General features: G+C 47.0%; 1 protein-coding gene across 1 annotated transcript; it reads left to right on the top strand.

Moving 5' to 3' along the window:
- Positions 1-50,714: 50,714 nt before the first annotated feature.
- Positions 50,715-115,812, top strand: LOC133354817 (solute carrier family 12 member 4-like). Its single transcript, XM_061571961.1, is given in 27 exon segments — positions 50,715-50,920; positions 52,848-52,985; positions 52,987-53,077; positions 72,571-72,662; positions 74,525-74,656; positions 76,111-76,257; positions 77,574-77,628; positions 78,448-78,578; positions 80,540-80,781; positions 81,781-81,995; positions 83,630-83,794; positions 85,427-85,525; positions 89,517-89,574; positions 91,211-91,385; positions 92,557-92,675; positions 97,074-97,172; positions 97,705-97,824; positions 99,194-99,298; positions 100,397-100,565; positions 101,310-101,505; positions 103,505-103,674; positions 104,440-104,571; positions 106,164-106,271; positions 107,533-107,679; positions 109,566-109,837; positions 110,467-110,600; positions 113,174-115,812. Coding segments are annotated over 26 exon segments (3,579 nt in total). The 5' UTR covers positions 50,715-50,920; positions 52,848-52,871; the 3' UTR covers positions 113,266-115,812.
- The last annotated feature ends 3,352 nt before the right edge of the window (positions 115,813-119,164 follow it).

Below are 119,164 nucleotides of genomic sequence, written 5' to 3'. Positions count from 1 at the left end.
CCTTGCAGTCACGAAAGCTTCAAATCTAGAATTAGTTACTACTTCAGCACAACGGCGTGTTGGAGAGTAAACCCACAACGTTTATAATTCGCGTTCTGTGGCGTCCCGCCGGTAATTACAACCAGCATCATCAGCCGACAGCCAGAATTGAGTAGATATCCTCCTTCTGTTTTTGTCTTAAACAGACGGGGGGGGGGGGGGGGTACAGGTGCGATGCCCTGTGGGATGGTTAAGGTATTGATATAAATTTCAATGGATATTTTTTTATTGCTTTGGTTATTCACAGTTAATTAACATACAAAATGTATGTATCTTCTTGGTTCTTTCGGTAAAGTCACGTAGAAGGGAAATAATAAAATAATAAACATAAAACAGAATAAAATAATTCTCACGACGGTTCGGCCACAACACAAGCAGCCGTCCTCAGGTGAAGAACAGGTCTGTCGGAAAGACAGCGTCTGATGCTTCTACATGACTTTACTGAAAGAACAAAAAAGATTAATCCATGTAGTCACGAAAGCTTTAAATCGAAAAATGTATGTACATCACGCATGCACATTATGTACGTACATTGTGTATTTACATTATGTATGCACATTCTGCCGTTTCTTTAGTTTAGTTTGCTTTGACATCGAGCACTCTGAGCCATTAACGCTGAAGACCTGGGTTCGAATCCGGGTTCCAGCCGCCCATGATTAAACCGGCTTCTCAAGCGCAGTGAGTTGATTGTCTTTGCCCAGTCGCCACTGACTTGACATGGAGACCCATAGACTCATATAGTGACCCATACTCTCACTTAGTGAACTACAGACTCCGATAGAACCACATACACTCACTTTGTGAACTACAGACTCACATAGTGACCCATAGACTCACAAAGAGACCAATACACTCACTCTGTGAACTACAGACTCAGATAAAGCCACATACACTCACTTTGTGAACTACAGACTCACATAGTGACCCATAGACTCACATAGATACCTATAGACTTACATAGAGACCCATAGAATCATATAGTGACCCATACTCTCGCTTAGTGAACTACAGACTTAGATAGAGCCACATACACTCACTCTGTGAACTACAGACTCACATAGAGACCCATAGAGTCACCCATACACTCACTCTGTGAATGACAGTCTCGCATAGAGACCTACACTCACACAGACCAAGTTGCGATTAAGCTGAGTCCCCAAGCTCAGTGAGTTGATGGTCTTAGCCCAAGTCGCCTATGTTCATCTTGTGAATAACTTTATTCATTTGGCCGTGTCGGGTGGAGGAGGGTTTGACGACGACGTATGACATCTGGCCCAAAAAGAATCTTGATGCCGGTCACGAAAACCGACGTGCTCCAGAAAAGGCTTGGCCATTATCGTTCGATTTGGGGAAGCCTTTGGTTGATGCTATCACACAACAAAAATGAGTGAAACGCACTCGGCCTTGGTGCGTTCGGCAAAATACGATGAGCAGTTCTTGACGAGAACTGCATTGTGGTGCTCTTGTGTCAGGTGGCCATCCAACTGAATTGGAACAAATGTGAACCGACTTGGTAATTGTTTTTTAACCCTTCTATCTGCCAACAAAACTGAGACCTTTTTTACAAGGAGTCATGTTTGTATTGACCACAATACCTGCAGTCATAATGCAAACAAAAATATAACTCTGATAATGTATGCACTGTCCTTGAAGTTGATTGGTCCACACCCGAGACAGCTTTTCTTAGAGCCTAGTCTCACATGGTGTTGGACCACATGACGCCAAAAGGCGCACATTATCAGAGTTATGTTTTTTGTTTGCATTATGACTGCAGGTATTGTGGTCTATGCAAACATGACTCCTCGTAAAAAAAGGTGTCAGTTTTGTTGCCAGATTAAAGGGTAAAAAAACAATTATCATATTTTTTACTAGCAAATGAGGTTCCAATGGTGTTCACAGGCAAAGATGTCCAACTGTGGACTGGTATCGTCCTCACTAGGACTCATCAGTACAGTACGGTCACCAACGCTCACTGCTGCAGAGTCTGCCTCTGGCATCCATCCACTTTGGAGTCCATGCAGCCCGTTAGCCTCGCTAATATCAACAACCATCTTGTGTGTTCATGACAATGTCCCTGTTGTCGTGGATTTTTGACGCCATTTACAGAATTTGCAAGTCGCCTACGTCCAGAATAGCAAACCAGATTTTTTTTTGTTATCAAAATGTAAGTTCATATATATATATATATCTCGGATGATATCTTACGGGTGTTATCGTATCCCCTCGTCGTACAAACGGACCGACAGCTTTCAACCAGAGTTCGAAGGCATGAAAGGGCCACTTGAAGGATGACGTGTTTGAGTTCTGCTGCGAAAATAAATCTTCGGTAGCGATTTTCTGTTGCATGGGGAGCAAGGGGGGGGGGGTGATTCCCCGCCCCTGTGAGATTCCCACGTAGTTTCATCGTCTTGTGATATGACACAATCACGATGTTTATTTAGACTTGCAGGGGGAATCCGATGAGCTATGAAGCTCTTTTTCACAGATGTCCAGTATGGGCACTGGGGTCAGCGAGTTACCACGGCAACATCACGCGAAACAAAAATCAGATCGGAGTGCAACATCGAGAGAAAGATGAGCAAGTCGCTAAATATAAATAAATACATAATGCATGCACGACACCCGGGGGAACAGAGTGGGCTGGGAAGACAGACAAGACAATTGTTGTGACACTTTGTACCACCAGGTGCTTGTCCCTCCAGCACTCACCCCATGGTGGACTGCTTTGACAGATAACGTGCCATACGATTTCATATTTGCCCGCGCTGGGAGAATGTACTTTTGCTTTTGATTTCACACACACATAACAGATCACACACATACACATACCAGATCACACACACACATACCAGATCACACACACACACACACCAGATCACACACACACACATACCAGATCACACACACACACACCAGATCACACACACACACACACACCAGATCACACACACACACACATACCAGATCACACACACACACACCATATCACACACACACACACACCAGATCACACACACAGCGTGTGTTTAACGATGGACATACGGTACCGTAGAACATCCAGACGTAACGCACAGATACGCAGCAGCATACCATGCTTTCCCACCTGATGACGGACGCTTGTGCTGCGCCCGAAACGTCGTGATTTATTTTATTTTATACCTACGTGACTTAACCAAAAGAACCAAAGAGTATAGTTTCGTTCATTTTGAGCTCTTCTTTTATCCTCACAATTGTGACATTTATAAATGAAGCTGTAATCAGTCATCGTCGTCATCATTCATTCATCGCCATCGTCTGCCGCAGCACCAGAGGTCGCAAACCGGTTTTGATTCCTTACCCGTACCCTACCCGAAATGAGTGACAAACGGTTACTCACCAGTGACTCACGGCCTACCCTTACCCGTACCCGGCCGCACCAGGTTCGCAAACGGCTACCTGTACCCGTACCCGGCCGGGTACGGGTAGCCAGGTATCGGGTAGGGTACGGGTATCGGGTACGACCTCTGCGCAGCACCGTAATCAGTGTTGTTTATAATTACGATGGTGGAGAAGCGAAGGGGCTGCCTGGCGTTGCCCATTGGGTGGTGGTGAAGCGCCCGCTGGGGAGGGAATTAAACGGACAAAGAGTCGCCACCCTCCAAAACGATAGCGGCCCCTGGGCTACTCTCAAACTCAATCTGGCCCTGCGTGTCTAAATATGTAATTGGGTATTTGTACATTATGCACGCACGGACTGTGTGAATTGAAGTGGGTATGCGATGCATTGTGTTGCTGCATCGTGGGTGGAACGGGGGCTTCATAGTTTCATATCGATTCCTGGGCTCACGATGCACATATTGAATCACGCGTCGGTGTGTCTGTAACGATCAATTTGGCGCGCGCGGTAGTGTAGTGGTTAGCGCACTGCGCTACGAACCTGCCGAACCTAGTTCGATTTCCGCCCACGGCCAATAAGACGTGACGAGTATCTGAACGCTCCGGGGAGTCCCCTAGGTCGGCCCAGCCTTAAATTAGCTCCTGATGCAGTGAGTCAACATCAATCAGCCTTGGGGAGACAAAGGCGACCGAGTGTGCTGGCCTTCATAGGTGTGCTCGCTATAGGGCACTTGCCACAATAGCATGTTAAAGGCTACACGGGGATCTTTGTCTTTGTAATCACCAATGTTTTCTACACGTGTGTGTGTGTGTGCTTTATGTGCTGGGTTCACGTAGACCCCCTGCAGCCACGAGAGACCGCCACGTTCACCACAATGTTAAACAACATTGAATTGATTCTTGAATCGAGTTACGTCCCATGAATGGCGATAATTAATTAAATCACAATGGGGAAGAATTGGTACACTTATTGTACGGCACACAATTGTTACACTTATTGTGTAACAATTGTGTACCGTACCCTCTGTGCGCGAATGCATTGTGACAGTTTGTACAATGTACATCTTACAATGTGAGATGGTGATTACGCATGATGGTGGTGTCACGGTTGGCATGCTGGGGTTGTCATCTCGGAAACCCACGTGAGTTCAATTCCTGACCACGGCACACATCAACACCAATTTGTGTCGAGACGATGCCTTAGACCCCCCCCCCTCGGTCCACTCGGCCTCAACGCCAACACTGGGAAGACAAAGACGGCCAGGTGTGGTGCTCGCCATACCACCACCCTGCTGTGTGTGGTGTTGTCAGCCTCGGTTTGGTACTATGGTACGTACCTCGGTATGTACTTTGGCTCGATGTCGGCACTGTATTGGGCAAGTCTGGTTCGATGCACAGCACTTGGAGCCAATGTAAATACGTGCAACGCAGCTGTCTCGCATTTGTAAAAGCAAATGTGTGAATTTGAATCAAATGTGGCACTTGAATAATTGCTCATCAAGCTTGGGGGCCCGACAAATTGGACTCGGGTGGTCGCATTTGAAGGGCATTGGGTTTATTGTATTCGTTGTTCTTCCACTGCAGCACAACTGCGTTAATGTGGCAGCGAAACAAAGTGCTGCCCTGCGATCGCGTGCGAAATATAATTATTGCCAATGGCCTACGAAGTATCACCGCAGTTCATGAGGTCAGAACTGGCAAATGTAAATTGATCAAATTACGCGTCTGATGCATCGGCCCAAAAGTCGCATCACGTTCATGATGGTTGCGAGAAGTTTAAACCGCAGCCAAAGGTTATGCTAATGGACGTGGCACGATATTTAATTCTTCAACGAAAGCACCATCATAATTATTACGTCGATTCTGGGGGAAGCCAAATTGAAATCTGATATACGCGGAGCAGTGTTTGACTTGAATACTCTCCGAGTTTTCATTACCACTGTTCCTCAGCGAACGTTAGTTTCGAATCTCAGCTTATTGGTTTACATCGCTCAAGTCTCTTTATTAATTTAGCAGGTACCTCGCTAAAGATAAAATTACATTTATTTTAACCCTCGCCACGATAGCAACACTTTGGTTTTTTCGGTAAAGTCACGTAGGTAAAAAATAATAAAATAAAATAAATGAAAACAACTAAATTAAATCACGACGTTTCGGGCGCAACACAAGCGTCCTTCTTCAGGTGGGGACAACGTAGCGAAAGCGCAAACGCTTAAGTGTGTCTAAGAGATGGCTGTGACGAGGAATCATATAGTCGCGGGGGATGGAGGGAGGGGGACCATGGTGAGTGTGTGGGCGAGCTGTGGACTGAGGGGCAACGATGTGAGGAACGCGGTGGGCGCAACATACGGAGTTCAAACTGAAGCTTTGTGATGCCGGGGGCGGAAGTAGATAAGGAAGCTAAGATTAAGCAGCCTTTTGTTATGCTGCCGGGGGGAGGGGGGGGGGTAAATTGCGCCAGCTGAAAACAACGTGTGTTTTTTTTTTCACCTACCTGACTTTACCGAAAATACCCAAGAGTATGAATCCTTGCAGTCACGAAAGCTTCAAATCTAGAACACTCAGATGAGCAATATTTTATGGGTGGAGTGATGGCACAGCGTTTTGCGTGATATACAATTAAACTATTTTAATTTCTATATATATTTTTTGATAAGGCCCACTGAGTTGCCGTGTAGCAATTTTTTTCACAAGCGACCTGACTATCACAAGTGACAGTCCAACGACGTGGCTCGCCATGTGGGAATGCACAGCAGACAAATACTGTGGAACGCATGTTTCTAAATGTGGAGGGAAAAACCGGGGGAGACAGAGAAAAATCCACGCGACCACGGGGAGAGAGAGAGAGACACGCAAACTCCAAATATACAGCAGGCATCAGGGTCGGGATCGAACCCACGATCCCCTGTATACCAGGCGAGGTAGTTAACATCTCCTAGCCACCGTGATGATGATGAGAGAGAGAGACACGCAAACTCCAAATATACAGCAGGTTTCGGGGTCGGGATCGAACCCACGATCTCCTGTAAATCAGGCGAGGTAGTTAACATCTCCTAGCCACCGTGATGATGATGAGAGAGAGAGACACGCAAACTCCAAATATACAGCAGGCGTCACGGTCGGGATCGAACCCACGATCCCCTGTATACCAGGCGAGGTAGTTAACATCTCATCACCACGGCGCCTCTTGGGACTTGAGTTAACCCTGGGACCTGAGTTTGCCCTTTCACAAATCTGCGCTGGCTATCTTATATTATTGTATCTTATTCCATAAGACAAGGCAACAAAACAGGTGTTAAGATGTTAAAACACCAAACTGAAACCTTTTACAAGGAATCATGTCTGCATTAACCACAATGCTTGCGGTCAGAATGCAAACAAAAAAACATACTCTGATAATATATGCATTGTCCTTGAAACTGACTGGTCCACACCAGAGACAGCTTTCTTTTTTAGCCTCGTCTCAAACGGTGTTAGACCAGAGGACGCCAAAATACGTACTATATAGAGTGACTTAGATGACAGGGGCAGGCTACAGGGAAGGAACGGGAAGGAGTTGATGGAGAAAAGGTGGTGGGGGCTTTGATCGTGGAACGAAAGGAGGTTCAGGAAGGGCGACTGCTTAACGTACTTGGGAAATGTGTTGCTATCATGGCGAAGCATGGTCAAACCATCTCTGTGGTCAAAGCGGCATGGGAAGGCATTCATACAACAGTGGATTCACGAATGTCTGTGCAGTGTACATGATTTATGGCACGTAGTCACTGCTCTAATTGTGAATTGTGACATTGCCGGCTGACATACAGTCCGTCGATTGGCAGTGTGCGTGTGTGGTGGGGTAAAGTGTGGGGGCTTCCACTGCTTCCGAGGCGTCTGGCCAGTGTGAGAAAGTCGACCCAAGATTCACAAGAAGGGGATCTCTACGATTCCCACTTGCTGGAGGTCCTCCTGGCAGCAGTGGTGTGAGCAAAGCAATTTCAGGGCTGCACCTGTTACCCAATACCGTATCTTAACTTGCAAGTTCAGTCTGACACATTTCGGAAACCGGCGATTACTTTCCTGGGAAGTTGTTTTTCGAATAAAATTTGCGAAAATGAATTTGAGGTGGCGCCGTGAAACAGATAGTGACGGAAAGAAACCATTACTTTTACAGGCATGGGCAATTTTAATAAATACGTTATTGCACAACACGACTTTAAAGGAAACAGTGTCACATCTCTGGAGTGTTCAAATAAACACTCGCTTGTGTTTTTAAGCACAATCTGGCGAGTGACATCAGAAGCGGTCCCAGGTGTTCCACTCACCACCCCACTCCTCACCAACCCACGCCTCACCACCCACTCCTCACCACCCACTCCTCACCACCCCACTCCTCACCACCCACTCCTCACCACCCACTCCTCACCACCCACTCCTCACCACCCACTCCTCACCACCCCCTCCTCACCACCCCACTCCTCACCACCCCACTCCTCACCACCCCACTCCTCACCACCCCCACTCCTCACCACCCCACTCCTCACCACCCCACTCCTCACCACCCACTCCTCACCACCCCACTCCTCACCACCCACTCCTCACCACCCCACTCCTCACCAACCCACTCCTCACCACCCCACTCCTCACCACCCACTCCTCACCACCCCATTCCTCACCAACCCACTCCTCACCACCCCATTCCTCACCACCCCACTCCTCACCAACCCACTCCTCACCACCCCACTCCTCACCAGCCCACTCCTCACCACCCCATTCCTCACCACCCCACTCCTCACCACCCACTCCTCACCACCCCATTCCTCACCACCCCACTCCTCACCACCCCACTCCTCACCACCCCACTCCTCACCACCCCATTCCTCACCACCCCACTCCTCACCACCCCACTCCTCACCACCCCATTCCTCACCACCCCACTCCTCACCACCCACTCCTCACCACCCCACTCCTCACCACCCCACTCCTCACCACCCACTCCTCACCACCCCATTCCTCACCACCCCACTCCTCACCACCCCACTCCTCGCCACCCCATTCCTCACCACCCCACTCCTCACCACCCCACTCCTCACCACCCCACTCCTCACCACCCCACTCCTCACCACCCCACTCCTCACCACCCCATTCCTCACCACCCCACTCCTCACCACCCCACTCCTCACCACCCCACTCCTCACCACCCCACTCCTCACCACCCCACTCCTCACCACCCCACTCCTCACCACCCCACTCCTCACCACCCCACTCCTCACCACCCCACTCCTCACCACCCCACTCCTCACCACCCCATTCCTCACCACCCCACTCCTCACCACCCCACTCCTCACCACCCCATTCCTCACCACCCCACTCCTCACCACCCCACTCCTCACCACCCCACTCCTCACCACCCCACTCCTCACCACCCCATTCCTCACCACCCCACTCCTCACCACCCACTCCTCACCACCCCATTCCTCACCACCCCACTCCTCACCACCCCACTCCTCACCACCCCACTCCTCACCACCCCATTCCTCACCACCCCACTCCTCACCACCCCACTCCTCACCACCCCATTCCTCACCACCCCACTCCTCACCACCCACTCCTCACCACCCCATTCCTCACCACCCCACTCCTCACCACCCCACTTCCTCACCACCCACTCCTCACCACCCCATTCCTCACCACCCCACTCCTCACCACCCCACTCCTCACCACCCCATTCCTCACCACCCCACTCCTCACCACCCCACTCCTCACCACCCCACTCCTCACCACCCCACTCCTCACCACCCCACTCCTCACCACCCCACTCCTCACCACCCCACTCCTCACCACCCCACTCCTCACCACCCCACTCCTCACCACCCCACTCCTCACCACCCCACTCCTCACCACCCCACTCCTCACCCACCCACTCCTCACCACCCCACTCCTCACCACCCCACTCCTCACCACCCCATTCCTCACCACCCCACTCCTCACCACCCCACTCCTCACCACCCCATTCCTCACCACCCCACTCCTCACCACCCCACTCCTCACCACCCCACTCCTCACCACCCCACTCCTCACCACCCCACTCCTCACCACCCCACTCCTCACCACCCACTCCTCACCACCCCATTCCTCACCACCCCACTCCTCACCACCCCACTCCTCACCACCCCACTCCTCATCACCCCACTCCTCATCACCCCACTCTTCACCACCCCACTCCTCACCACCCACTCCTCACCAACCCACTCCTCACCACCCCACTCCTCACCACCCCACTCCTCACCAACCCACGCTTCACCCTAACAAGAAACAGCAGTTATATTCTTACGGGACACTTATTTTTGCCAGTATCAAAATGATGAAAAAATAGGAATTTGGCTTTACCCCCTCTCTTAGAATAAAACATGCGTTAAGATGTTCAAACACCAAAAGTTCCCACAGATATAACTGCTCAACCCCAGCTATGATCACTCTGATGTCCGCGTTGCCTTTGTACTGTTCGTCTCGCACCCCCATGCGGTTCGTGCACCCCAGGTGAAGAATAAGCACCGTCATAGAGGCTACAGAGGCCGCTCTTTCCCGGTGGGCATACGTCTTGGAAGAGGTAGGAGTACCCACACTTTACCCCGCCACGCGAGACTTTGCTGACCAAATAATTGTGGGTTGTTACCCATTTACACAACTGCTCGATGGGTAGATGCGCTGGGGCTCGTTTGATAAACGTTCCCATTGTTTACACGACTGTGCTTGGGAGATCGAATCAAACAAGGCGACCTCTTGAGCCATTACAATCCCGTGCGCTAAGGGGCCGTCCATAAATGACGTCACGCGATTTTGGACGATTTTTGACCCCCCCCCCTGGTCGTCACACGGCGTCACAAAAAGTCAGACCCCCCCTCAAATATGACGTCACAAAGCTCTGCCCCCCCAAAAAAAATAAAACATGCTTCAAACCGCTTTAAACTATTGTCATTGTAGTGCGTATTTAATGTGCCGCTGCACTCTGATGTTGTAGGAGAAAACATTTATAAAAACAAGGTTATTTAATTAAATAGAACGTGTTGTCTATATTTATTTAAAGTTGCTCATTTTGATGTGACGTCAAATTTCTCAACCCTCCCCCCCCCCCCCCCCAGGTGCGTGACGTCATTTATGGGACGGCCCCGAACTTGAGCTCGCCCTATTTATCGAGTGCCTCAGCTCAAGGCACTCTTTAACAGAGTTTAAAAAAGCGGTACAAAAACAGAGTGATGTTGATGGCAGGGGCAGTGTAAGGGCCGATGAATGAGTGACCGTAGCAGAGAGGACACGGGGGTCACGACCGTGGAGGGGAGGGACGGGAAGGAGTGGAGGGGCGAGGGGAGGGAGGAGGAAGGGAATGGGCGATGGAGAAGAGGCGAGGCTTTGAGAGAGGAACGAAAGGCATTGAAGGTGGGGGAACTGCTCAATGTACAGGGGAAATGTTGATTCTGTGGGCAGTGTTGAGTCTATGGGCAGTGTTGAGTCTGTGGGCAGTGTTGAGTCTATGGGCAGTGTTGAGTCTATGGGCAGTGTTGAGTCTATGGGCAGTGTTGAGTCTATGGACAGTGTTGAGTCTATATGCAGTGCTGAGTCTACCGAGCAGTGCTGAATCTGTGGGGAGTGTTGAGTCTTTGGGCAGTGTTGAGTCTGTGGGGAGTGTTGAGTATATGGGTAGTGCTGAGTCTATGTGCAGTGTTGAGTCTATGGGCAGTGTTGAGTCTATGGGCAGTGTTGAGTCTGTGGACAGTGTTGAGTCTATGGGCAGTGTTGAGTCTATGGGCAGTGTTGAGTCTATGGGCAGTGTTGAATATATGGGCAGTGTTGGGTCTATGGGCAGTTTCGATTTAAAGCTTTCGTGACTGCAGGGATTCATCTTCTTGGTTCTTTCGGTAAAGTCACGTAGAAGAGAAGTAATAAAATTATAAAAATAAAACATAATAAAATAAAATAATATATTTTATTTTATTATGTTTTATAATAAAATAAAATAATATATTTTATTATTATGTTTTATTTTTATTATTTTATTACTTCCCTTCTATGGGCAGTGTTGAGTCTATGGGCAGTGTTGAGTCTATGGGCAGTGTTGAGTATATGGGTAGTGTTGAGTCTATGGGTAGTGCTGAGTCTATGTGCAGTGCTGAGTCTACCGGGCAGTGTTGAGTCTTTGGGCAGTGTTGAATCTATGGGCAGTGTTGAATCTATGGGCAGTGTTCAGTCTATGGGCAGTGTTGAGTCTATGGGCAGTGTTGAGTCTATGGGCAGTGTTGAGTCTATGGGCAGTGTCTCGTCTATGGTGCAGTGCTGCTCAATGTACAGGTGAAGTTCTTTCCAGTGAAGAGGTGCAAGTAGGGATGGAGAAAGATCGAACACGGGATTGGGCACAGGGAGGGACAGGGAATAGATCGGGAACGTTCATACAACGCCAGCATCTCTGACGATCTAGGCTGCATATCAAAGCGTAAAAGTCACGCTGAGAAATGTGGCTTGTTTCTCGCGTACGGAATCATGATCGTCTCCTATCAACCGGATTATCCCTTTAGCACAGTGGCGAGATTAATATGCACGAGGTCACGTGCCGGCTGGTTACTAAAGGAGCAGCCACACGGAATGGGTAATGCGTTGAGTAACATTATACAGCAGAGCCTCATTATATAGCGGGGAAAAAGATACATTCACTCTAAATAATTTACAATGCATTTAAATGTAGCCGATTATGTAAATGACCATATTTCGCCACGCTTTGGTCCAAATTAGACCATTATGAAAGCCATTCCCATCCGGCGTTTACCCACATTGTAAGGGTTGGATGGGACCCACGGTTTGAGGATTGGGCACAATGAGGGCGTGTGTTAACTGTTACGCCCGTCTCGTTGAGAGAATACACCTTGTATTTACGTCGCGTGGTGAAAAATCTTCCAATAACCCCATGACCGGCATGTCATGGGGAGGCCTTCATCCAGCAGTGGATTGACAAGCAGCTGACCATGAACTGTAATTCCATTGAACGCTGCAGGGCGGTGGTGGAGTGTTTCTCGCACCGCACTCAGAACCCGGTAACCTGAGTTCGATTCACGGCCAGGGCCTACATCAACGGAGTGTGGCATCTCAACGGGCCCCCCTCTTTTCTTACTCGCACTGACCAGGGTGGTGAAGCATGGTCGAACAATTCCCAAGACCGACGGCGTGGTATCGGCCTTCAGCAGTGAATTGACGAGGGTTGGGACGTGCGCATCACGGCACGGAGAGAGATCTTTACATTTAAGTGTTGACTATCGACAACTTCATTTCCATTTGCGATGATGATGATGATGATGATCGCTATGATAACCCACGTAGGGAGGTAGCCATGTGGCTCAAACATGTCAGAGCAAAGAGTCGGCACTGTCAACAGCCTGGGTTGAAATATTTGGATTTCAGCCGTCTGTGATTAAAGCAAACTTCCATGTGTAGCCAGGCGATGGATCTCAGCCTCGTCACCAATGACTGCACCAACAACAACAACTAACAGGTTTTTTGTTTCACTCACAACATTTTTGATAAAGTCTGAGATGTGAGAATTAAAATATTTCACTTTGACGAAATTCTCTAAAAGAAGCAGGGCGGGTGGGAAGGTGTGGGATGAGAGGTCACTTGGAGTGATCTCAGTGGTAGTTCTGTCGATATCTTTTCCGCAGGTGCTCCTCGAACGCGTGGTGACGCGCGGCTCTGCCAGATTCACAGGCGGTGTATCCGTCTCGCCACGTGACGTCCTCGAGCATCATTTGAAGCCATCGAGAGATACTGGCGACGTTTCGACGCTGGCCACGGCATAGGCAGGGTTTGACTTCTATTTTTGGGGGCGGGGAGAGGTGCAGAGGTTCGCTTTGTCCCTCACATGAGGAATTTGCGGGTGCATATAATTGCATGGTTTAGTTTTAATTGTAAACTACTGAAAATGAATGAATGCATCTGCATATGGGCAGTGTTGAGTCTGTGGGTGTTGAGTCTGTGGGCAGTGCTGCGTCTATGTGCAGTATTTAGTCTATGGGCAGTGTTGAGTCTATGGGCAGTATTGAGTCTATGTGCAGTATTGAGTCTGTGGGCAGTGTTGAGTCTGTGGGCAGTGTTGAGTCTATGGGCAGTGTTGAGTCTATGGGCAGTGTTGAGTCTATGGGCAGTGTTGAGTCTATGGGCAGTGCTGAGTCTATGGGCAGTGTTGAGTCTATGGGCAGTGTTGAGTCTATGGGTAGTGTCGAGTCTATGGTGCAGTGTTGAGTCTATGGGCAGTGTTGAGTATATGGTGCAGTGTTGAGTCTATGGGCAGTGTTGAGTCTATGGGCAGTGTTGAGTCTATGGGCATTGCTGCGTCTATGTACAGTGTTGAGTCTATGGGCAGTGTTGAGTCTATGGGTAGTGTTGAGTCTATGTGCAGTATTGAGTCTATGGGCAGTGTTGAGTCTATGTGCAGTGTTGAGTCTATGTGCAGTGTTGAGTCTATGGGCAGTGTTGAGTCTATGGGTAGTGTTGAGTCTATGGGCAGTGTTGAGTCTATGTGCAGTGTTGAGTCTATGTGCAGTGTTGAGTCTATGGGCAGTGTTGAGTCTATGGGCAGTGGTGAGTCTATGATCAGTGTTGAGTCTATGGGCAGTGTTGAGTCTATGGGCAGTGTTGAGTCTATGGGCAGTGTTGAGTCTATGGGCAGTGTTGAGTCTATGGGCAGTGTTGAGTCTATGGGCAGTGTTGAGTCTATGGGCAGTGTTGAGTCTATGTGCAGTGTTGAGTCTATGGGCAGTGTTGAGTCTATGGGCAGTGGTGAGTCTATGATCAGTGTTGAGTCTATGGGCATTGCTGAGTCTATGGGCATTGCTAAGTCTATGGGTAGTGTTGAGTCTATGAACAGTGTTGAGTCTATGGACAGTGTTGAGTATATAGGGAATGTAGAGTTTATGGCGCAGTGCTGCTCAATGCGCAAATGTACAAATTCCGGTGACGTTTTTGCATTAGCACCGTCCGTTTTCTATTTGTGTTTGTTTACCGGAGTCACTGTAAGTGCCATAGAGATGTGGTGCAATATCAAACAGACTCGAGAATAAAGTTGAGTTGCTTTGAGATAAAAAAAAAAATGTCAAACTTGCCCATATTCATCAAAGGATTGCCCAGAACCCCGGAGACATACTGTAAGCAAGCGAAGCATACGACTATTTGCAAATATGCATTTTCGCCCTGACCGCTATCCGTCGGGCATCCATCCTGCTAATTCAATATCAGGTAAGTCTCACTGAGCTACATAGTTCGTTTTTAAAGTCACCTGGCCACAGGTGTTAGCCCAACAAAGTGGCCCATCATGGGACTGTATCGCAGCCAAATACTCTAAGTGTATTTTTCTAAATGTCGAGCGAAAAACCAGGACCTGGAGAAAAATCCACTCTACCACGGGGAAAGAGACATGCAAGCGCCAAATATACAGCAGGCATTTCCAGGGTCGGGATCTAACCCAGGACTTCCTGTATACCAGGCGAGGTAGTTAACATCTTGCCACCGTGACTTGCCATTTTTTTTTTCAAAAACAAACCGCACGTGAAAAACGTCACATAATCTATGCGTGTGATCATATTTTCTTAAAAAATATTTTCGTGAAAAGATAACACAACTAACATATCAACTGTGAGTATTTTTTTTAAATATATAAAATGAATTGGCTTATTTTCAGTTTTCATTCAAAAGTCAAATCGAGGTGGCATGGTGTGGTTCCGATTTTCCATTTAATGGCCGAAGCCAATGGTGGAAATTCCACATGAGTATGGCAGGGGTATTTCTACTCTCATTTGAACCACACTCGACTTCCTATGAAGTGGCACTCGTATTGATCCCAGAGAGATTAAAGCTTCAGGGTCCCCTTTGGCCAGAGTTTGAACTCGCACTCAGCATTGCAGTTGTTTGGTCACGTGCTCCCACCACTGTGCTGGCCAGCTAAAGTTTGGGTCGTCCTAAATTAAAGAGGTTTAAAAAAAATGGTAAGATTTCCTAAATCATCACAAATCTTCTTCTTGGTTCAGTCTGACTCTGTCTACTCTGTCTACTCGACAGATCTGCTCTCCACCTGAGGACGGCTGCTTGCGTTGTGGCCGAAACGTCGTGGAAATCATTTTATAATGTTTTATTTGTATTATTTGATTATTTCCATTCTATGTGACTTTACCGAAAGAACCAAGAAGATGAATCCCTACAGTCACGAAAGCTTTAAATTCAAACATCACAAATTGTTTACCATGTCACCCAGAAAAGAAATGCATGTAACAGGCATCTTTACTCGGCATGTATGCAATACAAAGATTCGTAATGTTTGATACTAAGTTAACATTCACACGTTATTGAAATGACAATAATCATGACTACATGCATTTACCCAGGTTAGCTTGACTGAGCGTTAATAATTTTTGGAGTGTTTAAGGGGGGTTCTACGTTGAGATATTTGACCACCTCCATATGAATGAGTCTTTAGACACGTGGGCTGAAACCGGAGAACACCAACGCCTATGAGGGGGTAACACTCAAAGATCCTCACAGATGGATTCACGAATGTGACTTCTGTATTGCCTGCCTCGCAGTAGCGCGGCGAGTTCGGGACTTTCACAAATCTCCACGTGAAAGTCCCGTCAACACTCGCCTCCAAAGCACCGGATCAGAATCAGAATATTTACTGGTAGGAACATCCTGGTTACACCAGCCCACAGGGGATTATTGTGTCCGTCCATCCGTCCGTCCGTCGTGCATCCAAAAATGGGAGGGGTGGGGAGGGTGGGGAGGGGCTGGATGGGGAGGTGGGGCTGGGTGGTGGGTGGGAGGGGTGGGTCTGGGTGGGGAGGGGCTGGTCACCCCGTGGTGCCCTTATAAAACTCAACGTTTAACCTACTCACGCCGGCTTGTGCCCGCCCTCACAGTCGGCCATATTTGCGGAATACACCACGCCGCCGTTGACCCTGGCCATTGACCGAGCAACCCAACGTTCCTACCAGCTCCCTCCGCAGGAATGTGTTATACTGGAGGAATCCATTGAGCTAAAAAAATATTTTTCACAGATGTCCAGTAGGGGCAGATCACAGGCACCTCGTGGGGTTTCCACCCCTCAGGTAGGAAAAAACCACAGGCCTCGTCATGGGAAGAGGAAGAATATCTCACAACACGAGAAGCGGGGAGAACGCCGTGAATCCGTGTTGTCTAGAGTGGTGTGTTATTGCGCCACCGACAAAAAAAATCCTGACTTTTAATGTCCTGGGAAAACCTACATATTTCCCAGGACAGCCAACTCTAAATGAATAACGCCTCCTTCCCACGTGTGTATCTCGCCATATGAAATTAAAGTATTTTTTTTCTTACACAACCCACCATCTGCATTACACCTCAGTGGGGAGCGCATCTCATCAGCAGCATCATCGGTTCAATGGAGCGCAGGCTAAACTCTGGATCGGTTTCGACATTCAGTTGTCTCATCAGCAACGTCCGGCTTTGCTAGACCCATCAAGACGATGCTGGCCGACCAATCTTCGGCATGGCTCTCCATGCCCGGGCTGGGGTCGATGTCATTTGCGTTGAATCGAGGTGACCGGGCTATCTGCGAGTTGCAGGGTTCTGTGATCGTGTTCTCAAAGCGCGCGTTCCAATTTACCAACTAAAACGCCAAGGGAGCGCATCAAATTGTCAAACCGTAATTTCCTGCAGCATATTTTTTGTGTGCTTGTTGTAAAGAAATATTAATAAATAATCTCGATAATGAATGCAGCCTCACAGCTGAACACGTGTGGTATGTTTAGATGGACGGCAATAAATAAATACATTTTTTTCGTTAAAGGCATCACAAATTGGCTTGGATGCCTGCCGTGAAATTTAAATTTTGGACCGTGGATGTTCGTGACTAGCAAAGCTGCCATTTCCCTCGGATGATAGAAGCCAGGCTTTAGCCTTCAGCAATGAACATTGGACACTGGGTGTGGTGCAACCCATGAGCCTCATTTCATTGAATAAGATTGCGTCCAAAACAGGGAACATTTTTTTTCATCGTGCAAAGGTAATGGCGCAGCCCTACAATTGATCGCTCAAGCCACTGCTTGTGATGAGGGGCCTCCACTTGAAGGAACTCTAAGGGATCCCTTCATAGGATAGCTGGCCTACTCTTCCATATTGACCAGACATCTTGGAAAAGGTGTTGTTGAAATGTCATGATTATAATAATTGACAGTCCTTTATGAATTCAATTCTGAACGAAGGGCTCACCATGCATTGTGAGTAATGGGGAGTTGTTTGGTCATACTTCACCATGCCTGTCAGAGCCGTGTGGTGAACGGGGGGGGGGGGCGCGGGGGCAGGACCGGTTCAGATATCGCTTACCACTGATGTCAACCATGGCCAGGATTCAGACTCAGTATTTGCCGGGTTCGTAGCAGCAGTGCGGCTCACCGGTGCACGACCGCTCCACATCCGTTTTTGCTTCTTCTCTCATATTATCGTACGCATATTTTTGATTGACGATTTAAAGTTATGAAGACACGACAAAAAAAATACTTATGAATAAATTATTACAGCTCAGCAAGCATCTTGACAAGACATTAAAATATTACGATGCTAATCTCGGAATTATGCATTGCTCCACACTACTTGAATTCTAACGGATTTCTTCCCGAAGGGCAAAATAAAAAAAAAGAACCCTCCACTCGTGCGTTGCGCGCTCATTGGTACTCCGCTCAAATCCTTGCCTCTTGCAGGACACTGCCTTGTTCACGCTTCATCCCAGGAGCTCATCAGAATTCCAGTGGGAGGGCTTCAGGCGCACGCATCTCTCTCTCTCTCTCCCTGTGGTCGTGTGGATCTTTTTTTCTCCGGGTCATCCGGTTTTTTCCCCTCCACATTTCGAATCAACATCGCGTGTTTCGAATATTTGGCTGCTATAAATGTCCACGCGGCAAGCCACTTCGTTGAGCTATCATTTGCGGCCAGGTCGCATATGAAAAAGATGCGGCTTAGCTCTATTTTACTATTTTCTATTTTTATTTTACCAGGTAAGGGCCCGCTGGGACATATAGCTATTTGTCAGAAGCGTCCTGGCCACAAATTAAATCTCAGTGAAGTGGCCTTATCGTGTGGAAATTTATAGCAGCCCAATACTCTAAAAGCATGTTTTTAAAGGTGGAGGGAAAAACCGGAGGACTTGGAAAAAAATACACACCACCACGCAGAGAGAATGCATACTTCAAATATACACCAGGCGTCAGGATTGGAATCGAACCCACGACCTCCTGTATACCGGGCGTAGCTCAGTGAGCCTGACCTGGTAACATCAAAAACTGTTTAAGTTTAGCATCTGGTGCGTGGGGAAAAAAAAGAGGTAAAAGCGCAGCACTGAAATCGCTTGGCTCCCGCTACTGCGAGCGGAAGAGGCCTCCGCTCGCGGGGGAGTTCTACACAGCCCCTTTAGAAGGTAGCATCGGCCTACTCTTCCACACGCTGGCCAGACGTTTTGCAAGAGGTGGGAGTGCCCCCCAAATTTACCCCACAGCACGCGACCCTTTGCCGATCGACTGCGGCGAACACCAAAGATTTAAGACGCCGGAGAGATTCTGGAATGGCTAGTCCGGTGCGCTAACCATTGCACCTTCGGCAGCATCGCCCGTTGGGTGTGTGTTGGTGTCAAGTTGAAGGCTGTGTGAGAAATTGTGTCGGCACTGGTAGATGCATATATACCTAAAGTACGGCGTGGAGCGGTGGTGGTTTAGTGATTAGTGTGCGGTGCACTATGAACCCGTCAGCCTGAGTTTGATTCCCCACCAGGGCTAACGTCAATCGCGAATTATAATAACGTTCGAAGGGGGTCGACGTTGCGAATGTGTAATGGTCGGCACAGCGAAGCGGGTGAAGATTCACCTGCTGGGGGTACCGCCATCTCCTGGAGAGCCAAGGCGCGGCTCCACCTCTACGCCCACGGGAAGGGAGTTGAACCACATCTGTGTGTGAACCACCAACCCTCGCTGCTGCCTTCACGGTAGGGGATCACAGGCAGACACCAGCAACGGTGGTCAACGGGTTTGTAGCGCAGTGCACGAATCACTCCGCCACCGCCCCACCATCATTTACGATGGATGCAAATGCAAAGATACCTCGTATAGTCCTCTTCTTGGTTCTTTCGGTAAAGTCACGTAGAAGGGAAATAATAAAATAAGAAAAATAAAACATAATAAAATAATTATTCACCTGAGGACGGCTGCTTGCGTTGTGGCCGAAACGTCGTGAGAATTATTTTATTATGTTTCATTTTTATTATTTTATTATTTCCCTTCTACGTGACTTTACCGAAAGAACCAAGAAGATGAATCCCTGCAGTCACGAAAGCTTTAAATCGAAATTTACCCCGTATAGCCTTAAGAAACTGTTTGGGCAAGTGCTGTTAGTGAGCACCTATTTAAGGCCGGTATGACACACGAGTGGTTGCGTTGCCGGCACCACGATCCACCGTCGTTGTCTCCCTTGTGGTGATGTTTGCTACACACCGCAGCTGGTGTTGCTTTGAGGCTGAGTCGACCTAGAGGAGGCCCCGGGACTGGCTCTGATAATTGTCACTGGTGTTGGCCTCGAGCAGGAATCGAACTCGGGCCGACAGATTCGTAGCGCGATTGCTCTGGACGAGCGCACACACACACGCGCGCGAAATGATCTGCTTTAATATACCATTTAAATATGTATTTCTATATTTCATTCGCATGATGTGTATGACAAATGGGTTTCTCCTGCCGTGCGTGCGCAACTGCCAGAGAGAACATTCATAAACATTTCATGCGCAGTGTTGTATACATAATGGAGTGTGCAGAGGTCACAATGCTGAGCTGGCACCGCTGAGATCATCTGGGCAGCTGCCTGCGATTAAAACCGACTGGACGTTTGTGAAGAAAAGAGCTTCATAGCTCATCGGATTCCTCCAGTCTACTAAATACACATTCTGACTGATTAATGAACTTAAATGACCTCAACGCATTCGGAAATGACAGTGCCGCTGACGAACGCATTGCGTTTGTTTTTGATTTATTTGTGCTTGTGCTCCACTTGTGATTAAACGCGATTTTGTTCGTGCAGTGAGTTGAAAGGTATTAGCCCCGGAAACCAGTGGCCGCACAAAAATTCCATCACGTTTAAATCTTATTCTGTACTTGCTCATGCCAGATTCCAGCTCGGAGAATAAAAGCAAATATCGGCGACCATCACTCGGAGATTTCTGAGTTGGTGGGAAAGTGATGCCCCCCTTCTGTGTACACCAGTGATCACTAGGAGGGATTTCAGAGGTAGCTCTGCGGTGAACACTTCCGTGGGCAGTTTTCTCTTTTGTAACACGATTGGCACGGTTGGCTACATACGGTGCGACAGAAGTTCAACATACATGCGTACATACGAAGAGGTTGCACTGTTTTGCGAGGTTTCTGAACGGATTCTTCATATCGTGACAGAACACTTCCAACACAACTGGGGAAATGGAAAAAAACTATTTCTGAAAACGTTCAATTAATACGTCAGCAATTTATCCATGACAACCTTACCCACAAAATGACATAGCCAGCCCAGGCTACATTTCCTCCTGGACTGCCAGGTTTCTTTGGCTCATGAAAACACTCCGCTGATCAGGAATACATTAGGGGAATATATATATATATTTGGGTGAAAGTGTTGTGCCCCCAAAAATAAATGCATTCAAATTACATTCTGCTATTATTATTTTTTTGCTACGTTATATCACTAGCTTCTCCCACGACATCTGGCCAGCATGGAAGAATAGGCCAAACACCCTCTAAGAGGGTCTCTGTCCAGAGCTCCCTCTCGTGGAACCCTACCGCCGTGAGCGAGCAATTGCAGGGCCGCGCCTTTGCCATATTGACCCACACGGCCGGGAGGTCGGCATCCTTTCAAAGAAGAAGAAGATGCATTTCTTGTTTTTGTCTTTGATCAAAATAGTTTGAGAGCTGCGTCACCTGCTGAGCTTTCCTGTGCACAAACACAGCAGGTATACAGCAGATGACAACGCACATTCTGACTGAAATAAACAACATGGGTGATGGCGTAAGCTGTGTCTGTCTGTTTTTGTCTCCCTTCGTTATTCTTTAACAATGCTGTTTGATATTCTTGGTTCTTTCGGTAAAGTCACGTAGAAGGGAAATAATAAAATAATATTTATATAAAACTAAAAATTCTCACGAAAAGAAAATGTTCTTCCTGTGGATTTCACACCTGATGATGATTGCTTGTGTTGCAGTCGAAACGTCGTGAGAATTTTTTGTAATATTTATCTTATTTTATTATTTCCCTTCTACGTGTCTTTACCGAAAGAACCAAGAATATGAATCCCTGCAACCAGGAAAGCTTTAAATCAAAATGTAATACTGTTTGACTGTTTTTGTTGTCACCAAGACATTCCAGAGTGGCCCATTCCCTGTCACATTTAATACATTGCTGTTTACCTTTGCGTTAAATTACGGTTAAGATTTAAGATTATTATCGTTTTTTTAAACGGCTACCCACAAGGGGGCAGCCAAAGAGTCACAAGGGGGCAGCCAAAGAGTCGCAAGGGGGCAGCCAAAGAGTCACAAGGGGGCAGCCAAAGAGTCACAAGGGGACAGTCAAAGAGTCACAAGGGGACAGCCAAAGAGTCACAAGGGGGCAGTCAAAGAGTCACAAGGGGGCAGCCAAAGAGTCACAAGGGGGCAGCCAAAGAGTCACAAGGGGGCAGCCAAAGAGTCACAAGGGGGCAGCCAAAGAGTCACAAGGGGGCAGTCAAAGAGTCACAAGGGGCAGCCAAAGAGTCACAAGGGGGCAGCCAAAGAGTCACAAGGGGGCAGCCAAAAAGTCACAAGGGGGCAGCCAAAGAGTCACAAGGGGGCAGCCAAAGAGTCACAAGGGGGCAGCCAAAGAGTCACAAGGGGGCAGCCAAAGAACCGCAAGGGGGCAGCCAAAGAGTCACAAGGGGGCAGCCAAAGAGTCGCAAGGGGGCAGCCAAAGAGTCACAAGGGGGCAGCCAAAGAGTCACAAGGGGACAGTCAAAGAGTCACAAGGGGACAGCCAAAGAGTCACAAGGGGGCAGTCAAAGAGTCACAAGGGGGCAGCCAAAGAGTCACAAGGGGGCAGCCAAAGAGTCACAAGGGGGCAGCCAAAGAGTCACAAGGGGGCAGCCAAAGAGTCACAAGGGGGCAGTCAAAGAGTCACAAGGGGCAGCCAAAGAGTCACAAGGGGGCAGCCAAAGAGTCACAAGGGGGCAGCCAAAAAGTCACAAGGGGGCAGCCAAAGAGTCACAAGGGGGCAGCCAAAGAGTCACAAGGGGGCAGCCAAAGAGCCACAAGGGGGCAGCCAAAGAGTCACAAGGGGGCAGCCAAAGAGTCACAAGGGGGCAGCCAAAGAACCGCAAGGGGGCAGCCAAAGAGCCACAAGGGGGCAGCCAAAGAGCCACAAGGGGGCAGCCAAAGAGTCACAAGGGGGCAGCCAAAGAGCCGCAAGGGGGCAGCCAAAGAGCCGCAAGGGGGCAGCCAAAGAGTCACAAGGGGGCAGCCAAAGAGCCGCAAGGGGGCAGCCAAAGAGTCACAAGGGGGCAGCCAAAGAGTCACAAGGGGGCAGCCAAAGAGTCACAAGGGGGCAGCCAAAGAGCCGCAACGGGGCAGCCAAAGAGTCACAAGAGGGCAGCCAAAGAGTCACAAAGGGGCAGCCAAAGAGTCTCAAGGGGGCAGCCAAAGAGCCGCAACGGGGCAGCCAAAGAGTCACAAGAGGGCAGCCAAAGAGTCACAAGGGGGCAGCCAAAGAGCCGCAACGGGGCAGCCAAAGAGCCACAAGGGGGCAGCCAAAGAGTCACAAGAGGGCAGCCAAAGAGCCACAAGGGGGCAGCCAAAGAGTCACAAGGGGGCAGCCAAAGAGCCACAAGGGGGCAGCCAAAGAGCCGCAACGGGGCAGCCAAAGAGCCACCGCATGCGGCTGCGGAGCCGCAGGTTGCCGACTCCCCGCACCAGGCCACGTGAGGGGACGTCCCTTGGAGGCGCGCGAGATTTTGCTGCAATCGCCGCCAATCGCTGGCGATGGACGCAAACCCGGAGGGACGTACCGGGGGTCAGCGGGGGGCACGGCCTCAATCCCAGGTGGCCTTCTCTCAGGCAACGTTCCTTCACCCCGAGGGCTCGAGATGACATTTCATGACGGAGGGGGGTGGGGTGGGGGGGCGGGGAGTGGGGGGAGGGAGATATGAGCGGGAGGTGTCGCTAGCAATGTAAACAAACATCAACCAAACAACGACCAAACACCAACCACACACCAACCATGCACAACGGCATTCGCCCTCCGACGTACGGACGTGTCTACGTTGAACTTCTTTCGCACCGTACGTATCCAACCGGAGAAAAGCCACCCGCAAAAGTTTTGGATTACAAAAGAGGATAATGCACGGCATTTTTTTCTTATTTTCAGGGTTTTTCTCTCCCTTCAGCAAGGCGACACAAACACTGATGATGCTGATGGACGGAACCGATAAATAGGCAGTAGCGTACAGACGGTAGAAAGTACCGAGTCAGTAAGGCAGTGCTTGTGTAGATGTAATACAATTAATACTGCAGTCATATTTTTGGTTCTTTCGGTAAAGTCACGTAGAAGGGAAATAAAATAATAATAAAAATATATAAAACAAAACAAATATTTTTACAATACAATTTGTTTAATATATTTATTATTTTATTATTTCCCTTCTACGTGACTTTACCGAAAGAACCAAGAATATGAATCCCTGCAGTCACGAAAGCTTTACATCGAAATTGATACTGCAGTCGTTCATTGCGGCTAACCCTATATTAAACATACGTATCGAAGGTCGCACACATTACACACAAAGTGCTTGTTTCGAAAATCAAGCATAGTACCTCGATGATCTCGTCAAGGAGTATAAACCATCGTCACACGAACTCCGCTCATCCTCACTGCAGCGGCGGCGGCTTTTGGCTGCTGGCTGTCGAACAAAGGCGGCGGTCACCGCATCGCGTGGCGCTTTCAGATGCGCTTCTGCGGCCGTCTGGAAAGCTCTTCCTTCCGATGTTAGGGAGGCATATTATATGGTTATTTCGGTAAAGTCACGTAGATAGAAAAAATAATAACAATGAAATCATAAAAATGAAAATAAATCGAATAAAAATTTATAAAGATAGCACGACGTTTCGATCACAGCACAAGCGGTCGTCATCAGGAACTTGTTTATTTATTTATTTTATTGTTATTCTTTTTTCTATCTACGTGACTTTACCGAAATAACCATAGAATATTAATTCCTGCAGTCACGACAGTTTTAAGTTAGGAAGACACTCAAGCTATGCACTTTGAAATCATCTAGATTGAAAACTCGTTTTTTTAGAACTGCTTTTAGCGTTTAGTTTGTTGTTCTTCACCGTACGGTGAAAACGAATGTCAACATACTACATAAAGTATGTGTGTCAGTCCTATTTATGGCATGGCAATGCTAATTAACAATATAATTACCAAATAACAGGTGGATGATGGCCCAAAGCCCAGATCTGGATCGAACTCTGCATCTTAATGTGGTCCGCGTTTCAGATCTGGGCTCAAAGAACCCATCACAATCATTATCCCATCATTCATAATTGCGGTCAATTCACTGCCGAGCGCCATCTCTCCGATTAGCGCGGTTGGCTACGTACGGTGCGAACGACAAACATGGTTGTTTTGTCCCCTGTGACGTCTACGATTGTAGCGTACCGTACGCGATCCCACGCCACCACTGCGCACGTGCACGCAAGCGCCACGCGATGTGCCCTAGGCGAGCACTTTGCCGGGGCTCCGTGCAACGTGACGCTCAAGTTCAACGGCGTTTGCGTCACGCGCCGCCTTCGTATCAGACGCCGCGGGCTCCCTGTTGGTGAGGCACGCTCATTATAACGCGGTGGCAGGCACGCTCGTTATAACGCGGTGGTGAGGCACACTCGTTATAACGCGGTGGCAGGCACGCTCGTTATAACGCGGTAGCTGGCGCTTGCGTGCCCACGTCGGCATTCACTTCCATGGCAACAAGCATGGCTCGGCTCGCTTGGCTCTCTCCGGCGTGACGTAACAAACGGGAGACCACGTGGTCGGGCTCGTCACAACAACACCAACAATAACAACACCAACAACAACGACACCAACAACAACAACGCGACATTTCAGTCCGTGACTCTACGGGCATTTGGACCGGTGTCTTTGTCGTGTTTTTATTTTTATTCCATTTCTCCGCTCACATTTCCTTTTTAGTTTTGCTTATTGAGGCAACGCGCGTGCGATCTCCTCGCATTGCGTTGTGACGCAAGTGCACACACAGCGTCAACATCAACTACCACTGGGTACAAGGATCCATACTATTTGGTTCTTTCGGTAAAGTCACGTAGGTGAAAAAATATAAGAAAAAAGTAATAAATAACTAAATAAAAATAGAAATATCTAAATTTTGTTATTTCTATTTTTATTATAAGAATACAATTTACAAAAAATAAATAGAAATGACTCAATTTAGTTATTTATTTTTGATTTAAAGCTTTCGTGACTACAGGGATTTATATTCTTGGTTCTTTCGGTAAAGTCACGTAGAAGGGAAATAACGAAATAATATTTACATATTTTTTTCATATATTTATATTATTTTATTATTTCCCTTCTACGTTACTTTACCGAAAGAACCAAGAATATTAGTTATTTCTTCTAGATTTGAAGCTTTCGTGACTGCAAGGATTCATATTCTTAGGTTTTTTCGGTTAAGTCACGTAGGTAAAACATTTTAATGATATACGGGAACTGTTTTCTTGGAATTTCTTTCACTTGATACAGCTATCGTGCTGTGGCGGTTCCACCTGAAGACGGAAGCTTGTGTTGCCTCCGAAACGTCGTGATTTTTAAAAAACTTTTATTAATTTTATTTTTTTACCTACGTGACTTTACCGAAAGAACCAAGAATATTAGTTACGTCTATTTCAAAATAATTATTTTATTCATGTTTTTTTCACCTACGTGACTTTACCGAAAGAACCAAGAATATTAGTTATGTCTATTAAAAATTTTCAATTTTATTCTTGTTTTTTTCACCTACGTGACTTTACCGAAAGAACCAAAGAGTCGTGGGCAGACAGATGGGGAGCGGAGCAGGCGCGGCCCCAAACCAGGCAGAGTCACACCGCATGGGTGCGACGTCGTTTCGTTTGTAGTCCCCGACCCCCCCCCCCCCCACACACACACCCTGCACCTCCGATTAGCACGGTTGGCTACGTACGGTGCGAAAGAAGCTCAACGTACACATCTTATACAGAGGATATTTTGCCTTTAACATGTGGCAGTTCTGCAGCATTGATGCAAGCAAGCCTGGCTGCTGATGTGACACTGTTTGTCGAATCGGTCGAAAGTTTTACTTGTGCTGAATTGGTGCAGCTGAAATTACGCACTCCCAAAATGTCATGATACATATATATACCGTGTAAACAGAGTATATATATTATTCATAATGAAGGATTTTGGTTATATTGCGTAGGTATAAATGTGTCGTAACCCTCCACCACCCGACACAGCCAGTCAAGTTTGTCACGTAAGCAAAACGTGATAATTAGTTACTAGTATATTGTAGTGTATAGTGTAGTGTATAGTATACTACTTCAGCCCCACCGGTGTGTTGGAGAGTAAATCCACAACATTCACATTTAGAGTACGACGTTTCGCTGGTAATTTCATCTCAGCATCATCGGGCGATTTGCGAGAAACCCACAATCCGTTATTACGAATAATATTGGTCGCGAAACCTACGTGCTAAACAGAGTATATATATGTGTTAAACAGAGTATATATACGTGTTAAAAAAATACGAATCTTTGAAGTGCTATTGTTCAGATAAGAAACAGTGGCGATGGACTATGAATACATATGCGAAGCCCAGATGAATATCAAACCATTCTACCCCATCCTGGTCTGGTGCCACTGCCGGAAATTAAGCTCTGTCGGTGAAATGTCACGAGGAGAGAGCCCCAACGGCACGGCAGGACACGCAGCCCGGTCAGTCCGCGTGATTTTTGTCGACTTCCCTGCAATGGCTAAGTGGCTGCTGACGTTAATTGAAGGTTTCAGGAGTTCGCTCGCCTTTCCTCCCCCCCCCCCCCCAATTGTAATCATCAAATCGTTCCTTCAGCCGCAGGCCGCCAGATGACGACAATGGTCGTTCGCAAGCGTTGCAGGGCTGGCCACCGTTCGGTGTTACAGCCCCGTGGGATCGCGGGGTAGTGGATTGGGGGGGCCTGGAGGGGGGCTGAGCCCCCCCCTCCCTGCCGCAACCCCCCGGACCCCCACCCCCTCCACGGACCCCCTCCCCTCCGGCTGAAGGCTCATCCCCCATTCTCAATCATCATAGTCAAGGCATAAATATTGGCACCGTATCAAACAGCGGTCGCGGCTTCTTTTCAAAGGTTGACAATTTGGCGAACGCCCACGGCCTTTGATGCGCAAGCCGCCCGCAGTGGTCGACGGCGAGCTCTAAAAAGACGCACACAATCAAAGCGATGGGGGCATTTGCATCGCTTTGTCCCGATCGTGACATCGACGTTGTGAAGCGTCCGTTCGGAACTCTCGCAGACAGCAGCAGCGAGACCCTTCTTGTGAGACAACGGCCCGCGCAAGTGGATATCACAGAGCTACCTCTTAGATAATTTCTTTAAGTGACCTCTGGTGCACGGAGAAGGGGGCAGCACTTCCTGCACCCGCTCTGCCGCTGAGAGTAATGCTCGTCGCACGGCGGTCAAAACTGGAAATTTTGCCGAATGAAGTGCACGACTACATTTGATATGATGGGCTTTAACACGTAGGCTTTCGCGACCAATATTATTCAATTGTAAATGTTGTGGTTTCACGCTTCAACACACCGGTGGGCTAAAGCAGTGAACTATTTGTCTTTTGTCAACGTGACACTTTTTTACTGATTGGCCGTGTCGGGTGGTGGAGGGTTACGACACATTTTTAAATAACGCGATCTAAACCAAAAAACGTTGATTATGGATGATGGGCTTTGTTTGTGTAGCCTTGGTGACCGGGTTGAGACGATCAACTCACAGGCAGCGGCTAGGGACCCAGATTCAAACCCAGCTGTGTCTGCTCAGTGCTCCCGTGGCACGGAGGTGTCACTCAGATACCTCCGGTTTGACGTTAAGCTTGACTCACGCTTGGGTGACCTAATCAATACAGTGCTTACTTCGTCAGCATTTTTGTTGTTGCATTTTCAGGCATATAGACGATAATCCTTGGAATACTAATAGGGGTTTTCCCCTTTTCTCTGGCAACGAAACTGACACCTTTTGCAAGGAATCATGTTAACATTAACCACAATACTTGCAGTCAATTGCAAACAAAAAACAACACTCTGATCATTTATGCATTGTCCTTGAAACTGATTGGTCCACACCAGAGACAGCTTTTCTTAGAGCATAGTCTCATACTGTATGGTGTTCAACCAGATGACGCCAAAAGGCGATTGTTGCCAGAGAAAAGGGGGAAAACCCTATTAGTATATTTTGGTACTGGCAAATGAGACCTCATGATGTAGATGCTTAATCCGTGGAATATCGGTCGGGGGTCAGTCTGTGGATTTCACGAAGTAATTTTCTTAGTCTAGCCGACAAACAAACATTTAGTCACTGTTAGCTATTATAAGGACTGTTAGCTCAGCTAGTCACGATAACTCTTTCGCGGACAGCTGCAGTAATTAGCATTACACTTGGTATAGGAAAACTTCAGTGGGTCTCAAGGTCATTTTTCAGGAGGGTCCTGCCAAGTTTAAACACCAAACAGAAGGTAAAAAAACTGTTGAGGCTGGACTGAAAATTGGATGTGAACCACAGGGAGGCGATGTTGCCACGTGTAATCCCAACGGAGTAATTTACAGGTAAGTATTCACCATTTCGATGTTTTGGCCGATATCGGTGACATTGTCTGGGGGGTTCGTTTGAGCTATGGAAGTAAGCAGGAGAAACCGGTGGAAAGTCCATTGAGAACAGGGGGGGGGGGGGGGCGGAGAGAACATACACACTTCACACAGCAAGCCATCCCGGTTGGGAGTACAACCCAGGTGTTATTTTTTGCCCACTACCCTTCTACCCTTCCTGCTTGATGACAATGCTTCCATTCCAGTAAAAAAAGAAAATTATTGAACAAAGAGCTCGGTGCAGTGCGTGAGCGGTAAAGGGCGCTGGGAGTGGGAGTCGGGGGCGCAGATATCCCTCGGACGAAACCCCGAGGCCAGGTGCTCACGGGGCAGGCGACGGGGGTAAAACAATTGAAGTGAAAACAAATATAACAACGCACTTTGTCGACGGATGTGTCTGTCGCTCATCGGAAACCCTGCAGAGGGTCACTCGTCTCATCTGCTCCGTTGCGCGACACCAAACGAGAAGGGTGGCTTCCCCGTGTGTGTACCCAGCGCGTGTGCAACGTGCCATACAGAGCCGGCCCAGCCACTAAGCGACCCTTGCAATTGCAAAGGGCCCCGTGGCCAGCAGAGGGCCCCCTAGAGTCACTGCTAGCTAGTGGGTGAAAAAAATCATACATCAAAGGGGCCTCCAACCAAATTTTGCTTAGGGCCCCCAAAGGTCTAGGGCCGGTTCTGGTGCCATAGATCATTACGCATCGCGGATACCACGTGGCGGCACGTAGTTTGCAAACACTTGAATCGAGTCTCTGGATGGCCATTCATTGCCGTCGTTGTTGAGTTCTTCGTCACGTGCGCTCGAAAATGGGATCGTCACGCCAAACATATCGCGGGGGAAGAAATCACCCCACGATGCTCGCGGATCGTGTACGCCTTCATGATTTAATAAAATACGGCCTCAATTATCGCATTGCATAATTGCTTCATCGCTCCAAATATGTCATCGTATTAACACATCGATCGAGAAGAGCAAGCGGGCCTTGCCAGGACGCACGGATCGCTTTGAAGGGATTCACGGCCGACGGCGGAGATGGAGCAATGAAATCGTCTTGCTGTGCAGACACCGGATGGATTGTTGCGTCGCATGGAAAGAAGGGACCTCGCTTCATTTCCTAACTCGAGCGCCTTTCTTTAGGGAGTTTGTACGACCAACCCATGTTCTTTCTGGATGGGTTTCCTTCCATAGCTAAAATAAATAAAAAAACCTATACAACAGGTGAAGACCAGGTCTGTCTCCCCGACAGACCTGGTCTTCACCTGAGGACGGCTGCTTGCGTTGTGGCCGAAACGTCGTGAGAATTATTTTATTATGTTTTATTTTTTTATTTTTTTATTTCCATTCTACGTGACTTTACCGAAATAACCAAGAAGATGAATCCCTGCAGTCACGAAAGCTTTAAATCGAAATTTATACAACAGGTGTTAGCCTAACATCCCTATAGTGAAACCGTATTTCCGAATTGCTCAATTGCGATTACACATAGAATTTTTTTTTCTGTTTTGATTGGCATACATTGGACGATAAATTCACATTTTTGATAGGGGACAATGCTGCGAAAACTTTGCAGGTTCCTCCATAAAAAAAAATATATTTGACAATCAGCGAGGCCTGACCGGGTAAACGATCGTGACAACGCGAGGACGACCTGTGTTGAATCATGATGAGAGCACGAACGGTAACGGTGGCTGCCATCTGCTGGATCGGAACCGTGTGTTCACGTGGATCGCTCATCACACACAACGGCGCTTGCATGAACCCACGACACCTCGCTGATCTCGTCAAGGAGCACAAACCACCGTCACTTGAACTCCGGACACCCTTGCAAGCAGCGGCCTTTGGCTGCTGGCCATCGGACAAAGACGGCCACTGCATCGCGCGGCGCTTTCACATGTTATTATGCGGCCCTCTGCAACGCTCTTCCATCCGATATTAGGAAGCGACTGGAGCTAAGCACTATTACTGGTAGGAACCTCCTGGTTACACCAGCCCACAGGGGATTATTGTGTCCGTCCGTCGTGCAGGGAGGGGCTGGGTGGGGAGGGGAGGGTGGGGAGGGGCTGGGTGGGGAGGGAGGGTGGGGAGGGGCTGGGTGGGGAGGGTGGGGCTGGGTGGGGGGTGGGAGCGGTGGGGCTGGGTGGGGAGGGGCTGCTCACCCCGTGGTGCCCTTATAAAACTCAACGTTTAACCTACTCACGCCGGATTGTGCCCGCCCTCACAATCGGGCATATTTGCGGAATACACCACGCCGCCGTTGACCCTGGCCATTGACCGAGCAACCCAACGTTCCTACCAGCTCCCTCCGCAGGAATGTGTTAAATGTCGATTGGAACCTAATTTCTTTAGAACCGCTTTTTGTGTTCAGTTTGTTGTCCTTCCCCCGGACCTCCTATTAGCGCCGTTGGCTACGTAGGATGAAAAATAAGTTCAACATACATACAACATACATACAACATACATAACAGTACAAAATACATACATCGGTTAGTCAGCTTAACACGTAGTCTTTCGCGACCAATAGCATCCATAACAGAGGTTTTTTGGGTTAGATCGCGTAAATATATAAATGTGTCGTTAAACCCGCCACCACCCGACACAGCCAACTGCAAAGGTTTGTCACGTAAACAGAACGTGCCAATTCGTCACTAGTACAGCACACCGGTGTGTTGGAGAGGCAAGATTGTAAATGGTGGCTGGTTTAACGACACATTTATATATTTACGCGATCTAACCCCCACATACCTGTATTATGGACATATATAGGTATTTCACATCATGGGACCTCCTTTGCCAGTACCAAAATATGATAATAGGGTTTTTCCCTTTTTTCTGGCAAGAAAACTGAAACCTTTTTACGAGGAATCATGTCTGCATTGACCACAATACTTGTGGTCAGAATGCAATATACGCCTTTTGGCGTCCTCTGATCTAACACCGTTTCAGACAATGTTCAGAAGAAAGCTGTCTCTGGTGTGGACCAATCAGTTTCAAGGACAATGCATATATTATCAAAGTATGTTTTTTGTTTGCATTTTGACCACAAGCATTGTGGTTAATGCAGACATGATTCCTCGTAAAAGGTTTCAGTTTTGTTGCCAGAAAAAAGGGGAAAATCCTATGATCATATTTCGGTATTGAATGTTAATCAAGGTAAGTGAGCTTGGACAGGTCATGCCATTGGAAGTGATAATTTTCAGTGGTTGAGACTAACGACGGAGTTGCAGCCAACGGAGGGAGAAACATGATCTTGAACACATCCACTGAGAGAGATGTAGTGATGAAACCAGCTCGTATGTGCGTGGGCGAGATGTAATTGTTTCACATCGCAGGATCGTGAAAGCCGGCTTCGGCTGTGGAAAGGAATTTGTCCAGCAGTAGATTGACCATGCCCGATGTTACATTAAGGCACAACGTGTGAGTCAGCGAAAAATGTGTGAACGCTTGGATGCACGCGTTCTTTAATTTGCTGCACGAAGCGTGTTCCTTCGCTGCAAAGCAAAGGAATCAAATGCAGTCAGGGTGAAAGAATGCACAAGTAGAGATGCAAGCAGAGCAACAGGTCATTGGACACAATACTACATATATTATTACTCCCCAAACTGTTGCGATCCCGGAAATCGCTTAGCCATATTTCTCCACCATGGTCTGTACAGATTGGCGATGGAGAAAGGTTAGCACCAGTTCAGATATCACTTCCCAAATTTAAGAAATTAAATATGTTTACGCATTTGCTTCCCATGGCCTTTGTAGGAGTACATCGTTTCAGCAGCATTGCTTCAGTCCAAGCAAGCAATGGACTGGTTTTGACATGACGGCATCTCACCAGTAGAGTCAGGCTCGCTTGAATTAATGCAGGTGTAATAAAGGTCGTGGAAGCGACTTCTGGAATCCGGTCTTTATTTGTCTTTCGTTCACAACACTCCTGTCTTACTCCTTCACGCTGCTGACAGACAGCGTGAGATGGAGAGAGAGAGAGACACGCGCGGCCACGTGGCAGCCTGGACCACGTGGCAGCCTGGACCACGTGGCAGCCTGGACCACGTGGCAGCCTGGACCCCCGCTCCAGCGTGGCCTCACCCTCCGTTCGTTCCAGATCTGACCACGTGTCGTCCGTCTCCACCCCTTTTAATACGCAGGTCACGTGGTACCTTTCCACCAATCCTGGTTAATCTCCATGGAATCTTCTAGACTCCATCGTACGATCCCAGGACCGCGCCCCTGACTCGTCCCCCCATTGGCTGTGGCTAAGGCCAGCAGATCCAATCCTCTACTTACAGATGTCACCTTCCCATGACGTCAGGGCCACGCCCCTAGACTTCCCCCCATTGGTTATGGGCCAGGACCGGTAGAGCCAATCATTGTAACGAGGTGTGATCCGATAATTGGTTCTTTACCCTTCTATCTGGCAACAATACTGACACCTTTTTACAAGGTGTCAGTTTTGTTGCCAGATAGAAGGGTAAAGAACCAATTATCATATTTTTACTGTCAAATGAGGTCCCCATAGTGAGGTGTGATCCATCAACCACCCGGATATATCCTCACATTACACAGGTAAACTGGCAGATGTTATTGGCAAGAACCCTCTTCAAGAAATGGGTCCTAGTTTGACTCAAAATTATATAACGCATGGCACAAAACAAGCGTTCGCATCGTTGTGCAGAATTATAATCGTTGTGCTTGTTTACTTAGGACAGTCTTCCTCAATACTCTTTTCAGCAGGGACCTGCCATGTGTTTTTGCATTAGGGAACGATGTTGCTGCTGTGTATAATGGCAGTGGAACAATGTTCAAGTAATTGTATAGCATTAGGACGTTTGGCCAATCAATGCCAGTTACATGTAACGGGTTGTTGTTTATTTTCACATGCACCCAAGTCAGTAAAAAAAAAGAACTAATCAAGATATGAAAGCAGATGTCCGTAATTCTACTCTTCTGGGATTGATATTTCACAACACCCAGCAGAGAGAAAATACTCTATCTTAAAATAGAGAGTGATTTTGTTGCAACTTCACTTTACCCGTCTGCATAATAAAATAGAGCATTACATCTTGACTTAACGCCCCCAAAGAACTAGAGCATTGTTAAATCATTGCATTGCATAAATGCATGCGTGTAAACATACTGTGAGCAAAGACGCTCACTGTCTTGGCAGAGTGAGGACCCACTGGGATGGATGTCAGATAAGGTGAAACTGTGTGTTATCGCAATCCGTAGAGTGATGGGAGCTGCATTGTAAGCGGCTTGTCATTTATACGTATCTGGACTGCATAGGTAATGCTGCGAGAAAAACCACACATCAACAAAATATTCTACTTCATAATGCGCCCATAATGTAATACCTCTGAGCGCAGAAATACATATATATATAGAGACATATAAATATGTAAAGGAGGAAAATGGAATGGAAAAGACTGTGCAGGAGAAGGAGAGAAAGGAAGCAATTAAGGGGGTCTGAGAGCACGAGATTGAAGAGGAAGGATTTGAGAGGAGATTTGAAAGCAGAGAGAGAGGGGGGACCAGGTGGCGTTGCCTGGGGAGGGAGTTACAGAGCGTGGGGGGCTTAGTGGCGAACAGAGCGGCCATCAACCCACAGAGACCCATAGACCAACACAGACCAATGGACTAATACAGACACCAATAGACGAAGACAGAGACCCATGGACTAACACAGAGACCCATGGACTAACACAGAGACCAATAGACCAACACAGAGACCCATGGACTAACACAGAGACCCATGGACTAACACAGAGACCAATAGACTAACACAGAGACCCATGGACTTACATAGAGACCAATAGACTAACACAGAGACCCATGGACTAACACAGATACCAATAGACTAACACAGAGACCCATAAACTAATACACAGACCCATAGACTAACAAAGACACCCATAGACTAACACAGAGATCCATAAACTACTTAAGAGACCCATAGACTAATACAAAGACCCATATATTAATATAAAGACGCATAGCCTGACACAGAGCTAAAATAGTGGTCACCACCTCATAGATAACTATACACTCACACAGTGACCCATAGCCTAACACAGATACCCATAGAGTAACATAGGCACCCATAGACTAACACTCGTATACTTATATAGAGACCCATAGACTCGCACAACTAACGCATGGTCCATCAGTGGTGCAGCAGTGGAACCTTGGATTCGGATCCTGGGGCCAAATCCTGGGCATTGGAGGGAGGGGGCTGGGACGTTGGAGTGGATCAGGTCGCAAAGGCATGGAGGGGCAGGCAAGGCCCGTTCGATGGCTATGAATGCGAGGACGAGGAACGTTGTAGTCCACGCGGCACATTCACATGAATTGACATGCATCATAAACGCTGCCTTCTAGCAACATATATGTCAGGGTTTCCCACCTGTCCTAGTTTGTATTTCTTCCCAGGAATGTCCTTTTTGAAGTAGCTGCCCTGGGAAAATTGTAAGTCTTCGTGAAACATCACACTTTTAAAGTCCTGGCGACGTCCAGTTGCATGTCGTTCTCTCCTCTTCTGGAAATGTGAGACATTCTACCCTCAATATCCCGCTTTTGTGTTTTTCGGACGTGGAAACGTTGACCAACATATATGTAATAGGCTAACGTTTCGGGCAATCACCCTCCTTCAGAGTATAAAGGATTCATATACTCATTTATTACCTGTTCATGTATTTTTTGTTGTCTGACGTGTTTAGAATAATTTTTTAAAAATGTTGGTGAAAAAAACAAAAAAATATATAATGTTCTGATGGATAATCTCATGAGCAGTTAAATCACGTGTTCTTGGGCGATGGGTGGTGCAACGGAATTAACAGTGGGCCACCGCCACCTCGTGGCTCCTCTGCATGGATGGTGACAGCAAAGACGAAGATCACCCTCGTGTAGCCCGCATACAGCTCTTACGCTCTTATAGAGTCTTAGCGAGCACCTATCAAAGCTAACAACGGGGCATGGTGTGGTCAGCACCCTCCCGGTCACATTTGCCCCCCTTAGCACTGAATGTTTACAACACCGTACTCGTTCTCCGTGAAGGCTGTGTTGACCTAGAGTAGGTGCAAGGAGCGGTTATGAGGCCACTTGTCACTGATGTTAGCTATGGCTTGGAATCAAATTTGATCGGATGGGGGGAGGTGGGGAGAGCAGCAGAGTTGATGTGTTGGGGGCCAGTCATAGCAGTGATTCACTATGAAGGAGTTGTGGACTTGGGTGTGGGGCTAAAGGGACATTTATTGTACACGCTTTCATTTAACTCTCTCTGTCTGTTGTTGTTGTCGTTGTCGTTGTTGTTTCCTCAAATTTTGTTTCTCTATTTTAACCCACTTCCCAATGTGGTATCGACTGCAAACTTGGTATACTTATGTCATACTGATCACAATACTATATTCTATCATATAAAATATATATTTTAAACATTATTTTTATATGTTATATTTCGGCTTGGGTCTAATTGTTCACGGTCAACTGACGTTGGCTGTAATTGGCCTCGGTCGCTTACGTTATGGCAAGCTTCGGGGCCACTTCCTGGAGTCGTGAAGTTCTGCCATTACTAGTACATTTCATCCCTGGCAATCGTCTCTATTGAGACGGAGAGACTTTTAAAGTAAAAGAGAATAAAGAGGACTTCTACAACAAAGTCATTGACATATTTGTCCAGAAGGAAAGGCGAATGGAGTTCATTTACAAGTAAAGGTAAGACCATGCAATATGTATTTTCATTTGTGTTGAATGAATACGAATAGTTGAACTGTATTCGCCTATTAAACGTGAATCGAATACGTAACTCGCCTGTATGCGTGTGTTGTAAAGAATGCCGATATGAAATATGAAACATACGGCTGCCTAACCAATAGTCACTGTGCAACCTGCCAATTGAATGGTGAATTTAAGCTACCTCTATCGGTTAAATTTCGATTTAAAGCTTTCGTGACTGCAAGGATTCATCTTCTTGGTTCTTTAGATAAAGTCACGTAGAAGGAAAAAAATAAAATAATAATATAAAATAAAACAATGTTTTATTTTATTTATTATTGGTTCTTTCGGTAAAGTCACGTAGAAAGGAAATAATAAAACATAATAATGTAATAATTATAAAACATAATAATGTTTTATTATTATTTTATTATTTCCCTTCTACGTGACTTTACCGAAAGAACCGAGAAGATGAACCTCTATCGGGTTCATATGTGTGTAAATCTGGCTCTGATACCAGCCAGTGCCTCCCCAACCATTGACCTCACTGTACGTCACTGGTGTGTGGAGGGAGCCGGGGAGCAGGTGCACAGTCCAGGAGGGGGTGGCCGTCATTGGAAAGTCATCGCGTGGCCACTGGTGACCCCTTGTGACCTTTAGTGTGGCACCTGACGTGCCCCCCCCCAACCACGACAATAAAGATAAAGATCTCCCATATAGCCTTAACAGACTGTAGGGGCAAGTGGTGTTAGCGAGCACGGTACACGAGAAGGTGGGTGGCCAGCACCACGCCCGACCGCCTTTGTCTCCCTAGTGGTGATGTTTACACACCGCACCAGGTACTCATTTGAGGCTGAGTCGACCTAGGGGAGACCCAGGACCGGTTCAGATAATCGTCACTGGTGTTGGCCGTGAGCAGGAATCGAACTCGGGTCGCCGGGTTCGTAGCGCAGCGCGCTAACCGCTACACTACCGCTCCCCACGACAATACACACAGAGTGACACCCCCCTCCCCCACCCCATCATCTTTGTCATGCTGCTCACCGAGGGTTTCAAATGAGTGGCCGCCCTCGCACTGATGATGTCTTGTCAGCCAAAGTGACCTCCCCCAACCACTTAAAATGAGTTGATGAGCACTGTTCCAGTGTCTCAATTGATTCACTGCTGTTATTGTCAGCCATTGCCAGATGTGTGTAATACATTTCACTTTCAGTTTTCATCTTCTTGGTTCTTTCGGTAAAGTCACGTAGAAGGGAAATAATAAAATAATAAATAAAACATAATAAAAATATGTTTATTATGTTTTACGTGACTTTACCGAATGAACCAAGAAGATGAATCCCTGCAGTCACGAAAGCTTTAAATCGAAAAATTTCAGTTTTCAGTTTCATTTATTTGGTATAGCCCTGTGAGACATTAGGCTCTTGAATCGGGTGCAACCGCAACAAGCAAAAACATGAACAAGAAACATCTTACATATATATAAAGTGCGAGCAAGTAATAGTGGAAATTGATTTCTATTCAGTTTAGCATGTAGGTCGAACTTCTTTCGCACCATACATAGCAAACAGGGCTAATCGGAGGTTCCATTGGAACCTCATTTGCCAGTAAAAAATATGATAATTGTTTTTTTACCCTTTTATTTGGCAAAAAAACTGATACCTTTTTTTTTTACAAAATAGACCACAATACCTACAGTCATAATGCAAGCTAAAAAACACAACTCTGATAATGTATGCACTGCCCTTGAAGTTGATTGGTCCACACCCGAGACAGCTTTCCTTAGAGCCTAGTCTCACATGGTGTTGGACCAGATGACGCCAAAAGGCGCACGCCTTGCATTATGACTGCAGGTATTGTGGTCTATGCAAACATGACTCCTTGTAAAAAAGGTGTCAGTTTTGTTGGCAGATAAAAGGGTAAAAAAATAATTATCAATCGGAGGTTCGTCACACTTGAATGTGAAAAAAATAGTTCTCAACATGTTTTACACCCCTTTGTCAATTGTAACAAGATAGGTAGAATGTTCACTTATCAGGCACCTTTCACAATGTCTCAAGGTGCCAATCCACCGCTGGATGAAAATGTCTTCCCATGCCACGCTGTGGGAGGTTGCACAACCAAACTTCACCACTAGAGGGCAGGAGGTGATATCACGCAGCAGTGCGCCAACCACCTCGCCACTGCTCCCACCAATATCTAAAGTCTGATGTCGTGTTTCGGATTTAGCGCCATTAAAATCCTGAACGTCTGCACTTGCATTGGCTCGCGTGTAATAACGAAGAAATATAAGAAGAAAAAATGGCTCCCCAATTGGCAAGGCATACATTTTTTTTCTAAATGTAAATTTTGTATGCTGTATTTGGACCCTTAAAAACCTATGCATGTAACATTTCATAGGCTGAGGGTTTCGAACCTAAACATTAGAACTGTCTCCCTCTTACAGGGGTGCTCAAAAGATAACACATTGGGTGTTTTATTTAAAAATCCAAACGACACATTTGCATTCAGCACCCCTTGAAAATCTCACGATATAAACTTGCATAGGCGTACACTTGTTCAACAAAACTAAAACGTTCAAAGATTATCACCGCTCCATGTTCGCTCAATAACCCTTGAAGTACATTACGAGAAATTGTCGAGACTCAGCCACTTAAAGCAACGTAGAATGTTTGACTGATCCAGCGCCATGATTTAAACCAATCAACCTCCGAACCGTAACTCTTTGGGGACCCAAATTAAACACGTAGATTTTAACGATTTGTCCAGTTGACTATTAGTTAACTATAATTTAAGTCTGACTGAGAGCCAAACGCAACAAAGGCGATCCCTAAGACTTCTGATGGTGCCTTTAACTTAGTCTCTATCAATAACATTGCATCTTAAGAATCATAAATGACTCCCTCTGAGCATCGATTATAACACTGAACACCACATTGTAAAGGCGCCTTAGTCTGGCGTTACGTGTGCTTTTGCGTCATTTGCTGTGGATATGTGTACAATACATTGTGTGTGTATATATCTATGAAAACCCCCATGTTATCCGTGGATGGAATGTTATTTTCAAAGCTTTATGGATACGACTTTGTCACGTAGAAAGAGTTGCCATGAGATTGCAATGTCTTGCTTTTCTAGGGACGTTCCACTTTTAAGGTAGCTGTGCTGGGAAATGTGTACGTCCTTCCAAGGCATTAAGTTTCAGTTGTCCGTTGTGTAAACAAATACACACCACTCAAGGTAACGCATTTACGAAGAGATCTCCCATCTTCGGGTTTTGAGATATTGGTCTTCCTTAAAATGTCCTGGTTCTCTGTGCCTGTGATGTCAATCTCGAGTTGCCATGGCAACTAAATGAGTCCTGTTCGGAATAGATGTTTTCCACGAATAGGTGAGACCTGTCCCAATAGTCTGTTCCGCTTATCCGTATTTATTTGTGGATAAGGAGAAATGAACAAGAAATGGGCACCGCAAAATGAGGAGTCTCGTGGGAAATCCATCCCATTATTTACGTCTATTATTTATTTACATTATTTATATGGATTATCCATGTCTATTACACTGGTCAACACACTTTTTCTGGCATAAGGTATTACAACGGGTTTAATGTAATTTTGGGGTGCTGATTCCAAATCTGGCATCAGTTTTTGTCTATCACATCGGGTTTTTGAGATATCAAATATTGCATTTTCAATAAAAACTGCAGAAGAAAAATATTAAATAAATGTGGATATCTACATAAAATGATATTATAAACACACTATCCTAAAAATACAGCACCATATTTTAACACTAAACCAGTCACTGACTCGCAACAACTTGCAATCATAAGTGACAGAGTTAATTTCGCGTAAAATCAATGAAAATGGGGTATGCCGATAGCATAAAAATGAGACGTGATAGAGCAAATCTGAGATCAGATTTGGAATCAGCACCCTGAAATTAGTCTAAAACAGCTGCAAAAGTCCAGGCCAGAAATTTTTTTCAGAATTTTTTTGTTGACCAGTGTTATCTACGTCTATTTTCCATGTCTCTTATCCATGTCTATTACCCATGTCTATTAATTATCCATGTATATTATGCATGTCTATTATCTATGTCTCTTATCTCTGTCTATTATCTCTGTCTATTATCATTGTCCATTATCATTGTCTATTACACTGGTCTACAATTTTTTAGGCGTCGTCTGCTTCAGAGATGAAATGTGCTGTTTATTATGGATTTTGACGTGCTGAATTCAAATATGACAATAAAAACAACTTGTTGGCTACGGGAAGGGAGTTGAACCACATCTGTGTGTGAACTACCAACCCTCGGTGCTACCTCCACGGTAGGGGATTACAGGCAGACACCAGCAACGGTGGTCAACGGGTTTGTAGCGCAGTGCACGAATCACTCCGCCACCGCCCCTCCATCATTTACGATGGATGCAAATGCAAAGATACCCCGTATAGTCCTCTTCTTGGTTCTTTCGGTAAAGTCACGTAGAAGGGAAATAATAAAATAATAAAAATAAAACATAATAAAATAATTCTCACGACGTTTTGGCCACAACGCAAGCAGCCGTCCTCAGGTGAAAACCAGGTCTGTCGAGGCAACAGCGTCTGAATGAAACAGCACCGTGCTTGGAGCATATATTACTTCCCTTTTACGTGACTTTACCGAAAGAACCAAGAAGATGAATCCCTGCAGTCACGAAAGCTTTAAATCGAAATGATTGGCTACTGTTCCCAAGATATTTACGTTTTTACATTTTACATCTGTGTATATTGTGTAGATAGTAGAGTTTCACTCATAAATTGTAAACCGAGGTCTTTTCATGCGTGAATGCTTGCTTGACATGACAACATGTCACCTGTCCTGTTCTTGTAACACTTTAAACATCAGCAAAAGGGTTATGTAAAAAATGTTTTTATTAAACAAAGGGAAAAAAAAAACTATTCTGTATATATAAGTACATAGTTTAGTCCTTATTCGATGTCTACTCGGCGCTTCTTGGCTAGTCTCTTGTATTTATTAAATGGAGCATCTCTTGTCACTGTCAAGAAATAGCCTGCAAGCATTGATGGGCTCCATTTCCCCTGATAGAGTTTCTTCATTGTCGCAATGTTCTGGTGAAATCTCTCGCAATGCTCGTCGCTCACCAACTCAGTGTAGTTGTCTGCCTTGTTGTTTCCGATTAAATTTGTTGCCACTAACTGGAAGGCGTTCCATGCCGTATTTTCCTTGCCATGCAGAGTGCACTGTCAAATGCATAATCTCGAAGTTCACGAATCTGAGGACCAACTGAGACACCTTCCTTTATCTTACTTTCACTTAACCTTGGAAATTTTCCACGGAGGTACTTGAAATCTGCTCGTGTTTTGTCCATGGTTTTGACAAAGTTCTTAATCAGACCGAGCTTGATGTGTAAGGGTTTTAACAACATCTTCCTTGATTCAACAAGTGGCCAATCTGTCTTGATGTAGTGGGGATCTCTTGCACGACTATCCCATTCGCAGAGAAAACATCAGTACTTTGTGTATCCAGTCTGCAGACCAAGCAACAGAGCAACAACCTTCAAATCGCAACAAAACTGCCACTGATGTTGGTCATAGTTTATACACCTCTAAAGTTGTTTCATTTTGTCATATATTTCCTTCATATGGACTGCATGACCAACTGTAATTAATGGCAAAACATTGCTATCATGGAGAAAAACAGCTTTAAGACTCATCTTTGATTAATCAATAAACAATCTCCACTCATCTGGATCATGAACGATGTGAGGGCTGCCATCACACCATCGATGATGTTGCAGGCTACAAGATCACCTTCCATGAAGAAGAATGGGACAAGATCCTTTTGGCGGTCACGGAACATGGAAACCCTAACATCACCTGCAGGAGATTCCACTGCTGTAGTCTGGAGCCCAACAGCTCTGCCTTTCTCTTGAGTAGTTCCAAATCCCTGACAAGGTCTTTCAGTTCACCTTGTGTTATGAGGTGTAGTTCAGAGGAGGAGGATGGGAGAAAATTTGGATCATGTGACTTTGATAGTTCAGGACCAGAAGTTTCATCCTCTTCTGACTCAAAAGAGAACGATTCTGGTGCATCAGGAACCGGCAGTTCTTTCGTGGGGTACTGGGCGTATAGCTGATGGAATATTTGGGTAATGCAAGTCCACCCTTTCTTCTTCGACACACCTTTCACACACACATCAACTGACACACACATATGGATCTACACACACATATGGACTAACACACACAACAACAACCGCCATTCGCTGGCAGTTGTTGTTGTTATGTGGAGGTGACATCACCACGACGCTTGTGCCAGGCTATGTGCATGTTGAGGCCACGTGAAGTGTCGAACGCCTGCTGGCAGGAGGTCACGGGGCAGACCCAGGTGCCACGGGTCGACTGAGATGACTGGCTGATGCACCACCTGTGCTCTGTACTGTGCCAACTTGCTGTGCTTTAGCCACCCGGCGCGCCACTCCTTGTTGTGAGCGTCGCTCTTCCCCCCTCCGTTGTTGTTGTTGAAGGGCGAGACTGCTTCCAACTGCCCAGTAGCATCATTCACGAGCCTCCTCCACGGTGGCCGATCTTGACACCGCTGGTACCAGTCATCGGCAAGTCCACTCAGCTCCACATCCTTCTGTACTACATTACTCGATCTCTTCTCTAGCCCGTGCCACGTCCATTTGGCCCCCTCAATCCGGCCAAACAAAAGCTGTTTAGGCATGCGGTGACTGGGCATGCGGGCTACATGACCCAGCCAACGCAGCTTTGCCTGCCGGAGGAGCTCACCGATGGGACTTTGTCCAGATCTTTCAAGGATTTGTGAGCTCCTCACACAATCCAGCCTGGTTAAACCCGGAATGGATCGTAGGCAGGCCACCCTAAATATTTCTTACCAGCAAATATGTTCCATTAGGGGGTCCACGTTTCGCAAGCGTAGAGAAAGGAGGGAATTACTGTGGCCGAGAAGACCTGAAGCTTCGTGCGGAGAGACAGACCAGGTAGCTTCCACACAGTGTTACACAACCGATGAAAATATAATGCCGCTCGGCTGATTCGGAGTGAGACCTCTGCTGTTAAACCAGAGCTGGTCATAAGCACACTGGCCAGGTATGGGAAACTCTCCACTCCCTCCACAACTGTGGGAGTTGTGTGGGTGGATTGTCCGATGGTACAAAATACACAGGCAGGTGCTTGGTTTTGGTGGGGCTGATGGTAATGCCCCACCTCTTAGTGACAATCTCCAGGTTCAGCAGCAGTGCCTCCAACTCCTCCTCTGAGTGAGCAGCAATTACCAGATTATCGGCATACATAACATGGTTGAGCAATAGGCAGCCATCCCTTGACCACACCCGGGCATCTATTGAAGGCTTCACGAACTACGTGGTCGAAATAGATGTTAAATAATGTGGGAGCTTGAGGACATCCCTGTCGCACCCCAAGGTGTACAGGGAATGGCTCTGACTCCCGGCCACGTAGTTTTACCCGGGCCTGCTCACCATCATGAAGGTCCTTAATGATCGTGAGCAGAGTGGCAGGGACTCCGAAAGCACGAAGAACAACCCAGAGCCCAGGCCTACTGATGGTATCATAAGCCTTGACCAGGTCAATAAAGCAGAGATGTAGGTCTTGTTGGAATTCCCGACACCTCTGTTGTAGCAGACAGACAGAAAATATGGCATCTGTACAGGACCGCCCTTTCCTAAAACCGCATTGGGGCTTCGCAAGCCTCTCCTCAGCATGCCTAGCAAGGCGATGTTGAATAATCCTTGCCAGGACCTTTCCCGGCACACTGAGGAGGGAGATGCCCCTGTAGTTGTTACAGTCTGTGCGGTCCCCCTTCCTAAAGAGGGGGACCACCAGGGCATCGACCCACACACACACATCTACGCACACACACACTAATAGACTCACACACACATGTGGACTTACACACACACACATGGACTTACACACACACCTCGACCAACACACACACATCGACTCTCACACACACACCGACTCACAGACACATCGACCCACACACACACATCGACGCAGACACGCACATTGACTCATACGCACACATGGACTTAGACACACACATAAATATGAAAAAATGTACGAACTAAATGTTTTAATATTAGTTGTCTACACACACAGACCACGCACACACATTGACTAACACACACATCGACTGACACACACACATATCGACTCACACACACTAATGGACTCACACGGACATATGGACTTCTATGTACGTGAGTTTAACGAAAAAAGCAAGAAATATAAATATTAGTTGTCTGCACACAAACATTATTAATGTAATATTTGCAAGGTGATTATTTAAATAATAGGTTTCTATCAACGTGAGTTTAGCGAAAGAAGCAATAAAATAGTACTTAACATTGCCGTGGTGAGGCCTAGTCCCGTGCAGAGCCCCCGGCCTTGCCTAGATTGCCCAGCCCGCCAAGGTGGCACCGTGGCAGGCTCGGGCGAGGCTGCTAGCCCCCACCCCCCCAGCCACGATCCCCGCTCCGCAGTAATATCTAGAGCAGGGGTCCTCAAACTACGGCCCGCGGGCCACATGCGGCCCGCCGAGGGCATTTATCCGGCCCGCCGGGTGTTTTTGCCGCCGCTGCCTGTCTGTTACTTTTTTTCTACATGAGAAGGACGGTCATTGGTGGAAGAGGGAGAGGGGGCGGAGTTCCCCCCAATCAGACTGCATTGATGGGCAGTGCAGTCTGTATGTCTCTGTGTGGGCAAAGTTATTGCTGGTATATTGTTTTTGTAGCGCTGTATATATATTGGTATTTTACTAATAGCAATTTTGACTCCCTAGGAAATAATGATGTCAAGAAAGAGAAAAATTGACTCGGAGTGTAGGATATTCAAAGAACAGTGGACTTATGATTACTTTTTCATGTAGTACAAGGAAAGAGCTGTGTGTCTGATATGCCAGAATATAGTGTCTGTGTTCAAAGAATACAATTTACGTCGACACTATGAAACTCAACATAAAGATAAATATGATTGTTTGGTCGGAGAAGTGAGAAAAGATAAAGTATTAAAACTGAAAAATACATTAACAACTCAGCAAAATACTTTTGTGAAGCAGAAGCAGCTAAATATTTCATCACTGCGAGCAAGTTTTCAAGTTGCCAAGCTAATAGCGTGCACTGGCAGACCATTCGTGGAGGGAGAATTTGTTAAAGAATGCCTTCTTTCTGTTGTCAAAGAGATGTGTCCAGAGAAGGCCGATTTATTTAGTACAGTGAGTCTTTCAGGACCTACAATTGCACGGAGGATTGAAGAAATGGGAGACAATTTGCATCAGCATTTGCAAAACTCCACAAAAAAACTTTCCTATTTTTCCTTGGCACTCGACGAAAGCAATGATGTTCGTGATTCTGCACAACTTCTAATTTTTATTCGTGGGACGAATGACTATTTCGAAGTCACAGAAGAGCTTGCTGCACTGCAAAGCATCAAAGTAACAACTACAGGAGAGGATGTCTTTCGATTTAAAGCTTTCGTGACTGCAGGGATTCATCTTCTTGGTTCTTTCGGTAAAGTCATCACGTAGAAGGGAAGTAATAAAATAATAAAAGTAAAACATAATAAAATAATTCTCACGACGTTTCGGCCACAACGCAAGCAGCCGTCCTCAGGTGAAAACCAGGTCTGTTGGGGAGACAGCGTCTGAATGTAACAGCACACGAGCTTGGAGCATATATAAGCTGGGTTGGAAGCGGGGGACAGAGCGCCTTGACAAAATAATTTGCATATCAAGAGGAATTTAGCATATTTATGGGAAATGCAGGAATGTGATTAGTACTACATATGCCCGTGCTGCATATGTAGTACTAATCACATTCCTGCATTTCCCATAAATATGCTAAATTCCTCTTGATATGCAAATTATTTTGTCAAGGCGCTCTGTCCCCCGCTTCCAACCCAGCTTATATACATGCTCCAAGCTCGTGTGCTGTTTCATTCAGACGCTGTCTCCCCGACAGACCTGGTTTTCACCTGAGGACGGCTGCTTGCGTTGTGGCCGAAACGTCGTGAGAATTATTTTATGGTTTATTTTTATTATTTTATTACTTCCCTTCTACGTGACTTTACCGAAAGAACCAAGAAGAGAGGATATCTATGAACAGGTTTGCCAAACTGTGAATGGTTTGGAGCTGAACTGGGCTAAACTAGCCAGTGTGACAACTGATGGTGTTCCTAGCATGGTGGGGTCTAAGAAAGGAGTAATTGCTCGCATTAACCAAGAGATGGACAAACATAACCATTCTCATCCAATAGCCATACACTGCCTCATCCACCAACAAGCGCTGTGTAGTAAATCACTGAAGTGGGACTCTGTTATGAAATTTGTGGTATCTTGTGTTAACTTCATTTGAGCTCATGCACTAAACCACAGACAATTTCAGGCATTTCTGTCTGAGCTAAATGTTGACTATGAAGATGTTCTGTATCACACAGAAGTCCGTTGGCTGAGTCGAGGGGGAGTTTTGAAACGTTTCTATGACTTACTTCCACAGATTACAGCTTTTCTGCTTTAAAAAAAACAAAGAAGTACCAGAGCTCAATGATGCAGAATGGAAATGGCACCTTGCCTTTCTGACAGATGTAACAGAGCTACTCAACAGTTTCAATGTGCAACTTCAAGGAAAGGGGAAGCTCATCTGTGATATGCAATCACATGTCAAAGCATTTGAAGTAAAATTAGGCCTCCTCATCAAACAAGTGAAGGAGGAAAACTTCTGCCATCTCCCCACAACTCAAAATCTGTTAGCGGAAAAACCATTGGTTGCATTCCCAAACAAAACATGTATGGATTCACTGGGGAAATTGCAAAAGGAGTTCCAATTTAGATTTAAAGAGCTTCATCTCCATGAACAGGACATAAAGCTTTTCCGTAACCCATTTTCTATTGACGTTGAAAATGTGGATACAATTTACCAAATGGAACTGGCTGAACTGCAGAATTGTGACTCTCTGAAAGACGCATTCAAGTCAAGCAGCCTTCATAATTTCTATGCATCTCTCCCCTCTGAGACATATCCTCATCTCAGGAACCATGCACTCAAAATGGCAACCATCTTTGGCAGCACTTATGTCTGTGAACAGACTTTTTCCAGAATTAAACATTTGAAATTTCCAACCAGATCTAGACTAACGGATGCACACTTGCATCACTTGTTACGACTAGCAGTGACAAATATGGAACCGGACATTGACCATCTCATTAGCCAAAAGCAGGCCCATAGTTCGCGTTGAAATACTGGCAAGTTTGTTGATTTATCTTTACTTGTTCTTAATTTTAAATATTGTATTTGTTCCCGTTTTGTTTCTTCACTTCAAAATAAGATATATGCAGTGTGCATAGGAATTTGTTCATAGTTTTTTTTAACTATAGTACGGCCCTCCAACGGTCTGAGGGACAGTGAACTGGCCCCCTGTTTAAAAAGTTTGAGGACCCCTGATCTAGAGCCTATAGTGGTAGCATCTACCGACTGTATAGTAGTAACTGTACGCATTGGGGTGGGGGGACATCACACTGTGAATTATTTACCTCAGCGTGTTGTGTATTTTTATTGCATTTTTACACGAAAGAAAATGTCCCCCTCACCCCCACCGAACGCGTGTGACTTGGTAGGGGCCGTCTCCCCCCCACCGAAGGCGTGTGAGTTGGTATGGTCGAGCGCGGGTAGGTAAATAGAAATCGCACTAAATCGCTAATTTAACTACTTTAAAGTTGAGGGATGGGAAAAAGGAATAGCGCTTACTCACCACGGAGCTCACGGCGTGTTAGCTGGCAATTTTTTTTTTACATAAACCCCCACCGTTTGAGAGCCAAATCCTTCGCAAGTGTGCGAACACACAGACAAACAATGACATGTGTATATAAGTAAAAAAGAAAATATCAAATCAATGTATATTATCAATATCTATTATCCATATCTATAACCCATGTCCATTATCCAAATCTATAATCAATGTCTATTATCCATCTCCATTATCCGTATCTATTATCATGCTATTGGTTCTTTCGGTAAAGTCATGTAGATAGAATTTTTTTAAAATAAATAAATAAAAAGGCTAAAAACTCTCGACGTTTCGATCGCAACACAAGCGGTCTTCATCAGGTGGAGGGAAAAGATGAAGACCGCAAGTGTTGCCATCGAAACGTCGTGGGGTATTTTTTACCTTCATTTTCAATTAAATTTTTGTTTATTTATTTGTATTTTCTATCTACGTGACTTTCCCGAAAGAACCAAGAATATGAATTCCTGCAGTCACGAAAGTTTCAAGTCAAAATCTCTTATCAATGTCTATTATCCATGTCTATTAATTATCAATCTCCATTAATTACCAATGTTTATTCGCAGATACGAGGAGCTTCGAAACATCGATTTGAATTCCAGTTGATACTGATTCATGCCGGTGCGTGATGCGAGCCACAAACCATCATCAAGTCAATCATATAAGTACATCATAAATAAACAGTAGTACTTCATAGGGGCCGTCCGTAAATGACGTCACGCACCTAGGGGGGGGGGGGGTCAGACATTTGTGACGATGTGTGACGAGAGGGGGGGGGAGTTGAGAAATGTGACGTCACATCAAAATGCGCAACTTTAAATAAATATAGACAACACGTTCTACTTAATTAAATAGACTTTGTAATAAATGTTTTCTCCTACAACATCATAGTGCAGCGCCACATTAAATACGCACTACAATGACAATAGTTTAAAGTGATTTGAAGCATGTTTTATTTGGGGGGCAGAGCTTTGTGACGTCATATTTGAGTGGGGGGTCTGACTTTTTGTGACGCCGTGTAAAGAAGGGGGGGCGGTAAGAAATCGTTCAAAATCGCGTGACGTCATTTATGGACGGCCCCACAGTGCACACCACAACAAAGACAAAGATCCCCGTATAGCCTGTAACAGACTGTTGGGGCAAGACAGCCCCACGCCCGGCCGCCTTTGTCTCCCTAGTGACGATGTTTACACACTCGACCAGGTACTCATTTGAGGCTGAGTCGACCTAGGGGAGGCTCAGATAATCGCCACCGGTGTTGGTGGCGGTGAACGAGAATCGAACTCGGGTCACCGGGTTCGTTGCTACACTACCGCTCCCCCGCGCGCATACACACACACAGACACACACACAAACACACAGACACAAACACACACACAAACATGCACACACAAACACACACACTCATACACACAGACCAGTGAACACTACAACACATACACCAGTGAACAACACAACACACCAGAACACAACACACACACCAGTGAACACCACAACACACACACCAGTACACACCACAACACACACACCAGTGCACACCACAACACACACACCAGTACACAACACACACACATCAGTCAACACCACAACACACAAACACATCAGTGCACACCACAACACGCACACCAGCCAGCGCACAACACAACACAAATACGCATACACACACACTCTTCCCTGCCACACAACACAACACACATTCCCAGCTGGCACTCTCCACGCCCCTCATCATCATCACCACCACCACAGCCAATGCCCCCCCCCTCCTCCTCTTCCATTCTCAAGCTCGCAGCCCATTCCCTCCTCACTCAACGCAGCCAAGAGCCCAGCCAGCCATGCTCCGGCAACACTGAACATCGGACGAGACTTGAACACAGATATCTCTCTCTCGCAATTTGCATGTCCACACCACATTGTGCGCACACACTCACACTCGGCATGTGTGTGCACAGCTAAATGACATCGGTTTTGTGCTGCTGTAGCGGCTGCTGCTTCTCATTCTGCCAAGGTGAGAGAGAGGGAGAGACACACAGAAAGAGAGAATTCTGTGTCGTGTGATTGGAATGTGAATTTGGGACCTTGCGGATGTGTTTGTGTGTATGCGTTTATGATTTCGGGATTTGGTGTTCCGAATTTAACCCACGTTTGCGTCACGTGTGCATGCACGTGTGTGTGTATATATGCATCGTGTCTACATATACAATGTTGAGTGTACATAGTGTATGTACTATACTATATCACACACGCTTGCAGTAAAATACTCATGCGTGCGTGTATCTGGGTATAATGTCTACATGACAATGTTGCACGTAACCCGGTGAACGTAAGAGTACACACACACACGCTTCTATATATATATCTTTAAGTGGAAGCTTCATTGTGTGATGTTATCAATTCGGTGAATACAGCACACACACACACGACATGTACAGTACCACACAGTGTGGACAGCGACACGCGTTCTAGTCCTGCACGTGCGGCCCAAAGTGTGTCAAATATATTGTAAATGTGTCTGTTTAAATCCCCTTCACTGCTCTGCATGTCTTTGTTTAAACGCTGTGTTCGACGGTGCACGACAATGTGTGTATGTGTGTGTGTGTGATACACACACACACATACACACCGTGTGTGTATCACACACATATATACACACACAATTGTGTATGTGCGTGACACACACACATACACACAGTGTGTGTATCACACACACATACACACATACAATTGTGTATGTGTGTGTGATACACACACACACATACACACTGTGATATACACACACATACACACACAATTATGTATGTGTGTGACACTTACACACAGTGTGTGTATCAGACACACACACAATTGTGTATGCGCGTATCAATACACACACAATTATATATGTGTGATACACACGCGTACACAATTGTGCATGTGACATACACGCGTACAATTTGTGATACATACACAACGGTGTATGTGTACACAATTGTGTATGTGTATCCCAAAACGCGGTCCATAATTGTAAACTCCCTTGCTGGTGTACAGTGACATCTATGTTTAAACTGCAGACATGCCCACGTGTCATCGTGTGTGCTTCTGGTACACAACTGTTTTCGGCGCTGTGCACAGAATGCACGCATGCAGCAAGCCTTACGTGTCCGTGCTTGTACACAAGATTATGTCCATTGAGTGTGGACATACAACAGTACCGTAATGCGTTGCTGATCGCATAATTCAACACAGCGTAGTTACAATTCAAGGGGAATGTACGCGCGCGCTATATTCGCCCTGGTATGTGCAAGTGTCTGCAAGAGCTGCTACGCATATTTAATTGTACCACAATATTCGCGTCATTGTATGCGTCTCTTTAACCGCCGCTATGGATTAATGCGTTGCACAATAGACCTACTGTGCATGTGCATGCATAATTGCACTGTTATCGTCAGCACATATCTTAAATGCCCCTACGCATAATTGTGTTCACATACTATTGCACGCACTACACAATATTGCGCGTACACATGCGCGCGTGTGTACATACAGAACGGTGTACCTTGTGCACACACACACGCACATGCGCGTGTGTAATTCCCTGCACGGATCGTCATGTGTTGTGTGCCATTACATCGCAGCCACAAAGACAAAAATCTGCATCGTAGATGTTTGGGGGGGGTGGCAAGTGCTGTTAGCGAGCAGCACCTACGAAGACCGGCACGGCACACGAGGGCTTGTGGGGTACAGGCCAGCAAACCACGCCACCGGCCGTCTTTGTTCTCCCCCAGGTACTCATTTGAGGCCGAGCTGACCTAGGGGAGGGGGGTGAAATGCCCAGGACCGGTTCAAGGTGTTCATCTCCCGGTGTTGTCCGTGAGCTGGAATCGAACTTGGGGGTCCTCCTGGTTCGCTGCGCGCTCTCACCCCCCCTCCTCTCTCCTGCTTCCCCTGCTCCACAGCCAAAGATCGACACGCAGAGCAGCATGGCGCAGTCGGTCCGCTTCTCGGTGACTCCGGCCTGCACGGACGACGAGGAGAGAACGAGAGACGAAGAAGGCGGCGATGACGACGGTGACTGCGGTGGTGGCGGTGGTGGCGGGCGGTGATGGTGGTGGTGGACACTCGGGGTCTGCGGAGAGAGGCGAGCGAGGCGACAGGCATCGGCGTCCAAGGACATCGGCCGGCGTGGGTCAGTGGCCCGCATGGACATCGTGGCAATTTGTTCACGCGACGGCGGTGTTCGCCGTGCGTGCGTTTGATTTGATTGTCGGACGCGCGTGGGTGTGTGTGTGTGTGCATGGTCAAGTCGGCCGCTCAGCAGCGGCAGCGAAAACATCTTGAGGTTGTATTTCGATTTAAAGCTTTCGTGACTGCAGGGAATTCATCTTCTTGGTTCTTTCGGATAAAGTCACGTAGAAGGGAAATAATAAAATAATAAAAATAAAACAATAAAATAATAAAATTTCGATTTAAAGCTTTCGTGACTGCAGGGATTCATCTTCTTGGTTCTTTCGGTAAAGTCACGTAGAAGGGAAATAATAAAATAATAAAAATAAAACAATAAAATTATAAAATTTCGATTTAAAGCTTTCGTGACTGCAGGGATTCATCTTCTTGGTTCTTTCGATACAGTCACGTAGAAGCGAAATCATGAAATAATAAAAATGAAACATAATACTCACTAGTGAGAATTGTATTTTATTATGTTGTATTTTTATTATTTTATTATTTCCCATCTACGTGACTTTACCGAAAGAACCAAGAAGATCTAAGGTTGTCTTCGTGAAGCCTCTGCATGGCGCGGTGATGGTGGGGTAAAGTGTGGGTACACCCAACTCTTTAAGAAAAAAAAAAACAAATCTGGCTGTTGTGGAAGAGTAGGCCAATTGACATGCTTAGGGGGGTTGACTTTGAGTTTTCTTGAGTGTAGGTCCATACACCAGCAGTGGCGTGTGCATGCAGATCGCAGGCGTGCATAGTTATTTATCTGTAGGTTTCTAAGTCTGTGGGTCTCTATGCGAGTCTAATGTTCTATAATGTTAGTGTGAAGGTCTCTGCGAATCTAAGGATCTCTATGTCAATGTGAAGGCCTCTATGCGAGTCGTAGGATCTCTGTAAGTGTGAAAGTCTCTATGTGACTCTAAGGATCTCTGTAAGTGTGAAAGTCTCTATGTGAGTCTCGGATTCCTCTGTCAGTGTGAAGTTATCCGTATAAGCCTGTGACTTCTCTATCTCAATTTGATCCGGGCAAAGTGGTATAGTTAAACAATCCCCATGACCAACAATGGATTGGGGAGGCCTTCATGCAGCAGTGACTTGACTCAAGGGCTTTAAATTATTCGTTATTTATACTGGTAGGAACCTCCTGGTTACACCAGCCCACAGGGGATTATTGTGTCCATCCGTCCGTCGTGAAGGGAGGGGCTGGGTGGGGAGGGGAGGGTGGGGAGGAGCTGGGTGGGGAGGGTGGGGCTGGGTGGGGAGGGGAGGGACTGGGTGGGGAGGGTAGGGAGGGGCTGGGTGGGGAGGGTGGGGCTGGGTGGGGAGGGGCTGGTCACCCCGTGGTGTCCTTATAAAACTCAACGTTTAACCTACTCACGCCGGCTTGTGCCCGCCCTCACAGTCGGGCATATTTGCGGAATACACCACGCCGCCGTTGACCCTGGCCATTGACCGAGCAACCCAACGTTCCTACCAGCTCCCTCCGCAGGAATGTGTTTAACATTATTCACACATGCTGTGTCATATAGAATACATGTTTTATTTACATCTAGTAAAATAAATTCTTAATTATAAGCAGATGACAGTCAATTGAGACTTGACAGTGTAGCTCCAAAGGGAGACCTTGACCAGACCGAGAAGAAACTTAACTGCAAAAGATTGTAGCAATTATAAATCACATCGAACACGATGACTGCGTGCACCCAGAATGTAATAATGCATCGATTCATCAGTATTGATTATTAAATTCTCAATACATGCATTGATTTTGCATGTGTGACTTATTTTTGTATTCATACATGTCACATGGAATGGGTCCACCTTCAGCCACTAATGGCTCCTACATTGACCGCGATGTTGAAAAAAGTTAAGTCTTCCTTGAATCGAATCATGGTAATTAATCGAATAACTGGAATGAACCGTTAAGTCTGTATTTTGAAGTTGAAGACATGTTTTGCTCATCACTGCTGTTTTAGCATCATCGCTATTGAAATTGAATGTGAAGTGGTCAAGGTTCAATTCCACAGGGCTTTACTCAGACATTCATTGTAAATGCCATTATACGGCTACATTTAATAGTATTCAATATTCCTGCGTACTGTCCAATTGCAGAGGTTCAAGAATAAGCATGTGTGCAGTCCTTTCATTAATGTGTACAGTCCTTTTATTAATTCACTGCTGGAAAGGGTTCTCTGCTGGATAAGGCTGTGTGGGGTCATAGGGATTATTTGACTATACTTTTTAACAATATACTTTTCGATTTAAAGCTTTCGTGACTGCAGGGATTCATATTCGTGGTTCTTTCGGTAAAGTCACGTGACTTTACCGTAAGAACCAAGAATACAATATACTTTTCATATCTAACCCCAAAAACCTTTATTACGAATAACATTGTTCGCGAAAGCCTACGTGTTAATATACTTTAGTTTAATATTTAAATTGGATAATCCCTTAAAAGTTGGAACATCTCATTTGCAAGGGTTTTCGGTGCTGGTTGGTGAATGCGGGGAGCGTAGAGGTTGGAGCGTATAAATACAGGACAACGATGGATCTTGTTGTCCTGTTCTCTGCTGTCCATGACGTAGCCCCACAGCCTACAACACATGCTACGACATTGGTGTTTGCCCATCCAATTGCTCTCCAGTCTTACACCCCACTCAGCTTCTGAGATATCTTGAGAACAGGCATTGCAGGTGATTTGGTCTCAAGGCTCGTAATATGTACAAATATATCCATATATTTACATGAATTATCCCAGTGTAACCACACCAATAAGTCCTTGCATATGCAGGGTGCTTCAAAACAATGTTAACACTTCCAATCATTTTCAACAATACCACAAGACAGTTTTCAGGTTTCAGTTTCAGATCACCTGGAGAAAATTCCATGCGAGTGTTGACAACGATGGCGAACAAGTGGACACTCTTTGACTTTTTGGAGCTATTAACAAACATTTGCTATCATGTTTCAGTGTATTATCCGTTCTTTTTCCCATTAAAAACGATAGTCCCATACAAGTGTTAACATTTTTTGAAGCATGCATTTTTAAGTAATGTTTAGATTTTTTCACACATCCACGCAAGCACATGGTTTTGTCATTTATTTATCTCAGTGACTCATACGAGAGGTAATTATTTACCCAGGAAAGCCTCACTGGGTCTAAAGGTGCTTTCCCTGAAGGATTCTGTCTTGGGGAGGTTGGCCAATTCCGTTAATGAGTGAGTGGCGTGTGGGAGGAAAATCAAGCACACGGATAAAACCACACATAAGAAGGGGAGTAACACTCGAAGCTCAGCTTAGATATAAAATTAGCATTTTAAGCACATCTTTGGAAAATGAGAACCGAGCCAGGATGACATTTTGATGAGATAGCAAAAAACACATTGCGCTCCCATAAGTACGGTATGAAAGAAAAATTCTGGAAATTGCCTGCCACCATTACCACACTTTCACCCAACAATTGATGAATAGGAATATGTGAATGTGAAAAAAGCTTTACCCTTTCTGGCATGAATACAGGTGTTGAGATGATAACCAATGATAATCAATGTATTGATACTAAAGTGCCCCATAGCTATAACTGCTTAACCCAAGCTGTTAATGCTGTTGGCTGTTTGCATTTTCCTTGTACCGCTCGTCTTTAGGTGGCCTTTGGCCTAGCACTGGTGAGACAACGCCATGAAAGAGTGTCTCTGGTGCAGGCCTATCGGTTTAAAGCACCGCAAACATTATCGAAGCATATTTTTTGCATCTCTCTTTACCAAAATTATATTCGGTTAATGGAGACGATGCCTTGTCTATTTGGTGTTTGAATATAAAACATCGTCGTGATTTTTATTATTTTATTTTTTATTAATTTTAATTTCATTTTTTTACCTACGTGACTTTACCGAAAGAACTAAGAGTATGAATCCTTGCAGTCACGAAAGCTTCAAATCTAGAATATGAAACAACACATCTATATTACGCCACAAAGGGAAATGCCTTTTTATAATTGCATATCTTTATACTGCCCACAGGGTCCCAAAGTGAATAGGAAGATTCACATTTTTAAATCCTTTGTATTAAGTTCGCTTGCTTGCTTGCTTGCGTGCTTGCTTGCTTACGACCATGCAAATCTTTCGGTCGTTTTTTAACCCACTTCCCGTGATCCAATCGAGCTGACATTTTCCACACAGACTCGTTGTGCCAGACAATTAATGTTCGTGAAAAAAAATTCCCAAAATTTTACACTTTTTAGGCAATTTTTTTTATTTTACATATATCCAAATAGAACTCATTCATCGCTTTGGCTGAACGTCACAGTATACGAGCCCAGAGCGGAGTAGCGCAGTTGGTAGCGCCCTCGCTTCCCATGCCGAAGGTCGCGGGATCGATCCCCGCGTCCTCCACAGGCGAATATATTTTTAAATCCTTTATATTAAGTTCGCTGCCACGCATATAAAGGATTTATAGTGAAAAACTTTGTTTTTACGGGTTATACTTATTTTAAAGCTCCATTGTGTTCCAGTGGAACAACCAATACATTGAAATTCCTATTATCTGCTCTTCCTATTATAAGTGTGCCAGAATTGATGGATAGATGTGCTATTGGCAAATTGATTCTTCATATATGTGCTTTCTCACTAATAATATAATTAATTTGGAAGTGACAAGAAATTCCTCATATTATTTGCAATTATGTGCACTGCATGCTTCCTATTTCACGAGCATCCGCGCACATTTATATTATTATTCCCGCTTGTCCATGGATAGGAATCACCCCAACATAGTTTCCCATAATCGGTGTCTTTATTATCATAAAAGTGTGGCTCAAATTAATTAATTGCCGAAATTAATTAGAAGAATAGGATCCACCCCTAACACCCCCTACCCCCACATCAGGTCACGTGAGGCACAGTGGAATTTCCAACAATTACTTGACCGATAATAAAGGTTTTTGGGTCAGATCACGTTATATATAAATGTGTCGTAACCCTCCACCACCCGACACGGCCAAAGCGTACTATTAAATAAATACAATTACAATTCCTTATAAGGGAAACAAACACCAATGAATAACAATTGAATGATTACCAATCTATATAATTACAATACCCCCCCCCCCTCTTTGCCTCGAATCGCTGCACCAGATTGAATTGAATTGAATGATGAGGTCACCCTGATGCTGCTCTATTTAAGACCGGAAGCAACAGGAGAGCTTCACCATTCTTGCCCGATAAAGCTGATTGTAATTATCAGCGAAACGTCGTACTCAATTTTTTTTTAAATGCTGTTGATTTTCTCTACAGCACACTGGTGGGCTAAGGAAGTGAATTATTTTGTCCTTTGTAAAACGTGACACATTTTTTACTGTTTGGCCGTGTCGGGTGGTGGAGGGTTACGACACATTTACAAATAACGCGATCTGACCCAAAAACCTATATTATGAATAGTATTGGTCGCGAAAGCCTACGTGTTAATTACCTGACCCATTTCATTAAATGGAGACAAGGACAATGCCATATACAGGGTGTTTGAAAACTATGGACACAATTTCAAAGCAGTATATTTCACGATGGCAACATGTTACAATTACACGAAAAGTTACAAACGCTTTAATGAGTTATTAAGTTTTACTAACCATTTTATAAATGCCCTATGTGCCCTCCACCTGCTGTACGGACAACATCGAGACGATAGTTGAATTCGTCCCAAACGCCTCTCTTCTCACGTTTTCCTCTGAGGTGCGTGGTCACCCTGTGCTCTTCCCCGCACATAAACAGCCTGGTTCCTCAAATTGTCGGTACCAACGACGAATGCTCTTTGACATTGGCGGATCAATGCTACAACGCCGTTAAAACGCCTTGCTGAACTGCAGAACGCAAAACGCCTTGCTGAACTGCAGAACGCAAAACGCCTTGTGTTGCGGGGTCGCCATCTTGCGAATCACTGAGGCTAGGAGCTGTTTGTGCGCTGGGAGAGGTATCTTGCGGTCATCATTTGAAACTCTATGCCCCGCCCTCTCTATGCCCCGCCCTTTCAAGTGGTAAGAGTTTCATTCATGGGCGGTTCGTAGTTGCAGAGATATAGCGATTTCAAATCGGGTCCATCCTTTTGAAACACCCTGTATTTGTGCAAAATATGTAGAATACAAAGGGATTTTAATGACTTGATTGGGTGATAGATCATTGTGCTGATCGATATGAATTTAAAACAAGGTCAAACTGTCCAGAGAAAAAAATTGGGATATTTTATGCGGAATGATTTAATTAGCTAAATATTAACTTAAAACAGACTATTGTAGTTATAAGTGGTGAGGTCTCCGACTCATTGGTGTGGCATGTGCTTTCAGTTATGGGATAAAACTACAAAGTTTAACGGCCATGAGTAATAGGCACCACACCAAATTGAAGTGCTCTGTTATTATACATGTTATATAACTCGGAGGTGTTGATAACACAATTTAGCGCGTAATGTTTCCGTGTCTTAATGCTTTGAAATTACATTACAGTACCGTACTTAGCCTTGCAGACATTTACAATTGATGTGATATACAGTATTTTCTTTCAAGATTTAGGAAATGTCTTCCTAATTTTGCACTTAACTAAAGATATTTGCAAGTCATTCATAACAGGGTTAAGAGTAGATTGAGCAGTAGTACAGTGGTCAGCGCAATTCTTTGTACAGTGATCCCTCGTTTATCGCGGTTAATGGGGACCGAAACCCCTCACGTGAAAATCCGCGAAGTAGGATTGGCCCCCTAGGAATTTCCATATATGTGTGTGTGGGTACCAGAATGTTTAAAATATGTATATTTATACTTTATATATATTTTACTGAAATCTATTAAATTATAAAACCTTAATATTATACATTCACTCTCTCTCATACGATATGTATCATGGTGTTCTACACTCACCAATGACAGTAGTATCTTGAGACTTGACTCCAGTAATGACGACGACGACGATGACAATGGCGATGACAATGACGACGATGACAGACCTGTGCAGTTCGATGAATGTGATGATGAATGATGATGATGATGGTGTTACTGCACAGGTATAATGAGGCCTTTAAATCAGTTCGAAAAATCCGCGATGCACTGAGGCCGCGAAACTTGAACCGCGAAGTGGCGAGGGATTACTGTATATCAAGTTTTTTGCCTGAGCTTGATTTCCAGCGACGGATAACAGCGACGAGTTGATCTCTGAACCGATCACTTTCACCAACCCACACTGACCAGGGTGGTGAAGTAAAGGTACAGCCCCCGCATTTGCTTGCTCACCTCACCGCTGGCAGAAGGGCCTCCCCTACAGGGAGTTCTAGAGGGTATTTGGCCTACTCTTCCATGATGGCCAAACATCTTGGAAGAGGTGGGAGTATCTACACTTTTCCCAATCGCATGCCACTTGCTGATCGACTAACTGTATCTATGTATGTTGTATGTATGTTGTATGTATTTTGTATGTATGTTGAACTTCTATGTAGCCAACCGCGCTAATCGGAGGTCTGCTACTTGGTGGATAGAGCTGGAGGGAGTTATGAGACTTTCCATTTGCTCCACCTTCTACGCCGGGAGATGGAACCTGCAATATTTGGATTGCATGTCCAGTGTGCTAACCATGACACCATGGCAACATCGCAACCCACGCTGACTAGTGTGGTGAAGTATGGTTAAAAAATACCATTACTGACACACCATAGGGAGGCCTTGACAAAGTGTTGTAAAAAAATACATAGTTTTAAGAATGAAGAATAGGCCTTTTATTACTCATAAATTCCGAACCCTTCCGTTATCTATAAACAAGGCTTACTGACCACTAATTCCCATCCAGTAGCAACTGCAGTCCTTGCTCTAAAAACACATCGCTAATCTTAACACTCACTCGTCCCAACTCGACGGATAGCAAATGTTGCTTTTCTTGATATGTAAATGCTCACTGATGTGCACATTTCTACCGAAGCCTCCTTGTCAAAATGTGATTGATGATGTGTGTCCATTGGGGTGGCTGGGCACAGAAAAGGCCCGAGTTTGATGCGTTTTGCCGTTCAATTAAATTGGACATCACATAATTGAGCAACGCTTCACTTCGCCATCTGCTCAGGTCCCGTGGTCACGTGCGCGCACGCGCGTGTGTGCGTGCGTGTGCGCGTGTGCCATTAACGCTTTCCATGCCAGATGGGGGAGGATAAGCAATTCTGAGCTCTTTCAAAGTGCCATGCTTACAGGACCCATCGTCTTGGTTACAGTGTCAGGCGCATGGTGAGATGGGCTGTGCAGTCAATCGCACGAGAGAATTTGCCGCCACGTGGGAGGGCTTTGTCGACCAATCACATTTGCCTTTAAATAAAATAGTGCATGTGGTTCTATGTGCTGAGATTCCTGGAAAAGTCTATTTGATTAAATGGAGACATGGCCATTTGTGTGCAAAAGCTGTGCCAAAGAGTACAAGGGATTTGGACGTTCATCAGTCAAGAGATGCTAACGTGACATACTTTAAACACCACGTATTGAATGCATGTATTTACATTTACAGCCCTTTGTCAATCCGCTGCTGGATGAGGGCCCATCCCACAACACACACTAAAGACCCAATTTTAAAAAAAACAACGTTTCACCTACACCACCTTCACTTCGACCTTGATTTTAAAAAGACCCGAGCTGCTGTCCAATGTGGGAGGTTGTCCCTTACCATTCCACATCTTCTCACCGCACGCCTTTAAAGGTGCAACATAAAACCCATGGTACAACAGTAAGGATGCAGTGAATCGACCACGACTAACCCACCAGATTGATTAGTCGCCAATCACAGCTGTAGTTTCATTCAACCATACATTTCTTGTTTTCCTTATTTTTACAATATTTTAAATTTCGTGCTCTTTAGTTTGTAGAATCCTCGCTCCATTAGCCTGAACGTAACCATTGCCAGTTCTGCAGTAGACTCAAGATGGAAATGTTCCTAACAGCCAATGAAGCATAACCATCGTGACTTTGTGATAACCTGTGTGCCATAAGAATTGCACAAATACCACGGTATTATTTATTCATTACTTTTCAACATAATTTGTAATGTAGTTTGAATAATTCATAAACGAGGTGGAGTGGCGGTGCAGTGGTTCGCGCACTGCGTTATGAACCTGGCAAATCTGAGTTCGATGCTCAACCACAGCTAACACGAGTGGAGAGTGATTTCTGAACTGATCTATAGTGACCAGCGTGGTGAAGTATGTTCATACAACCCCAACAACCAACATGGTGAACCCATGTCCTTCATCCATCTTATCGGTTCATAAATGGCTATAATTTATAATATATAATTCTTACATTATCTGTCTAGCTAAATTTATTCAATAAGCAGTTATTTATTTCTCAACCATTAAACAACACAGCATTTGGGCGTCTCAGCCAATGGGCCTTAAACCACATTGTTTTTTTTAGTAATCCATCATCGGTTTTTTGACAAAGAGTTGTAAACTACATTTGTAAAGTTTCACGTAGAAATCGCAAATAATTGATAATTGAATTTCGATTTAAAGCTTTCGTAAATGCAGGGATTCATATTCTTGGTTCTTTCGGTAAAGTACGTTGTGGCCAAAACGTCGTGAGAATGAATTTGTATTATTATTTTATTATTTTCCTTCTATGTGACTTTACCGAAAGAACCAGGAAAATAATTGATCGTTGCACGCACGATCCGATGCGTACGTATCGTGAGAGCAAAACAAATATTTATTTATTAAGTGTATCGTTGCGTTGCTAACATGTCTAGGAACAGCTACCCAGGGTTAGCATCCACAATGCTCCAATGACGTTCTAACACACACGCTTGCATCTTAGATCCCAGTTTGACAGACGCTTCTCGAAAGCTTTCACTGCTGGGTGTTGTACTCGTTTCCGCACGGCTTGGACCGACTGACCTACATTCGTACATTAGTCACGATGAGATACGGTTTGCCTGCTGTGCAGATGTGCGGTCTAAGTCTCAGCCTTCTCAGCTGCATGACCTAAATAGGCAGATGATAAGTTTTAGCCATGTAATGATGGTCCAATTAATCGTTTGACCTTCGTGCGTCGAATCCGTGCGAGTCAGAATCAATTATTTTATTTTTGTCTCGTCACATGGAAGCGACATGTTCATGTTACGTTTAAGATCACGGCGCAAGTGACAGTCTATTAACGGGGAACGAAAAAAAAGACAATACAAACGCGGTGGTAACAACAATGTTCCCGGCATGCGGAGCGAAACGTCGGACATCATGCTAAGACAACACACGGCACAACCCGAAAACACTCCACAGAACCACGGTGTACAACGTCGAAAACCTACGTACCGTAGCAGTGCGGTGAATACGAGACAAAACGTTTCATAGTCTTAATTTCAATCGTGGATTCCATTTGTGGCGTTTCATTGCAGCAGCGGTGTTTGGGAGAGTGATACTTTATTGCGTGCAATACAAGAACAGTCTGAGCCATGGCCCTGTGGCAGGTGATCCCGAATCGAACAATTCACGGTGGTGGGTTTCTCGGTTCAGTTCTTAACGACAACGGCTGAAACCTGGATGAAGGTTCCTCTATCATGGGACTTCCTTTGCCAGTACCAAAATATACTAATAGGGTTTTTTCCCCGTTTTTCTGGCAACAAAACTGACACCTTTTGCAAGGAATCGTGCTTACATTAACCACAATACTTGCAGTCAAATGCAAACAAAAAACAATACTCTGATAATTTATGCATTGTCTTTGAAACTGATTGGTCCACACCAGAGACAGCTTTCTTTAGAGCCTAGTCTCATATGGTGTTCGAACACCATATGAGACTAGACTGCAAGTATTGTGGTTAATGTAAGCATGATTCCTTGCAAAAGGTGTCAGTTTTGTTGCCAGAAAAAAGGGGGAAAACCCTATTAGTAAGGTTCCTCCATTCACAATTCCCCTCGGCCCTCCCGGCTGGTGACTGTCACACACAGCGAGCGAGTCGATTCTTGTGGCAGAATAACGCGCGTCAACAGAAGTAAATACTTCCCCCGCGTGAAAAATAAGTCGACCAAATGGTCCCTTGACAATCGAGCCGAGATGGAGAGACCTGCAATCTACACTGGCAGACGTGCAATGTTCACGCTGCGCAGTACTGTTCATGCCATCGACTGGAGCAAGTCCGTGGGAGCGTTATGCCCTCTTTGTTAGCCCTTAATTTATCTCTAAGTAACGAACTGACCCCGAGTGGGGTACGTGACCGATGGCCATCAAGACCCGGGGGTCAATTACAATTGCATCCGTTTCATTCTGAATGAATTGCAATGGCGACATAGCTGTAATAACCTCAGAGAACAATGCTGCAGTGACTGTCATACATGATCAGAATCAGAATATGTATTTATACTGGAGGAATCCGATGAGCTATAAAGCTCTTTCTCACAGAACACTTCGTTTTGTACACCCTGGTTAAAACTCCAACGGCGTTGGCTTGCAAATGAACATGGCGGTGTGTGCGTGCGTGTGCGTGCGAACCCACCACCGCGCTTCACCGTGTTTGACGCTAAGCGGCACAGACTACACAGTAATTCTCACCATCCCCATGCGGTGCATGGGTGGCTGCCCCCCCCCCCATTCCCCTACCCCCCCCCCCCCCCCAGTGCATGGCAGAAGTCTGATACGATATATAAAAATGCGTTTTGAAAATAGGTGCAAATAACATATATACGCATTGGCGGCGACAACCTCGCCGCTGCGTCTAGGTCGAATTGGCCCTGACGTGCAATCTCGTTGCAGGCGTTCTGTGAAAAGGTTCTTTGCCGTAAACAATTTTCACAGCGGCCACAAAGCGAGGGCGTGCGGAAATGTGCATTTGTGATCGTTATTATAATGTAAAATTATTGAGCTGGCAATTACTCCTGGATTATATAATCCGTCCGTCTCTCTGTCTATTTGTTTAGATCATCCGCTCATGCACGTCCTCTTAAATTGTTCCCTTTATTAAAATGTTGCAGCTCTTTGCTCTTTAGTCGATGCACTGCTGGACGAAGATGGCTTTCCCATGCCGTGTCAGCCGAAGGAATTGCTTTCGTGACTGCAGGAATTAATATTCTTTGGGTCTTTCGGTAAAGTCACGTAGATAGGTTCAAAGAAAATAACAAAAAACTACGACGTTTCGATCGCAACACAAGCGGTCGTCATCAGGAAAAGGGGGGTCAGCAGCATGGACGGGGCAGCTGATGTTAATGTAGGGGAAAACAACGACATTGGCAGTGGGTCTCCACCAATCAAAGGGCCGCCAGGCAAACATTGCACCTCGCTCCACACACCCACAGTGCTGACAGTGGAGGTTGCTGCTAGAGGTGATGGTGGTAGTGGGTAATGATGGTGCTGGTGGTGGGCTTCCACTAATTAAAGGGCTACCAGGTCTAAAATGGAAACATTAAAGCCAGTTATGACTTAAACGGGTTGATAACGTCCTTCCAGTGATTGCTGAGTTTGTACCCATCTTCTTGGTTAAAATTGTGTCTATGTCTGTATATATGGATGGCTTGAACTGTCTCAATTAAACAAGTGAGATGACATAGTCATCCTCTCAGCTGACAAGGGCAATGCCACAGTCATCTTGGACAAAACCACGTACAATAACAAAATTCAGGACCTACTTACTTACGAACTGGAACACGTACACCAAACTCTCAAGATGAATGGATATTCAGACTACACAATCCGTAAAGCTATCACCCCAACCGTTGGGAAATAACAATATGAAGACCCAATGAAAACCATCACCTTGCCATACATAGCAGGGGTCACCAAAAATATTTCCAAAATCATGAGCAAACACAAGATCGAGGTTCGATTTAACGCAGTACATAAAATTCGTGACTTGATCCCATCTGTGAAAGATGTGATCCCTGACATACAATACCCCGGCGTCTACAAACTAAGCTGCGTCTGAGGCAGTAGTTACATTAGGGAAACTAAGCGACATGTCTCGGACCGAGTCCGTAAACACAAGGCAGATCTGAAATACGGTAGGACTAATACCTCGGCCGTGGCTGATCATTGCTTTAATGCGGTAATTTTCAAACCCACCTTCTTTATGGATTTTTGGTAAGCCATACAATCTGTGTGGTCTAGCAGCAGAGGGTTTTAAGGAAACCACTTGGTTGGTTTGATTAAAGATGTCGAATTAGTGATGATATTGTTGGTTTTCGTAATGAGGTTGTTAGTGGGATCTCTTAAATTTGTTTGTATAGCTACCATCATTAAGTAGGTCCTGAATTTTGTTATTGTATATGGTTTTGTCTAAGATGACTGTGGCATTGCCCTTGTCAGCTGAGAGGATGGCGATGTCATCTCTCTTATTTAATTGAGAAAGCTCAAGCCATCCATATATACAGAAATAGACACAATTTAAACCGAGAAGATGGGTACAAACTCAGCAATCACTGGAAGGACATTATCAACCAGTTTAAGTCATAACTGGCTGTAATACACTATGGGAACCTCATTTGCCAGTAAAAATATATGATAATTGGTTCTTTACCCTTCTATCTGGCAACAAAACTGACACCTTTTTACAAGGAGTCATGTTTGCATAGACCGCAATACCTGCAGTCATAATACAAACAAAAGAACATAACTCTGATAATGGACAGTGCACATTATCAGAGTTATGTTCTTTTGTTTGTATTATGACTGCAGGTATTGCGGTCTATGCAAACATGACTCCTTGTAAAAAGGTGTCAGTTTTGTTGCCAGATAGAAGGGTAAAGAACCAATTATCACTGGCTGTAATGTTTTTATTTTAGACCTGTTAGCCATTTAATTGGTTGAAGCCCACCACCAGCACCATCATTACTCACTACCACCATCACCTCTAGCAGCAACCTCCACCGTCAGCAGTGTGGGTGTGTGGAGCGAGGTGCAATGTTTGCCTGGCGGCCCTTTGATTGGTGGAGAACTCCTGCCGGTGTCGTTGTTTTCCCCCTACATTAACATAAGTTGCCCTACCCATGCTGCTAACACACTTGGGCCACATTAACATCAGCTGCCCGACCCATGCCGCTGACAGACTTGGGCTACATTAACATAAGTTGCCCTACCCATGCTGCTGACACACTTGGGCTACATTAACATAAGTTGCCCTACCCATGCTGCTGACAGACTTGGGCTACGCCCATCTTTAAACCTTTATAAACGGTTTGCCTTTAGAGGCTAACCACCCTTTTACTAATGACGACCGCTTCTATCGCGATCGAAACGTCGTAGTTTTTTGGTTGTTTTCTTTGAACCTATCTACGTGACTTTACCGTCACGTTGGTTGGGGATGAGGTTGGAGGGGCGGCTCCCAGGACTGCTTTAGATATCAATCGCCACCGATGTCAGTCACGCGTGGGAATGGAATAAATGTCACCGGGTTCTGAGCACAGTATGAAGACAAAGACACCCCGTGTAGCCTTTACAGACTGTGGGGGCAAGGGCTGTTGGCGAGTAGCACCTATGAAGGCCTGCACGGCACACGAGGGGGTCGGTGGCCAGCACCACGCCCGACCGCCTTTGTCTCCCGAGTGGCGATGTTTACACACACAGCACCAGGTACTCATTTGAGGCTGAGTCGACTTAGAGGAGGCCCAGGACCGGTTCAGATAATCGTCACCGGTGTTGGGCCATGAGAAGAAATTGAACTTGGGTTTCCGGGCTCGTAGCGCAGTACACTACCCACTGCACCACCGTTAATATTTGACGGTATTATATTTCAATTCCTCTTATCAGTGCTGCGAATCTAATCAACTGAATTTCTTTTTCGATTTAAAGCTTTCGTGACCGCAGGGATTCATCTTCTTCTTGGTTCTTTCCGAAAGAACCAAGACTAACTGAATTTCTATATCGTTATCCGTCAGAGACCAATGGCAGACACATTGGTGTTTGTAAATAATTCTAGTTTTTATTTTTATCCAGGGAGCATGTGCAGACAAAGGGCTCCAGCGGCGTGCATGCATCTATAATTAGTGCCATGCATTTTTGTTGTTGTTCTTGCTATTATTTTCAACACCACTATTTATTTTCTCCCGCCGGAGTGACATGCCTGGGAGGTAAGTGGGCTTTGATTCTTGCCAGTGTTCTCGTCGATACTGCCACCGTGAACCGTGAAATTGGAATCCCCCGCAGAGCACATATATCAAAGGTGATTCATCTCTTTAATACCAGCCACTGTACAACAGAGGAGTGTGCAAGTGCCGCTGCCTTAACCCCCCCGCAAATCAGACGAGTGATTACGAACAGCCGAATGGGCAGTCGGGACAGCCTGACATGGGCTTCGTTAAATTTCTGTCTGGAGCTGTATAATGCGCACTCGTAATGTACGTTGATTACCATATAAATAACACAAACGGCAATGGATTCCCATAGTCATATATATGCATTCTTTAATCTCTGCCGCCCCCCCCCCACTTCGCGAAAGAAAAACACACAAGTGACGTCATCACATCTACTCTATTTAAGGAACGAAACAGGAGGATTTCTCCACAAATCTGGCTGTCGCCTGATGAAACAAGTTGTAATTACTGGCGAAAGGTCGTACTCAGATTCTACATGGTGTGAGTTTGCTCTGTACTAGTAAGGAATTGGCACGTTCTGTTCACGTGACAAACCTTACTAATTGGCTGTGTCGGGTGGTGGAGGGTTTAACGACACATTAATATATTTTACGCGATCTAACCCAAAAAACCTCTTATGGATGATATTGGTCGCGATAGGCTCCTCCGTGTTAAACGAACTTGTACAGTGCTCTCTCAAACACAGCTTGGTCACGTCTGGTTTTAGGGGTAAAATTAAAAATCACATTTATTGGATCATTGAAGAAAACAAAATCTGCGGAATTGCAGCTTGAAATAGTTTTTATCGTCTATTTTATTTTCAATCCGTTTGCATTTTTCAGACAACTATATTTCCTCACTGGCACCTGAGGAGGCCTTCATCCAGCAGTGGATTGAAACGTTTTCTTTCATAAACAATTAAATATGATATACTATATTTCTTATTACTACAGTATATTGCTTATTTTGATTATGATGCTAAAATTAAATGCCGAATCTGCTATTAGTATATATTGCTCTCTGCTCATTTGTCTAATCGATTTTATCTCGAGAACTGACTATTACTAGCCTCTCCATCTGTCTGTATCTACTTACCTATCACTTAATTTCCATATCCATCCAGCCATCTCGTACAACATATATTTGCCTTGTAAGTATCTGGGGTGATGCAGTAGTGTCTTGGTTATCGCGCTGTTCTATTGACCCGGCCACGCGAGTTCAATTCCTGGCCACGATTAGTCATGTTGTCTGTAATGTTGTTACCCGCCCCCTACTGACATTTGTGAAAAAGAGCTTAATAGCTCATCGGATTCTTCCAGTATAAATATATGTTCTGATTCTGACACTGATCAGCGTGGTGAAGTATGGTAAAAAAAAACGAAAAACCTTCATTAGTTGCTGATATGGTGTGGGGTGCCATTCATTCACTTGTAGATTGGGAATGACGGGAATAATTAATTGATTAATTATAGGTACTTTTTATGCTTGAAAATTCTTTCCGTGTTTTTGTTTTACCTTCTCATTAATGTGAAAGCATTGGACACACAGCCGAGGGCACGCATCTCCACGATAAGAACCTCACTCACCGTGGAGGCATTGCGCAGCCAATATGATACTGAATTTATCTTTTGGTTTGGTCACCAAATGTGTGTCGTGAAGCCCCCTCCACCACCCGACGCAGCCAAATAGCTTAAATAGTCCGGTTATTATTTTGTGCTTCATCGGTGCTCACTTATCTTTATTAACTCATCCTCCAACTAGTGTCGTCTCGGCTTCGCTTCGCAAGAAAGAGACTTCGATTGGTAATAATGCAGGGGAAAAAAAGGTAAATGTACGGGATAAGATGCTCACTTTTGACAGATGGCTAGGTTAATCATAGGGCAGCCAGCTGCTCTGGGTAGGATTACTGTCGAACAAGCATCATGCCTTTTAAGGGTTGACATAAATCACATAATCTAGTTCAGGTGTCATGAAAAGCGTAATTGTAATAATCCTAATAATAATTATCATCTGTATGTCTCCAAACTGTCGTTCACTTTGGCTAGATTGCTATGTATGTGTGTAGAACTTCTTTTTCATTGTACGTGACCAACCGTGCTAATCGGAGGTGCTATTCATTATTCAGTTTCTCTGTGTTCAGCCTGTCAGCTTTCAATGTGTTTACGTATTTAATTAGACTATCTTTAATCTGGCTCTCCATCTGTATTTATGTTTGGTTAGGTTTCTATCTCTGTCTTCAACTGATCTGTTTGCAATCTTGATACATATTGAGTGAAATGTGTTTGCAATCTGTCTGTCTCCATTGCCCCATATTCAGTCTCTCTATTGAGTCTCTAATCTGTCTCTCTGTCTTTGTCAATCTCTCTTCTTTGTATCCCTCTGTCCATCTTCGTCGTCTCTCTGACTGGCTGACATTTTTCCTTCAAGCATTTTAATCCATCTAGTTATTTATGTGCTTCGTATGTCCGCCCATCTATTTCGCTTTGTCCATTGGCAGCCTTTCGCTGTAAGGGACAAATGTCGCAGTGCAACCTGTAACTCCAGTAAACTCTTGTTAATTCGACACATATGGGGCTCTGGCCTTGCCAAATGATCCAATATTCCGAATTATGTACAATGGAACTCCCCAGTGCCTCTCACCCCAATAGAAAAAAAAACATCCAAATTTGTTTTCCAAACTCTTCATGCACCGTACGCATTGTTTTTAGTTTTTTTCAGTTTAATTTAATTGGAATAACCCTGTGAGCCATTCGGCTCTTGATTCGGGTGCAACCGCAACAAACAATCAAATTACAAGATACATTTAAAATTTGCTGTACGCAAGTTGATACATCCCCTACAAAAACAATAAAATCTTCCAGGAAAAAGCACCATTTGTGTATGCTGCGTACAAAAATAAGTAAATAAATACATAAATAGATATCCAAAACCTTGGATTTGTCTCGCAGACCAAGGGATTTATCCTCCAGTCCCTTTCTATTACTTCTTGATGTAGGTGTGGACGACATTTCTGCGAGGGTTGGCTTGCTCAGAGTGCATCAACAAGGTGAGGTCCAAAGCGACAGGTCTGCACTAACGCTCACCACATGCCACTTGACCGAGTCGTTGTTTTGGTCGTGGCGCGTGGCGTCGCACCACGTGTGTGCAGAAATCGGACCATTCGGTACGGCAATTTGGCTCATAGCGAATTACTAATACTGGACTCTTTGGTTGTTTCGATAAAGTCACGTAGGTAGAAAAAAAAAATATAAAAATATCACGACGTTTCGATTGCAACGCAAGCGGTCGTCCTCAGGCGGAACAAATCATCCAGAAGTGGAACTGCTGAACGAGGAAGAACACAGCGAGCGAGCTGTTACAACAAGAGGTTATACATGTGGCGAAGGGCAAGCAGGCGGGGTCTGAGCTGGAAAGGAATTCCATCCCTGCAAGCAAGCACGTATATATGCCGAAAGCGCAGCCGTGCCGAAATATCCCCATTTACGAATGATCAAATACCGAAATAACGAGGTTTTAGTGTTATAGTTTTAGTGAACTCTGCCAGTGGGATTACGGGTGGTGGGTTTTAGAATATCCCCTTGGCACTGCAGTGATAGGAGCTTTAGGGTTCATCCTTTCAGGATGAAATGTGAACGGACCTGTCTTATTAGACTCCACCACGGAGTGGAGGGCAATCTCGGGGTAAACTCATCCTGCAGGTGGTGTCAACAACAACAATAACACTGGACGTGACAATGTGTGGAGTGCTTGAGGAACTTTACTGCAGGTGTCACTTGTGAGTGGAGAGTGGTGTGGGCGGGTGGGGAAATACAACGACCATCTGGCAAGCCAGACCATCAATGGGGCCTCGATTTTAATAGGGGATCAATAGGTGGCCCAGAGGTCAGATTGCTGAGCTGGCACTGCTGAGATCCTGGGTTCGGATCACACAATCAGCCACCTATGATTCAACTGTGAGTTAACAAGTGCAGTGAGTTAATGGTCTCACATGATGCACAATCAATAACTGCACACCAAAAAAAAAAAACATCGCGTTAAATTTGATTATTCTGCTCTTAATCTGCCTAAATTTCAGCTCTATGATTTGAACATGTCGATTTGACTATTGTTCGCTCAGTGGCAGGGCAAGTGGAAAAGTGGTGCTCACTCCTGTGCAGACCAGAGGTCACTCACTTCAAGGCATCTCAGCGGTGGCTCTGCGATATCCGCTTATGTGGGCCGTTTCTTAACGCAGAGGGTTGTGCTGTTCTCCAAGAGATCCAATTGGATTCGTTGTCCAATTACGTGTCGCTGATGGCGCAATATGATCTAAATCGGGGGGGGGGGGGGGGAGACCAAGACAAGAGTTCAGTAACCACGTCAAACATCATCACGCCGACCGTGTTCCCACGCCGGCAGGTGACGGCAACCACAAGGAGGACTACCCTTTCCTGCACGCGGGGGACGACGAGCTGGGGGAGGGATGCGACAAAAACTTGGCGCTCTTCGAGGTGAGTGCAGCAGCAGTCGCTGTGCCGTCCATTGGCCGCCTCCAGTGTTCCTCCAAACGTCCTGATCCATCGCCCCCAGCCGGCTCTGCTGGACCGGCACGGTCGTCATCATCGTCGCCGTCGAGCGCGATGATCCACGAGCGCCATGGTGGGCGTGCGAGTCCCGTTGGCCCGAGAGAGAGAGAGCCCACGTTCAGATTGAGCAGCATTGTGAATGCGGCTTTCATGAATGGCTCTGCTATGTACAAACATCTTCTTGGTTCTTTCGGTAAAGTCACGTAGAAGGGAAATAATAAAATATTAAAAATAAACATAATAAAATAATTTATTTTTATTAATATTGTATTATTATTATAATAAAAATAAAACATAATATTTTTTTATTATGTTTTATTTTTATTATTTTATTATTTCCCTTCTACAGTGACTTTACTGAAAGAACCAAGAAGATGAATCCCTGCAGTCACTTAAGCTTGAAATCGAAATATATACAAACACTCATACTCTCTAGTTCTTTCGGTAAAGTAACGTAGTTAGAAATAAATCACGACGTTTCGATCGCAACACAAGCAATCATCATCAGGTGGGAAACCACCTGATGATGATTGATTGCGTGACTTTACCGATAGAACCAAAGAGTATGGATTCCTGCAGTCACGAAAGCTTGAAATCAAGATTGATACAAACACTAATTAGGTATTCCTCTTTTGATTTATTATGAGCCACAAGAATCTTCATTGGTCAATAAATCGATGGATCATTATTACACCGTTAATGAAAGGTTCTGTATAAATTCAGCAAAGAAACGCTGAATGTCAAGAGTTTTTTTCGGGATGATAATTCGTATATTTTCCCAATTACTGCCTATTATAACTAATACAAATTTGCATCCCCACCTACCCTCACTGTTCTGGTCTCTATTCTTGGTTATTTTGGTAAAGTTATGTAAAAGGGAAACAATAAAATAATAAAAATATAAAACAACATATTTTTTTAATTTTAATGTTTCCCTTCTACGTGACTTTACCAAAAGAACCAAGAATATGAATCCCTGCAGTCACGAAAGCTTTAAATAAAAATTTGTTCTGGTCTATTTTATATTGCCGCCACATGCACACGTATTATTCCACCTGATTAATAAGTCAAAAAAATTGGTGAGACCAGGCAATGATCTCGCAAACTTTTTATCTTTAACAACCCTTCATCACCTAGCACATCCAAACAAATTAAATTGTCACGTGGTGTACAAGCATTTAACACGTCAGTTACGATAGTTTTAGTTCACCCACTGGGAAGTTGACGAACAATTCCCACAACCATATTTTGCAATGCAGTACTGTACAATGTTTCCTGTGAAACTATGTCAAGCATCACGAGGAGGAGATCCAGGAAGTCATTAAATGAATTATTAATCAGTATATGCTATGATAACCTACATATCAAATGAAGCCAGTATCCACATGGGTGCCTTTTAAACAAATAACCAGTCACTGTATGGTCAATCAGCCCCTTTCCCAATTTCTCCCTTTTCCCTCCCTCCCTCCCGCTTTTTTAACCTTTAAAAGTTTATTTACCATTCAGCATGGGAAAACAAGACACTATAGTTTTTACAACTGCAACGTGAAAACGATGCAGTGGAGAAACTAAGTGCACAATTGGACAGGCAGAATACCGTGTGCAGCATACGCACTATCATTGTTTAAGAGCAGAAAATAATCGACCCATCAAATATAAATTCAAATGGAATCGTGACATTTATGTGGAATGGGACTGAGTTCAGGGTGCATTATTCACCTTTTATTACACGACACTGCAGTTTACTGGTTTAAGTAATCCCTCCCTCCATCCCCGTGTGTCTGTAGGAGGAGATGGACACACGGCCGATGGTTTCGTCCCTGCTCAACCGCCTGGCCAACTACACCAACCTCCCCCAGGGGGCACGGGAGCACGAGGATGCGGAGAGTATGGAGGGGGCGCGGAAAGCTCCTCCCAAGGTAAACAAATAAAACTAAAAAACTATTTTTTATTTTTTACCAGGTAAGTCCACCACTGAGCTACTGTACGTCAATTTCGATTTAACGCTTTCGTGACTGCAGGGATTAATCTTCTTGGTTCTTTCGGTAAAGTCACGTAGAAGGGAAGTAATACAATAATAAAAATAAAACATAATAAAATAATTCTCACGACGTTTCGGCCACAACGCAAGCAGCCCTCCTCAGACCTGGTCTTCACCTGAGGACGGCTGCTTGCGTTGTGGCCGACACGTCGTGAGAATTATTTTATTATGTTTCATTTTTACCAGGTAAGGCCACCACTGAGCTACTGTACATAGCTGGATTTTTTTCAGAAGCGACCTGGCTACATATGATAGCTCGACGAAGTTTATTTCTCGTCGTGTAGAAATGTATGGCAGCCAAATACAAGAAGCACAATGTTGATTCTAAATGTAGGGGGAAAAACCGGGGAAAAAATCCACGCGACCACGGGGAGAGACATGCACACTCTAAATATACAGGCAAAAAGGTTGGGATCGAATCTACGACATCCTTTATACCAGGCCAGGCAGTTAACATCTTGCCAGCGTGGCCATGACTGCACGACCTCCCCCCATTGACAGGGGATACGCAGTGCCCCCCAGGAGGAGTGCTAATTCATCACGCTACTACAATCAAATGGACGTAGTTTTCATTCTCACTACTGGAATGTATCCAAACAAAAGTGTGCAGATACGAAATTTAAGATGATTGGTGTTTTGTGCAGCCTTTGGTGACCGGGCTGAAACCATCATGGTTTAGTTATGTGCTGCTGCCTGGATTCGAACTCAAGATGCAGCAGACCTCTGAGCCACCCAGCCACCTCTGGCTGTGATTTGATTTAAGAATCAATCCTCTTTCTTTTACATTGGGGTGAATGTAGCAGCCTCTAGTGGCTGACAGGGGCATTTTAACCCATTACACACAATGTATATTGATCAAAACATATTAAATCTCTCGCGTCATTCGACGCATGCATCGGGACCTTAGAGAATCAATATAAAATAACAATCGATGCATCCTTAAACCCCGAACACCCTCTCTGTCTTCGTTCTGTCTCTCTATCTCTTTGTGTCTTCCAATCTATTTCCATCTCTCAAATATTTCTCTTTTCTCTCTCTCTCTCTCCACCCTGCTGCCGCACCCATCTCTCTTCCATCTCTTCTTCCCTATCTCTCTCCACTCCTTTCCGCCACCATCGCTCCTTCCTTCCCTCTCCCATTGTGCCCCCTCCCCCCCACCTCTTTTAACAAGAAGATGCTCTGTGTATTCGGCACTTTGCTTCGTTCATCATTTCGTATTTTTTTTTTTATAATAACTTTGCTTGATGTAAACCCCCACCTCTCGCTCACTCTCTCGCTCACTCTCTCGCTCACCCACCTCTCTTGCCTTGGACATGTGGCCCCCCGGTCTAGGCCCCCAGGATGGGCACCTTCATGGGCGTCTACCTGCCCTGCCTGCAGAACATCTTCGGAGTCATCCTCTTCCTGCGTCTCACCTGGGTGGTGGGCACGGCCGGCGTGCTGGAGGCGTTCTGCATCGTCTTCGTCTGCTGCTGCTGCGTACGTAGAGCCCCTTTCTTCGCCCAAGGCATCCGGGCAACCCTAATGCAGAGCGGCACCTCAAGGCCCACTGCATGGGCGGCACAGTATTAATGTGAAGTGATGATTTTAATGAACGTAATTAATTCACGTAAACCAGGCCTATGAAGCTCTCCATACCCATCCTCTCTGCGTCTTTCCTCTCTCATCTCACAACATGTCTATTATTTTATACGTTTCTCATCAACTGCATACCGACTTTCAAAGCAACATTTTTTAAAGAAATTTTTACAAATTTCATTAAGGGTTATTAATGATTGCGTTTCTGTGCTTTTAGTTTCTGCCAATTAAAACCAATAATCGTTCTGGACCAGTGATCGAGCACAATGCCTGTCAAGTCTGGTGCCCTTTGATGTTTCATTCTAAGTGAGACCTTAAATCTGTGGCTCTTTAGTGAGGAATGTTAATTACGAGCGGTGTTTACAAGCAGAGTGAATTTGCATATCCAGCAGCTGAACAATAGTGTCAGTATTCTTGTCGAGTGTGCATATTGTAACGTGATTTGGCATAGCTGGTGTTGTTTTTAAAGACATCTCTGTTGATGCCACCAGACATCACCATCACTTCCTTCTTTTTGATAATTGGGAAACATTCAGTAACACCAGTACTTAATGTCGAAAGTTTTCAGGGCATCGCAAGTGCAATCTCCCGCTACGTGTTTGGCAATCTTTCTTTCTGCTCTCCACTGTAAAGAAAGATGGCCATACAGCCCCTTGGCCATCCACTGCTTGATGATGAACATTTGCCCATTTTATATTTTTTCTCTTGTAAGGAAGTATTAATGATGAAATGTGGGGAGTCATTTATTTGTCCTTGTGAGCTCCATTCAGTTTAAAGCCATTCCCCTGTCAGGGCAATACGATGGGCTTGGGCAATGACAATCATTGTTAATGGTTGGCCATCATTTTATATTGTGCAAAATAAATTCCCAAGTATGGGCAACGAGAATGGCAACTTCCAATCAGATCACAGGCAGAGGTCACGTGACTGCCCAAGGTTGTGAACGCTGCAGACCAATTATTTTTCAAACTCTGTTTTCATTGGCTACAGAAAATTGCAACACTGTTTGACTGCCTTCCCAAGTTTGTCATCGTCACACACAGCAATTGCGTTGCCAGTGACAATCGGCCAGCAATGATTGCCCTAAACTTGCCCGAATGTATATTTGCCTTGAGCAAAATATATTCTGTGGAAGCCTCAGTGTCCTTACGTTGTAGGGCCACCGTCTGTGTTGAAGTGTCTGACGCTGGGCTTGTTCATTCATCCTCCCTGCACAGACCATGCTGACTGCGATATCAATGAGCGCCATCGCCACCAATGGTGTCGTCCCGGGTGAGTCTGGGTATTGGGGTCAAAAGGGGCACCACGGTGGCGAGATGTTGACTACCTTGCCTGGTATCCAGGAGGTTGTGGGTTCTCCGAATCCTCGATGTTTTCCCCTCCACATTTATAATGACCATCACGCGTTTAGAGTATTTGCCTGCTGTGAATGTCCACGTGATGAGGCACTTCTTTGAGCTGTCATTTGTGGCCAGCTCGTTCCTGATAAAGAGCTTCAGAGCTCGGAGGGCCTTACCTGGTAAAATTAAAATAGTTTAGTTTTTTTGTTGAGTTTTTAAAGGTCAGAGTCATCGCAGAGGAAGATGAACACACACGACTGCTACACATGGGAGTGTGCAAGTGTCGATAATAGTATCAATGAATATAAGTTCTTTATCCGGTGATGCTGTTTGGAATGCATGGCTAATTTGTGATTGAGTAATTGTGCGCCGAGAATATTTGGCCTGAAACCCCCCTGGAAATTAGATATGAAGCTCAAGGGGTCTATCTTGCTTGAATTAACATTAATAACAATCATGCTTGGAGCAAACCCATGAAAACCAATGTAAATGTGGGACCATAACTCCATTGTGGGTGGTGATGATGCTGCCGATGATGATGCTGGACAACATTAAAGATTGGCCACTGAAGCTGTCAGGGTCTCCCATAGGTAGACCTTGCCGATCGTATATTGGTTTACGTCACCATGTCAACTCGAGCACTGGGAGACAAATGTGCTCCGTTGTGTTTTGGTACTGGCCACACCGCCCATCCGCGAACTGCCACGAGCCTCAATTGATGCTCGCTAACAGCGGGTGCCGTCGATTGCAGCGGGCGGCTCCTACTTCATGATCTCGCGCTCGCTGGGCCCTGAGTTTGGTGGCGCCGTCGGCCTCTGCTTCTACCTGGGCACCACCTTCGCTGCCTCCATGTACATCCTGGGCGCCATCGAGATCCTGCTGGTGAGACGTTCACACGCTCACGCACGCTTACGACGGTGGTATCCAGTGTGTACACGTCCCTTTGCACCTTCACGCACAGTCCTTGTGCTGTCTGATAAGTTTTGACAGTCACACACACTCGACAGTTCTATCCAAACAAAATGCGTTGTGATCTTCACGCACACATACAACAGCTCTATCCAATGTGAATGCATTGTGAAATTATCACACGCACACCGACACGTGAGACCCTGTCCATTGTGAACAGAGACAAAGGTCCCCGTATAACCTGAACAACTGTTGGAGCAAGTGCTGTTAGCGAGCACTTATGAAGGCCAGCACAGCACATGAGAGGGTGGGTTTGCCAACACCATGCCCGGCTGCCTTGGTCTCGCCAGTGGTGATGTTTACACACCGCACCAGGTACCCATTTGAGGTTGAGTTGATCTAGGGAAGGACCATGACCGTTTCAGATAATTATAACTGGTGTTGGCCGTGAGCGGGAATCGAACTTGGGTCGCTGGGTATTTGTAGCGCAGCGCACACAGACACACACTCGGCAGCCTACCCAATGTGAACATGTTCTGATATTCACACACACACTTAAAAGTCCTGTCCAGTTTGAACATGTTCCGACCTTCATATAGATGCTTTATAGATGTACGCATTGTGAACGCATTCCACACGCACAACACCCCTATCCAGTAAGAATACATTTTGATCTAACTTACACATGACGACTATGTACTGTGGACACGTTCCTTGACACATACACACACAACAACTCCAACCACCATTGGAACCTCCTATGCCAGTAGCAAAATATGATAATTGTTTTTTTTTTAATCTGGCAACAAAACTGACACCTTTTTTTTTTACAAGGAGTCATGTTTGCATTGACCACAATACCTGCGGTCGGAATGCAAAAAAAAAAGACAACTCTGATAATGTATGCACTGTCCTTGAAATTGATTGGTCCACACCCGAGACAGCTTTTCTTAGAGCCTAGTCTCAGATGGTGTTGGACCAGATGACGCCAAAAGGCTCCAACCAGTCAAAACACAAGATCTTCAACCACAAGCGACGGCCCAGCCAGTGTGAGCATTAAACACATTCCGACCCTCATGGACACACTGCAGGCCTTTCCAATGTGAACATCTTCTGTATGAAACCAGGATGTTGGGCCGAGTCAACCCCCAACCACGATTTGAATTCTCAACTTTCCGATCGCAAACCGTTCGCTCTACCGCTCAGCCACATGGCCAGATTTTAACGTGCAAGTTTATTGAGGTCACTGTGTGTGTTATTTTGGTGTGGTCTGGGGCAGTTTTTGCTGTTGTTTAGCTGCCTTTCCCATGCTTGGGAATTGTTGTACTTATGCGCTTTTAACTTATATACTTGATCTATTTTAGGTTTTTTTTTTATTTCTAGCGATTTGCTTACCTTTCCTATACTTTTCACTCTGATCGTTTATTTTATTGTTTGTTTGTTGTTGTAACTTACTGACACACCCCCTTACTGGACATCTGTTGAATAAAAAAAACTCATAGCTTATCGGATATCTCGAGTCTAAATAAAGATTCTGAGTCTAGATTGTCATTATTATGCTGCCACGCCAACCCCCGTGCTATGGTAGCGAAAGGGGCGTTGCGGTGGCGAGATGTTAATTACCTCGCCTGGTATGCAGGAGGTTGTAGGTTCGATCCCAACCCTAATTCCTGTATATTTGGAGTTTGCATGTTCTCCCTGTGGTTGCGTACATTTGTATCCGGTTCCTCTGGTTTCTCCCTCTTCATTCCGAATCAACGTGCGTTTAAGAGTATTTGGCGGTTATGAATTTCCACGTGATAAGCCACTTCGTTAGGCTATCATTTGTGGCCAGGTCGCCTCTGAAAAAAATAAAATAGCTGTAAAGCTCGGCGGTCCTTACCCGGCAAAACAAAGATAGCTTCATCCTTTTGTTTCTCTCGCCCGCCGCCCAGACGTACATCGTTCCGTCGGCGGCGATCTTCCGCGCGGAGGACGGCGGGAGCGAGGCGGCGGCGATGCTCAACAACATGCGCATGTACGGCACGGCCTTCCTCGCCTTCATGGCCGTAGTGGTGTTCGTGGGGGTCAAGTACGTCAACAAGTTCGCCATGCTCTTCCTCGCGTGCGTCATCCTCTCCATCCTGGCCATCTACGTCGGAGCCATCAAGACGGCCTGGAGTCCGCCGCACTTCCCGTGAGTGGCAACTTCCCGCTTCAGCGCACCGAGCTGACCGGCGTGGTGTCGCTTGTTCAACTCAAGCCACCCCCCCCCCCCTCCCAACGTGGTCCGTACGGCGCGTGGGAGGCCGTCACCCAGCAGTGGTTTGAGACGAGCGTTGTTGCGCGTACAAATGCTCTAGACCAGTGTTCTTCATTGCAAGGCCCGCGGGCTACTGGCGGCGGTGGCCTTTAGTGCGGCTCCTGACGTGCGGCCCCTGGCATGGGGTGAAAACACCCCATCATGCTGTCAGAGCCAATGGCTTCAAATGTGTGGCGGCCCTCACACTGATGATGTCTTATCGGCGAAAGTGGCCCCCACTCTCAAAATGAGTGCCATGAAAACTGCTGCATGAGTCAATAGTTGTTGGTGACGTGCGGTGGAATTTATAATCGCAATGGCTTTACCGTCTCTTACTGTGTGGACACTAGGGTCACGTGAAGAGATCCCGGACGTAGTTATGTGCGTCGTTCTGTAACACACAGGGTTGCATTGCTCCGCGGGAGAATGGATTAATCATCTCTTGACGTGAACACCGATGGCACAATCGGGGGTGAATTAGTGGGAAAAGACAAAGAAAATACGTTAAATAAAATCAAGTGATGATTGCCTCGCATCACTCACTCACACCACCACTATTAAATTAGCACCAGCAGCACCAACACCAGCAGCACCAACATCACTTTGAACACGAACGGCATCAACACTCCGTTTCCACTGCCGGCATCAGCAGCACCTTCAAGACCAACACTGCCGCCAACACCGCTGCCATCATCACCATAAACACCACCGCCAACAACAACCCCAACACCAACTCCACAAACATTGTCACCACCGTCAAACACCGAGATCATCAGATGCCGTTGCGTCCAAGATTAAGGAAGCCGAATAGACGTCAAATTAGTTGCAGCAACGTCTCCCGCGTCGCCCTAAACCCCGCCCGGCTGCCTTGCTTAGAGGAAATCCCTTTGACAGGATCTGCATGCTGGGGAACCGCACCCTGTCGCAGAAAGACTTTGACGTCTGCGCCAAGACGACGCTGCAGGAGAACGACACGCTTGTCACGACCAAGCTGTGGAGCTTGTTCTGCGACTCGGCCTTCCTCAACGCCTCCTGCGACGAGTACTTCGACATCAACAACGTCACCGAGGTGCCGGGCATCCCAGGCATGGCCAGCGGAGCCATCCTTGGTAATCCACCTGCCGGCAGGGTAGACACGCAACTCACGATTAGCGCGGTTGGCTACCAGAGGTGTGTAATAAGTTCAACGCACACAGAAAAAGATCCTAGATTTGAAGTTTTCGTGACTGCAAGGAATCGTTCTCTTTGGGTTCTTTCGGTAAAGTCACGTAGGTAAAAAACTTAATAAATTAAAAACAACTCAATTAAATCACGGCTTTTCGGAGGCAACACAAGCTTCCGTCGTCAGGTGTAACCGTTACAGCCAAATTCACTGTATTGCCTCCGAAACGTCGTGATTTAATATAATTGTTTTTCATTTATTAATTTTTTACCTACGTGACTTTACCGAAAAAACCAAAGAGTACGGACAAAGATCGCCCGTATAGCCTTAACAGACTGTTGGGGCAAGTGCTGTTAGTGAACACCTAAGTTAGCGAACACCCAAGTTCACCGCACACAGACACACACACACACACGTGGATGCTTTTTCAACCAGGGGTATTAATGGCTTAAGCCGGAATTTCTCATCGTTCTTTGACAGCGTTGTCTATGCAGCATATCCAAAACAAATGGAATAACGCCACCGATCCCAAAAATCGTTACGGTTTTAATCACGGCTGCATTTTGTTTGATTCTCACATGTCGCCACTCTCACACTGGGTGCCTGAAACGGTTGAAACACACCGCTCGAACGTATTCACACGGCTGGTCGCGCTGACCACGCTGTGTGATGGTACATCTCTAAATAATTAAAATGTTTTATTATTTAAGTACCACTTTGCCAGTCTTTCCCAAATACTGTACAGATGTGGGCATTGGTAAGTCACATGGTGAGTCCCGTTGCAATTGGTGCAGGGAATTCGTAGTTTTTTGACATAGTAGCGACACGGATGATTTCATTGCACGTTTATTTCTGTTGTTGCTGGTGTTAAAGAAGAAAAATATCCATTAGGTTTGATCTTCCACGAAACTCATTGTCCACTCTAAACCACATCCGCATATAACATAGCATGATGCACAAGTGGAAAATGTTTCAGAACAGACCGTACAACCTATGACGATGCAATGCCCGATCCACAATATTTATACTGGAGGAATCCGATGAGCTATAAAGCGTTTTTACACAGATGTCCAGTGTAGGAAAGGTAAATAAATCACTTGCAAAAAATATACGAACAAAACTAAACTATTTTCATCTTACCAGGTAAAGCCCGCTGAGCCATTATCTTAATTTTCAGAAGCGACCTGGCCACAAATAATAGCTCAACAAAGTGGCTTACCGTGATGCGGTTATCTGGCTTGACCACCTGAATGTTCAATTGCAGTTGTTGCTCTGCATACGCTGTATGTGTGTATGTTGAACTTCTTTAGCACCGTACGTAGCCAACCGTGGCTAATCGGAGGTGCGGAGGGGAAGAAGTATTGTCACGCGAACAGTCGTGTCACTCGTCGCGCTGTGTCTGGCAGAGCACGTGTGGAACAGTTACTCCGGCAAGGGAGACCTCGCCGAGAGAGTTGTGGTTGGTGGTGGTTCTGATGGCGGTTGTGTTAATGGTGGTTGTGATGGGGATGGGGACAAGAGGAAGAAAGGTAATAATCGTCACGCGAAGAGTGATGTCGCTCGTTGCGCTGTGTCTGGCAGAGAACGTGTGGAGCAGTTACTCCGGCAAGGGAGACCTCGCCGAGAAGGCCGGGGTGGAGGCCGTGGGCGGAGGGGAGTACCCCAGCCGCACGCTCCCTTACGTGTTCGCCGACATCGCCACCTCCTTCACTGCCCTCGTTGGGATCTTCTTCCCGTCCGTGACCGGTTTGTCTTTTTGAGCAGGGTTTGTCAACGTTGTCATCGACCGTCGTCGTTGCTGTTGTTGTTGTTGTTTTTGGCGCCCGCATTTTCACCGTGTCATTGTAACAGTGACATTGTTACGACGTCGACCATCATCATTATCATCATCACCGTCATTTTAACATTGTTAATACTGGTAGGAACCCACTGGTTCCACCAGCCCACAGGGGATTATTGTGTCCGTCCGTCGTGCAGGGAGGGGCTGGGTGGGGCGGGGTGGGGAGGGGCTGGGTGGGGAGGGTGGGGCTGGGTGGAGGATGTGAGGGGTGGGGCTGGGGAGGGGAGGGGCTGGTCACCCCGTGGTGCCCTTATAAAACTCAACGTTTCACCTACTCACGCCGGCTTGTGCCCGCCCTCACAGTCAGGCATATTTGCGGAATACACCACGCCGCCGTTGACCCTGGCCATTGACCGAGCAACCCAACGTTCCTACCAGCTCCCTCCGCAGGAATGTGTTAATCGTTGGATCCTGCCGTTGTGTAATTGTTCGAAAACTTGAATTGCCATCCAGAGGTCGCCGGTTCCATTCCAACTCCCGGTGCGTCGCTCGAAACGATGGTGCCGGATTCTTAATTCCCACCCCCACTGTGTGATAGATTAAAGTGTGAACACTTTCACCTCTACTAATAGGGGTTTTCCCCTTTTTCTGGCAACAAAACTGACACATTTTGCAAGGCATCATGCTTTCATATCCGCCTGCCCGCCGTACCTTTCTTCATTACTGACAACTTGCAGCTCAGCACACGGCAGATGCCTGCGCAGCGCGACTCACGACCTCCTCTCAATACCAAGATCCAGGATGGTCATGTCTACGCGCCGCTTCTCGGTGGCAGCCCCAACAGTCTGGAACGATATCCCTCTGCACATTCGCAGCATCACCTCAATCGCCTCCTTCAAGAGACACTTAAAAACTCACCTCTACAATCATGCTTTTGAGCGACTCTGAGCTTGGCTCCGCGCCTCTGAGTTGCGGCCACTACGTCTGCAAATTTGCGCGCGTTACAAATTGTACTATTATTATTACATTAACCACAATACTTGCAGTCAAATGCAAACAAAAAACAATACTCTGATAATGTATGCATTGTCTCTGAAACTGATTGGTCCAAACCAGAGACAGCTTTCTTTGGAGCCTAGTCTGATATGGTGCGCCTTTTGGCGTCATCTGGTCGAACACCATATGAGACTAGGCTCCAAAGAAAGCTGTCTCTGGTGTGGACCAATCAGTTTCAGAGACAATGCATACATTATCAGAGTATTGTTTTTTGTTTGCATTTGACTGCAAGTATTGTGGTTATTGTAAGCATGATGCCTTGCAAAAGGTGTCAGTTTTGTTGCCAGAAAAAAGGGGAAACCCCTATTAGTATATTTTGGTACTGGCAAAGGAGGTCCCATGATGCACCTCTTCAACGTGGTGTCTGATCGGTGTGGGAGAGGAGGCCAAATCACCTCTAGAGGGGTTCTCTCTTTAGTGGTGGAGGCTCTTTCAGCAGCAGCGGCGTGAGCGAGCAACCGCAGGGTTGCAGATAATTCTGAATCGTTAAATCGCGCGGTGGCTTGCGTTTGGTGTTGACACATCGTCTCTCCGTGTTACAGGCATCATGGCCGGCTCCAATCGCTCGGGGGATTTGAAGGACGCTCAGAAGTCCATTCCCATCGGGACCATAATGGCAATCGCCACCACCTCCACTGTGTGTATCCTCTCCGAAGCCAAAGGCGTTTCTCTATAAACACACGGTCCTGACCAGGATGTCGCTTCTGTCTGAGACCCACATGGGACCCAATTAGTTTTTCGCAGGGAAGCCCACGTGTGTCCAACACACCATTTGTTTTCTGCGCAAGTGAGGTCACCTTAGGGGTTCCCTGTCAGTGGAGTTCAGTGCAATGGAGACATGGGTGTGAACATGAGAGTTTAACAGTTAATGTGGTCCAACACATCATGGCATATACCGCTGTCACCAATTACCCACCCATAGCCAGTGCAGTACATACACATGGCGTAACTGTCATTTTTACAGTTGTTCACATAGCCAAACTTTTCACTTATCCTCCTATACATCAGTCCCCAGCAAGTCGGATATGCAATATTGTACCATGCCTATATTATATAATGTGTATGTGGAACTTCTTTCGTACCGTACGTAGCCAACCATGCTGCTCGATGTAATTCGAGTAAAGCTGAAAATGCTGATGGGTCATTAAACAAAATAGAAATGTAGATGTTTAGAACATTTTCAAATCAATGAAGGCTTGCTATGTATTATGCATGTGCGTGTGTTCTCTACTGCTATGGGGGAGCAGTAGTGTAGCGGTTCGCGCGCTGTGCTATGAACCCGGTGACCGGAGTTCGATTCCCGCTCACGGTCCTGGGCCTTCCCTAGGTCGACTCGGCCTTAAATGAGTACCTGGTGCAAGTGTGTAAACATCGCCGCTGAGGAGACAAAGGCGGCCGGGCGTAGTGCTGGCCACCCACCCCCTCGTGTGCTGTGCTGACCAGCACTTGCCTCAACACTGTTGAAGGCTATCTGGGGTGCTTTGTCTTCGTTTCTTTGTGCTGTGTATGCAAATGTTTAACTATCTTTTGCATTATATCCTGCTGAGAGCAAATATTTGACCTTAGGATAATGATAATTAGATTCCTGTGTGCAGGCTCTCATTATACTTTCAAATGGGAATATTTGTATTTTTCTGTCTAATTTCATAGGAAATTTCAATATTGATTTCGGACTGGATAAGTATTTGCCTTGCTCGATCAAGAAACATCGACTCTGATCGATGATGTCCTCAATAGTGCTGTTTGTTGCTGGTCATTTGGCATTTTGTGGGCCCTGTGCGCTGCAAGCTTTGATTAGATGTTTTTACAATTACTTGTTTATTTTTCGATTTAAAGCTTTCGTGACTGCAGGGATTCATCTTCTTGGTTCTTTCGGTAAAGTCACGTAGAAGGGATATAATAAAATAATAAAAATAAAACATATAATTTTTTTTTATAAAATATAACTTAATAAAATGTTCTATTTGTACTAGCTGTACTACCCGGCTTCGCCCGGGACTTGTATCCACCACGCCCAGCCGCCTTTGTCTCCCCAGTGGCGATGTTAATACGCCACACCAGTTACTCGTTTTGAGGCTGAGTCCCTCCCTCAGCACTCTCCCTCCCTCACCACTCTCCCTCCCTCACCACTCTCCCTCCCTCACCACTCTGTAGAGGACGTGAAACTTTGATGAATTTACCTCAGAGTCGCGTGGTGGGTGTCGAGGCCTAGCACCGTGCAGAGCCTCCGGCCTCGCCTGATTTTCCCACCCGGCTGAGGCTGGGTACGGGTGCCGTTCCCCCCCCCCCCCCCCCCCCCCGCGCGACAACAATACTGTCTAATCGCTATAATTTTATAATCGACCGACCCTATAATAGTAATTGCACACATTGTGGTGGGGGGGGGGGGGGAGTGAAGAGGACGTGAAACTTTGATGAACTTACCTCAGAGTCGCGTGTTAATGCGTGCGCCTATTTTTAACGGGAATTAAAAATGGCGTCCACCCCGCGGCGAAGGCGTCGCTACCCGTTGCCAGGGGCAACCGCCGTCCAATGAAAGCGGCGAAGGCGTCGCTACCCGTTGCCAGGGGCAACCGCCTGTCCAATGAGAGCGGCGAAGGCGTCGCTACCCGTTGCCAGGGGCAACCGCCGTCCAATGACACTGCGTATGGTCCGATACACAGACACACACACAGACAGACAGATTCGCGATTTTATATATATAGATTCTTTAATTATTTCCTTTCTACGTGACTTTACCGAAAGAACCAAGAAGATGAATCCTTGCAGTCACGAAAGCTTTAAATAGAAACATACAAACGAAACCTAAGCCATCCCCATCTTTCCAGGCAAAGCTATTTTCTGAAACGTTACCTATGCTTTTAGTTTATTTTCAGGCCACGCAATCTTGCTGACGAATGTGTTTAATGTTTTTGATTGAAGAAAAAAAAGTATCTTGAAAATGTTGCATTTGTAAAGAGGTAATTTAAATGCACGTTTATAATTATGGTGCACATCTGCGATGTCTACGCCACTCGCTGTTAAATTGTAGGCACCTGAAATTAATTAATTTATAGACTAAATCAATTATTGCATTCCTGATGTGTTCATCAAATCACGACTCCTTTTAATGTGCGCACAATTTATGTGCACAAATTAAAACGTTTCTTGTGCACTGGAATAATTTTAAATTCATGAACACACAGACTTGATGCATGTTAATGCATGCCTAGTTTATATGAATTATGCGTGAATTTATGGGAGCAGCGGAAGAGTGATTACCGCGCTACATCATGAAACCAGCCTCCAAAATTTCGACTCCTGGCCACGGCTGACACTACGGTTCCTGAACCCCTCTTCACCAAACCACACTAACCAGCGTGGTGAAATATGGTCAAGCAGCCCCAATGACTGACACAATGTATGTCGGGAGGCCTTCATCCAGCAGTGGATTGACAAATGACTGCAAAATTTCTGTAAATGTATCTATAGGCTAGTCAAAGTAACAACACAAACCATGAGCCACAGTTCAAACCGTTCAGTACAAACCAGACAAGTTTTGATTCTTGAGTAAAAACGTCACCATTTAATTACATTTACGGGGAGGTGAATTGTTACATGTGTATGAGACTAGCCGTACATTGGTTATAGTATACTGATGATTCAGTTTAACACGTAGGCTTTCGCGACCAATGTTATTCATAATCAACGTTTTTGGGTTTAGATCGCGTTTATTTATAAATGTGTCGTAACCCTCCACCACCCGACACGGCCAATCAGTAAAAATGTGTCACGTTGACAATGACAAATAGTTCACTGCTTTAGCCCACCGGTGTGTTGAAGCCACAACATTTACTCAAATTGTAAATGTTGTGGCTTCAACACACCGGTGGGCTAAAGCAGTGAACTATTTGTCTTTGTCAACGTGACACATTTTTACTGATTGGCCGTGTCGGGTGGTGGAGGGTTACGACACATTTATAAATAAACGCGATCTAAACCCAAAAACGTTGATTATGGATACTGATGATTCCTAAAAAGGGGTGAAGCCGGTGTGCATCACCTTGTTCTGCTGCTGTTGAAAAGAATGCGGCCACAATTTCGTTTTGAGTTGGTGACATAAAACAAGCGGCCTGTGTGTACGTGATACGCATATTACGGGGGATACCACGTGACATGCAAGGCATGATGGGAGGATTGATCGTATGGTCAACACCGCACCTTTTTGCTGTCCATAAATCACGTTTTGCGTTGTATATTAATTTGTTTTCTCTCCCGATGAGTATTTCTTTTAATCGCCAAAAGTCAACGTTGGTTTCTTTTCCAGTTGCCTTCTGTATGACACGTAGGCTTCCGCGACAAATGTTATCTATAATAGAGATTTTTTTTGGGTGAGATTGCGTGAATATGAATCTACTCGAATTGTAAATGTGTTGTGGGTTTGCTCTCCAACACACCGGTGTGCTGTACTAGCAACGATTTGGCACGTTTTGTTTTACGTGACAAACCTTACTAATTGGCTGTGTCGGGTGGTGGCGGGTTTAACGCCACATTTTGTTTTACGCGATCTAACCCAAAACCACCTCTAGTACGAATTGCCGTCTGTAGCTTTTTAAATGGGTTCGCAGTCCTTCACTGACACGCGTGGCTCAGATCTCACCAGCGTCATTCTGTTCGGAGCCTGCGTCGAGGGAGTCGTCTTAAGGGACAAGTAAGTAATTCAAATTTTACATTCAGCTGTAAATTTTGTTTGCATTCAAAAATAAATGAGTACGTTTCACACGTAGGCTTTCGCGACCAATATCCATAATAACGTTTTTTTGGGGTTTGATCGCGTAAATATATTTCGCGTAAATATATTTAAATATATTTCGCGTAAATATATTTAAATATATTTAGATCGCGTAAATATGTTTAAAAATATTTACGCGATCTAACACAAAAAATGGATAAATGAGTACGTAAAATGTTGCACTCTTCGTTGTGATGTTAATATTTTTTTGACCGTACAGAACCACATTATGGTCTGGATGTCTGGCATTAATCAAATAGAAATATTAAGGGACTCCATTGTCAGTAATATACATACGTTGAAAAACGAATGAATCATATCACAGCCTTTTTAAAGAATATAAATAAAAAATAGGTTTTTTTTCTTCCAAAATTATCATTGTTAAAAGTAGGAAGTGGTCATGTTAATACTTTTTTTTTCATTTCACTTGGGATAAGTATGTATGTTGAACTCGCTGTACCTAGCCAACCGGGCTAATCGAAAGTGCGATAAAACCTTGACAACTTGTTGTCGAGACGACCCTAAGATTGAGATTATTAAGTCAGAGATCACAAGCACACAGTGTGTGCTTCCATGAACACGTTGGATACAGTTGACCTATAAACCACACGTCTCTTCCTGCATTAGCAAATTAACGTCTGATAGATCCAAAGTGGACACATGGAACCACCTGAATTGCATTCATGAGATACAAATCAGTTTGAGACTTTAGAACTGTCTGAGCCTCGAGTATTTACCATTAAGCCCGAAGAGTGCTGATTTTATTATGAATTAGTTTTTTGTTCAACTCATTTTAAAAAAAACGTGGTTTGACAGGCAAATTTTTATTACTTTTACCCAGAATTTCCTCACTGAGTCTCAAGTATCTTCTTTAGAAGGACCCTGCCAGGCTTTTGCAGTAGCGGGTGATGTTGCTGCCGTGTCATTTTCAAGGAATTTTCATCATTGGGATGTTTGGCCAATACCAATTCCGTTGGATTTTTTTAAGCTATGGAAGGAAACCAGAGAGCCCGGAGTAAACCCATGCAGAACAGAGGGAGAGAACATTCCGATTGCCGAACAAATACGTGATAAGGTCGCACTTATTACACACAAAGTTCTTGCTTCAAATGAGCCACAATACCTTGCTGATGTCGTCAAGAAGCATAAACCATCACGCAAACTCGGTCATCCTCGCAGCGGCTTTTGGCAGGCCGTCGACCAAAGACGGTCACTGCATCGCGCGCTTTCAGATGCGTTTCTGCGGCCGTCTGGAACGCTCTTGCGATGTTAGGAAGTCACTGGAGCTACGCTTAAATCTAGATTGAAAACTGGTTTCTGTAGAACTGCTTGTATTTAGTCCGTTGTCCTTCCCTCGCATCTCCAATTAGCACGGTTGGCTACGTACGGTGCGACAAAAGTTCAACATACATACGTAACTCCACGCAGAAGTGCACCCGAGTCAGGAATCAAGCTCAGGGGCCCTTGCGGTGAGGCACACGCGTTACCGCTGTGCCCACCGTGCCACCATTTTTTCCGCGTGATTCACAAAGCCGTGCGGCCATTGGTGGCGCAGGTTTGGCGAGGCCGTGAGGGGGAACCTGGTGGTTGGTACCCTCGCGTGGCCTTCGCCGTGGGTCATCGTCATCGGATCGTTCTTCTCCACGTGCGGCGCGGGCCTCCAGAGCCTGACGGGGGCGCCCCGTCTGCTGCAGGCCATCGCTAAGGACAACATCATCCCCTTCCTGCAGGTGTTCATTGTCATGATGATTGCCGCCATCATCGTGGTCGTCATCTTCACAATGATCATTATCGTCGCGAGTATCGTAATTGTCAACGTTGTCAACGTCATCGTCATAGTCGTCAAAATGTGAATATCATCATCTCTATTTAAAGCTTTCGTGACTGCAGGGATTCATCTTCTCGGTTCTTTCAGTAAAGTCACGTAGAAGGGAAATAATAAAATAATAAAAATAAAACATAATAAAATAATTCTCACGACGTTTCGGCTACAACGCAAGCAGCCGTCCTCAGGTGAAGAAAGAACCAAGAAGATGAATATCGTCATCGTTATCAATATCATAATAAGAATTGTCAAGATCGCCACGAATATCGTAATTGTTAACATTGTCAACGTCATAATCATAGTCAACACCGTCGTCGTCACTCATAACCTTCATCATCGTCGTTATCAATGTCAGCAGCATGATGTTGGTATTGCTGGCATTAGAGAATTTGCGAAATACGAGTAATCTGGCAGAGCCTGCGACCATCACGCCTCCTCTATGGCTCCCTCGATCGCTCACCTGCTCCAACGTCGTCTCTCAGAGTTATTCGTGAACAAAACCGTCCGATAGCTATTTTGAATAATTTCCCAAACCCTTTAATTGCTCGCCATAGCGGGCAGTATACCGGATCGGGTGTGCCAGGTGCAGAAATATTTTCAGGGTCACTGACCCGAAAATATGACCCTTAGTGGTCACCCATCCAAACACTGCGGCAGGCTCAACTTTGCTCAGCTTCTGAGATCTGATAAGACCAGGTGAATTCGGGTGATTTGGTACTAAAACTACGAACTAAAACTAAACTAGTTTTATTTTACCAGGTAAGGCCCACTGAGCTATATAGCTCTTTTTGAGAAACGACCTGGCTACTGCAAATGACAGCTCAACGTAATGGCTTATCATCATGTGGTAATTTATCGCAGCGAAATACTTTAAACGCATGTTTCTAAAAGTCGAGGGAAAAACCGGAGGAACCGGAGAAAAATCCATGCGGTGAGACAATTCCAAATATACAGGCGTCTGTGTCTAGTCAATCCCACAACCTCCTGTATACCAGGCGAGGTAGTTAACATCTCGTCACCGTGGCAAGGTGTCTTGTTCCATACCCAACGTTATCCTATTGCGTTTTCCTTTTCAGGTTTTCGGCCATGGCAAAGCCAATGGGGAGCCCACGTGGGCACTGCTGCTCACGGCCGGAATCGCCGAGCTCGGCATTCTCATCGCGTCGCTCGACATGGTGGCGCCCATCCTCTCCATGTACGGAGGACGCCCCAGCTCTACGCTTACGCGTGTGCGGCAGTGGTTGTTTGTGTGTGTGTGTCGTGTCTGTGGGTGCGATCGGGTGCGTGTGAATGTGTTGGTGCGATGGGGTATGTGTGTGGGTGCGATTGGATACGTGTGTGTGTGTGGGAATTGGGTATGTGTGCATATGCGTGTGTGTGTGGTAGCGATCGGGTATGTGTGCGTGTGTGTGTGGTAGCAATCGGGTATGTGTGTGTGTGTGATGTGTGTGTGGGTGCAGTTGGGGTATGTGTGTGGGTATGATTGGGTATGTGTGTTGTGTGTGGGTGCGATCAGGCATGTATTGCATGTGGGTGTGATCGGGTGTGTGTGTGTTGTTCAGAAGAAGAGCTACTCCCTGTTGTTTGGCAATCTCCTGCCCCGAGTAGAGTACTGTCCACCCCTCATGGTGGCAGGAGCCAGAGCTGGTCCACTGGACCTCCTGAATACGGCAGAGATCCAGGCGGTACCAGTCCAGCTCCCGACAGAGGAGTGGCAGCCTCTCCTCCCCAGTGAGGGTTCGAACATTCCACGTTGCCACCCGGAGTGGTTTTTATCTGTTTCTGGAGGAGCCCCGAGGGTAAGGATTCAGTCTCCTGGCTCCGCCAAATGGGGTTTGGCCAGGAGGCATCATAGATGCCTGTCCCCCTGGGGCCTCCAGCACAAGCTTATTAAGTACATTTTTCAGTCGTGGTTTCGTATTAATTAATTGAAATTGAAGGTGGAGGGGTTACCAGCCCTTAGCACCCATCCAGATCCCCCGTTGGCCGCTGTGGTGGTTACAAACATCATGAGGGGATTGGCCAATCTAATAGGCCCTCCCCACGGCACCTTCCGCCACAGCGTTGCCGTCTGGCACCAACGAGTTTTTGCCGGATAGAATGAAGGGGGCGTGGGAGCATGGCGGTGAGGTGTCGTAAGTTGTAAGCCCCAGGCTACTTTGGGCTCGCCTTCCCATCAACCAGAGGCGAGGAGTGGTGGTCATGGTTATTTATGCCTCCACCGAAGATGAACATCCGTGGAGGGATGCAGGCAAGGCCGATGAGTCAGATGCCTTCACAGGTTCTAGCTAAAGCGGCCCCTCAGGATAGAGTAATCATGTTGGGTTACTTCAATGCCCGAGTTGGTCATGATGCTGGCACCTGGTCTGGAGTGATTGGAAGGCATGGGCTAGATCAGCTCAATAACAACGGCAGGAGGCTGCTAGATTTTTGTGCAGCCCATGGGCTTGTAATTACCAACACGCTGTTCCGGCATCGGCACATCCACATAACATCATGGATGCATGCCGGGTCTAAGCAAGAACATCTGCTGGACTACATAGTGACAGAACAGCAGATGCGGGCCCATGTCCTTGACACGAGGACCTACTGTGGAGCTGATCTGCCCACTGACCATCGACTTGTCATCTGTAAGATGCACCTGCCATTCTTCCCTCCGGTGGTGGGTGTACACCCAGTACCCCATTCAAACCCATAGTGGCATGTTCTCAGCTAGCTGATGAACGTTGCAAGCGAGAATTCCATCATTGCTTGTGGCTGGGGTTGGCATCATCCCCCATTCCTCCAGATGTCGAGGGGAAATGGGCGAGATTTAGGACTGTGGCTCATTCAGTTGCAATGGCTGCTTTGGGAGACCCTGGCTGACAGAGGTGTTCAGGCTGGCTGAGAAAAAGCGACAGGCTCACTCATCAGCGACAGCATCCCACGTCGGAGAATGAGGAGGCTTACCGCACCCTTCGCTCGGAGGTTCGGAGAGTCGTGAGGCGCTGCAAGGATGGGTGGTGGTCGCGGATTGCTGAGGAGATGGAGTCTGCCTCAATGGCCCACGATCACAAATCGCTCTTTAATGCCATCAAAAATGTAACCTGCAGCGCCATACCCATTACCATCATTAGGGGAAAGAACGGTGATCCAATTTCCGACCCCCAGGAACAGGTTTGCAGATTTGCTGAGCATTTCTGTGAGGTCATGTGGGAGGGGAAATCCCTCAGCCTGGAAAACAACGTGGGACAAAGTGGGGATGACCCTGCTGAGGCTGCGGTGCCCCTGTGAGTGGCTGGCTGAGGTGCCATCTGTTAAAGAAGTACTGAAGGCGATCCGGAGTCTGAGACCAGGAAAGGCACCGGGCAGAGATGATCTCCCAAGCGAAATGCTGAGGGATGGTGGCGTTTGTGCATAGACTGCCCTATATGACATCATAACAACAATCTGGACAACTGCAGGATTGGAAGGATGCCCTGGTGGTCCCCCTCTTTAAGAAGCGGGACCACACAGATTGTCACAACTACAGGGGCATCTCACTCCACAGTGTGCCGGAAAAGGTCCTGGCAAGGATTATTCAACATCGCCTTGCTAGGCACGCTGAGGAGAGGCTTGCGGAGCCCCAATGCGGTTTCAGGAAAGGGTGGTCCTGCACAGATGCCATATTTTTTGTCCGTCTCCTACAGCAGAGGTGTAGGGAATTCCAACAAGACCTACATCTCTGCTTTTTTGACCTGGTCAAGGCCTATGATACCATCAGTAGGCCTGGGTTCTGGGTTGTTCTTCATGCTTTCGGAGTCCCTGACCCTCTGCTCACAATCAGTAAGGACCTTCATGAGTGTGAGCGGGGCCGGGTAACACTACGTGGCCGGGAGTCGGAGTTATTCCCTGTACACCTTGGGGTGCGACAGGGATGTCCTCTGGCTCCCAAATTATTTAACATATATTTCGACCACGTAGTTCGTAAAGCCTTCAGTAGCTCTACCGGAGAATTTTCCATCTGGTACAGATACAGTGGGAGGCTGATCGATGCCCGGGTGCGGTCAAGGGATGTCTCCCTATTGCTCAACCATGTTACGTATGCCAATGATCTGTTAATTGCTGTTCACTCGGAGGAGGATTTGGAGGTGCTGCTGCTAAACCTGGAGCTTGCTAGTAAGAGGTGGGGCCTTAGCCATCAGCCCCACCAAAACTAAGCACCTGCCTGGATATTTTGTACCATCGGACACTCCACCCCCACAACTCCCAATTGGTGATGGGGCAGTTGTGGAGAGAGTGGAGAGTTTCCCATACCTGGGCAGTGTGCTCATGACCGGCTCTGGTTTGACAGCAGAGGTCTCACTCCGAATCAGTCGAGCAGCATTATCTTTTCAACGGTTGCGTAACGCTGTGTGGAAACTACCTGGTCTGTGACTCCACAGGAAGCTTTAGGTCTTCTCGGCCACAGTCATTCCCTCCCTTCTCTACGCTTGCGAAACGTGGACCCCCCTAATGGAACATCTTCGCCGGTTATAAACATTTAGGCTGGCCTGCCTACGGTCCATCCTGGGTTTAACCAGGCTGGATTGTGTGAGGAGCTCACAAATCCTTGGTATCAGAGTATGCTTTTGTTTGCATTATGACCACAAGTATTGTGGTTAATGCACACATAATTCCCCGTAAAAGGTTTCAGTTTGGTGTTTTAACATCTTAACACGGCTGTTTTGTTGCCAGAAAAAAGGGGAAAACCTATTCTCATAAAGCACAGCAAGTTGGCACAGTAGGGGGCACAGGTTGTGCATCAGCCACTCATCTCAGTCGACCCGTGGCACCTGGGTCTGTCCCGTGATCTCGTGCCAGCGGGCGTTATAGCCTGGCACAAGCGTCGTGGTGACGTCACCGCCACTTAGTGACGAATGGCGGTTGTTGTGTGTGTTGTGAGTGTGGAAAGTGGTAGTGTAGCGGTTAGCGCGCTGCGCTACAAACCTGGTGACCCGAGTTCAGTTGCCGCTCATGGCCAACACTGTTGACGATTATCTGAACCTGGCCCTAGGCCTCCCCTAGGTCGACTCAGCCTCAAATGAGTACCTGGTGCTATGTGAAATGATCCCTACAAGGGAGACAAAAGCGGCCGGGCGTGATGATGGCCACCCACCCCCTCGTGTGCCGCAACAGTCTGATAAGGCTATACGAGGGATCTTTGTCTATACTGTGCGCAAACAGCCAATCCACTGCTGGATGATCACCTCTCCCCATGTCACTTCAGTTGTGCAGGTTTGTTTAATCATACTTCACCAAGGTGGTCAGCGCAGGTTGGTGAAGGGGGCGGGGCGATGTGTGTGTGTGTTGTGCACTGGCTGTGTGTGTGTGTTGTGCACTGGTGTGATCACAACAACGAGCAGAGCACCGGGCAGCTAAAACACATTGACATAGTAGGGGGCACAGGTGGTGCATCAGCCAGTCGTCTCATTCAGTCAACCCATGGCACCTGGGTCTGTCCCGTGACACTTCACGTGGCCTTAAAGTGCACATAGCCTGGCACAAGTGCCGTGGTGATGTCACCGATACTTAGTGGCGAATGGCGGTTGTTGTTGGTATGTGTGTTGTGCACTGGTGTGTGTGTGTTGTGCAGGTTCTTCCTCATGTGCTACATGTTTGTGAACCTGGCCTGCGCCGTGCAGACTCTCCTTCGAACCCCAAATTGGCGGCCGCGCTTCAAGTACTACCACTGGTGAGGCAGGCGTGAGTGCGGGAGGTTGAATCAGAGGAACCAAATCCATCCAGGATAACGGCTCATGCAGTATGCGACCACACATCAGAGCCGCTCTATTGATCCTGGAACGCGATTTCTGGCCCATTGAGCCCACCTGCTGAAAACAGAATATTATTGAGGTCCAAAACCACACGATGGCGTCGCCGCGGTGGCAAGATGTTATCTCCCTCGCCTGGTATGCAGGAGGTCGAGGGTTCGATCCCGAGCCTGGCGCCTGCTGGATTTTTGGAGTTTGCGTGTCTCTTTCCCCGTGGTCACGTGGATCTTTTCTCCGGGTCCTCCGGTTTTTCTCTCCACGTTTATAAACGCGCGTTTAGAGTATTTGGCTGCGATAAATTCTCACATATGGTAAGCCACTTCGTTGAGGCTATCATTTGTGGCCAGGTGGCTTCTTAACAATAATAGTCGGCTTTACTTAGTATAATTAAAATAAAACGACATGATCGTCACCGTGTATGTGTGCTTTTTTGGGGTTTTCTTTTCTTTCCAGGGCCCTCTCCTTCCTGGGCATGAGCATCTGCCTGGCGCTCATGTTCATCTCGTCGTGGTACTACGCCATCGTGGCCATGGTCATCGCCGGGATGATCTACAAGTACATCGAGTACCGCGGGTGAGTGACGCGTCACCCGGACTCGCATGAGACGCAACCCTGTTGAGAGTGCAAAGGGGCGTGACGGAAAAAAACTCCTCTGGCCCGGACCTGAGTAGGCCGGAATTTGGCGTTGGTCTTAAAGGCTGACGACACGTATACAAGTAAAATGAAAAATGCTGCTTGCAGGAAAATTGTATTGAGCGTTAATTAAATAGGTGAGGTGTAGGTTACGTGTAAATGCAGTTTAAATGTAGGTAATACGGACTAATTAACTGTTTGGAATATAAACGACTTGTTTTCTTAATAATTAATTCGTACTGCAAATGCATTAGATTGGTGTTGGCTGTCTCATGGTTTTCATTTAGCTGCCAAAACAACATTGAGCCACAGCTTTTTGCGGTAATTTCAAGGGTCACCTCCGAAACCCAATCCCACCGGTCAAAAGAACGGAGCGGAGTCACCAAGGGATTTACATTTCCTGTGATGTGCCGACTCCGACAACCCCCACGAACGACACGGCACAGGAAGGCTGCCTCATCCAGTGGGCACTGACAAAGGTCTACACATCATCATTCTTAATTTAAAAGGTTATTGGCTCAAGTCCATATCAATGTAATAATTCACACCCACATCCATTTGTCAACGTTGAGATTTATAAGGAGCACGGGGTGACCAATAAGGTCTGAATTGGTGTGTAATAAGGTAGGGCACTGATAAGGGGTTGACAGGTTTGCACCTTGGTGATTGTAATTGTTGCCTGCTGGAGTTAACCAGACAAGAGAATGACTACATGAAAGCCACGGAAGAAGTTCACCGAGATTCAACTGGTTGAATCTACGACTCGTGTGACAAATTCTAACCGATGTAATACTTGCCACCAACCATTGATTAACAGCATCGTTAACTTTTTTTGGCCTGGAGGAATCCGATGAGCTATGAAACTCTTTTTGCACAGTGAGTTGTAACAACAAACAGTACAAAAACACTGATTGGAATGAAAGGTATAGGAAAGGTAAACAAATCGCTCAACAAAAATATATAAATAAAATACAACTAAATAACACGTGGCCATGCTACTACTGCGCTGCCAGCGGCACCAATAACAAAAACTAAACCTCATAACGCTGCATTGAAATAAAATAAAAACATACATAGTAGGCGACGTTTCGGGCAGTGGTCCTTTTTCATGTTTTGAGGTGTTGTCATGCCAGCTGCAAAGCACTGAATTTGCAGGCGTTCGCCACCACGCCAGGGAATCGCCAAGCGCTGTCATCTACACAACGTATCACCGTTTCCACCCACTTCTAATATCGTGCCCGGTCGTTCGTTCAGTTCTTCTGACCTGAGCGGTCTGTCTATCTGACTGGCTGTTTGTCCGCGTTACCAGTGCGGAGAAGGAGTGGGGAGACGGAATCCGGGGCCTGTCGCTCAGCGCGGCGCGATACGCCCTCCTGCGACTGGAGGAGGGCCCTCCGCACACCAAGAACTGGAGGTGAACTCGGCACGAAAGCGATGCCCCTCGCGGCGACGAGCGGACTGCGGCCGACGTAAACAAATCAACATCTCGCACACCACCCTACCGTCGAACCTCCCGGCTTCAACATTCCACGCCGCCAACAGTCGTCCATCAAACGAATCGGGACCAGGAGGCGTGGCGGATGCGGCCAGCTGATGCACAAATGGGGCGCATCGAAGATTCGGCGACCTGCGAGTGTGCGGCCGCGAATCCCAAAACACCGACCGCATCGTAAACACGCCGCCGCCGCTGTCTTTGCTCCTTAAAAGGAGGAATGGACGAGGTCCACTCCGCTTCTGAACAAACAATTGAGTGGATGAATCTAAAATGGCATATTTAATCTACTGTTATTAATCCATACGAAAGATGAAGAACAACAACGAGCGGAAGCGCCGAGGGCGGCTAAAATGCAGCGAGTTGGCACGGTGGGGCGCTCAGGTGGTGCGTCTGGCAGCTATCTCAGTCACTCGACCCGTGGTACCTGGGTCTGTCCCGTGACCTCCTGCCGGCGAGCGTTCGACACTTCACTTGGCTTCAGAGTACCCCTAGACTGACGCAATGCCCGTGGTGAATTTACTATCACGTGGTGGATAACGGTGAATGTTATTGCGTGACGTTTGGAATGTGTTCACATTGGATAGGTCTGCTGCTGTGCGCGCGCTTGTGTGTGCGTGCGCGCGCGAATGTCAGAATGTATTCTCATTGCGTAGGGCTATTGTGTTCGAAGGTCAGAGGGCACAGGTACAAGGCTGCTGTTTGTTTTTTGACGACGGTATTTCACGGTCCATCAAATCATCGTGCGCATGCGCGCGTGGGTATCCACTTGCAACTCCCATTAGCACGGTTGGCTACGTACGGTGCGAAAGAAGTTCAACACACGTACATACAGAGCTCTAAGGCCACTACTGGCAAAGGAGGACTAAGCCAAGGCAGGAAAATCGGCGAGGCCTTGGCCCAGCAGTGGAAGGTTGCAGACCGGCAGCATCGTTCATTATACCCGCTGTGCTTATAATGTCAAGGGTTTGTTCATGAAATCTTTAACTTCGTTTCGCACAACAACTGTACGCTCGGTAGGCCGCAGGTCCTCGTTCTGCTCAAGCTGGGCGAGGGCATGGAGGTGAGGGCTCCACGCCTCCTCAGCTTCGCGTCGCAGCTCAAGGCCGGCAAGGGCCTCACCATCGTGGGCTCCGTGCTGCACGGAGACTTCCTCATTAGCTGTGCCGAGGCCCAGGCAGCGGAGCAGGTAACGCAGAACCCCTCTTAACGACGGTAATTGGTTCCACGAAACCGGCCGTGAAGTGCTTACGCCGTTAAGCGATTAGTCGCTAACAAAGAATGGTCGTTAAGAGGGGTTCTAATTACGTTGACCCTGACACGGCCTGCTGCTGCTGCACATTTGGAGTTTGCGCATCTCTCCCTCTCTCCCCGTGGCCGCGTGGACTTTTTCTCCGGATCCCCCGCCCTCATTTGTCCCTCATTTAGAATCAACGTCGCGCGTTAACACCCCGAGACTCATTTGGTAAAGGACCCCAATGCCCCCGTGGATGCCCTGAACCTCGTTAGTGGTGATGATGATGATGGTTTTGGTGACGATGATGATGATGATGATAGATATACTCTTTGGTTCTTTTGGTAACGTCACGTAGGTATAAAATAAAATAAATCACGATGTTTCCGGCGCAGCACAAGCGTCCGTCATCAGGTGTGAAAGCGTGGTCTGCTGCTGAGGCAGACTGTTTTAAAAGGTTTAAAATGGTTGTAGCCCAAGGGTCATAAAGAAGTGGGCTGGGCTAGTGATGATAACGTGAGAAATTAGCATGTAACTGTAAGATAGGAGGAGAGCGGCCTCCTCGACGAGGGCACGGAAGTGAGAATCAAGATTGATGATGGCTGTGGTAGCGGTCGGGATGTTGGAGATGACGACGACGACGAGGGCGGTGATGGATATGTCGACGATGTTCGTTCTCGACGTTTGCCATCCCCTCAGTCCATCAAGAGGCTGGTGGAGATCGAGAAGGTGAAGGGCTTCTACCAGGTGGTGGTCTCTCCACGCGTGCGCGACGGCATCTCTCACCTCATCCAGTCGTGCGGCCTCGGGGGCATGAAGCCCAACACCGTGGTCATGGGCTGGCCGTACGGCTGGCGGCAGAGCGAGGACCCTCGCTCGTGGAAGACCTTCATCGGTGGGTGCATTGGAGCGAGCGCGTTGAAGCGAGCTGGAGAGAGTGGGGTGGAGTGGGGTGGAGCGAGTGTGGATGGAGCGAGCGCGTTGAAGCGAGCTGGAGAGAGTGGGGTGGAGTGTGGTGGAGCGAGTGGGGATGGAGCGAGCGCGTTGAAGCGAGCGCCGTGGGCTGGAGAGAGTGAGGTGGAGTGTGGTGGAGCGAGTGTGGATGGAGCGAGCGCATTGAAGCGAGCGTGGTGGGCTGGAGAGAGTGAGGTGGAGTGGGGTGGAGTGAGTGGGGATTGAGCGAGCTTTGTGGAGCGAGCGTGCTGGGCTGGAGAGAGTGGGGTGGAGTCGGGTGGAGTGGGGTGGAGCGAGTGGGGATGGAGCAAGCTTTGTGGAGCGAGCGTGGTGGGCTAGAGAGAGTGGGGTGGAGTGGGGTGGAGTGAGTGGAGATGAAGCGAGCTTTGTGGAGAGAGCGTAGTGGGCTGGAAAGAGTGGGGTGGAGTGGGGTGGAGCGAGTGGGGATGGAGCGAGCGCGTTGAAGCGAGCTGGAGAGAGTGGGGTGGAGTGGGGTGGAGCGAGTGGGGATCGAGCGAGCTTTGTGGAGCGAGCGTGGTGGGCTGGAGAGAGTGGGGTGGAGTGGGGTGGAGCGAGTGGGGATGGAGCGAGCGCGTTGAAGCGAGCTGGAGAGAGTGGGGTGGAGTGGGGTGGAGCGAGTGGGGATGGAGCAAGCTTTGTGGAGCGAGCGTGGTGGGCTGGAGAGAGTGGGGTGGAGTGGGGTGGAGTGAGTGGGGATCGAGCGAGCTTTGTGGAGCGAGCATGGTGGGCTGGAGTGGGGTGGAGTGGGGTGGAGCGAGTGGGGATGGAGCGAGCTTTGTGGAGCGAGCGTGGTGGGCTAGAGAGAGTGGGGTGGAGTGGGGTGGAGCGAGTGGGGATCGAGCGAGCTTTGTGGAGCGAGCGCCGTGGGGTGGAGTGGGGTGGAGCGAGCGGCGAGCACGGTGGGGCGAGCGTGGTGGAGCTGCTGGTCACATCGCGAGGCTTAGTGATGGGAGATGTGGGGGTGGGTGTTTGGTTGTGATCTCCAAAGTCTGCTCCTTAGTGGCCCAGGTGGTGGTGTTTGTGATAGATTTGGTGGTGGTGGTGATAATGATTGTTGTGGCCAGAGTGATGATGGTGTTATCTACAAAGATAAGCATAATTGATTGCGAGGTCACTGATGGACATTCTTTCTCACTAGCCTCAAACAAAACCGTACACGTGAGAGACGGCAAAAACGAATAATCAATTCTTGATTAGCAGCGCAACCTCCCGAACTGCGGCAATTCATCAAACCGTGGCGAATCTTCGCAATGCCGGATTAGTATTTGGCACCCCCCCCCCCCCCACCTCCACCGCCAGCTGTGTGTCTCACAGAGGTCGCAAACGGGTTTTGATTCCTTACCCGTACCCGGCCGGGTACGGCTAGCTGGGTATGGGGAGGGTACGGGTATCGGGTACCCGATTGCGACCTCTGGGATGAAGCCATGTTGCAGGCGCGGGTAGGTTGATTCTAGGAACTGTAATTGTGAGAAAGAGACAAGACGTTGGGAAATGAGTGACAAACGGTGACTCACCAGTGACTCACGGCCTACCCGGACCCGTACCCGGCCGCACCAGGGTCGCAAACGGCTACCCGTACCCGGCTGGGTACGGGTAGCCGGGTATCGGGTAGGGTACGGGTATCGGGTACCCGATTGCGACCTCTGGGATGAAGCCATGTTGCAGGCGTGGGTGGGTTGATTCTAGGAACTTGAATTGTGCGAAGAGACAAGACGTTGGGAAATGAGTGACAAACGGTTACTCACCAGTGATTCACGGCCTACCCGTACCCGTACCCGGCCGCACCAGGTTCGCAAACGGTTACCCGATACCCGGCCGGGTACGGGTAGCCGGGTATCGGGTAGGGTACGGGTATCGGGTACCCGGTTGCGACCTTTGGTGTCTCACGGTTCCGCTTGCCGCCTGACGATCTCGCGCAGACACGGTGCGGGCCACGACGGCCGCCCACCGAGCGCTGCTCGTCGCCAAGAACGTGTCGCTGTTCCCCGCCAACTCGGAGCGCTTCGCCGAGGGCACCATCGACGTGTGGTGGATCGTGCACGACGGCGGCATGCTCATGCTGCTGCCCTTCCTCCTGCGCCAGCACAAGGTGACGCTGCTGGGAGGGGGCAGCCGGTGGGGGGGGGGGCAGCCAGGGTGGGGAGGGGGGCTAGCGCCAGTCGCACGTGTCCACGCAAAGTCTCAGGCGCAGCCCCTGCACGTTCGTGCGCATGCTCCGTAGCGCCGCCGATTTAGCACGGTTGGCTACGTACGGTGCGAAAGAAGTTCAACGTATGTATACGTAGCGGGCGACGGACGCATCGACGTGCATGCAGTACCGTATCGACGCACGAGCACACTTGCATGCACAGTCATACCGTGCATGCACGGTCACATGCCAAGTACGCACATATGCAAAGACAAAGATCCCCTGTATAGCCTTAACAGACTTTTGGTATAAGTGCTGTTAGCGAGTAGCACATATGAAGGTCGGCACGGCATACGAGTTTGTGGGTGGCCAGCACCACTCCCGGCCACCTTGGTCTCCCCAAGGGTGATGTTTACACATTGCGCCAAGTACCTAGTTGAGGCTGAGTCCATCTAGGGGAGGTCCAGGACCGGTTCAGCTAATTATCGTCACCGGCGTTGGCAGTGAGCGGGAATCGAACTCGGGTCGCCGGGTTTGTGGAGCGGCGTGCTAACCGCTACACCACCGCTCCCCACGTATTGCAGGCCAAAGGATGGAACGCTCCCGAGATTGCGTGCACCGTGGAGATGGAGCGTTGAAATCGGCTTGTGCGCCTGGTGCTAGGTGGATTGCAGGACCATGGGGGGGATGACGATGGCTGAACGACGACTGTTATTATTTATGCAGGTGTGGAGGAAGTGCAAAATGCGCATCTTCACCGTGGCGCAGCTCGAAGACAACAGCATTCAGATGAAGAAGGACCTGGCCATGTTCCTGTACCACCTGCGCATCGACGCCGAGGTGGAGGTGGTGGAGATGGTGAGGACCGCTTGCGCACACACAGACACACGCACCACCACCTGGAGATGGAGCAGACCACTCGATCGCACACGCGCACAGGTGCAGTTGCGCAGGTGGTGCTGCTGGTGAGATGATGGCGTCGATGATGATGATGATGCAAGTGTGACTAAGGTAGTGGTGGTGTGATGGTGGTGGTGGATGATCTTCATTTGGTGCTGGTGAGGGTGGTGACAGTTGTGGTGATTTCGAAGGTGGTGGTGGGTGGTGGTGGTGTTGATGGAGTTGAAACTTGCAGTGATTACGATGGTGGTAATCACGGGCATGATGATACGCTCGCACACCGATAGTGTGCACAAGTGCCGTTTGCACACGCGTGTAGTAGCAGCGCACGCGTGTAGTAGCAGCGCACGCGTGTAGTAGCAGCACACGAGTGTAGTAGCAGCACACGTGTGTAGTAGCAGCGCACGCGTGTAGTAGCAGCACACGAGTGTAGTAGCAGCACACGTGTGTAGTAGCAGCGCACGCATGTAGTAGCAGCACACGCGTGTAGTAGCAGCACACGAGAGTAGTAGCAGCACACGTGTGTAGTAGCAGCACACGTGTGTAGTAGCAGCGCACGCGTGTAGTAGCAGCACACACGTGTAGTAGCAGCACACGAGTGTAGTAGCAGCGCACAAGTGTAGTAGCACACGTGTGTAGTAGCAGCGCACGCGTGTAGTAGCAGCACACGCGTGTAGTAGCAGCACACGAGTGTAGTAGCAGCACACGCGTGTAGTAGCAGCACACGCATGTAGTAGCAGCACACGAGAGTAGTAGCAGCACACGTGTGTAGTAGCAGCACACGTGTGTAGTAGCAGCGCACGCGTGTAGTAGCAGCACACGCGTGTAGTAGCAGCACACGAGAGTAGTAGCAGCACACGTGTGTAGTAGCAGCACACGTGTGTAGTAGCAGCGCACGCGTGTAGTAGCAGCACACGCGTGTAGTAGCAGCACACGAGTGTAGTAGCAGCACACTTTTGTGTAGTAGCAGCGCACGAGTGTAGTAGCAGCACACGTGTGTAGTAGCAGCGCACGCGTGTAGTAGCAGCACACGTGTGTAGTAGCAGCACACGTGTGTAGTAGCAGCGCACGCGTGTAGTAGCAGCACACGCGTGTAGTAGCAGCACACGAGTGTAGTAGCAGCACACGTGTGTAGTAGCAGCGCACGCGTGTAGTAGCAGCACACGCGTGTAGTAGCAGCACACGAGTGTAGTAGCAGCACACGTGTGTAGTAGCAGCACACGCGTGTAGTAGCAGCACACACGTGTAGTAGCAGCACACGAGTGTAGTAGCAGCACACACGTTTTCGCACACATTTTGCGAACTTACATTCGCAACACACACCTCGAGACGCAACGCATTCATAGCCGTGCACAGAAACAGCCGAGTGCAACAACGCACGCAACAAAACACACGACAAAATATCATCGGAAAAGTTCCCTTGCTCAATGTGAGTACCTGCGATGGAGCGATGAGAATGCCTTCAAGTGAAAAACCATTGCCGTTTGAGTGTCCGTCGGGTTCATTCATTCATTCGGTCATTCGTTCGCTCGTCCTTCCGTCCGTCGCAGCACGACAGCGACATTTCTGCCTACACGTACGAGCGCACTCTGATGATGGAGCAGCGCTGCCAGATGCTCAAGCAGATGCGCCTGTCCAAGTGGGAACGCGAGCGAGAGGTAACGCACCCCGGCGGTTAGTGACATGGGGCCCGGCCGTACCCCACTCGCGCAGTGGGTCTCAGAGTGTGGTCCTCGGTAGCCACTGGTGGGTCTCAGAGTACGCTCCCCCGGCTTTCCAGGTGGCCCGCAGGGCTGTGTTGCAAACGCAGGTTGATCCGGACAATAATGACGAAGTTTATTATACCTTTTGTTTTTGGACGTTAATTCATATTTTTTACTTCTGATGTTTAAGAAAAAAATTGAGGTTATGTAAACTACCCTGATTAAACTACCCTAACTCTGACATCCAAATGCCTCTCTCTCCCCCCTCACCTAAAAAACACCGTGATGGATGCATAAAAAAAATTATGTTCTGGTAATGAGTGGTATTTGGAGAGAGAGAGGTGATTTGTCACCAGGGGTGGGCAGCTGCGTGGTCCGCGGGCCAACAAGGTTTCAGAAACACTGCCCTAGGTCGACAGGAACTCCCCGAAGAAGCTTCCAGCACGTGGGGCAAAACGTCGGACACCGTGCTGAACAATACGCGGTTACAACGTGTTCACATAAATATTTATATGTTCCCGCCGCCGCCGACAATGTCCGTGATGGCGACAGCGTTTGCTAACGTAAGCACTTTCAGACTGTGTGCAGCCAGAATTCAATGCCATCTCGAGTTGAAACAAACAAAATATACATAAATGCGCTGACGGTACGGAATTAAACTCTGGTTACGTGCGCAGTGGTTACAAGGTGCAACGTGTGCGACCATGCACACGTGTGTGTGTGTGTATGCACGGTGAGGTTTCTTTCATTCGGCGGGGAGTTGATCCAGCTGTGCCCGTATGTCCACGTCTTCCGACATTTGGAAGCTACTGGAGCCTTGCACGTTGAAATGTCGATTGAAAACTCCTTTTTGTGTTTAGTTTGTTGTCCTTCCCCCCCCCGCCCCGCACCTTTGATTAGCGCGGTTGGCTCCGTACGGTGCGGAAGAAGTTCAGCGTACACACGTACACGTCGAGTTTGGCGAGTGAGCTCGTGTGAGCCAGGGGCAGCCTCACGGTGAATACCTGAAATGACGGCAGCGGACGATGCAAGCGGGTGGCGGCGTGGGCCGCGGTTCGAGACCAGCGACCGCACTCGCACTGCAGAACGTTCCTGACGGCCACTTGCCGCGCGATGCGGCGAGAGTTGGTGACGCCGTGTAAACGCGCGCGTGCGTGCGTGTGCGTGCGTGTGCGTGCGTGTGCGTGCGTGCGCGTGCCCCGTCCCCCCGCTTTAGATCCAGAGCATCACAGACGTGTCGCGGGGATCGATCCGCGGCAAGCGGCGCCGTGGCGGCCCCGGCGGCGGCCCCGGCGCCAACGCGACGAGCGACACGGACGAGCACGGCACCACGACGGGGTCCGAACCGGTGTCGCCCGAGGAGGTGCGGTGCCGCTCCGTCGCTCGCTGCTCGGCAAGCGGCGCCGCTCGCCGCCGATTCCACGCTCACAGCTGTTCACCGTCCCTTGCTGAGGATAGACGCAACGGTCGACCGTTGCGACAAGCAATGAATCGATGGATTATTTTGAATGAAAAACCAGGTCTCGATTTAAAGCTTTCGTGACTGCAGGGATTCATCTTCTTGGTTCTTTCGGTAAAGTCACGTAGAAGGGAGGACGGCTGCTTGCGTTGTGGCCGAAACGTCGTGAGAATTGTATTTTATTATGTTTTATTTATATTATTTTATTATTTCTCTTCTATGTGACTTTACCGAAAGAACCAAGAAGAAGAAAACCCAGGTCGTGTGTGGTGGGGTAAAGATGTCTGGCCACGTGAAAGAGTTGGCGAAAAAAATCCCCTCCAGTGGGGGCTCTCGACCGCTCTCTTCAATAATAAACACAAAAATGTACATCTGGCGTTCGTGCCATTGTAGTGCAAGGTCGTTGCCAAGGTGCTTCGCTTCACATACAGAGCCAGTGGCGAGTGATGTTGCCTTGTGGTTTTTTTGCTTAGGTCACCCTTGTGAATGAGATTATCCTCGCCTCTGCGAGTTCTCGCCTTGTTAAACAGAATAACCTTGACATTTAATTACGAGCAAAAATTGCGCTGCTGCAACTTTACCTCTTACAAAAAAAAGTTTTATTCACCAGGTAAAGCCCAGTGAGCTGTGTAGCTCTTTTTTAAGAGCTGTGAAGCTCTGTTTCAAAAGCCACGTGGAAATGTAAAGCAGCCAAATAATATAAACACATTTTGATTTAAAGCTTTCGTGACTGCAGGGATTCGTATTCTTGGTTCTTTCGGTAAAGTCACGCAGAAGGGAAATAAAAAAATAAAAAATATAAAAAACAATACAAATTCTCACGACGTTGCGACTGCAACACAAGCAATCATCATCAGGTGCGAAATCCACATATACAAACACAGAGACAATTTCAACCGAGAAGATGGATTCTGGCTTAGCAATCATTGGAAGGATTTGATGAACCATTTCGGGTCTTAATTGATTGTGTTCACGCTTGCGGTGACTTTCAGACCGCATTCCATTTTCTGCTCCTCCCTCCTCTGTCCCGAACATAGATGGACTCGTCCATCTGGCCAACTGCCAAATCGCTGTCCGTGGTGCTGACGTTAAGAAAAAAAACGCCACTTTTTTCAAAATTTCTTGCTGTGGATTTCACACCTGATGATGATTGCTTGTGTTGCAGTCGAAACGTCGTGAGAATTTTTATTGTTTTATATTTTTGTTATTTTCCTTCTACGTGACTTTACTGAAAGAACCAATAATATAATCTAAACACATGTTACTAAACGTGGAGGCAAAAACCGGAGGACCCGGAGACAAGTCCACGTGACCACGGGGAGAGAGACACACAAACTCCAAATATACAGCAGGCATCCTCGGGGTCGGGATCACACACACGACCTCCTGCATACCAGGCGAGTCTCCCTGTCACAGGTTGAGTCACAAACCGCACCTCTCCATAACAAAGGCTCAGCCTTTGTTATGCAGTCTATTCTTAGTCTTAAGCCTCACCTTACCATATTAATAAAAAGTATGCGGCCCTTGCCCCACCACCTTCTTCAACCATTATATAAACGGAGTGGTAGCTACTGCAATCTCTCATTTACTTGATACAGCTGTCGTGGCTGTGACGGTACCACCTGAAGACGGAAGCTTGTGTTGCCTCCGAAACGTCGTGATTTTTATTTTATTTTACTTTTTAATGTTTTTACCTACGTGACTTTACCAAAAAAACCTAAGAATACGATAACATCTCGCCACTAATCCCCCCCCACCCCCGCCACACCCCGGGGCATGACCTCCAACAGGCCCAGCTGGTGAGGGACTCGAGCCGGCAGTCCCACTCCGAGAGCCTGTGCTCGTCGGAGGAGGAAGGAGGGTGTGGAAGCGGAGCCGGCACTTCCGGAGCCGGAGCCGCCGGAGCCGCCGCGGGCAATGAGCTTGTGTCTTCTCGCGCCGACGCCGTCACTGACGGTGACAAGATCCACATGACGTGGACCAAGGAGCGCGAGCAGCGTGGCCAAGCGCCGCCCAGCGCCAACACGCCCGAGGGCTTCCGTGACTTGCTCAGCATCAAGCCGTGAGTAGCGCGGGACACCGGAGTGGCGGCAGCGGTTTCGGTGGCTCCGGGTCGGTGTGCTGCATGAATTCATTCCGGGATTTTTTTTATTTTGTTTACCGACAAGACATTGTTGTTGGCAGACACGTGGTGTAGTATTTTTCGGCCCATCTGAACAGGTCCGGCCCTCCCTGTCCTCCATTACCAACTCGCACTCGCCAGAGTGCCCAAGCACGGTCAAAAAAACCCCATGACAGGCACGGGGGATTGAGAATGGGTGGCATTCAAAAGTATAATATTTTAATAGAAGTAAATATAGCAGCAAGAAACAACCTGAGATGCCCAGTCCATGAAAGGAGCCTACATTGTCCTGGGGGATTTCAACTGCGTAACGAGATGCGAGCCTGGGAACACACACACACACACACACGTGCACATAGACACGCCACCAGCTCCAGATCGCATGAGCCTGGTGGCGGCCCAGTGCTCGTACACGATCGTGCATTGTATGCATGTTGACCTTCTTTCTCGCCGTACGTAGCCAACCGTGCTAATCGGACGTGGCGTGGCCGTGCCAAGCCGCCGCCGCCGCAGCTAGACCAACGTACTCGACGGCGAACCGCTTGTCGTTCTCTTCCCCCAATCGCCAGGAACCAGTCGAACGTGCGCCGCATGCACACGGCCGTGAAGCTCAACGAGGTCATCGTGAGCCGCTCCCACGACTCACGCCTCGTGCTGCTCAACATGCCGGGCCCCCCACGCAACCCCCACGGCAACGAGAATTGTATCCTTCTCACTGCGGCAGCGTGATCGGGCGGAGGGGGGGGTGGGAGGTGGTGGTGGTTGGGGGGCTATCAACCATGCCAGATACACCGAGTCGGTGTCGGAGCCCGACACGATCTATTTCTACTTTATTGTTCGTCCAATTCTATTCGGATTATTTTGCACCGTACGTAGCCGCCCGTGCTGTTTGTCGGAGGTGCGGGGTAAGGAAAAGGAGTTGTAAATAGTTTTCAATCTAGGGAATGCGGCTGGCTTGCGGTGCGTAATGTGTCACTGGACGTGCGATCCGGAGGTCGCCGGTTCAACTTCCCCGGTGCGGAGTGAATGTGGGTACTCCTACTCCATTCCCATGTGATGCATCACAATGCCTTGACGTGTCTCGAGACCTCGTGATACCGGCTCAGAGCACCGAGCCGGCATCGCTGGCATCCTGGGTTCGAATCTGGATTTCAGCCACTGGAAAACACATTCCTGCGGAGGGAGCTGATAGGAACGTTGGGTTGCTCGGTCAATGGCCAGGGTCAACGGCGGCGTGGTGTATTCCGCAAATATGCCCGACTGTGAGGGCGGGCACAAGCCGGCGTGAGTAGGTTAAACCTTGAGTTTTATAAGGGCACCACGGGGTGACCAGCCCCTCCCCACCCAGCCCCACCCCTCCCACCCCCCACCCAGCCCCACCCTCCCCACCCAGCCCCTCCCCACCATCCCCTCCCCACCCAGCCCCACCCTCCCCACCCAGCCCCTCCCCACCCTCCCCTCCCTCCCCACCCAGCCCCTCCCGGCACGACTGACACAATAATCCCCTGTGAGCTGGTGTAACCAGGAGGTTCCTACCAGTTTAAACTGGGTTCTCAAGTGGAAGTGAGTAAATAGTGTCAGTATGATGATGTTCAGTATGATTTCAGTATGATTATGAACATTTTTCCAAGCTATTCCAGTTGAGAGAAATACGAATGCTGGTTTCATTGGCGTGCGACAATCGTGCCAAATTAAAACTGGCGTTCCCAGTGCGGATTGAAGAAGACCGCTGCAGAGACTTCAAAAGCAGGAAGTTATTTCCGCGGTGTGATATTCGGGGGCCAGTCCCTGGCACAATGCGGTGCACTGCTCACTGTCGGTGCTCCTTATGGAAAAGTCTTCGACTCACGACGAGTATGGCCGCAGCACAAATCTTTATACAGTTGGGGGATAAATTGCAAGCACGCTGAAAGAACAACTTCGAATTGTATTTTCCCAGCCGCTGCCAGCTGGCAGCGAGTGGTGGGTGGACGGGCAGGCGGAAGCACGGATAATGAGGGTGGCACTCGCTAGAAATAAAATGCCCTATTGATCGGACGATTGATTTCAAACTTGCTGAGAAATTTCCGGGAAGCCGCATGAGCAGTCGGCGCTAAAGCGTGGGCTTCTGATGTCCTGTCGGGGTGGGGGTCATTTCTTCAAACTGCGCACGTTCCGTTTAATTTACAATGTTTGGCCAGTGCCTCATTTTGAGAGTCGTTTTTTTTTTGTGTGTGTCCGCGTGGGAGGAATCAGAGTGCGGAAGAAATGCCTCACGCATATGAAAGGAGGAACTTTTAACCTCCATGCAGATAGATCAGCATCCTGCTGCACTGCCTCCCAGAGGTGCCACACTTCTGGTTCTTATCGTGGGGGAATGTCAAACACATGCCCTGAGTAGGGTTTGAGAATTACACCCCCACGTTGCCGGATGAAGACTGCATGGGGAAGCTTTCATCCACCAGCGGATGTTAACTACCTCGCCTGGTATACAGGAGGTCATGGGTTCGATTTTAACCCTGACGCCTGTATATTTGGGGTTTGCGTGTTCTCTCCCCGTGCATTTAGAGTGTTTGGCTGCTATAAATGTGCACGTGATAAGCCACTTCGTGGAACTATCATTTGTGACCCGGTCACTTCTGAAAGAGACCGATATAGCTCAAGTGGGCCTTGCCTGGTAAAATAAAACATTGTTTCATAGTTTACTTACGGTGGGGAATCTCAAACACGCACTTTCTTAGCCGGATGTATCAATTCCACCTCCACGTTGCCGGATGAAGTAGGATACAAAATAAAGATTCCCCCATGATCGAGCCGACATGGGGAAGCCTTCAGCTGCCAGTGGATTAACAAAGAGCTGTGGGGATCATACGATAATTGTTTTTTTACCCTTTTATCTGGCAACAAAACTGACACCATTTTTACAAGGAGTCATGTTTGCATTGACCACAATACCTGCGGTCATAATGCAAACAAAAAACACAACTCTGATAATGTATGCACTGTCCTTGAAGTTGATTGGTCCACACCCGAGACAGCTTTTCTTAGAGCCGAGTCTCACATGGTGTTGGACCAGATGACGCCAAAAGGTGTCAGTTTTGTTGCCAGATAAAAGCGTAAAAAAACAATTATCATATTTTGCTACTGGCAAAGGAAGGTTCCAATGGTGTAAAGGGATTATACGAGTTGCAGTACATTGAGCGCAATGCCTTCCCACCGTTTAGTATGGTTGTTAAGAAGTTGTCCACGCATGAGCACAACCGTGCGTTACCTTTCATCCGCCACTTCGTGCCCCAGACATGGAGTTCCTGGAGGTTCTGACCGAAGGCTTGGAGCGCGTTCTGCTGGTGAGGGGTGGCGGTGGCGAAGTGATCACCATCTACTCCTGACTCGGCACCGATTGGAGAGAGCGGCGGCCTTCCCGGTGCTGTGTGCGTCAACAACCCTGCAAACAAACAAACAAACGATCATGCTGCGAGGGGGGGGGGGGGTACGGGCCCTCCGTCAGTAGGGAAACGTAAAACACACAATGCACGTCGAGGTCTGTGGCCCGTTAGCAGTTGTGGCGTCGTGTCTTGTTGTAAAGTGTACTCGTTGTAGTTAGAGTTGGCAAGTCGTGTTTTAATTCTAGCCGGTCGGATCGGTGGCAGCCTTTGGCTTAGGCCTGGCCGCGTGGGCGAGCACCGTCCCATCCGGCCGTGTGTTTGGCCGCCGGATGTTTTCGGCGGTGCGGGCGGTCGAGTCACGGTGACGTGTGTCGACCCGGCTGAGGCTACTGCCTCTCGGTTTAAAAGGTTGTTTTATTTTTTGACAAGTGTCGGCACCCGCGTATCCGCCGGTCGTCATCTTTTTTTCTCCCCAGTATGTGGGTGCCAACATTAATGGGAAGGAAAAAACGATACATTTTAGTTTTAAGGCGCAATCTTCTTTTTTTCAGTTGTGTTCACAGTACAAGCGCTGGCAAACGGAAACGAACACAAGCCACCCGAATATATTTAGCTTGCCTCTTGATATATATAGATGTATGTATATTCAATACGAGCGGTGACGATGCATTGCGATTCGTTTTCCAACACACGATTCTTCAGTGTTAGCATAACCTTTCGATCAATGGAATCTTGTTGAGCTAGCAAATCGGGCATCGGCTCCCGAGGGGCACAGGGCACCCTAGCCAAAGTGCTGTTAAATTGCCGTTTGTGAGTAGACTGTGCAGTGATAACGTGACCTACATGGATACATGGATGGACAAAACTATTTTTGTTTTATGATTACAGTTATGCCTGTGTCCAAAATCACCTGGGGATATGCTCCCTGTTCTATTTCTTCTTGGAAGCTAAGCAGGTTTTCAGCCTGGATCGTGCTTTGAATGGGGCCATCCATTGAGCACCTGAGGTTGTTGTCGGCAGCCGTAGCACTGTGTGGTGAGCAGCAGAGGAAAGTGGATGCACGTCCATTGTGCTGCTACTTGGCATCCTACCCACCTTCACCATTCCCCAATGACCAGCGTGTTGTATCGTCTCGTATGGGGCTTGGAGGGCCCTCCATCTAACTGTGAGATTGGCAAAGGGTACAAAGCGTTGTCGCTTTGTACTGTTAGTGTAGACGTTATTGCTGTTTACGGAGACTTGGTGAGATGTTTTCGGCCTGTGTTTCTACACAATGCCTCTACTTTGAGCCACGTGTATGGACGTATGTGTGTTGAACTTATTTCGCACCGTTATGTAGGCAAACGTGCTAATTAGAGGTGCGGGGGAGGAGGGGGGGATTGGCAAGAAACTAAACACTTGAAATTGTATTTGGATGAAGAGGTTGCCATGTTGGCAGATGCAGCACAGTCGCTACTGTTACGCGGGACCTCTTTGAGATGACCGGTTGATGGTGCAATTGGCCTGGTAGTGTTTGCGCAGTCAGGACTGGGTGTAAAGCATGGGCTCGCATTGAGTGACCACTGCACATATGGTCAGCATCTTAATTACGTGCGATTTAAATACAAGTTAATCCTCGATTTACGCAAGGATGCGGTCTTAAATAAAAACGCGTAAAACGAAATATTGTAAATGGGAATGGCTTTTGCCATTAATATTAAAGGTAGGGATGTATTTCGGACTCGACTCGCGACCTAAAAATACAGGGTGTTTGATAAAGATGGACCCGATTTGAAATCGCTATATCTCTGCAACCACGAACCGCCCATGAATGAAACTCTTACCACTTGAAAGGGCGGGGCATAGAGAGGGCGAGGCATAGAGTTACAAATGATTACCGCTCGATGCCTCTCCCAGCGCACAAACAGCCCCTAGCCTCAGTCATTCGCAAGACACACTGCCTCAACGTTGGATAGGTCGCACAGGACCCCAAGACTTGGCGCTACACTCTTGGCCCCCAAGATCCCCAGACATCATCACACCCTGCGACTTTTTCTTGTGGGGATACGTCAAAGACCGTGTTGTTTTTGTGCCACCATTAGCGACTAATCTGGATGACCTCAAAAGCAGAATCACGGCAGCGGTGACTTCAGTGGAAGAACTCACTTTGAGAGGCGTTTGGGACGAATTCAACTATCGTCTCGATGTTGTCCGTACAGCAGGTGGAGGGCACATAGAGCATTTATAAAATGGTTAGTAAAACTTGATAACTCATTAAACCGTTGGTATCTTTTTGTGTAATTGTAACATGTTGCTATCGTGAAATATACTGCTTTGAAATTGGGTCCATCTCTTAAAAAAAAAAACTATATACACCACCCTTACCACGTCTCACAATAAACAAGAATAGAGCGTGACTATTAAAACGATTGAATCATGATGATTATTATTATTTAAGCAATTTTTCGATTTAAAGCTTTCGTGACTGCAGGGATTCATCTTCTTGGTTTTTTCGGGAAAAGTCACGAAGAAGGGAAATAATAAAATAATAAAAATAAAACATAATAAAATCATTCTCACGACGTTTCGCCCACAACGCAAGCAGCCGTCCTCAGGTGAAGAACAGGTCTGTCCAACCCAGCTTAATTATACGCTGCCAAACCTGGTGGTGTTCATTCAGACGCTGTCTTTCCGACAGACCTGTTTTTCAATTGAGGACGGCTACTTGCGTTGTGGCCGAAACGTCGTGAGAGTTATTTTATTATGTTTTATTTTTATTATTTTATTACTTGCCTTCTACGTGACTTTACCGAAAGAACCAAGAAGAAGAATTATTTTATTATGTTTTATTTATTTTTTTCTCTTCTACGTGACTTTACCGAAAGAACCAAGAAGATTAGCAATTTTTGTTTAACCTTTTCGGGGGAACTCGCCAACAATCATGTGCTGCACGTTGGAATGACTTGCGAGGCGATGGTGTGCAGGACGTTGCTGCTGTCGCGCTGCAGGGGACACCGTGACGCTGTCCCCGATGGATGATGCCGCAGCCTCCCGGTGGCTTCTCGTTTGATGATGTCGTGGCGCGTGGTTCGTCGTGAAATTTCGTTCACGCGGAAATTCGATTGCGTTCATCGAAAAGTATCCACAATTTGTCAATTGCGTAAACGTGACGTTCCGTAAACCGAAATCAAGGGGTGCGTGAATGTGGTTTCATTACTTTTGTAACTGGTAGAATTGTGGCCGAGTGGTTGGTGCACTGCGCTATGTACCTGGCAACCTGAGTTTGATTCCTGGCAACGGCTAACGTTACCAGCAAGTTATATCTATATTCTTTGGGACTTTCGGTATAGCCACGGAGATAAAAAAATATATATATTATGTTATTATTTCCTTCTTCGTGACTTTATCGAAAGAACCAAGAATATGAATATCACAATATCTGTTGGTTATTTTGAACATACTTCGCCATGCTGGCCAATGTGGGTCCCCCTCCTCCCCACCTCTATCAACCACAATTGACCAGCAGGGTGAAGCATGTTCAAACAACCAACATGATACACGTGGTGTGTAGTTACAGGCAGTCCGGCAGTGGACCGACAAAGAGCTGTAAGTTATTTTAAGATAAAGAGCTGGTGTCGGAATTGTACGGGGTTGCTGCCGGCATTACGATACGCCAGTCACGTGCCCGTCTCTCGGTCACTGGCTGGGACTCATTCAACCTGCGACCGTCGGTTGATCACCACCCACGGCGCTGCTGAATGAGAAGGCGCGGACAAACCCGCACGCACATCGCCACCACCGCCACCACCGCCACCACCGCCACCACCCACGTTGCTGCCGGTGGAGAAGGCGCGGATAAACCCGCACGCACACCGCCACCACCGCCACCACGCACGCCGCTGCTGATGGAGAAAGTGCGGACAAAACCGTACGCACACCGCCACCACTGCCACCACCGCCACCACTGCCGCCACGACCGCCACCACCGCTGCTCTCACGCGCGTGGCACTGGCCGAGCGACAAAATACTGCCGCTCCGCGAAATGCCTCCGGCGGTCATTCACAAGTGTTTTTTGGGGGGGGGCCCAGGAAGGTCGCGGTAAATGTCTCGAGTGGTTAAGGAGTGTGCAGTGTGCGCCGTTGTGCCCTTGTATTTGAAAGAGGGGACATCTAAGACCTGGAGTTATGAAAGGGATTGTGTTTAAGGTTAAGAGTTGGAGTTCGGGATAGTGTTAAGATATGTGGTTAAGCATGGGATTTAGTCAGAGGATAGGAATAATGATTTGTTTTTGGATAGGAGTGGTGTTAGGTAAGGGCTTGTGTTATGATTAAAGATGGGGTTAATGATCAGGTTAGGGATAGAGAGAAAGTTAGGAGATACACAGAGTTCAGGATAGATCTATTCTTATACTTAAGGATAGGGTTAGGGATGGAATTATGGTTATAGTTTTGGTTATGAATTGGGGTATCCATAGTGTTATTTTATATATATAGGATAGGATTAGCGTTCAGGATAGTGTGAAGGATGCCATCAGGGGATAGGGGTCGTGTCGTGGTTGAGTATTACAGTTGGGTTCAGCGATGGTGTTTGAGCTGCTCTTTGACCCCATTGCTCCGTTTTCGTACAGCAGTGATTCAGATGTCAGCGCAAGATCCTTAGCACTTCATTTTAAACCTTAATTATGTTATTGTTGACCTCAACAATGCTTTTACATCGTTTTATCTAGGAGGAGGAGGAGGAAGGGAAAAATTAAGTAAATTGTTGGCCGATTTGATGTGATGTCGTTTAGCCGGCTCTTAACAATTGCCAGCTTCATGAATATCTCGGTTATGTAGAAAGAATGCAAAGCGCTTCTCGGCCATTTGTAACTCGTCACTGTATTTAGGGACTTGCTGGTGAGTTCGATGCTCAAAAATGCCGCCAATGTGTGAACACTGTTTAAAGTCAACTTGTTTGCTGCAAACTCATCTCTTTTTATTGCCAATTCAATTTAAGTTTTCATAAGGTTTTGTAAAAAAAAAAATATGAAAGACAAATAATTGCGAATGATTGTTTTACATTAATCGTTACATGTCGTACACTGTGAACATTTGAAGAAAATAAAATCGATATAATGTGGTTTTACAACAAAGAATATATTTGGTTGCTGACGTTATGTTTAAAATCCCAATATAAAAATTATCTCAGAAGCAGCGATAAGCCAATTTGCAGGGATACCAACCAAACAGAACATCGCTTTTGTCCTTTTGAATCAGCATAATGGGTGTATGTGCCGTGGTGGCGAGATGTTAACTACCTCACCTGGTATGCAGGAGGTCGTGGGTTCGATCCCGACCCTAACGCCTGCTGCTGTATATTTTAAGTTTACGTGTCTCACTCCCCGTGGTCGCGTGGATGTTTTCTCCGGTTTTCCCCTCCACATTTAGGATTCATGCTTTTCGATGATTTGGCTGCTTTAAGCTTCCACGTGATGGTAACCCACTTTATTGAGCTATCATTTGTGGCCAGGTCGCTTCTGGAAAAGAGCTATAAAATATAGACTTTTTAATAGTTAGTATGTGCCTAATGCACATTAACAATCCGCAAGGAAATCGATGCGGTCGAAATGCTGACCTGACGACTATCCTGTAGTTGTCACGGTCAATGTTAAGAAAGGTTGCATGATCACACCCCATGATATTAAAGCTCAATATGGATTTTCATGAAATCTGACCAGCTATAGGTCAGCATTGTTCAGATAGAGTGGCGGCTGGTGGATATATATTAGTTTGGTACAGATGCCCCGCACAGAGTTTCTAATTGGAAATATATATTATAGAAATGTTTCATATATAAATGTATGAGATATTATAGACACGAACGATAAGAATAGGTAATAAAGTACGTGTGAAGATGTTTAAACACCAAATCGATACTTTTTTCT

The sequence above is a fragment of the Lethenteron reissneri genome, chromosome 49, assembly GCF_015708825.2.
Source record: "Lethenteron reissneri isolate LAM-NWPU_2019-01 chromosome 49, ASM1570882v1, whole genome shotgun sequence".
Taxonomy (NCBI): Eukaryota; Metazoa; Chordata; class Hyperoartia; order Petromyzontiformes; family Petromyzontidae; genus Lethenteron; species Lethenteron reissneri.
Note: the sequence above shows the minus strand (reverse complement) of the source record. Positions and strands in the feature narration are given on the sequence as shown.